Genomic DNA, 144,179 nt, shown 5'->3' on the forward strand with positions numbered 1-144,179 from the left:
GCTGAATTTGTGTTTATAATTCTCAGCTCGGTTGTAAAGGGAACCTGCATGGGTATAATTTCAATGAAATTCTACCACAAGTGTATCCACTAACACGTGTTGAACCAGCGTGGTGGAAAAAGCTCCAAACCTTCTCCTCAAAGGGAGACGAGGCGCCCAGCAGGACATTTACAAGCTTAGTATATTTTTAAAACTAAAAACTAATACAGATACATTAAATACAGCAGATAAAGCAATGTACATTTATTATTAATTCTTCACAATGGAATACTTAAGGCTACTAGGAGCTAGCGTTAAATAATTAAATAAAATACACTTAATTTGGGTTCAGGTAAATGGCATTTCATATAAAATGTATGTACAAATAATGAAAAATATCTTTAAAAGAGAATGTAACCTGACTTGTTTTGATATTTTTGATTTGCAGTCAAAATAATTCGTTCGTTTCGCAAGTTCACAATGTGCTGTACAAAAGATTGTTTTCCATTTAAATCCGTCTTATTTTAAGTAATTATATTATTTACTAATACTCGCCACATGTTAATCAATTGTAGTGAATGAAAGTCTTTGTTACAGCCCAATGTCTCTATTAAAAAGTATTTAAACTTTCAATGAAAATCGTGTCTTCTCTTTTAACTCTTCAAGTTCTTAGTGTTCTTGTTATAATAAAAAAAACCATTCATACGCAGATTATTAATTGTGCTGTAAAGGCGACAGACTACACAGCCTAATTATATAAAAATAATTGAAATTTCATTAATTTATTATAAGCAACATTTAGTAAATCCGATAAAATTTTTGTGTCAGTAATTAGACACATTATTGACACAAAAATTTTATCGGAACGAAACTAAATTTTAAAAATTCGCCTTGATTAAACTGTTAAAAAGGTTTTATTTCAACATAATAACATAATTAATGTCAATGTCATAAAACGGATTACCATTATTAAGTAACTTGCGTTAAACAAATTATTTTATGATAAAAAGAAATCCGTTAGGTTGATATAATTAAAAAATGTCGAAGAAAAGCGATATGACAAGACAGAGTATTCTGGTACACCAAGCTGATCCGACCGAATGTCCGTTCCGAGAATTCAGGGATAACGAAATATCTCCAGATTCCTGGGGAATGGTTTGAAATATACTTTTGAATATTTTACACGACACCTTATATATTCAATACGGTGTTTGATATCCGTCATATTCAATTTTTCACATACCCTATGTTGCATATTTATTTATATTGAATTTTGACTTAAAATATGTTTATACGATTTCACAGAAATCTTTTATGATACGTAAGAAATTCATTGTGCATAAGGAACGTATTGTGATCAACTATTGACCTAACACTGTTGATTTAAATTTTCAATCGAATTATAAAAGTTTCTTTTTTCGACCTGTATGTATATAAGTTTGTATGGCTGCTTTTTTTAAAAACTAATGATCCAATTTGGACAGGATTTCATTGATTACTTTCCCTGAGCTTTTTTTTTTACAAAATGTTTTTATTTTTTTGTGCCTGTTTACAATTTTTTTTATTGCCTAAACATCACCGGGTCTTCTTGCCGTTGTTCTCGAATCACCAACTTCTTTTTTTTTTAATTTGCAATATTCCTATGATGTTGATATTATATATGATGTTGTGTTTTCCAAAAGTCATTTTTCAAGTAATGTGAAATGAATGTCGTGATGAAAATTGTTATTTTTTTTTTATGTTAGTGATGGCAAACGAGCGGGAGGCTCACCTGATGGAAAGTGACTACCACCGCCCATGGACATCTGTAACACCGGGGGGCTTGCAGTTACCGGCCTTTCAGAAAGGAGTACGGTCTTTTCTTGAAGGTTCCCAAGTCGTATCGGTTCGGGAAACCCGCCGGCGAAAGCTGGTTCCACAGAGTGGTTATGCGAGGCAGTGTTATTGACAAAAGCAAAAAGTAACCCATTATTACTGATTATTTTTTATCATTTCTAAGCTGAGGCATTTTTTCCAAGGGTCCAGCTGCTTTCCGGGCAAGTCATTTTCTTAGCAAGACATCTGCAAAATCAACGGCTGATATGCTATGGGTTGATGATCAGACTCAACCGTTACCAAAATCGGCGAGACAGTACCTACATGGGTGGATCAGAGCTGAAGATCTAGCTAGTCGACGCTGGGATGCTGAAGTTGTTGTATTCGAAGTAAGTGCCTGAATTAGTAGCACTTTATTAAATTTCTTACAATATTTTAAATATCGTATTATATAACGAATATTTTTGCACTTATAAAGTAGATCTAAAATCTAGCATCTTAAAGCAGACTTAAAAAACTGAACGGTGACAAACTTTGCATAAATATAAGAAGCGAGGTAAACTTATAACATCTAGTTTTCGACTTCAAAGTCAATGTCTCCTTCCTTGGCTTGGGTTCCTGATTCTATAACGAAGTCTCGAAAAGATTTTTACATTTTCGAGTATAAATTTCAAGTTTTTTGTATAATATTTTTGGTATACAAATATTTTAAATTAATTTATATTGTATAAAATGTACATTCATTAAATTATACTCAATTAATACAATGTTCAAAAATAAACTGAAGAAGCATGTAATTGTTAAGTGTCTAGCCGATTATTTTAAGTAGAACCTACAGACCTGATATTTTGAATCAGTTAAAACACTAATTTAATTGATTTATAATTCTATTAATTTTTCGGTAAAGTTATGTCATTCATAATAAAAGCACCGTTTTCTGAAATGATGAACAATGAGATTAGCTAATTGTAACAAAATAACCGGTCATTTATTGTATGATTTGCCACCGACTATAAAATATTCACGTTTCAAAAACTGGAAGTAAACCGAAATGTCTGCAATACACAGCAAATAATTATGCATTTATATCATGCTAGTTGTCGCAAGCTTCACTTGCGTTTTAGGGGTTGATCGTCCCGTGTTACTTAGCTACATATGTCCTTTCTTGGAGTTTGCTTGCTTTATATCAAATGTCATCAAATTCAGTTCGTCAGTTTGGTCGTGAAACAGCAACAAACAGGCAAACAGACAGACTTACTTTCTCATAATATTAGTAAATATAAAAATAAAATACAAAAATTACATTAAAACTCAGTCGGTTTCTTAGTCAAGAGTCTGTATTTATCAAAGAGGAAGTACGAAAAAGCTGACACAAACCAATCGATGCTGCAAGCTAGCGAAATAGCAAGACTAGTAACTATCGAAGATCAAACGAGTAACAAAAGTGGGTTCGCCCCCAGACAGCTTTCACCCCCGTGTTTATTTTTCTTCAACTTCATACAACAGCACATTTCGTATTCATAGGATAGACGTAAGTTCTTGTCGAGATCCGAAAGAACACTGATAGTTATTGACGTTGGTCGATTTTAAATTTCTAGCAAAATTTAACGTATGGAATTTTGATCGGGTGAAGAAAGACGAGCCTTTGAATTATATTGTATATGATATATGAGCCGAGATGGCCCAGTGGTTAGATCGCGTGCATCTTAAACGATGATTTCAGGCTCAAACCTAGGCAGGCACCACTGAAGTTTCATGTGCTTAATTTGTGTTTATAATACATCTCGTGCTAGGCCGTGAAGGAAAACATCGTGAGGAAACCTGCATGTGTCTAATTTCAACGAAATTCTGCCACATGTGTATTCCACCAACCCGCATTGGGGCAGCGTGGTGGAAAATGCTCAAAACCTTCTCCTCAAAGGGAGAGGAGGCCTTAGCCCAGCAGTGGGAAATTTACAGGCTGAAATTTATGAGGAAGGTCTTTTTCGCAGTTGTTATGTAAGATTATAAGAACCACAAGAAAAGTTTAAGTATCGCGATAGTAACACGGTTAGAGGATGAATACAGTAAATTTCATCAGCCCTTCAGAACTGTATTATTTTATTAAGATATATCGTCTTTGAGTAAAGATAAGAATGGTTCTTGAATACTTCAGATCCCAGCAAACACAACTGAACTGTGATGTGCTTAATTTGTGTTTATAATTCATCTCGTGATCAGCGAAGTGAAATATCGCAAAAAAACCTAAACGTTTCGGTTGATAATCTGCCACATGTGTTCCAACCCACAGAGCAGAGTCATAGAATTAGCTCCAAACCTACTCCTCAAAGGGCGACACTTAACCCAACAACCCATGTATATACAGGCTGAATTTTTTACCTTTAATTAAGAATATTTAGTTTTAAAAATAAATGTCAATAAAACTTCTTTTTTTTGACGAGCTGTTAAAAGGCATCGATACAACATTTAAATTAATCCAATTGTATATCAACACAATATTGAGTTAAGTGATAAAAATATATTTCCAGGATAATGGTAATGGTGGTAAGATGGCAATAACGGACATGCAGTTAAGCCATGCACAGGTCCTGCTGAGGTCTTCGTTCTGCAGACGAGTCTTGGGCATATGCTACATGCTTGAACGAGTTGATGGTTTGATTGTTAGTATATATTATAGTACATAAGAGGAAGTTTGAAAGCGGCACCGGTAACCGAGAAGCTATCTGGTAACCGGCTGTCATGGTATGGGCATGTTATGCGGAGGAATGAGGACCATGTTGTGAGAAAGGTTTTGAGTATGGATGTGGATGGATATAGAGGTAGGGGACGACCCAAGAAACGATGGATGGGTTGTGTGAAAGACGATATGGTTAGAAAGAATGTTACTTGTGAGATGACGTCTAACAGAGAAGTATGGAAGAAGAAGACATGCTGCGCCGACCCCAAGTAAAATTGAGATAAGGGCAGGAGGATGATTTTAGTATATATTATATAAAAAATATCATTTAAACAAGGTAAGCTATACAATGTTGGACAATCAAAGGGTAAGTTTCATAACAATAGAATAAAAATAGCATAACCAAATCAAATCGAATTATTCTTTATTAAATATTCAAGTAGGCTCATAAAAACACTTTTGAATTAATTGAACAATAGAAGATCTACTAAGACCGGAACATCGTTACAAAATTAGATTCCAATTATAATTCCTATAATTATCATCAACTCTATTTGGATTAATGTTGTCTTAGATTTTCGCGATTATTACACATTGAAATAAAACTAGTTTTTAACGGATTTAATCGCGTATATTAATTATTTTAACATCCCGACGTTTCGAGCACTTTGCAGTGTTCGTGGTCACGGGCAGACCAAGGCAGAGGCAAAGTGCTCGAAACGTCGGGATGTTAAAATAATTAATATACGCGATTAAATCCGTTAAAAACTAGTTTTATTTCAATTCTATTTGGATTGTTATGCTACTTGGAAATAAAGAAAAGTGTACAAAAGACAAGAAGAAGAAACATCTGTAATCAGTTACAGATGTTTTTTTTTTTTATTTTTTTTTATTAAAATATCAAAATACCGTATCAGCTTTAGTCTGTTTTCAACGTTTTACGATCGAGACGAGCATCGAATGACTTTGTTTCCTACACAAACCTTCGCAGACCCTATTCCATTAAAATGACAATTCTATTTTGGATCAACTTGGTAATTTTTTTTTTCAGTTACTACGGAAATAAAACAAATCACTAAAAATAATCGTTATTTTTTATCGTTTTTCCGTTCCGTTTTATCAGAGATTCTTAGTAAGGAAGTAGAAATTTATCGGATTTCGCTAATTTTCTACGGAGAAAGAATTCGAGCTTAGTTTGCAATATCGTCTGTGTATAGAATCTTTCCCTAATTAATAATCTTCGTTTCATTTCATAAATCCTGCATTTTTCTTTTGTGAAGTGCTTTTATAGTTTCATTTGAATAAAGAACAATATTTTATCATTAAACGCAAAAACGAAAAGCATCTTAGAGTGTCCGGATAAAGGCAATTTTATTTAAAGACGATTTAGAAGTACAGCTTCGCATAAATTTTAACCGTTCAAAGTCTGAACACAATTTGTTAATGTTATGTTAATATACTTTATTGTACACCAAAAACGTAAAATACAGAAATCTTAGAACTGATCATAAAAGAAAAAAAATTAGAAATAATACTAAAAATAAAAACGAATATTTGATGTGTAACAACGGAAGGACTTATGACTAATTAGCCATCTCAAAGAGTCGAGATGGCCCAGTGTTTAGAACGCGTGGATCTTAACCGATGGTTGCGGGTTCTAACCCAGGCAAGCACCACTGAATTTTCATGTGCTTAATTTGTGTTTATAATTCATCTCGTGCTCGGCGGTGAAGAAAAACATCGTAAGGAAATCTGCATGTGTCTAATTTCAACGAAGTGCTGCCACATGTGTATCCACCAACCAGCATTGGAGCACCGTGGTGGAATATGCTCCAAGCCTTCTCCTCAAAAAAGGAGAGGAGGCCTTAGCCCAGCAGTGGGAAATTTAAAGGCTGGTAATACAAAAAAAAAAAAAATGCAAAAAGGCATCTCATCCAGAAAATTTGATAAGTAATTTGGTATGGGCACGATTGTGATCGCGAGTGTATGTTTAACAACAAGACTGTTGATACAGAGCTTGGGTTGAAACTTAAGCTTAACAGCTATCGAGTTTACCTCACAGTTAATATTAAACTACTGAAAATGAGTTTGTTGATATAATTACAGCATATCACGTACTGTGATTACACATTAATACATACATATGCATCAATGTGATTAGATATTCCCTCTGGTAATAAATATTAGCAAATGTTAGCCTACCTATCAACTAACCTATCTCTGGGTATAATATTTGGAAATACCTACCTGGAACCTGACGTATTTACGAAAATGTAATAACCGAGCCGAATCATGCATGATACGCTAACAAACATACGTAATTTATTTTACATGGTGACCGTGTGTTTGACTTTAAATGAGGCCACACTCAAGATTAGGGTCATTTCCACCGATGACAAAATTAGTTAACCAGTTGTGTCGTAAGCTCGGTAACGCGCACTTGATGTTTACAAATAAAACCTGTACCGATGGTTATGTGAACATTTTCCAATTTGTTTAGGTTGAACATCAATGGGAGAACTTCGTTTTCAACATGCCCCCCGAAGGTTGGAGGTCACGTTGTCACATCTATTCGCCAGGTATCAAGCCTGGTGGTGGTCTGCAGCATCGACCGACTTTATCAAAAAATGGTAACTATCGCACTTTTGATTCGTCATTTAACAAACTATTTTAAGTAAAGCTATCACCGGTTCGGAGTGTAGATTCCATCGAGAAGAACGGGAAAAAAACTCAGCAGTTACTCTTTTAAAACATCTAAAAATACAGTCATGTTAGTTAAATACAATTATATATGTATGTTATATCTCCTGCCTGGAAGTCAACAAGCATTAACTCCACAATTTTTTATCGTCTATATAATCTTGTATCGAATAAAATGCCTGATTTACGGATGTATTTTTTTCATATCTATTTGAGATTTATTAAAGACTTCGACATTGTTTTTAGATCGAAATTCTTTAACATGCCTTATACTACAGTCAAGAGGCTGAAATCGTGACATAAGGAAATAATGTCATGATCTTCTAGACGACCTTTCCCACTAGTTCTTTTTCTATTCAATATGGTTTTATTTAACATTATTCATACCCATTTTTGTTATTGTTGACATTCACATGTGAATTTTAATAACAATTTTGTCATTGTCATTGAATTATCCTAAAACTTTGTATATTTATTTTATTGTTTCTGCTACTTAACACATCAGCAATAGCGAAATGATATTCGTTCCAACTTACACCCATGATACCACTATTTTTTTAATTTAAAATAATATTTCGCCACAGTGTTTTACTAGAGTTTGGTATTAAACACTAACCTTGTCACAGTCATGATACTTCTAATAAAATTCGTACGATGTCCATAAATATATAGGTGCTTGTGGCATCATAAAAATTTAGTAACTCCTACTTATTTTGGAACTCCCAAGCTTCTTCACTCTTGAACTCTACCGTCATATCGAATTGCTATCCTTCTTACTCATAACTACGAGACTGAAGAAAGAGCGAGGACCTATAATGCACTTATTTATACACAATAATATCTCCTGCTAAATTGGCTTTGAAATTTGCCGATATAGCCGAATACTTTTAGAAGTACAATTCACACTGCTCACTGGGCGATTTCTTATAAATATAAAGTGTAAATTTATTTCTCAAAGCAATTTTAGTTCGCTGTTTTGTAAGACAGGTGTTTTATAGTTGTTAAGGATAACATACCTTAGCGACAAAGTTTCGTAAGTCGAGAAACTGACTTCGAAGTCGTTCCGATCAGCCTCACATGTGTTTTCTTACTTAAATGTTTTATTGCTTTCAACTTTCTACATAAAAGTTTACCATTTAAAATGGCTCGGGTTTATATTATATTTATTATTATTAGTGTTGCTCTTATTAGATCAGTATTCAAATAAAATATTTAGACATAATATGTCACGATAGTCGCGCTCAGTTCAATCGAAAAATAAAGAATTTTATTTGTGCTTAATTTTATGGTTTATCTTATTGGTTTTATTAATTATTAATTATTATTTATTATATAATAGTTTAAAAGTGTATTATACTTCTTATTTTCACTTATCTTAATTTTTATTTTCAATACATGCATTGTGTTGCATGAGACTACCTGTAAGTAGTAGAACTTTGCCTTGATATTTTTAAATGTAATTTATTTTTTATTTCGGATGTAATATTGTATCTAATGTTGGTTATCCTAATGTAAAATAAAATAAAATTAGATTATTTGGACTTTATTCGACACACGAATTCAGAAACGGCTTGAAATATAAGTTAGCATTTTTTAGATGTAATCAATAGGCGGACGGCTAATGGACCACCTAATGGTAAGTGGTTGGCACCATAGTCATTGGCGGTGTAAGATATATTAATAATAATTCCTTAGATCACCTTAATGCGACCACCAACCTTGGAAACTAAGATATTATGAACCTTGTGCCTGCAGTTGTACTGGCTCCATTACATTTACCTTACATTAACAGCCTGTAAATTTCCCACTGCTGTGCTAAGGCCTCCTCACCCTTTGAGGCGAAGGTTTGGAGCATATTCCACCACGCTGCTCCAATGCATGTTGGTGAATTCACATGTGGCAGAATTTCGTTGAAATTAGACACATGCAGGTTTCCTCAAAATGTTTTCCTTCACCACCGAGCACGAGATGTGACAAATTAAGCACATGAAAATGCAGTGGTGCTTGCCCGGGTTTGAACCCGCAATCATCGGTTAAGATGCACGCGTTCTAACCACTTGGCCATCTCGGCTCTCCTGGCTCCGTCACTCTTCAAAGCAGAACATAACAATACCAAGTAAATAAAGTGAATATACCAGTATAGCTCTACTGCAATTTCGAAACAAGTGTTTTCGTCGAGAGTAAATAAATGCGCTTGTTATACATATATAGAATAAAGTCCGACTAAAATAATAAGCACTCAGAACATCGAACTAGCAATAATATAGCTAGATTTGCTTTTAATTAGTCAACTCAACATGTACCTTGACTAACAATGCCTCGCGGTATTACATTCATCTTTGTACGTATTTGAAAGATAAATAAATAGAAGTGATCAGATCTTTCTTTTTGTTTCTTTATTATATCTCACGGTTGCCTGGAAGACATCGCTGTCTTAGTGATTAGGCCGTCTGATATACGTCTTTCTGGTCTGTATTTAATGTCTAAGTTAATTGGTATACGATACTATATCTTAGTCTTCCTTCGGTCCTCCAGTGTACCTCCTTACCCACCCGTGCCACCCGTTTCGCCTCACCTTGTCCTCGCTTCGCGTATTCGCTTTACGGTTTTCAAGATCAGTTGGCGTTTATGATTATTGCTCTTTGAGCGTGAAGTTATACAACCTTAATAAACTGACAAAAGCTAAAATATTTTATCAAATAATATATTAAATAATAATATATCAGACTTTTTTAAATGTTTGCTTGAACGCGTTATGTTTTTCAAGAATTTAAATTATTTGTAGTACTTGAATCACGCAAAAAGTTGGTACTTTTCTGCTTGATTTGAATATTATGATAAATTTTGTTCAAAGGACGGACATGGTCTTAAATCTTATTTGTAATTTGAATATTATTTTTGAATATAGGTTATTAAAATGTGTAGGATACTGTACGGTGAGTAAAAAAACGGTTGTAAGCGGTGTGTTGCGGTGAGGTGAAGAGGGGGTATCGATGGTGGTAAAATTATGGTTCAGTTGATACAGGGAAACAAAATAATACATTCTTGGAGTTGAATTGTATATAAAGCACTATATTTTTAGTAGTTAAATAATATTATGTTCATATAATCAGTCGTATGTATTTTAGAGTTCAAAATGGGCGCTAAATGGATGAGATATAATTTGGAGCAAAATGACTCTAAATCGAATGATAAAAATAAAATGAAATTCAACCAGACATTGCCCGGGGGATAGATGTTAATAACATCATCGTTATATCGTTTCGTGATAATCAAAGTTAGAAATAAATACGAAGAATTCATAATATTTTTAATGATAATATTGAATACAAAGAAATCTTATTAAAACTTAAGGATATTAAATTTTCTATCGTTATCGTTAAATGTGTTGAGAAGACACAATTAGATTAAAGAAATATAATAATAACATCTCAACTCGGATTTTAATATCACTGCGTCGACAATAATGCTTAGGAGAGCATGTTTTTTTAGTAAAATTATTTGGTATGCAAACTTTTCTTTACAATTAGGAAGGACTCCTTGAATAAATTTTAATATAAAGCTAATACTATCTAATATTTTACAAAAATCGGTTGCACATTTCTTGTTATTTAATCTATGTTAGTTTCTTGTTATTTAATGGCCGAGATGGCCCAGCGGTTAGAACGCGTGCATCTTAATCGATGATTTCGGGTTCAAACCCGGGCAAGCACCACTGAATTTTCATGTGCTTAATTTGGGTTTATAATGAAGGAAAACATCCTGAGGAAGCCTGCATGTGTCTAATTTCAACGAAATTCTGCCACATGTTTATTCCACCAACCCGCATTAGAGCAGCGTGGTAGAATATACTCCCAACCTTCTCCTCAAAGGGAGAGAAGGCCTTAGCCCAGCAGTGGGATATTTTCAGGCTGTTGCATGCAATCTATGTTATAATACACTTTGTACACCAACGTACACTTTACATTTAAAACAAATTAACAGATGTTACAACAGGTGGGTTTCTAGCTACAGGACAACTTCTAGGCAACTTTGAAGCGCAGGAAACGATCCAGTTACGGTATAAGTGTACCAATTTTCAGATAATAATAAATTTATTTAAAGTTGGTATTGTTTTTTGTCCCGCTGAGTTTTTTTCACTGGTTCTTCTCAGATCGGGGTATTTTCTTTTACGAACTGGTAGTAATGTTCAATCAAGTTTAATGCTTCTATATTGAATAAAGGAATATATGTTTGAGTTATAAAATATATACACAGTTACTATTATTATCAAAAACAATATTACTACGAATCTTATTCATATATAAAAAATATTTTTGTATGTGTTGTATGTGGTGCTTCATAAATGATTTCATAAAACTCTAGTGAGTTGTTCTACGAAAGCGTGCGAAGGTACCCGGGTTGAAATAACAATATTTTTTTATTTGTGGTATGTTAATCCATAAGCCTATCTATGTCTATTCTGATGGGTAGCTAATGACAAATAAACTATTCATTAAAGGTTGCTACCTCGTTCGCCTCTTCTACCTCGGAGCATGGCGTTGCGTTTGGGTCAGCGATCAAGTTCCAGTAGATGCCACAGACTCCCCTCTCCTACCCTTTTCACCACTCCTAAGCCTTACACTTGCTAAGCCAGGCGTAAAGCAATCGGCGACGGTGACTTCGAATGTGGTCCACCTCTGGCCATTATTGCTTTGTAAGGTAAACTCAACACAATGCTTAGCAAAAGTAGTATAATATTTTAAATTTTGTCAGGAAAATCGTTTTAGGTACAAATTTGTGGTTAAGTCGACAGAACTGCTTACCTACTTACAAATTTTTGTATGTCAAGATTGGAGCTTTGTATCTATAAATCCGTACTTAAATTAATGAATAATCGGTTAAATAATGTTCTCATGATCTATTCCGGCTTCGAAGGCTGAAAGATAAACAACTAATGTGTGTCACAGTGTAATCACAGCCGCACTCTCTTTTCCCTCAAAATTAATATTCTGTTACGTAAATGTTACCGGAGTGTGATTTGATGTATTATTAATTCTGAAAGAGTTGTCGCGGTAGTATCCAATTTCTGAACTTCGTGTTGCGATTATTTTTCTGATAAGTTCAATATCTTTCATTGGACCGACCAGAGATTCGGATCCCCGAATTTATCTGCAATTTTCGAAGCTACATTGAATCAGTACAACAACCAGCTAGATATATTACAGTTACAAAAAACCCTTTATTCTTATAACCGTTATTGTGATTGTAGACTTTGGCATTGTAAAACTCAAAAACAAAAATTTATAGAACAAATTTTTTTAAATACCATCTTAAACATAAAAGGAAGTAAGTCTATTACTATCGACATGAACCGTTTCAAAACCGTCGACATTTCCTAAACGAGCCTACTTCGTGATAATCTGTTGTTGCAACAATATCATTCAGCGGTTTACAAATTCCGAATATTAACAATATCATAAAATTATCATGAAATCGAGCTTCAGTTACACAAGCGTTACCCCTTACTTGTTACATTATTTACGTAACTAAGAGCAAAAACACATGAAAAGTATTTGCTCGTTATATTTTTTAGAAATATATTTTTTACATTTAATTATTTATTTTAATTAGATTATTTTTTTGAAAAACAATCATCCGTTTTAGTAATAAGTGCAAAGTGGATCGTGTGGATTCGCCCTTAGACCGTTTATAGCGATACTTTCCCAATGCAAATTCCTAAATACCGCAAAACAGTTACAAAGATTTATGACTGGTAACGAACTTAGACCGATTCCTATTATAATAAAAGATCACTGTTTCTTGTAATATCTTTGATGTATAATTCCTAGAAGCGGTTTTATTACAATATTATGTTTTGTTTAAATTAAATAAAGAATATTTTGTGGGAGAAAAACGATTATAAGGGCTTTGCTATAGTAAAAACTAGAAGCAAAGAACCAATAATAAAATTTGTAATAAAATATATATAGGCTTAACACAATGATTCAAGGTACATATTACATAATTCCTTTTACATAATAAGACAGGTCAATGCACTTGTATTAGTGGATAATTATTTTCATGAATATGATTTTTTGCAATTTCAACCATAAAATTAGTTATTGAACGTGAGAATTGCTTCGTAGATTACATAATGATAAATATCCCCGTAACTTCAAATAGTTTTAGTTCGAAGTTATTATAATGGAATCATAAAATATGACCGTCGTTCGTAACGCTTGTATTCTATGTTTGTGTGCGTTATTCTCACTTCATGTAATAAATAACCTAATATATTGATTTTAATATGAAATAATACATCAATAATTACAAAATAGTAAAAAGGCTCTTATATTAAATACGAATTTCAATGTTAGGATAAAAACATTCATATTATAATCAATCTTTATCTCAGCCGTTGAACTAAGAAAATTATCATAAAACGTAAAATCTTTATTCTAGCATCGTCCGAAAACTGTTTTATTATTTTGGACCGAATGTAAAAAACATTTCCATTCCATTTAACTCGAGTGCCTGTTTTCATAAAACATTCGTGGCGCGTGAATGTTTAATTGCTAATCAAAATTGAACAGGCGCTGTTAAAACTGGCTGCGCCTGACATGAATTCTGACGATACCGACTGTGAAGATGAATTGATGCTGGATTTTGATATACTTCACGCCTTAACGGGTTCGATGGACTTGACTTATAAAATTGCGGGTGAGATTGCACCTACTCGTTAATCATTAAATATTTTTAATTATAATTTATAGGTACTACCAGGAATGATTTAAGGAATATAATCATGCAACCGCGTACCTTTATCATATTTGACTGTATTTCTGCTGTTTTTAAGCTAGTTTTATATGTTTTTCCCTCGTTTTAATTTATGTAAAAACTTTCATAATGGTTTGTAAATATCATAAAGTCAAAAAAATCCTTCTTGGGGCAAAGTATCGGTTTCTATAATAAAATTCCACAGATATTTTTAACATTGCCGATTCATAAATTCAAACCATTCGTTAAAAAAATACAATAATAAAAAAGCATTTTATTCAATACAAGATTATAAAGGTGATAAAAAAGCGTGGAGCTAATTCTAGTTGGAAGTCAAAAGGCAGCATATACTATGTACATAATATATAATTGTATTTAACTCATAGCTTTGTATTTTAAATGTTGAAAAATAATAACTACTGAGTTTCTTGTCGGTTTTTCTCGGTAGGATTTACATTCCGATCCGGCGGTAGCTTCACTTAAAAATAGTTTGTAAACTGATGATTCAAAAGTGCTTGTAAAAAACTTGTATAAAGTATATTTTGATATGATTTGATCTGATTTATATACTTATTGAATATTACTTTTCTTGTTTGATTCCTAGATCCTGAAAAGTTATGGGATATTTTAATATCAGAAGTACCGGTCTTCACTTGGGACGATGATGATGATACTCTGACAAGCACAGTCAAGTCTAAAAATACGAAGAAACCTACTACAAAGGAAATGACAGTTGTTAGGGTAACACTTTGTTTGTTAGGATAGAAGGCAGGAAATCTCCCATCGCTGGATATTGGTCTATAATAAAAAAGAAACGACGGTTACTTCACCGTGTTGCCAAAACTGCACTGAATTCCTAACAACGGTATCTTAAAGATCTTCACCGAACTAAATCTTAATAAAAAAAATCCTGAAAGATTTTTGTGCACATCAAATAACTTAATGGAGCCTATCGTAAATATCAGTTCCATGACTCTAGGTCACTTCAACCCTTGAGTATATAAAAACAATGATTTATTTTTTGTGTAACTAGTAAAACCACCAACATAGTACATTAGCATACACATACATTAGCAGCCTGTAAATTTCCCACTGCTGGGCTAAGGCCTCCTCTCCCTTTAAGGAGAAGATTTTTGGAGCATATTCCACCACGCTGCTCCAATGCGGGTTGGTGGAATACACATGTGGCAGAATTTCGTTGAAATTAGACATATGCGGGAACCTGCACGATGTTTTCCATCACCACCGAGTACGAGATGAATTCTAAACACAAATTAAGCACATGAAAATTCAGTGGTGCCTGGGTTCGAACCAGAAATCATCGATTAAGATGCACGCGTTCTAACGACTGGGCCATCTCGGCTCTCCTATCATAGTATTTAGCGTAATGTATTTTATTCTTTATTAATCCTAAATATATCATCATTTAAAATAGTATTTATATTCTCGAACAAATTAGCGTGCCTCAATGACATCAATTGTAATCGAGGATACAAAGGATCTCCCTCCTTATTCGCTTCCGGGGATAACACCAGGTCATGAAATGAATCTTTTCGTCATGATGGTCAGAGATTTACCGTTGAAGAAACCGCTACCAGAACCCGGTAAATATGAATACATCTTAATATGATATTCATCGAGTATTAGATATTTATGAAGTTTCTATATATTTTAATCAGCTTCACGCTTCAGTTTTATTCAGATCAGTAATTCTGTTTTAAAAAAAAAATACAATAACACGCATTCATTCGTGAACTAACATTTCGAAATCGTAATTCAAAATGTAAATACATAAATGAAACAAAGAAATACATCATACGTGAGACTTACTTTATACTCATTGACAAATTAAACAAAAGAAATAAGAACAGTTTACAGTACTTTTCGTATAATAAAATTAGAACGGATTAGTATGCTTAATCAACATAATGTGGAATGTTCTAGATGTACCATTATGGAAGACGTATCGTTGGATCGACTGGGCACGCAAACATGGTCTCTATGAGGCTTACGATTGTCCACGAACAAGATTCTTAAAAGTAAATGGTCTTCTGAAACTGTCCTATGCACCTCACTTGTTAGATATTCAGAGCACAGAATCGGTAATTTTGCTTTTAACATTGTCATATTTTTTATAGCCATATTGTTATGGGTAGTTTATTGTCTCTTTATTTCTAGATTACCTATCAATTCAGAGAAGAGCATGACAAATCCGTTCCACCGGTAAAGTCTTATTCAATTAAATCTTAACAGAACTTCATTCTCAATAGATAAGAAATGGTATAATTTGTAAATTGTAATTAGTTTTATAGAATTCGTGAATTGTAATCAAATTAATTTAATAATTGTTTATAATTGAATTAAATTGGAAGCATGTATGATTATTTAAATGCAATTTTATCTACAAATTGTTGGTCTACTAGACATATTGTTCCTCTCTTATTTTTCCTTTTAGCTTGGTTTTTGATTTTTTTATTTAAATTTTAATGAAATTTTGGTAACGTTTGCTTTTTTGCTCTTTTAATGTATTGTTTATTATTGGAAATTTGATTGATTTATACATATGTAGTCTTAATTTAATACATTGTACTGTTAGTTTCTTAAATTATAAATGTGTTGAAACGGTTAAATAATATTTAAACTTTTAAGAACAAAAAAGCAGCGAAGGACGTAAATAGATCGACAACAGCAAATTCAGTGGTACCCCAGCAAACGAAAGAAGAATTACGTGAATGGATCCAATATAATTCGGTAACTTTAAAAATAAATATAATTATTAGTGATTTACGATGATCTTTTTTCATAAAATAATTGTAATACGTTTATCATAATTAATACCTAAAAATCTATTGATTTCAGATCCAGAAATTGATTAAATACGTTAATATCCTATATTTCCCGTCAATGTATTGTTTCACTTCAGTAGCCAGTAGCCCACCTATAAGGGTAACTAAAGCAGCACCAAATAAGGCTCTGGATATACCAGCGCCAAAATTTGCACCTCTTTACCTTCAAATAGATGGACCCGATGAGAATATCCTTAGAATTACACTAAACATGCTACATCCAAGAGTTCTACTTAACTGCGGTGTACCATTATTAGATTATATTGAACCAGCTTATTTAGTATTACAAGTTTTTAATTGGTTTGTCGACTGTGATCTACCAAAGGCGAAGGCTTTTATTGAAACTAGAGGTTACGAATCAGTTGAAATCACGCTACCGCCGGGGAGACATTATTGCAGGTATTATAAATAAGACTATTTAAAATATTTCACTACCTATTATTATAAGGCCGCAGATCCCGATGGATTCAATCACCGAGTCAGAAAACAAAACCACCAATTTTTACCAAAATTGGTCATTGATCATCAAAAATAATTTAACCGATCAATAACAAGACCCGAATATTTTTATTTTTTAAATGTTTCATTACAGTAGTTTTTAATACCCTAAGCTAATAAAATTATGACTTAAATACTCTTTTGACTGGATTTAATGTACTTTTATTTATTGTACAGGATATGGGTACATTCTCGCTTAAACTGGCACGCTATGCTTTTAAGCGAATCTTCACTATTACTTGGTAGACGCGACGTCATTCAATGTGCTGCGGTAAAAGAATGCCCATGGGCAGCACGTTTCCTAACAAATCTTGGTTCTGCGTTTTCTAATTGGATACGAATAAGTAGATCAATGATTAATATGTCAATAAATGATAGAGAATTTTATAGGTTAGTTTTCTAAAATTACTGACATTACTATTATTTTTATCAATTTGAAATTCACTACTAATTTAAATTGGTATTATAGATCATACCAACCAGATTTGGAATGGATTTCAGAAATTGTTGGTTATGATAAAGCTTTATTGCACTGGATGTTTAGACAGGCATTACAATCTTTGTTAATTAAGAAGCTTCAACCAACTGAATTTAGAGCAGTATGTACGGTTTTAAGAAAATACTTTTGTGATCCCGACTTTGGAATGCAAAAAAAACCCTTACCTCCAAAATCTTTGGCGGATATTGATCGTTTAGATCCATGTGACTGTGTTTTACCTGAAACTGAAGAAATTGAAATATTTGACGATCAATTGCTAGAAGAACAAGTGGTAATTGTTTTTGTCTTTTTTGGTACTGCATAATTTATTTGTATTAATAATGTACAAACTACTTTTTAGGACGAACAAGAAAAATCTCTTGTAGGTCAAGAAATTATGGATCAGCTATTGACAGTACCAGAACCTCCAATCGTCTCACAAGTCTGTGAACTCGCAACAGAAGAACTCCCATGTGGACTATTAAAAGCAGAGAGATTGAAAATAATTAGGAAACATGAAGCGGCCACTATCATCCAAGCTCATTGGAGAGGCACTTGGGCTAGAAAAAATTTAACCGATCATATTGCTATCACTCCAGATATTTCTAAAGCAGTAAGATACTTTTAATTAAATTTACAAATAGTTTACTGTTTATTTAAATTAGACTAGTTGATATATTTTAGATAATGGAAAATGCTTTTGGTAATTTGGAAGCCTTATCAGCTTTGATGAATGAATTCTTTGCAATGTATCCTGGAGCAAAAAGCGCTTACTCGGTCGCTTCAGCTCTCAGTGGTGTTTATGGACTGAATCAATATAATGGAACGTCACCAATAACTCCGAAATGCAAATGGATACCATACTTTCAAGGAGTTTTTAACTGTCATGCTCCAGTCAAAGTGCACTTAGATGTTTATAGTACACTCCAGCATAGTATATTAGCTGTTTATAATAATGACAATGGAGAACAGCTGCCGCAAGCGTATAATGAACATATAACTTTTAATTTTGAACCAAATGAATACGGGTAAGATAAGCAATTCCATATAAAACTCGATAGATCTTTTATTATTATTTTTTCTTTTATTATCTTTTTTTTCTTTAATTTTTATTTTACTTATTTTATAGCACAACCTGTCCTACAAACGCTAAATAAGTTTTTAGCAAAATGCCGTTTTGGTTAAGTCTCGATAAATATACTTCTATTTGGTGGTAGGGCTTTGTGCAAGCCCGTCTGGGTAGGTACCACCCACTCATCAGATATTCAACCGCCAAACAGCTGCAGTACTCAATATTTTTGTGTTCCGGTTTGAAGGGTGAGTGAGCCAGTGTTACTACAGGCACAAGGGACATAACATCTTAGTTCCCAAGGTTGGTGGTGCATTGGTGATGTAAGGAATGGTTAATATTTCTTACAGCGTCATTGTCTATGGGCGGTAGTATCCACTTACCATCAGGTGACCTATTTGCTCGTCCGCCTATCGATATAATTAAAAAAAAAATACACACATATTAATATAATTAATACAAGTGTTTTGCCCATTTTATTGTACGAGTTGAACACTCATAAACTAATTATCACTATGCAGCAAAATACTATCTCATAATGTGAGCTTAATTTGTAGATACTAGTATACCAGTTAAAATGTAATTAAAACCGGTATTGCCGATAAATATTCATGAAATTGCAATTTGATCTCTTTCTATAGTAATTTCATTAATAATTTTTCCTAATATTGCATATCTAAAAGTTTTCATTAAAACTTTCAACTTCACTATTAAACTTAAAATTATAAATAAACATTAATAATATTTGATTATTTTTACACGTCGAGCTTTTAAATTTGGTATTAATTTCTCTTATATCATCTTAATCTGTATTCTTATGTCTTGAGATAAAGCGTTGTACAAAATTAAAATGAGAATCTCATTAATGCCTTTACATTTTATTGTGTCCTTGCATGATTATTATTATTTTAATTACAAATAATTGCTTTTTATGTAATATATTGTCAACCTTACTTTACCTACCTTTTGATTAGTGTTTTATTGAATATTCTCTTTGAGAGGCTTTTTCATTTAAAGGCTTGTATTGATCTCGCAAACTTCACTTATCCTAGCTGGACCCTCTCGGATCTTTGATCTATTATAATTTTGTACAAAAAAATGACTAATCCAAAACAAATACAAAATGTATTCAAAATTTTACTTAATTATTAAATATAATTATACCTAATATCTCTTTACTTTTAGTTTTTGTTTTTATCAAAAAGTCTATAATACAATGGTATTATATACCGTAACTGTTAATTTTTCTCAGTTGGTTTTTGCGTTTGTAGGGTCGTATATAAAATTATAGTTTTTTAGACGAAAAAATACCTAAAATTGTAAAATATAATTGAGATTATTATTGATAAATTTTAAAAAGATTTTTTTTAACAGTTACACTATAATGGGTCACGGCTCCTTGAGTCAATCCGCTGGAACCTACTCAGAAGTTTATTGGCAGCTGACTGTTCTCTCATCCATATCTAACGTATTTCACGTTTGCGATAATGATTCTGATCTATGCAAGGAATTACCTTTATCTGCAGCAAGCAAACTTCATATTGATGAAATTTTCATACCCAATAGAAGAAATATTCTTGGTGGAGTACAGATATTAGTAACAAAACACGAGGCAGTTAGCTTTAGAGTTGCTGCAACATCACCTGATGTAAATATTTTAATATGCAATAAAACTTGTACTGAAGTTGTGATAGTTGAATTACCAATTTTTCTTAGTAAATTAGTTCGTTAATAAATCGATGGTGACGTTTTATTTGTGATATGATCAATTGAATCAATTTTACTGTGTCAATTCTTAGGAGAATTAGTATTGGCAAAACGCTTTTAAGGCTTTGATAAGAACTTTTTTAAGTACAATTGGTGTCGGCTACAATAAAACGCACTATCACAAATCTACTACCAATCCATAAATCATAGAAAATATAAATTTAATTTGACATTTAATTATCTAGTTGGAAATGGTAGCAATTCTACAGACGGTATCATCAGATGGTCAAGTTGATGAATTGGGTAGATGTTCGGGCACTGGTGAATTGTACTGGCCTTATATCAGATTGGAACCGACTCTTTCATCAGGGAATATATCGGCAAGAAAACGTTCCATGTCACATTCGAATTTGGCAACGGTAACGAACAAGATAAAAATTTAGTTAAAATATTTTATATAAAGTCCAATTCGCTTGAAGTGAAATTATTTTTATTTAAGAATATACTTAAAATTGTATATTATTTTAATATTAAATAATATGATAATTCAGTAATAAAATGATTGACTAATTTCTTTGCACACACTTTGTACACAGATAGCTCGAGAATCGGGGTTTTCAAGTGCTCGTTCATTGAAGGTTCCAAAGCAAAAGCAATCTGGTGCCAAGAATAGATCAACAACTAAGGTATAACATAATTATTTCCCCAGTCAAATTATATTCTAAACTTAATATGAATATTTTTCAGATTAAAGACGCGAAAACTCATATAGCACCAAAACAATACTCCATTGAGTAAGTGCTTAGTGACATTTTATTATAATAGTTTGGCAATTGATATTTACAATATTATTGTTAAAAAATTGACAGAGTGGTAGCGCGCAATGGATGGCCGTTAACATTGGCTCAGTGGAAGAGAGTCGACGAGCTAAGAAATTCTCATGAATTTAATAAAGTAGAAGCACCTGCTAAGAAACAGATGACAAGAGAAAAGGTAATACGATTAAATTACAAATGTTTACTAACTTATATATTTATAATAGCAAAAATTTTATATTTAAATTATGATAATTAAATAACATCAAAGCCAATGACTGAATTTCGTTTGGATAGATAAACGTAATATCGGTTTTTAGATGAAAATCGATATTGTAGAAAATATTCAAGTGTGGCAAAAATCCTTTTAGTCTTATAGTTTCAAAAAAAAAGCTGTACGCTCAATTTCCTCTCGGAATTATGTTATCTGATTTTATGTATGTAGGTCGTTACATTTTTGGTATAAAAATCTCCTTCCTTGGGGTTCAAGTTTGCTTTATACCAAATTTCATCGAATTCGGTAGATTTGTTTGTCTTCGTTTGTAACTGTTCACAAAATACGCGTACATCAAATAAAAATAAAATCACAACCAATTTATAAAGTCTTTATATATAATTAAATTATAATTCGTAACATAGTAGAAGGTTGACACAGTAAAATCTAAAATAATAAATTAAAATTTCACGCAATATGACCAAATTCATATTTATTGTCCAAAAAATAATAAGCTTTGAAAGGTTATTTTAATTTAATAAATAATTTAAAAACAAATAAATAATACTCGTTTAAAAAAAATCAATTCTATATTACTGAGTCAGGGTGGATCTGCAAAAGAAAAAGAAAAGACAATCTCAATACCAGCCAATCAACCTCAGTTGGGTGATGCTTATGTGGAACTCGAATGCTCTCTGGCTGTAGGAGGAGCTGTAGCCATGCGAGACGATGTCAGAGACCTTCAGTTTGCCGCGGCACGAAAAGCTTGGGATGCACATGAACATGGGAGAAATCTAAGAGGTGCACAAATTAGGTAAGGAATATAATTTAATCTTTTTCATAATTATATTAAAGAAAAAAAAGCTGTATAATTTTGTAAAAAAAAGAAAATATATATACAAAATTATACTTAAATTGATTTGATTGAAGATGGGGGATCTTTTATCACGCTCTGTATGAACACTGCATATAGATATCACAAAACAATTTTTGAATTATTTTCACGTCTGGTTTATAAATTAATTACTACAATCCAATCAAAAAAAAATTGTTGAAAATATAACGACACGGTTGCTGATGATCAATCAACATTTTCACTCCCTAATTTTACGGTTTTAAAAAACATTGAAGCTATTTTTTTTTGTAATTATTTTTTTATTTCCGAATTACTAACTCAATTCATCTTTTAAATCATCATCTACTAAGGCTATCCGTGTATGTAAAATATTGAAATGTAGCTTTATTGTCGTATAATAATATATTGCTTTTACTGACAGTAATTGTTTAACAAATATATAAATACATATCTTATTGTATATTTGAACTGAAATAAAGTATGTATAAAATTTATTATTTGTCTTATTGTATATTTAGAAATGACTTCAGAGCGGAATTTTTGGAAGCCTTGCCACCGCCACCTTCGGAAAGCTCTCAGACCGTTCCAGAGGTTAGCGTATTAAAAATACAAAGAATAAACAATATTAATTTCAATAAATAATTCGAATATATTTTCGATTAAGCATTAATTTCGTTTTAGGAATATTATATTGACGAGATGGCGGGAGAAGATAAAAGTAAGATTACACAGATAGATAATTTGTTTATAAATACTAATGTTCTTTATATAAGTTATTTGGTAAAAAATGTATTTGTTTTAAAAATAATTTAATACATATTACGTTTTTTAGAAGAAGAGCCGTGTATTGTACAACAAGGGCCCACCCCAGCCTCAGAAAGTGGACGTAAGTTACTTGACTAAGTAAATAGTACTTAAGTTTAAGTATTTTATTTCATGATATGGCTTAAGGCTTAACGTGTTTTATACTCATGTTCAAATGAACATATATAAAATATATACATTAGTAATTTTTATCAAGCAACAAGATAGTAATGAATTAAAAAAAAAACATCTTCACATAAAGTTTTAGAAATGTCCGTCGAAAGTGAAGAAGAAGCAAGATACTTGACAATGCCTGAGCTGTTAAAAGACAAATTTATACCGTTGTACTTTGTACCATTCTGTACGAAGGAGATTGATGAGAGTGGGAGGTAAAAATAAATATATATTAAAGATTTTTATAAATAGAACTGACAAATGGGCTACCTCATGGTAAGTGGTCATGAACATTGCGAGTGTAAAAAAAATGACTATTCCACATATAATCAACTCATTATTAATCCTGAATTATCAATCACTTGGAGTTAGGGCTTTATGCGAGCCCGTCTTGGTAGGTACCACATGCACACAGGAATACTCGAGTAAAATGAATAATGAATATTTTATTGGTTACCTACCTCGGTTATACAAATAAAACGCTTATATATTATAAGCCTTATGTAGGTTTATGGCGTCAACAGTAAATAATTCTGTTAAAACTGAGTACTCTAGGTTTTCTTAGCGTTAAGACTTTGTGTGAGTCCGTAGGTAACATTCGTCATAATTATATTCTACCACAAAAGAGCAACTTCTTCTTACATTGTTTTGTTTAAAGGGAGAGTAGACCAGAACAGGCACAAAGGTCATAACATCTTATCCCAAGGTTGGGGGGTGATGACTAGTTCCCCGGTTCGAATCCCGGCCTAGTCGATGTAGAAAAAGTTCATTAGTTGTCTATTTATTAAGTAGCCCATTTTCCAGTCCACCTATCTATGAGATATAAGAAAAAATGGAAATAATAATTAAGTGGTTTTATTTTCTCAAAAAATCTACAGCATATTATTAACTCCTGAAATGATGGAAGCTACCAAGAAGAATCGTCATAATAATATCGAAGCAGCATTAGAGCGCATGCGTGAACTACAAGTATACAACGAAGAACACGTTCTTGGACGGCAGAAGAAGAGATGTCGTCTTCTGGAGAAACTGTTCGTTGGTATGTCTTGCCATGGCTTAGGCACAGAGGGAAAAAATACAGTAGGCAAGAGGTCAAAATTATAGTGATTTTTATGGAAAGTTTTCTTAAAAAAAGTGTTCAAAACTCAGAAACGATTTTTAACTCCAACCACATACTATCGATGACGGTATGTATAGCAGTGAATTTGATCTATAATAATTATTATACTAAAAAGCTATCGTATTTATTGTAAATGAATAAATTAGAAATTCCGACGGTTGACTGTTGTTGTTGATAGACTAATAAACCATCAATACCTTCGAAATAATGTAATAATAGTACTCTAAGTTGATAATATAATCTATACTAATATTATGAATGCGAAAGTAACTCTGTCTCTCCGTTTGTGTGTTGCGTTTTCACGGCTAAACTACAAAAACCGAATTTCACGAAATTTGGTACGAAGCAAACTTGAACTCCAAGGATACTTTCATACCTAATACTTAACGACCAACCACTGAAAACTAGAGCAAATCCACGGGCGACAATTAGTACTATGTAATTATAGAAGTCATCGTAACATGCTGATGACATTTCTTGCTATTCGGTCTTATTGGACTTGGTGGTAGTGACAGAAAAATTCCAAGTCATTAGTTACAAATATGGCGACACACAAGGAAGATTAATCGATTTTATGGAAACTATTTATTTTGTCACTATGTCACACAAATATTCTTACGTAATTTTGCAAATCAGGTCCAAATATTATATAATATTGATTTTTTTTTAAAGTATGCTTGATTAATTCCACACCTAAAATAGCTCCAGGAAAAGGAACTCTCAACGGCCAAAAGTACAGACACTAAATTTTCCATACATATAAAACCTTGTTTTTCAAAACTTTTTCCTATTAATTTTTGTTGCTATTGTTCGGTGATGATAAATATTATCTGTAGACTTTCTCTAGTTGTATTTAAGTAATGCTCTGACTTGAACTAACGTATGCTCTTATAAACCACTCAAGTCACAGTTCATGAGAGCGAAAACGTGACAATTCAACTGGTGATAAGCTGAAGGCGCACTTTGCATCTGTCAGAGCTTCAAGCGTTTATTTTTTTTAATTTATTGTAACGTCTAGAGACGGTCAAATGTTTCAAAATTGAAAAACCGTAAATTTCAACAGATTCACAATGGAATCCGGCACTTAATGAAGTTTTAGAGGAACGAGATGACGCGATTGCTCGTGAAGCGCTCAATCGAACGCTTTCGGCTACGAAAAAGAAACAAGAAGGGAAGAAAAAATAAGCAAAACTGAAATAAATATAAAAAATCATTGTTGTGTTTTGTTTACTATAGCCAATAACATCTAATGGTGGATACTACTATTCATTTCGAAACTGAAATTGATTGATAATTATCAACTAGTGGTTCGCACGCGAAACTTCTTGAATTTTCAACAAATTTTTACAAATTTCGAAACCTATGGCAGGTTTTTCTTATTTAATTTCATTGTAAGCTGATGACGTCTCGTCGCACAATTTACATTTGTTTTTTCCTTAAACAGCAATAGCGCCGCTCTATACGTGGTCAGTAACTTTTTCCGCTCTCTAAAATAGATTCTTTGTTAAATCATAAAAATCTTCAAAATAGCTAGTATTGTCCCATAATCACTGAGACAAAAATCGGCTTACGCTATTAATATATAAGATTTATTATTAGCTCTTAACTGCCCGTAGTCTCACCAACCAGCGATATTATTTATAATAAAGCGTACATGCATTTTTATCTTCTTCGTCGATGTACCTTCCCCTTTTTAGTAGCAGTGCCATTTCTATGCTCGTCGAGGTCACGAATGCTCGAGTATAGTGAGTAAAAAACCGTTGTCACCATCGTGACTGACGCTGAGGGTATGAAGTTATGTGACTTTTTATATGGCATCATTTTCATTGTCTAGTTACCAAATTTCATAATATGACGATTATTAAAGCATATTTCGATTTTTGAAGAGTATGGTTAGACAACTAATGGGGTCAATTTAACCCGAAAATTATGAAAAAATTGTGGTTCAGTATAAATTTCCATGAAGCTGAAAATCTTAGGGGGAAAAGTATAAGAATTATTGTATAGTAGACAATTATTGTCGGAACTATTCTTATCTAAAAAGGACAAGGAAACCCATTTATGTGAACTTTGACCTTGCTTAAATTTTATTGCACACATAGGTAACGATCTTTTCACAATTTATAACGGTATCCCTGACTTTCGTTTAAATGTTCGGTTTCTTGGTAGAATCTACATTCCAAATAGGTGGTAGCTTTACTTAATATAGTTTGTTAAATGACGATTCAAAAGTGCTTGTAAAAGCCTACTTGAATAAAGTATATTTTGAATTTGATTTTTTATTTTGGAAATGCATGCAAGGGTGAACGACTATTATGACTGAACTGAAATTACAACATTATAAACGGAATCTAAAGAAACACGTACAAAATGGATACGAATCGATTGAAGACAATAAAAAAACATCATAATTTTGCCCTAATATAAATAAACAAAGTCATATATAAGAGACCAGCTTCAAACAAATAGAAAATCAAAGCGTTAATTGCTTTTTAAATTGGTTTTTGCGTGATACGTCAGCAAGTCAAGTTTGCACATGCAATCCCCTTTCATTCCCATTATGGTAATATTTCACTTGCCTTTGAGCTGATAACGTCCAATATGAAAAAGTTTAATGACCTATCCCTTGGTAGACCAACCAATATACATGCAAATGAATTTATTAAAAAAGATACGTTGTAAACAAATTTTACCGTTAGATAATTCTTCAAAAAGGTTTTTTGCTGAGGATATTTTGATTAAGTAAATTTTATTTGTGTGCAAAATTTAAGAACAAACTGATTAGCTTGTGCTGATTTCAATATTAACACGTTTAATTTCGATATTTGTAATTTCAGTAGTTCGGGATGGCAAAATAAAATTATATTGTACAACGATGTTTCAATCTCTCTCTATATTTTTACAATGATCACAATCATCCAATTGTTTTCCTTATGACAGCTCAATCACTTTTAAAATAAAAAATAGTGTTACATGCCAGTATTCAATGTTATTCCATATAAAATAATATTAACTAAAGTTGTACAAATTATTGATCAATTAATTACAATGATAATTTTATATATTTATAATATGTAATAATAATAATAATGTGATATTATTAATGATATAATTCATTATTATATCCAATGACGTAGCACCGTATTGGAGGCTAGGGCTAGTCTCTAACATATTGTTAATCTTGAGGTTTTTTTTTCGTAAGTGGTACAGATTTCGTTTTGAACCCAGCTGGGCTTCCGCCGGTTACTACGTTTGTATCTTGTGGTCAAAGTCAGGTTGGTGATAGTATAATAGACTTAATACTGTCTAGTTAATCTATAAATTTGTTTTTTTTTTTATTCTTATCTATACTAATATTATAAATGTGAAAGTAATGTCTGTTACCTCTTCACTTTTAAACCGCTGAACAGATTTAATTATTTTTGTGTAACATAGGCTTTTTTAATTCACCTCCCGAAGGGGTAAAATGGGGGTAACGGTTTGTGTTCTATAGTTAAAGTTTTATAAATTTCTAGCGGATAAAGTCGTAGGTTCAGCTAGTACTTAACAACACAAAAAAAAACATTGCTCAAAATTCTTTAAACAAACAAATGAATTAATAATAATAGTAATACGCTTAATTCACAATGCAGTGTATTTTATGGATACAGAATAATTAGTCGAAACTTTATAAATAAAATGTACAGGAAAATACGAACGTAATTACGACCCTATCCGCTCCCTCTAATATCGCTACGTTGTAAATGCAAAATATCGCACATTCTTCAAAGCCAATTTACATTTCACAAAGACACACGCATGTATATAAACACATACGAACGCGTATATATTAAGGCCCGACTTATATGGCGCTAGTAAAATAAACAGAACTAAATAACGAACACGATGTTACTCTATAAGTAATGTACTCTATACTCTAAAGTATTTGATTTCAGATTAATTAAGAAACAGAGAAACTATTTGGAGCAAGTAAAATATGTAAAAGATCTAGATTTATTTTGCACGCGTGAACCGACAACGAAACGATAAAGACTGTCGTAATATTGCATTTTGCATTTATGAGCGGTGATAGGGAACAACCTTTGCCTATTGTTTACTTAATATTGAAACTGAACATTAAACGATTCGTAGCCCTTGGAACTTGGAGTAACAGTCTAAAAACCTTCATTAAAATTACAAAACCTCGCCTTAATGTCTGTTCTGGTGACTGGGAGGTTGGTTGATTTTTTGTCCAGAAGACCGGAATGCCGTCCTGACCACCGTTATGATTGGTACAGAATCAATTTTCAAATTTTATTTGGGTAAAAAATAATAATCGTGATTCTGTGTAACGTTATGTAAACGCAGCCTAACACCTCATTTGAACACGCAAGCTCATACGTAAACATAGCACCTATTTGTTAGCTTAGTAAGCTTACTAAAGGGCTTTGGAATATATAGATTGTAAATAAATCGATGAATATTCAGTCAATGAAATTATCTCGGACTAGCGACGCGCCCCGGCTTCGCAGGGGTGCTATTTTGTAATGAAGAATATTTTATGATATAGACATCATTTACACCTGATATCATTCAATGATAAATCTTTCTACCAGTGAAATTATTAGAACTGGATCTTTACTTCAGGAGGTTGCCCCTACACACAAACAAACAACTTTTACCTCTTTATAATATTCGTCAAATCAGATAAAAAAAAAGTATTATTAATTCAAGCAGGCTAAAAAAAAAGCACTTCCTAATTGTCATGTTACAGTTTGGAATTGAATGTAAAACTACCTCCGGTTCGGAAAGTAGATTCTACCGAGAAGAACCGGCAAGTAACTCAGTAGTTACTCTTTTCTACCATTTCATTTACAGAGTACATACAGTAATTACAGGTACAATTAATTTTTTAAATATCCTGCTTAGAAATTAATAAAACAATACAAGTCCATAATACTTTTTTATCTTTAATATAATCTTGTATTTAGTATGCCTTTATTAATGTTTTTTTGACATGAGCTATAAATTTCTAAATAGGCCTAGTTAAAAATAACTGTATATATTAATTAACAGTCTCGATTTTGACGCATAAAATTATATTTATTATTAAAAAATATGTTTTATTAATTATCATTATAATTCATTGATTATCGATACAAGCGATTTATTTACCTGACGCCAACGTTTTTTTTTCTCTCATACATATATGTGATATCTTGCAAGTTCTTTAAGCTTCTAGCTTATATCGTAGTAACACATATCTGGGCATTTTTTTTCGACAACTTCAACAATCGTGATCATATTTCAGTCAAGTAACACAAAATGTTTATGAATTATACACCTAGAATGAAACATGAATTACCGTCAATTAGTGAAAACCATATAAATATTTGTTTGGTTATGTTTTGATTTTATTTTGTTGAGGGTACAGAGAGGGAACCGAGATGGCCCAGTGGTTAGAACGCGTGCATCTTAACCGATGATTTCGAGTTCAAACCCAGGCAGGCACCAATGAATTTCATGTGCTTAATTTGTGATTATAATTCATCTCGTGCTCGGCGGTGAAGGAAAACATCGTGAGGAAACCTGCATGTGTCTAATTTCAACGAAATTCTGCCACATGTGTATTCCACCAATCAGCATTGGAACAGCGTGGTGGAATATGCTCCAAACCTTCTCCTCAAAGGGAGAGGAGGCTTTAGCCCAGCAGTGGGAAATTTACAGGCTGCTAATGAATGAGGGTACAGACGCGCCAGAATGATCTATTTTATAATATATAGTAATTTATAATTACTATTCTAAAATGCATAATGTATTTTCTACAGCCCAATATCTTATTCATCTTGATAAAGATTATTTTATCACAAACTAAAACAGAGTGGCTGCAGTCATTTTGTTACTTAGAGAAGTTGTAGCTTTAATAATTCCTAAGCCACTTCGATGTCGATTCACTTAGTCGCGCAGGTGGTAAAAGTACTTAACGGACACACTGAAATAAGATAGCGTACACAATCATTGACACAGATACGACACAGATCCTTGTTTTCACACATTGTAAACCTTCAGAAAGGTATGGTAAGTTCTAAGAAAACCGGGTTATATGGGATTTCCACCCTCTAAAACCACTGCGATGGCGTCATCTTCAAGGAAATTGCTTGAAATTGCTCTGGGATCAACAACCCTGACTCTGAAATATCTAAAGTCATATTTTAGGTAAAAAAGGGGGTTTCCGGACGCCCGAGAGAAGAGAACTTACACTGTTCAAAATACGGCTAGCGCTGTGGGTTAGAGTCAGAGAAGAGGAGCCTGCCTACCGTTGCCGTATGCGTAATATAAAAAGAAGCCAGACAGAATGGCGCCGTAACGCGTTACGTAACGATGTTGTTCACTTTCCCATAATAAGTTAGCACTTAAAAACACTTTTTATAAATAAGAAATTATTCGATAAAAGATAGGATTCTAAGATGACATCTTAATAAGTTTTATATAATGAGAATATAACTACAAACATTTCTAGATTTGCCAAAATATAATTTATCAAAATATACTTTATTCGAGTAGCACTTAAAAGTTCTTTTACATGAATGGCCTATGGGCCATCTGATGATAATTACACCCTGATGATGAACAGTGGCCCATGGACATTGTAGCCTAGAGAAATTTTAATTATTCCAAAAGAGATTAAATTTAATTCAATGTGCCACTGACCTTGGGAACTAAGATGTTATGTCCTTTGCGCCTGTAGTAACTTTGGCTCACCTACCCTTCAAACTGGAATAAATTTTACTTAGGGGTTAATTTGTTAAATGTATTTTTACAAAATGAAAGCTTTACCATTATAAATTAAATATTTATTAATATACTTATTTAATTTGTTAATAATAGCATTAAATTATCCTAATAAACAAAAAAATGATGTTGTGTTTCCGTGCGTTCATAAATTATTTAACCGAATCTGATAGGACTTTGGTGAGTTATTCTACGTTCTTTTGCGAAGGTCCATGGCCTTAAAACCTATTGTTTTTATATTTGTCCTTTAATATATACGTTTTATATTGAACCTAAGTCTACCCGTGCGAAGCCAAGATAGGTAACTAGTTTATGTATAAATGCTTATTTGTTTTATAAAATAAGAAATGAGTCGAACAATACTTTTACGTAACGTAAATTAAGACACATGACAGGCTGTTAATGCCCCACGGCTGTGCAAAAGCCTCCTCTGCTTAAGAAGATTGTGAGCTTATATTACCACGCTGCTAATACAAAGGTCTGATTTCGAATTTCTGAGAAATTCGTCTGACATGAATTATAAACACAAATTAAGTGTATATAATATCTTCGGTTAAGATGCGTGTCTTATAACTTATGACCAGCTTGGCTCCAACATTCTTTTTTTAACCAACAGTCTATTTTTAATCAGGGACATCATATCTAATATATTTATTGTTAATCCATCAAATTACATACATCAAAGATGCCCTGTACGGCTAAACTAGGAGACGCCGTATCTTAGAGGCCAGTGACTTTCCAATCAGTGTTTATATCTATTAGACTTATTATTAAGTTTTAATTTTAACATCAGTTAATTTACTTCACTCAATAAAATATTCACATAATTCTCTTTGCTCTTTTTATAGTATTTTTTCTACTTTTAGAGATATAATCATAAAACGTTTTATCGTTGTAAAGATGGTTCCAGAAACATATTAACATCAAACAATTTATTGTTTTTAGCTAAATATGAGAAGTATTAGAAGATAAACTGTCTGAAAAGAACAGCCTTATATTTGTATTCGGGTTACTGCAGATTACAACTGTGCCAAATTTTAGGAATTTACGTAAAATCGTATGTATTGTACAAACACTGGACAACTTTCAATTTTTGAAAGAACTCTTGGAAAATTGATTGTACGAGTAAAATGCTTAATGTAAAATATTTAAATTAAACATAAATATTATGAAATCTTTTCCGAGTTATGTTGTTATATGTTATTATAAAATCCGCAATGATGTTCCATAAAAAGACGGGCATCCTTTGGCAGTAAAAGTAGAAGCTAATATAATATGGTACATTGCAGTCTTACCGTCGTTCTTTAATACCTGAGACATCTTCATTCAGGTGTGATATAAATGCGTGCCTCCAGGCCAGTTGAAAGGCTACAGCTCCTAATTGCGGCGACCCCGTTCATACTTATAGACCACGCTGGAAAAACTTTCCTCGCGTTTTTTTTTTAATATTTTAGCGTTGCCAATTTGTAATTAGCACTTTGTTTCAATCGCGCGTCTACGAAGCTAAAAAATTCAATAAGATGTTCAAATAGTTGGCTTTCTTCTGAATTTATTTATGTTTAATTTTTGTAGAGAATTCCTTGGGCGTTGTGACCATGTTGTGAAAGTTAATTAAAACTACGGTCGCGTTTCAGGTTTAATGGGAGGTATGAAGGTACCTGGATTTTGGAATGAGATGTTAAATGACAAATAACCTCATGTTTACTATGTGGGGACCTTGGTAGGCTTCTATTCTATTCTTAGAACGTGTACAAAGAACTTTCTTGTCCACTCAAATTATATAAAAGTTTTTTTAGCGTTAAATATGTAATTATTTTTTTTTTTATTTATATACAAAGACAAATTTAAACATATTACAACGAAAAACTAGTAAAGACTTCATAGTTGAAAAAGAATTCATAATATATATATCGATCGATATAAAATATATATATATACAGCTATATACCTACTAATATATTACATTAATACAAAATACATTTAAATTAAACTCCGATATTCCAATGACAGTACATTTAGAATTTTGAATTTTAATATGTAAAGTCGTGTAGAGATGTCAACATCTTTAAACAAATTATTTTACGAGCATCTAGATCTGAGTACACTATTTGGTGTTGATTTTTTGGACATGGAATACAAATGTATAACGTGTATGAATACTAGTAAATTTTATAAAAATGAGACTGAGCAAATAAGGAAATAAATGATTTCGTTTTAACAGAGACCGAGAACATTTATTTCAAATCTGGAATCTTTGAAAGACATGCCAAAATTGTTAGAGTGTAATTTCAGTAGTTCGGGATGGCAAAATAAAATTATGTTGTACCATGATATTTCAATCTCTCTCTATATTTTTACAATGCCCCAATCATCCAATTGTTTTCCTTATGACAGCTCAATCACTTTTAAAATAAGAAATAGTGTTACATGCCACTGTATTAAATGTTATAAAATAATACCAACTAAAGTTGTACAAATTATTGATCAATTAATTACAATAATAATTGTAATAATATGTAATAATAATAATAATGTGACATTATTAATTATATTATTAATTATGATATCCTATGACGTAGCACCGTATTGGAGGCTAGGACTAGTCTCGTAACACTTCACTTCTAAATTTCAAAAGTAAGTGTTTACAGAATATATTTTTCATACGGTCCATTTTATCTATATATTTATTGTACGTTGGATTCCAAGCAGTTGGAGCATATTCTAATATGCTGCGGATTATATAAACTTTCCTTGGTGGTAAGGTTTTGTGCAAGCTCAGTATTGTTTTATTCCGATTTGAACTCTCATCTTAGTCCCCAATGTTGGTGGGGCATTGATGTAAGGAATAGTAAATTTCCTTAAAACACCACTGTCTTTGGGTGTTGGCGACAACTTACTATCATGTGGCCCATTTGCTATTCCGTCCACCGATATCATAAAAAAAGAAATAGCGAAAACTTTTAGCCGCACGAAAGACAAATCCCGTTTGATAAGCTTTGTTCACAATGTGGTTATTATGACAAATAAAAAGGAGTTATTATCAATGTGTACACCAAACTTCTCATTTACACTATTTATAATAGTATCATTAAATTTATATATATATCGAAGGGGTTAGGCATCAAATAGGCGACGAAATGTAAGACTATTCGTTCATGTTTATAATATATCTCTTTTTGATATTCCATCGATTATGACAGTTTCGGCTGTCACGTTTTCTCTGTCACGTCATACTGACGTTGCCAGCATCTATGGCATAAATTAAAAAAAAAAAAACCCAATTAAACTTTTTGATGCTTCGACATATATATATATATATATATATATATATATATAAATGTTATTCTAACTGATTATGTATCGAAATATAATGATTATTATTACAATTTTAGTGCTACAGAGATCTACTAATTTTTAATAAACATATCCCGAATTTGATGAGGAAATAACCTAGACCTTCTCTTTAGTTTATTACGAAGTTTGTGTGGATAATCTTCAAATTTATTTTTAAATTTTCATAACCCACGGATGAAAGGCCAGACAAGGCAAATAAGAGAGAAATCCGCGATCCAAAAAGGAATATCATAGTGAGAAATCCAATAAGACTTGTGATCCGTACAGATTTTCGACCAGAGATTATGATAGACTAAAATAAAAACAGATATGCCATTTTCCCTTTAAATATAATTAAAGAGAGATGGCCCAGTGATTTGAACGCGTAATTACGGTTGATTACGGTTTCAAACTCAGGCAGGCCCCACGGAATTTACAAGTGCATAATTTGTGTTTGTAATTTATCTCGTGTGTGGCCGTTAAGGAAAACATAGCGAAGAATCTTGCATGTGTCTAATTGTAATGAAATTTTACCACATGTTTATCCACCAACCCGCATTATAGCAGCTTGGTGGAAAAGCATGACGAGTTCAGATAGAAAAACAAACAACATTATAGGAATGTTTTCAAACATACCATAAACTACTGGAGTATCCAATTATTTTTCTATTTTTAAATGCTTTACTTGGTTGTAGGATTTTGTGCAAGCCCGCCTGGGTAAGTAGCACACACTCATCGGACATATTATCGCCAAACGGCAATGCTTAGCATTGTTGTGTTAGTTCGAAGTGTAGGTAACAGATACATGGGACTTAGTTCCCGAGGTTGTCGCATTGGTGATATAAGGAGTGATTGATATTTCTTACAACACCAATGTCTATGAGCAGTGGTGACTGTACGTGAGGTCTGATTGGTATCTCAACCGTATGGCGTAAAAAAAACCATATCTGAACCGTTGATCTATACGAGTTGGGAAGGCAATATCAGAGTTATTGCATATGCTCATTCAGTGGCCACTGCGCGCTTAAAGCGTATTGACTCAAAGGCGTCGGACCGACTATATCTTTTAATCTTCGACGATCACCGTTATATATATATAAAGAGATTGCGATATATCTTATAAAACAAAGTCGCCATCAGCTGTAGGCTTAGATTTTTAAACTACGCAAGGGATTTTAATGCAGTTTTCATCAATAGAGTAATATAAGAGGAAGGTTTATAAGTATATTTCATACGTCGAGAAAAGTTATGAATTTTAACTATCCTAACTGGAAAAACACAAGGTTCTCTTTTTTAATGTTTATAATTAATATTCAATTTAAATATTATTTTTTATTTAGTTTATATGCCCTTATTGTACCCGTGTGGAAACAGGATGGGTAGTTTGTTTTATTTAATATAATTATTGCATTCAAAGGATACGCGAACCAAAATGTTGAATCACCGTATGTTTTACTTGGTGGCAGGGCTTTGCGCAAGCCCGTCTGGGTACCACCCACTCATCAGATATTCTACCGCCAAACAGCAATACTTAGTATTGTTGTGTTCCGGTGGGAAGGGTGAGTGAGCTAGTGTAACTACAGGCACAGGGGACATAACATCTTAGCTCCCAAGGTTGGTGGCGAATTGGTGTAATGTAGGGAATGGTTATTATTTCTTACAGCCTCAATGTCTGCGGTCAGCGGTGACCACTTACCGTGGCCCATTTGCCCATCCACTCCATATTACATCAAAAATGTAAGGTTTCAAAATTTTACATTTTTATCAGAATTGCATGTCATGCTTTGGTATTTAAAACTATTGCTTTAAATTTAATATATACATAAAGACATAAATATACAATAAAATAATAAACAACGATAGGAGAGTAAATGAGAACAATTGGCACTGGCTCAATACAAATTATAAGCAACTTGTAACGCCATAAATATAAAATCAAATCTGTGATGTTCGTAAGTTCGAACCCAAATAAAAAAGTACAAAGTATTGCTTCTTGTAGAATATATGAGTGGATGGAGAACCTACCCTAAGACAGGGCTTTCCCTAACACAAAGCCCTATCTACAAGTTAATATAGCCCCTTTCTTAAATATTTGATTTGCTTTCAACCGTAGTCTTAGATGTACAATTACACAAGGATATACAAAAATGACAACATTTATGCAAGTAGGTTGTAGTAACCAAGACTGTAAGATTCATAGTCCATCAATATTTTCATATTTTTTTTACAAAAGCGTATTTGATTTAATGTCATGAAAAAAACATTTAATTTAAGGTTAATTCAATAAGAAAAAACTTCTCTTTTTCCAAGACTACTTTACTAAGCTTAAGATTAAGACTACCGTTCTTTATAGGTAGATTGGCGTGCCGAGGAAGACTGGTAAAAGGGTAACCTGGTAAGCTTTCACCACCACCAATAGAATTTGGTGCTGTGAGAAATGTTCACCATTCTTTCATTCTTACATCATCAGAACGTCACCAATGTTGGGTTCTATAAGTTATAATCTTTGTGCCGATAATCACCATTCAAACTGGAAGACAACAATACTAAGTAACGCTATTTAGCAGTAGCTTGAGTGATGAATGATATTCAAATGGGCGTGCCTCTAAAGACGTCATAACGATTATGAGATTATGTAAGGTTTACGACCCCTTAATATTTCACAAATTTATCATTACTCTTAAATTAATAGGTTTGTAATACAGATGAGTCTTAACTAATAATTCTGGGTTCAAATCCGGAGAAGGTTTCCACTGTATTAGTGGGAACTTCATGTGCTTAATTTGTGTTTATAACTGATATCGAGCTCGGTGTTGAAGAAAAAGATCGCGAGGAAACCTGCATGTTGTAGGTAAGAATTTATCACATGTATCTATCAAGACGCATTGCAGCGGCGTGTAGTGACCTCCAACTCTATCTCGCAAAAAGGAATAGAGGCCTTAACCCAGCAGTTAGATATTTACAGAATGTTACTTATTACTTACTTTTACAGGTTTATACAAGTAGTATCTACGATAGAGTTCACTTTCCTTAGCCCAGTAATTGAATTTAGAACAGTTCTGGGAAGCATCAAAAACTTCTCACTGATCTAGTAAGTTCTCAGGTAAAAAGAATTTAGAGGTAATAAAAATTTGTAGGATTCCATTGCATTTTGCTTAGTGAATAATTTAAAAACTTTGTACTTCGTCCTTCTGTCAGTAGTTGTATAATTAACTTTTACTCAACTACATAAATTTGCTAAGAGAGTAGAGCACACTTTCAAGCGCAGCGGCGAAGTCATAACAATTCAAAAGAAAAGTAATCCTCTTGATATGCGATCAAAAGACCAAAGATCATTAATTCTATTTTAGCTATAAGGTATATGTGACCGTTGCATTACAGAAGAAAATGTGACACAATATCATTCGCATCGCTCGGCAGTGGAAGTGAACCCTTATAAAGCTACACTGAAACTTGCACAACCAACTTTGAAGTCTTTGTTGTATCACTGTATCGCGCAGGTGTGGCCTCTACAGATGAATCCGCAGCATGGATCGCTTTAACTTCGAAGCGAAGTTGTGTGTAATCTCTATATATTTTGTAAAATTTTAAAGCAACTACGTCGAGTACTATATTTACGTTTTTTATTCTTCAGCAAAGGAAGTTGACGGAATGAAAGCATTTTGTCTGAAACCATTCTCCTCGAATGAACGTTACGCTTAAAACAAAAAGAAAAAACGAAAGATAAGTTAGTTAAGTTTTATAAGAACTTGTTTCAATGTTGTGTATACGGGAATGTTTTTGAACAATTTGCAACAATCCTTAAGACTAAGGACTTCTCGGAGTTCCGTCTTTAGTTTATCATTTAAAACATGCAACGTAAAAAGTAATTTTACTTTTAGTAAAGTAACATCTGTGAATGATTCTCTCTATACCAATGTTGGGATAAAGATATCGATATATAGCTTATTTCACTACAGCGCTTTAATAATTGTTGGTGGATGCTCAACATGTATATCCTATAAATTTACCACTGCTGGGCTAAATCCTTCTCCCCTTTTGAGGAGAAGGTTACTAGCATATTTCACGCTGCTCCAGTGCGGGTTGGTGAAGGTGGATACTCATGAGGCATATTGTCGTCCAATAGTAAAAGACATAATTATTTCAGAATATATGATACACATAGCCTTTTTCGTGATATGTACTTTCCTTCATCTCGAAATTAACATGAAACTAGTTTTTAACCACAAAATATCGCCTATCAAGTCGCTCTGTGTCACAAGTTAGATCTTCGGTCATGTTTTCTATTTACGTTATTTACATTAACAGCCTGTAAATTTCTCACCGCTGGGCTAAGACCTCCTCTCCCTTTGAGGAGAAGGTTTTTGGAGCATATTCCACCACGCAACTCCAATGCGGCTTGGAGGAATATACATGTGGTAGAATTTCGTTGAAATAAGACAAATGCAGGTTTCCTCACAATGTTTTCCTTCACCGCCAAGCACGGTGGTGCTTGCCTGGGTTTGAACCCGAAATCATCGGTTGAGATGCACGTGTTCGAACCATTGGGCCATCTCGGTTCTGGTCCAACCCGGCTCTACTAGACTATCTCGGATCTACTGGACCATCTCGGCTCTACTGGGTCAACATTCACGTTATTCAAAAAGCATGGGTTATTTCGGGAAATATCAAAGCAAAATTCGGAATTAAGTAATGCTTTAATAATAAGAGTGCCAATTAAATTGGAGCACTTAATGGCACTGGAATCCTCAAATCGGTTATAGCATAATGAGTCATGACAATAAATGGAGTCAACAATAGCTTGCGCAGACCCATGGAAATTGACCCGTGACCTGTAGCGTACCAGTATTAGTGGCGACTGGCTTGATATCAAGTCAGAATTGAACTCTCAACCGTAAACAGAGGAACTGTGGTAATACCTCGTCTCAGACATTTAGCGTATATTTGAAATAAAAACATAATTTGAACTCTGCACCTAAATACCTATTGAATTCCTCATTACAGCTCATACATGTATACAATAAAGAGAGCAGGATAAGTAAGCCAGTCCATAAATAGATACGAATGCCATTATGACGTTGTATAGAGACTACGGCATTCTACAAGTTACTTGAATTTATTTCTAGTAGGGGTGTGGTTATAATTAATATGTATAATTTAATGATTATTTAAAAAACGTTTTTTATTAATGCCAATCTCAATCAATCTATCAAAAATCCATGATCACTTATACAGCATTAGCGACCCACCCTGGCATCGCACAGGCTTAAGAATAATTTATACACTATGACACTCAGGAATAGTGTAACATTCTTCCATTGTAAAAAAATTAGAATTGGATCACTAGGTCAGTGATTATCCCCTACATACAAACAGACCTCTTAATAATATTATATAGATATACATATGTATATGCTACAGTATATTCAACTATTACATAATTTAAAATGCATCGGAAAAAATACCCACCAGTTTAAACCGACGGGAATGAATGGGAGGCATTCGTCTCTCAAGTAAATTGGGATCTGTTCCCGGGAGTTTTGAAGCAAGCTAGTACAAACGTGTACGATTACGTACATCGACCTCTTGGGGCCAATTTCATCACGGTTCGAGATTCTGTGAAGAATTTTAAAAGTACATTCAGTCTTGTGAAACTATCCGGTATTCCGTAGTCAGGTAATTTGGTTTCTAACTTGTATTCCAGAGTGATTCTGGATTGTGCTGTAGAATAGTAATTTATATTGAAATTCGTGTTTTTTCTTTTTTTTTTGTCGCTAGTAAAACGCCTATCACTTTTCCTCTACGTGTAGTGGGGGTTGCATGTGGGACCGGTGCCTATCAAAATTATCCAAATATATATTGGCAGGACATATTTAGAAAATATGTATGCTTGTCGGTTTACTTAATAATAACCAAATCTAAGTAGATTATTGCAACCCAACGAATTGATATTTCTCTCTTAAGGCTCATAGAAGTCATGTGGTTTCATTTCTATTACACTAAACTGAGATAACCTTTCTTTTAGAACACATAAAGCTTTACCAAAAATTACTGATTTAGACAAGCCAGTCTGATTTTTTTATATGATTAGTTCGTGTTTATAATTCATATCATGTGGGATGTTTCGACATACCTAAATATCTAAACGAAATGGAACAAAGGAGAAATAATTTCGTCAAAAGGGTGAGAAGCTTTACCCCAACAGGACGTACTTTTAGAACCAAATGGAAAAACACGTCCAAAAAACACTTAAAATAATACAAATATATTATGACATTAAACTATATTAATAATTATAGTCTTCGGTTAAAATTATATATTAAAAATGGGGCGCGTCTACATATCAGATGACCTCATTTGTTTAAGTCTGAGCGTTTGTGCTCATATGTCCTATAATGCATATATGTAATATAACATTTGTATGTGTAGCAAAAACGCAATGGTAAATATATAAACATATATATATGAGTGTGTGTGTATAATATAGTCCCTTAATTCTCGACTCGCTCGCATCACATTTATGTAATACTAGTATTCATGTTTGCCAGATGAATGGCGAAAAAATATTTCCTATATTATGTGGTAGTAGAGCATTGTGAAAGCCTTTCTCAGTAGATATTACCAAGTCATTAGTTATTCTACGCGAAATAATACTACCTAGTATTATTGTCCTCCAATTGTGAGAGGTACAAGCGACAACTTCTTAGTTTCCAAGGTCGGTGGTGAATTGACGATGTTAGAAATAATAAATATGTCTTTCAGATAATGTCCACTGGTGAAGACGAACTACTATCATTCGTTAGGAGGCTTACCAATCGCCCTTTTTTACTATATTGTAGTAAATAATCTCATTAGCATCGATCTTTAATATTTGAAACATATATTACAGAAAATATTTAATTAATTGTAATATTAATATTAATAAATTAAATCATATTTCATAAGAGGCGTTCATTTGACATCCCTATAACACAATTGGACTGACAATAATTGTTCAACTGCCAACAGCGACAAGGGTACAACACAATAGAGACGAGACGTCATATGGAACCGTGTCACGTTACGTATTGATTTAGCGCCGTTTCGTTAATGTGCATAAGTTCTAAGTCGTAACAGCTACCATTGAGTATTGGATTTTAAAGCCTTTCTCATATTAATTACATGAGGATTTCAATGGAAATATATATTTATCCTAACAGTATTTAACAAGTATATGACTATTTTGAGGATCTATAAAAATAAAAATAAATCTATCTCAAACTTCGTACTTTTTCGAAAGTAAAAACGAAGCGGATAGGACAAACATAATTTTTATAAATGTGTCTGTTTGTCAGCGCGTATCTCATGACAAGTACTGAAAAGGGTATGGTACCTAAAATTTGACCACCCCCTCTCCAATCTCAAATGCAGTTGAAGTCACAGGCAGAAATTAGTCAAATATCAAAATCAAAATATCCTTACTCAAGTATGCTCTTAATAGCACTTCTGAATCGTCATTTTACTAAATTACTACCAGATTGGAACGATGATTCTAAAGAGAAAGACCGACCAAAAGTAATTTTGGGATCAGAGTAATGTATGTGATGTTGTCCAATATTTATTTATTTATTTATATAGGTATTTCGCCAATTATATAAATCATCCTTGCGACGAAGCGTTGAAATACGTTGATAAAAAATATCTTGACATTTTTATATATTTTTAATAATCTTACAATATTTTAGACGTTTAGCAAATCCTTTGTACTAATATATGAGGAGACATTTTTACTATAATGCCTAACTGAAAAAATACTAAACTAATATGAATATAACATAACTAGGTAGGTCTTAGTTAAGGCCCGTCTGGGTTGGTGTCGCCCATTCATCAGGTATTCTGCCGCCAAATACCAATACTTGGTATTGTTGTGTTCCGGTTTGAAGGGTGAGTGAGTCAGTGTTATTCCAGGCACAAGGGATGTAACATCTTAGTTACCAAGCTCGGTGGCGCATTGGTGATGTAAGGAATGGTTAATATTTCTGACGGCACCAATGTTTGTGGGCAGTGGTGACAACTTAACATCAGATAGGCCATAAGCCGGTCAGCCCACATATAAAAATAAAAAATAAATCTTATACCAGAAGAAACAGCGCGCTTCGGAGGTATACAATAAATAATATTTATGTATGTATATACAATAATATTATTCAAAAAGTTGCTACACGCAGAGTTACACGATTTAAGACTTTTGCCGTGACAAGCGGAAATTATCTGTTCCTATAAATATATATACCTCAAAGTAAAGGAAACGATCTTGAGATATTTGCCTGTGTTAGGAAAAAAATAGCATGACGGATGCGTTATATCGACACGATGCCGCAGCCTCTGCGATCCGTGACGAAGACCTGGGCTATCGCAGTAGTTTTAGTGGGTAGGAATCCCTTCTGATAGGCCTGGTACCTTTCTGAAGTTTCCAGTCCGAGAAAAAAATAAGGATAGCATAGTGGAGCTACAGGATTAAAGCGATTGCTTAGCTGGGTTATACGTCACAGTGACTTTCTCCTTTGGAGGTGATGATAAGCTCCAAATCCACCATGCTACTCCAATGCGAGTTCGTAGATATACTATATAGAAATTTTCATCCGTATCATGTATTCTTATGACGTTTTCTGGCACCAAGCACGACATTCATTATTAGAATTAAAATAGATTAAGCACAACAAAAGTAAGTTTTTTTATGTTTTGAACTTGCTACATTCGGTTAAAAGTTTCGCTCTTCAACGGAGGCATTGTGCATCAAATATCCTATAATATAGTTTTAATAAATAATTTCGTAAAAGTATGCGATCTTTTCAGTTTGAATGATTAAATTAATAACGGAATATTAAAAGTTTCGTAACAGCAATTATAAAAGTCAGCAAAATTGTGATGATAATTTTCCTTATTATTTAATGGCGTGCCGTAATTATAACCCAATTATGAGAAAAGTCCAATCCAAGACAGGCGAAGCCATATAAATTATCAACTATGATTTAGATGTCAAATTTTTTCCAATATAATCTGTACTTAAGAAACAATCTACACCAATAATTTCAAGATATTGTTAATGTCCTAATATGTTTTGTATTGAATTATACTATGTTTAAAGCTATTAAAAATTAAATATGAACTATGGAAAAGAGATGTACTAGCAAAATTTATATATATATGTAAAGCACATTAGAACTAACATCTAAAGTTACGCTAGTAGATTTCCAAAAAATTTGGCTAGACAGGGAAGGCAACACGAGCAGTGAAGGTGATCTTTGACGAACATTGCAAAGGACCCCTCCTTAAGCCCACAACCAGGGCGCCAGTACCGGGAAGATCTGGCTGTTCGAAATTTCTCTCTCTACCCATGACCCAGTAATCACACGGAATGCTGAGAAGTTACGTCTCAAAAAAACAAGTAATGTCTTTGTGCAAATCCATCTGAGAAGCAATAACGCACCTTTTACTGCTGCTACTAAGTGAGCCAGTGTACTTACAGGCGCAGGAACATAAATTCATAGTTGCCAAGTTTGTGGACGCATCGGCGATGCGAAGAATGGTTAATATTTCTTACAAGCCAATGACTAGGGCAGTGATAACAACTTATCATCTGGTATTCAATTCCAAACATATAGTACATTTATTATTTATAATATATACATATAAAAAATATTTATCCTGTTACACAATTAAAAGCGCTGGCTATTTTTCTTTCTTTAAAAACAAGTTATCATTTCCATACGAATGTAGAACAGTTGATACATATTATGGGAAATTTATACAATTTTGCACCTGTAAGCGCTATATACACAGACGTATAAATTATACAGCGATGTTGCAGCGCCGTCCACCGCTATAGGGGATTGAGTTCGTTTCCATTGTTCTCGATAAAGCATTCAAGCTGTTCATTATTAATACAGCTTGAATTCGAGTGCTTAGAGTTATTAATTGGTGTAATAATTTGGAATAATAAAAATTTTACATTTTAATGATGAATACTTTATTTACTTTTTCATAATTAAACTTCTATTAGATACCGATAGTTTGTATTTAGAGCTAAGTCGTATTAATTTATTTGTTTAATTATATTTCCGTGTTCAAAATATACAAAATTTATAAAGAAGCTTCGAATAACTACGCTCAAAGTACTTTTAAGTCCCACACACGTCGTCATTACAAAGGAAGAAGAGCTTAAGCGCCATAATGGTACCACTTAAAAAAATAGATTTAAATTAAAACTTTAAATCTTTAGTTTTTGTTCCTTGCCACTGACGACATTATAGTGCTACTTAACTTGAATACCTCCAGCCATTAAAGGCCTTAACTGTTAAATTTTGAAATATGTCATTTGAACGCCTCGGCACAGAAAATCAAATATGGCAGACAATGATCCATAAATCAAAGAATATTATCATAAATGAAAACGAGTTTGTTTTTAATTTGACCCAAATAAATTAGAAACATAAAAAATGAATAAAACCATCCAGTTACTATTACTACTATGTAAGTTCTTTATCCTAATTATATTTTGAATGGAGCAAAACGGTCTAAAATCATATCCGATCAATTCGTTCAATAAGGCCTCCAATGTCAGCGTGCATTAGTATACTACCCGGCACGAAACTTGACCTAACATGGCGTCCTCTGCGCAGGTACAGTCCTTGCGAAAATCACGTACTATCTAAAAAGCTTAAAATAAATATTTAATATATTAAAGGGTAGGTACGTAATTTATTACGTACCTATTTTATTTCTTTTTATTTATTTATTGATACAATAATTACTAAATATACAATAATTAACCCGTTGTGTTTTAACACAACGGGTTAAAACACAACGGGTTAAAACACAACTAAATATACAATAATTAACCCGTTGTGTTTTAACACAACGGGTTAATTATTGTATATTTAGTAATTATTGTATCAATAAATAAATAAAAAGAAATAAAAATAAAATTTAGAAATATTATTAGAAAATAAATTAATCACTATCACTCAACGGCGTGAAACCCTCAAAATCAGCAAATGAAGTCGAAGTTCTTGGATTGGTACTGGGGTTGGTACTGGTGCTCGGACCGGGTTCGTCATCATCAAAGACTTCCCAATCGCTACTACTGCTGCTATCTGAATCTCCCACTTGAATAACAAGTTGGTCTGTCAACTGGTCCACTACATGGTCGCTTTTGCAATAGTCGTCTTCAATAGACCTTACTTTTGAACATAACTTTTGCCATTCACTTGATCCCATAGCATCTACCTTCTGTTTCACCAGTTCCATAACGCGTGTGACGTTCCACGCTACGTTTTTGCTGCTAACGTAACCTTTGATTGCGGCCCACGCCATTTCAATGGGGTTCAGATCCGGATGATAGGGCGGCAAGCGAAGGACACTATGATTGTGTTGTGCTAATAATCTATCGATATTATAATTTTTTAAATTTTCTTTGTTCGTTTTTATTAGTTCGTACAACTGTGGCTTGTACATTGTTGGATCAAACGAAATTCCTTTTTCAGTCAGCCAGGCTTGCATGTCGCATTTCTTGGAGTTTGAATTTGGGGCCAAATTATATGGTGTATTATGGTAGGATGCATTGTCTACTACCACGACGGATCTCGGTGGTAGGTTTGGTATTAATTGTGAAGTTAACCATTTGGAATAATTTTCATAATTCATGTCGTCGTGATAGTCGCCCGTTTTGGCTCCGGATTTAAACATTAATAAACCATTTGGTATAAAACCGGCTTCAGACCCTGCATGTACCATAACTACCCGTTGACCTTTGGATATCGGTTTTTTTAAACCTTTTTTTGAACCGTCCGTCCACGCCTTGGAACTTGTGTGCGAAGCGTGGACATACGATTCGTCAGTATAAATTATGGGCCTTCCTTCATGTCTGTACTTTTGTATTGCTTCTAAATATTTGATTCGCTGTAATCTTATACTGGTTTTCTCAATAAGAACTTTTCTATTATTTTCTGTTGCTTTCCATTTAAAGCCTAGATCCTTTAAGATGCGTCGAAGACTCCGTTCAGATCCTTGATAATTTATATCCGATCGCAGTTTTGTCAGAAGTTTCGTAACTGTTGGGATTTCATTATTTGTTAAATGAAAATTATGAATGCATCTTTTGATAACTCCTTGATCGAAATTGTCTATACCAGTTACAGGTTTCGATCTAGCATGTTTTTTTCCAGGCGTCCGGAATACTGTGAGAAATTCTGACTGCTCAGCTTCTTTTACGATTCTCCGAACAGTGCATAGAGAGGTTTTTGTTGCTTCAGCTGTTCTCTCTTTAATTTGAGTATCACTTCTGCCATTAGCTTCGTTTTTTAAAAAACAGTAAACATCGTAAATCATTTTCCGAGCTTGTCTTTTTAGAACTATATTATTTTTTCTTGGCATTTTAGTATACTTCGTTAAAATCTTACTATAATAACAAAAGAAACAACCCACAAAATCAACAATACAAAAACAAAGTTAATAATCAAACACAATTTTACACAATAAAACCGTTATATAATAATAACTTATGTTAATGAGCGTACACTAAGACAACACAGGAACATGCGCGGGCGACGGGAGACGCGGTGGCACTGCGCGGGGCCACGCATCCACCCGTTGCTATGGTTACTAGTAATGGCGGCCTTGTTTGCTATAGTAACGCGCTCCTCGCCTCAGACCGCACCTCAAACGACATCTATTTTTTGTTACTGCGCAGAGTCAAGATTCGTGCCGGGTATTATACGAGTGGTGCTTGTACTTACAAGATCTCTTAGTATACGTGAGATGACTAATCTATACTATAATATTATGAATGTAAAAGTAACTCTGTCTGTCTCTCTGTCTGTCGCTCTTTCACTACCAAACCAATGAACCGAATTTGATGAAATTTGGTATGAAGCAAACTCGAACTCCAAGGAAGGACATAGGCTACTTTTTTGCCTAACACGTAACAACCAACCCTCTGAAAGCAGAAGGCGACAACTAGTGTAAAAATAAAGGCAACAGAACAAACAAAAATTACAGTGGAGGGGCGCGCCTTCGTAAATAGAACTATATCAAAGTAGGAAGTCAAATTTTGATGACATATCTAACGCCCCTCTTACAAAGAGTATTCTACCAATATGTTCGAAATTCAAAACTCTTTGTCTTTTCTGATTCACGATATGATCATATCCGATTATATAAAAAAACCGTGTCATCCAACAGTGTATACTAGATCACCTTACGTTACTCATAGGAATTAAACGGTCAATATGCATTCGTGTGTGAGCTGGTCTTTGTGTGTGTCTTGTTAGTGTGCAGGGCCCTTGTGGACGGTGTTATGCAGTAAATGTGCATTACATAATAATTATTTTCAATAGTTCGAAGACGAAACTAACTTAAATCGAATGAACGACCATCACAAAAGTACAATTATTGTTCGTCTACTATCATTATATACATATCATGCAAGCTCGACTGAACAAATATTGGTAAAATAGTTATCGTTTGATAGATGTTTTTGGAGCTGTTCTGTTCTTGACTATCATAGGTGTCAACAAATCTTAATATCTTTATTAGAATATTACAACTTAATTTTCTCATTAAAAATATTTTCTAGTTCTGACTGTTCTTAATAAATATTATTATTACAATATGAAAGGCCTTATGAAGATCAATGAACTTTTTTTTTTTTAATAAGCATCTTCGTCTATTTCAGTATTATGATATATATACTTTTGATTATTAGGAGCAACTCGAAATTTAACACTATTTTATATTAAGTGTTCATTCGGTCTGTAGTTTTGTTTAGTATGCTTACATCGAATTGTTTTATGAGTTCTTAAGAAGACCCACTGATTATGTACTCGTAAAAAGGCTGGAAGCTTGTCCAATGTACATAGCTATTTAAGATTATGATAAAGGCATCATCTATATAAGATTTATTTTAACGCTTTTAATATTTTTGCTCATTAATCTTAATCTCGAAAACCACTGAAGCGACTTAGAAAATTATTCACATGAAAGAAATTCAATTATTAAATAGGATTATAAGGAGATAAGCATTTTTAAAACACGCGACCGAATATTTACAAGTGTAATAAAATTACCCAATTAATATTTTTTACACTGGTGTATAACACATTCTCAGTCAAATGGAGCGTGGACATCGAAACCATACTAGGTTTGTATTACAGTACGAGTGGCACTCAAGAACGCCGGTTGCTTATTTAATAGCCAACACGAATCACGGTATCAAAAATTTTAAAATTACAATTCCAAAAAAAAAACAACAATTTTTGTACATTAAATATTCGTAATTATAAATAAAATAATTTTATCATTAAAAATTGAAATTTAAAAAAAACAATGTCTATAAATAAACACAACATTTTTCCAAATTTGTAAATCGAATGGAATTAAAAAAAAAATGTTGTTTTTTTGTCTAAGCGTGTAGTGTGCCAGGATTTTCGTTTTTAATTCGTGATAGTGTTAATAGTTTAATAGTACATTCAATATATCTTGGTGTGTGTTTATGTATGTGTGTGAGGCTTGCGGTAATAGAATTAGATTTAATTAAATTAGTTTTGCGGTCTTGTCTTTACTTGTAAATTGGATATTTTTTTATGAGACTTGTGTATATTTTTGGATCAAAGCATTTTATTATATGAATATTTTATTATTGTAAAAGTGCTTCAAAGGAAATATGTAAGGGAATTTTATTTTATTACCATAGATGATTTCAAAGACAATAAATCTCATGGGAAATTTTCTGATGAGAATTAATTATGAATTCCGTTGCTATCTATGAATCTAATTGTTTTTAATTAATTAAGCTATTACTTCGTCTTCCATTAATATAATACGTCATGTCCCCTAGGAGATGGTGAGAATCGTTTAATTTTTTTAACGTCTGCAATTTGCTTAGACATTTATTAATATCGTTTCATTCATACTTATTATTACGACTTTAGACCCTAATATAAAAAAAAAACTTGTTTTGTATTTAAATTAATGGAAAACATAATATAAATATTATAATTGTGTGAGTAGATGCTATTAAGTTTTTATAATATATTTTTTTTTTCTTGAAAAATATTATCATTTAAATAAGTATTTATTTTAAACATATCGAATACCAAATGATATATTTATGTTTGTGTGTATTTGAAACTCGTTTTGATTTTCTTTTTAAGCAAAGGTACGTATTATTGCAATGAGTTCCTTTCTATAAATATAAGATACAGTCAAAATTTAGAACGAAAAGGTTAAAACGAGTGATGTTAATAGTCGTAAAGAAATTTCTAAAAACATGGATAGATTTTAGTGCAGATAATTTTTTATGTAATAATTATAAGGCAATAAAAATAGTTTTGGCTCAGCTAGGTAAAACTGTCCAGTGTGTGTGTGATTTTTTACAAAATCTACTTTATCCCTCATTATATAATAACTGTTCAAACTAAATTCGGTACATAAATATATCCCATTATTGTTAAATATTGGTGACCTCCTAATATATCAAGACCATTATGGTCAAAATTAGCCCAGGCTATCGAAATATGCAGAAGAATTTGTGTCTTGAGTTACACGCGTTCATAGATGTAACTTCACACTGATAAATGAGATGTCTATCTAATATTATAATAACAGGTTTTAAATTTCCCACTGCTTGGCTAAGGTCTTCTCTTCCTTTAAGGAGAAGGTTTTGGAGTTTATTCCACTACACTGCTCGAATGCAGGTTGCTGGATACACATGTGGCAGAATTTCGTTGAAATTATACATACAGGTTTCCTCACGATGTTTTTCTTCACTGCCGAGTACCAGATGACTTATTAACATAAATTAAGCACATGGAATTCAGTAGTTCTTGCCTGGGTTTGAACCGGCAATCAGCGGTTAAGATGCTTGCGTTCTAATCATTGGGCCATATCGGCTCATCTATTTAAAATCCAAATTATTTTTCTTCGTAATTTCGTTCCTGAAAGACAGATCATGGTCGTGATTGCACGCTTGATTATTCATCTCTGTTCTCTGACAACTGTCTTCCTTCAATTCAATTCTTAATGGCGTTCAGAGCCCACCAGGAATAGATTATTTCGTCAATGTCACGCAGGAGCTGTCTCCCTTGTGCACTCGTGTAGGAGGACATATCACAACCTCTGTCCAACTCATGGGCGCTCTGTCACGTGCTCTTGAACAATAGACTGGGTAGCTGCTGACAGTTGCTTTATTACTTACACGCTATTTTAATACGTATATCAATTAAATGGTATACAAATGAAAATCAATATCGCTTTTCACTTTTAGATATTTCCGGTGGTGTTTCGAATTTGTTCTTTCTTTATAGCTATACAGTAATGATCATTGTTTTTGATAATATTACTTAAACAGGTTAATGACTACATATAAAGTAGGTCATTTATATTGTACTAAGTTTAAATCGTGAAGTGAAACGATCACCTCCTGGTTATTTCATCTTTATATCCATTGTTGTACACAAAGTGAAATCTTACAAGCCGGTGATTTCTTCACAAGCTTCCCTCAAATTTGAGTCATTATTTTCTGGTTGTAAATTTATGGCACAAAGAACAACTATTTCTTGTTGAATAAAAAAGAGTATCCAAGAACCTGATAGACTTTAAATTTAGAGGTATCTCGTTTTTTAATGTATAACCGCACGAAATGGAATTTTAATCAAAATATTTTATATAGTTGTAAAACTTAATTAGATCGACCGTTTAAGTGTCTCAAAGATACTTGGTGCTTTGTGCAAGCTCTTCTGGATACCACCCACTAATCAGATGTTATACCGTCATATAATAATGCTTAGTATTGTTGTGATTCGGTTTGAAGGATGAGGGAGCCAGTGAAACTACAGGCACCAGGGGCATAACATCTTAACTGCCAATATTGGTGGTGCATTGGTGCATATAAATATAAATAAATAAATAATACTACATAGTGTGGTATGTGGTCATCACATCTAAGAGTAACTTAAAGAACACCACATGTTTTTGCGGCCAATTCCTATCCCATTTTTTTCTGCTTCCATGCTTCAATAGCCATACTCATGTATTCTTGACTCCAAGACATAATATGTCATTTTGACCATTTTATATGTTAGCCTATTCCACTAACTATAACATAAAATATACTGTATTTTTTTCTCAGCATACCAAAACATAAATGGTCACATACATCAAATGGTCGTCACGTTTGAGAACATACAATATATATGTTTTAAAACAAGATAAAATACACAAGAATCATATGCATCGCTCGTTAAATATGACTTTTTACGATGTAGTCTTATAAAGTAATAGCTAATGGCTTAATTGAATGAATCAGTATTGAAAGGTCTCCTTGAATTAATAATTGTAATCTTGTTAGCGGGACCTAGAAACGGTGTTTCATTAGCTTGTTACTATTCATTCCTCGTGCCAGAGTACAAAATAAAAAAGCAAGTTGGTTTTTAGTTAAGTTCTTAGAGTACTCAACTACTAAAACCCATTGTTTGTATCGAGATAACTTTATTAATCAATTGAAATCGATTAGTTACAAAAACTCATTCTTGATTTCAGAACAGTTACTTTTTTATTTATTTATGGAATAGATTCAAGCGTCATCTCGTCATCGCGTCTCGTTTTAAATTATATTAACCATTTCTTAAAGCGCCAAAACATCACCTAACATGGGAAATAAGATGTAAAGTCCCTTGTGCCTTTAGTTTCACTGGCTCACTCACCTTTCAAACGGGAACACAACACTGCTGAATATTGCTGTTTAGCGACAGAATATCTTATGAGTAGGTGGTACTTACTCAGTCGGGCATACACAAAGCCCTACCAAGAAGTATTATTACTAAAACCGTAATAATAATATAAATGAGAAAGTGAGTGTGTATGTTTGTTACGCTATCACGTCTCAACTGTTAAACCGTTCATCGTGATATTTGCCATACCAAGCATTGGTATGGTAAATATCTAACTAATAACTAAAAAAAACACAAAAAGCTACTTAACGTCTGCCCCTCCCCCTCTGCATCCAAATGAATTTATATTTGGTGATTTAGCAATAGAAACCATAATCTCCAAGAGACATATCGATCAACATTTGATATATAATGGACATATATAATCATGACCGAATGTAATAATAATTAGTATTTATTCGGGGGGGGGGGGGCGAAGATGTTAGGTCTAAAACAGTGACCTATGTTTTTCTCTGGGGATTTTTTAGTATCAGTTTATATAATAACAACGTAGAGTTGTTTCAAGTAAAAATATTTAGCTAACTGAATCAGCTAATTTAAGCTAAAGGTACTTTTATAAAAAATAATAAAATAATTCTAATATACTTTTAATTGTATATTCTAGAATTAATAAATTAATAATGCCTAAAATCGAATTAGCTGAAAGGACAGATGAAAATGTGAAAATTAAAATTGTTCTTTATTCAAGTTGGCTTCAGCTCATGAGATAAATTTTAGGTGTTGTCTTTTTTGAACAAATTATGTGTATTTTGATTGTTTTTGAATCGATTATATTAAATAGTAGGCTAAGTCCTTAGAACATATTAATCGTGATCGAAGAGTCTTAATATGCTTCTTTTTTTCAAATGACAATGTACCTATATGAAATTTCACACGAAAAAAAACTCGTCCCGCTAGTTCCGCGATTCACAAGAACAGTACTGTTGTCATTAATATCTCATTAGATAACGTTTTAGATGAATATAATGCTTCACTAAACAATCTTATTAGTTTTTATTGAGTAAGAAACACGCTAACTTAATCACGCAACGATTTGTAATTTACATTTTATATTCGTTTGATTTCAAAGTAATCACTTACATAAGTCGTGGTAGAAAGATCGATCACCTATGTCAAATAAAAAGTATATATCCAACTTTATGGTCAGGGTGGGCTTCATATACTAAACGGTTATTTTATTAAGTAATTTTTTTGTAATAGATCGTTTTACTGTGTTCATGTTTGAAAGGTGAGTTAGCCAGTGTAGTATATCTATTACTACACTGGCTAACTCACTCACATAATGTCTTAGATCCTAAGCGTATCCCTAGACGATGATGACCATCTGGTAGCCTGTTTGCTCATGAAATGGGGCAAGTGTCACTCGGTTGGAACAAAGTTGTTCTCGCTAAATATTATGTGATTTGAATAAATTAACAATGTTTGAGAATAATTAAAGAGACAGAGATAGAGAAAAGAAAGAAAGAGAAGGAAAGATCGCCCAGAGGAAGCATAACGCATTTTCCGTACGTAACGATTTATGTCAGTTCAATCAACTGTAAGCCGCATAAAAGGACTTCGTTCCAAAAATCGAATCGGACGTCACAGAGATACTACTGATAATCAGTACAGCGTACATTCTTCTACAACTTTTTTTATCTTTATCTGCCAGTATTTTAGAAATAATTTCACATTATATCAAACTAGCTGTCGTACGTTGCTTCGCTTGCGTTTTAAGGGTTATATGTACTACTACGTTCTTACAGTTTAAGCTTGCCAAATTTCATCAAATTCCGTTCAGTGGTTTGCCTGTGTAAGACCAAAAGACAGAATAAATATAATATTAGTATAGATACAATTATTTATATATCTTAAGTAAGAGATAAAAATGATAGGATTGCATATAATATTTGCTTATAACTTAAGTTTAAAAAGTTGCTCTAAGTTGCTCGCAAAATTTTATATCATTTTTCTTTTATTGTACTTTCTGTTTTAGTACTTTAGTATATTTAATATTCATATAACTTATTTCGATGATCCAATTCCGTTTTGTATATTAGGTAAGTATCTTAATGCCATGATAAGGTCTATTTCAAGTCAAATGTGTTTTTCATTCAAAAACAAAAGACTGTAGTGTTCGTACTTAAATTTTCGTAAACATTGTCGTTGAGTAAATAAAATTAATTACACGTAATTGTTTCAGATTCTTTATTCAGCCACTGCAACGGCAGCTGGACGTCAAATTACTTTTACATAGGAGCTATTTAAAAAGTAAGTTTTCTATTATGTTATTTACTTTCTGTACACGCTTCATTCATAGCAACCTTACTTTTATGCAACTAACATTAAAAATCCACTTGATTTAAACATAATTCTTAGACACGTATCGACTTGAAACTTTAGAAGGGTTTTGTAATTATGATAATATATTGAGACACCAATTTTCTTGGTGGTACGGCTTAGTGATGGTGAGGTTAAGTAGACACACATCACATATTCTACAATTCGACAGCAATACTTAGTTTGTTTCTCGCCTTGAAATCTGGGTGAGTTCGTGTATCAACAGCTACGAGGAACATAACATCTTGGTTAGTTGGTGACCTATTTACGGTGTAAGGATTAATACGTCTGATAGTTGCTTAAATACCACTTAACATTAGAGACCACTCGTTTGACAGTAAGCCTACCTATTTCAATAAAAAATGATAATAATTATTTACCAACGGTTTGGGTCTGATGCAATGGTTATTGGAAAACTCTCGTGGGTTTGGGCTTATTTGGTTTATTTTAACAAAAACTTGTTATTTAAGTATAGTTTACGTTATTCTTGAAAAGTGTAATACACGTCTATGCCCAATTTCAATATTTAAGAAACGATCTGTTTTGCTTACGAATAGTACAATTGTTCTTTTTTGTATTAGATAAGCTGACGACAAATGGGCCATCTGATGGTAAGTAGTCACCGCCCATAGACATTGATGCTTTGAGAAATAATAACAATTTGATGTTGATGAATGGGTGGTACCTACCCAGACGGGCTTGCACGAAGCCCTACCACCAAGTAAGACGAGACATCATTCATAAGTTATCAATGGTTCGTTACATCGATTAAAACATCAAATCGACAATGATAATCGTCATCAAACGATTGTATTTATATATAGCAACCTTTGTATGTAATATTTTTTGTGTAGTCTTGTAATGAAATTTTATATTACATTATTTAAAGTAAGTTTAATTGAAGCCGATATGGCCTTACACAGTATGTAGATCAAAAGTTCAAAGTTCAATCATCACAGAGTTATTACGTACTTAATATTTCTTTATAAATGATCTCATGCTCAGTTTCAAAGGTAAATATCGTCAGGAAACCTGCATGATTAAATTGGATGAAATTCCGAACGTTTACATTAATTTCGCGCACAGAGTGTACATTGATATATATCAATTTGTATCGTATCGTGCCCACTTGTGGGACACTCACACTGTACATACCGATTGCTAAAATTATAATAATTTATAATAGTAGGTACGGAACATTGACAATGTCAGGAATGTGGTTAATTGCCAGACCACTTACCATCAGGTGGCATATTTGCTCGTTAACCGTCAGTTTATTAATAAATATGATACAATGTGTTTTGAGTCGTTATAAAAATACATTTTATATTTTAACATACACATTTCAACGGTGGTTACTTTTTTTTTAAAGTTATACTACTTTTGGCGTATATAATAATAATAATCTGTTTATTAATAATGAAATAAAATAATAGTAATGATATGTGTAATATCTTCTTTTTTCACCACTGACAAAACACTCACTAAACAAACAATCAAAATTTTGTAAAATATACATTGTAAAAAAAAGATGAGGTGTGATGTCTATTTCGAACGACTTGACATTCAATTGGACTTTAACTTCATCGTGTAGTTTTTTTTTCAAGCTGTACGTGTACGCGCGAATTATAAAAATTCACTGTCAATTAAAAAAAAAATTGAATTTTTTCTCAATACATAAAAGTTAAATTTTCGAAATACCAAATCTGCGTTATTCAGAACAATTCAGAAGAAACAAAGTGTTATTGACGTCATTGCTTTTTTATATGTACCATTAGAGGAAGGTAAATTCAGACATAAAAGGCATTACGTCTCGTATAAACGTTATAAGAGCCATTGGAGTCTGCATCCGAAAACAGAGATCGCGATCACGCTTATTCGTAAACACACAACATACGAAACATTACAGCTGTGTTACATCACACACGTACAAACACTTTTACAAACACACACGTATTAACACAGTGATATTAATGTATGCGTTTTTATGAAGTTGAATTGTATAATGAATTAGATAGACTACGGCTGCATGAAGAAATTTACGGTGGATAGGATATTTTCGGTGTTAAATCTCGTGCCTTTGAAAGTACGTTAAGTCTTCGATCACTCGTAAGGCTGATCCTCTTCGGTCATATCAGATTGCCAACCCAATAGACTATTAGAAAGAAAGACAATTGACCATGTGAGCTTTTACGCACACACACATCACATTGTCCTTATTTCTTGTGTCAATCAATTTTTATTACTTTCCCCTGAGCTTTAATATAGTACAGACTGACATACAAATACTCACATACAAACTCATATATGTAAACTGACTATACGTAGTTTTACATAATATAAATGTTGATGTTACTTTACTGTAAAGAATTTTGTATACATTCCTGTTTTTTATATTTGCTTCCCTCATCCACAGCTATTGGTTATTTCCTTCAGCTGTAATAATAGTGATATGGCAAAAATTTATGGTTATATGCCATATTATACTACATTTTTTTTTAGCATTAGTAGCCTGTAAATTTGCCCACTGCTGGGCTAAAGGCCTCCTCTCCCTTTGAGAAGGCTTGGAGCATATTCCACCACGCTGCCCCAATGCGGGTTGGCGGAATACACGGCAGAATTTCGTTGAAATTAGACACATGCAGGTTTCCTCACGATGTTTTCTTTCACCGAGCACGAGATGAATTATAAACACAAATTAGGCACATGAAATTATACCACATGGTGGTAGGTCATTGTACAGACCAGCCACTGATCTGATATTTTACAACCAAACAGTAGTACGAGTACTTACTTAATAATTTGTATTGTTGCGTTTCCTGTACTTGTACCTGTACTTGAGTGCGTTACAATTAAGACATTAAATTCATTTTAAATTAAACATTTCTCACGATGAGACTGTTATTAAGCTGTGTCAGACGGATGTCATGATTTAACCATATATGTCTAGATGGAAGATATGCTGAGTTGTATGAATCATTTAAAATTTTGGGTCAGTTAGTGTGACTACATAAACTTCAGGATTATACAATTATTAAGTTATTTTAAAATAATAATTTACCTTTGACATCTGACCTTGGTAATAAGCAACATTATATCCTCTCGGAAAATGGGATAATACCATCTGAAGACCAACTCTACACCCACTCACTCATACCAAACTCATACTCATATCAAACAGTGCGCGCTTTACCGTTTTCCTGTTACATACTTCCGTCCCTTATCATGAAAGCTCCAACAGATTTCAAGAAAAAATATATATACATAAAAAATAATTACATGTTTTATTAATAACTAATTAATATCTATTATTATTCAATAAATTAAATAATTAAGTTTTGGATAGATTTTATTTATTATTCGCAAAAGTGTGTTGGTTGAAAATATTCACAATCCATCTATAAAAATATATTGAATAATAATTTATGTCAACGACGACGTTTTGATTGAACACATATAATAATATAATATAGTATAATCGTGATTATATGATATCGTGATTGTATGATCGTGCTTTCATTGTGAATCGTAGGTATCATTAATTTTTGCATATATTTAAAAAAAAAAAAAGTTATTTATATAACTTATTTGAAATACTAAATAATATAATTTTAAGTGGATTAATATTGACTTTAAAATAAATAATAATCAATAGTTTATATAAAAATCTTTTCAGTTTAATGTGAACAAGTTCTAAGTCATAGTAGTCCAGCTATAATTGAATTACGCTGAGTGGCTGCACTTGACCACTGGAAGACACGTTTATTTAAATTGAATATGAGCTTTGTGATAACTTTTATCTCTTTCTAACATATACGGATCTCTATTCGTTGGAGATATTAAAAGATATGCATTATTTAAACTTATGTATATAAATAAAGCGAATATTGGTTCCGTATTATACAAAATAAAGTTTATCAATATTTTTGGTTTCTTAAGAAATGGCTGATAACACAAACTATGTTTATATAGATATTTATTTTTTATATCAATATTAATTAATATTGTGATATTCTCGAAGGAATTGCCTTTCAGACGAATCTGAGTAAAATAGAGATAACATAATAAATTTTTAAACTTTAGAGTCTTTAAATTATGCATGAACAGACGACGCTTGACAACTTTTAATATATGCATTATACTCTCATTGTGTAGAGATTTAATTTATTGTTTTAACCGGATTTCCGCTTAATATACTTATCAGATTATTATGTTAGTATCACGTTATGTTGCTTTGTAAACTCAAAATGGTTAAATACAATGTATCTGTTGTTCATTTTATGAGATATAATCGATTTTGACGACGTACACAGATATTTGATCCTTATTTGTATTTGCTATACCAATACATAGTATGAGATATTTTTAGATCTAAGCGTAAACAGGTTTATCGATACTATATTTATGGAATAATTTTTTAACTCAGTATTTGTAGTGAATATGAATCGTATCATTATATCATCATTTCCTATATCAATGCCTTGAAATTTTCTGGAATCCAAAAGCCTTCAAGACAAATATTGAAAGTTCACTCGGTGGTAGGGCTTTGCGCAAGCCCATCTGGGTAGGACTCATCAGATATTCTACCGCTAAACAACAGTACTCAGTATTGTTATGTTCCGGTTTGAAGGGTGAGTGAGCCAGTGTAAGTACAGGCACAAGGGACAAACCATCTTAGTTCCGAAGGTTGGTGGCGCATTGGCGATGTAAGGAATGGTTAATATTTCTTACAGCGCCATTGTCTATGGGCGATGGTGACGACTTACCATCAGGTTGGCCCATGTGCTAGTCCGTATACCTATGCCATAAAAAGGGGGAGCGAGCTAGTGATCACATTAATGGCACGCTGGCGTAGACAAGATAATACTTTAAATTACAATATCTGGGCGGAGGGATCACATAACACACGGTCTTGCTAAATTTTTAATTTTTTACATAATACAATAGATGTTAAAAAAGCAAGCGACTTTTTTTTTAAATATATCACTTTGAAAAATTCAATTGCCTTTGTGCGAAGTTGGGTCGAGTAGCTAGTAGGTAGTATTTAAAATATCAAAGAGTAAACCTAGAGAGAGTAACTGTATCAATTCAACGTGCTGACCCTGTGGGAACGATGCCAGATCGCAAAGCATATTGCAGCTTACACCAATCCAGGCTAACTAGCCGTCGGTATAAAGAATATAGGAACTCCATCAATATTTTGCAGATAAAAAATTTAAATCGTAACATGAAATACTGCTGTTACTTCGATATACGTACTCGTTGATATACTTACATTATAAATGTTAAGTTTGGATTTCCAACATTTAAAATACAGAGTTATGTCAGTTAAATACAATTCTATATAAATCAGTAAAGTTAAAACGACTGAACTGAATCTGAATGAAATCAAAAACTTATATGGATTATAAAATTTAGTTTACATTTTATGTCAAAAATTTGGAAAGGGTGTATGCATGCACCTTTATACACCAAACTCCCATACGAATACGTTAACGGAAATTAGTAACAATTAATCGTCTAATACACTACGCTTCCTAAGACGAAAATTAACATGATATTGTAGTATTCACCTTTGTAAGCTGTTTTGAAGTTATAATTTAAATAAATATATTATTTTCCAACGAAACATTATTATAAAATATTTACAATAATTAGCGGTAACTTTAAGATTAGGAAAAATTTACTAAATGTCACACCGCTGGGTGTCATTTCCCTTTGAGGAGAAGACTCTAATATCATCACGCTGCTCCAATGCGGGTTAGATACACAAAAATACAACAAACATCATTAACTATTTAACATTAACTTTGTTCCTTTTATGTTTGTTACGATTTGGGGTGTTAACTATTCAACAAACCCTCATTAATTTTCGCATACACCTTTTCGCACCTAACAACTCCCCCCACACGAAAGCAAAGCCGCGGGCAAAAACTACTGTTCAATAAAAATCAAACCTCAGTGCGCAAGGTATACCTTTGAAAGAGGCTACACGCTAAACGTAGAAAAAGAAATGCACTATAATTTTCCTGGCGCTGTCGTTACCAGTGACGCTGACGTCATGACCAGCGCGGACGCCCACGCAACATTAAGATGGAATACATAATATGATTTCTATTAAATCTTGAATAAGCAATGTTCATTATATTACATCACTAGCCCTTTATAGATCTAAGGACTATTCTCAGCTTGAAGAGATTATTCGACCACTCCACTTTAGTGTGTATACACGTGTGACAAATCTTAATACGAGACAAATTAAGCACATAAATACAAAGCGGTTATTTGAATATGAATCAACAATCTACGGTCAAGATTCAGGTCTTCTAATTCATATTGGGCCGTATCGGTAATTTAAAATAATGGTTTACTATTGTTTACTTATAAAATACAATCTATCGTCAATTACCTATCGTCGTTACTACCTTTAGCAAGTAAGATGTTATTATTTCCTGTAACTAAACTGGCTTACTCAGCCTTTAAACCGCAATACAACAATTGTAAGTATTGCTGTTTGGCGGTAGGCGAGGTTTGCACAAAGTTACCATAGTTAATAAATACCAAGTAAACTGGGTGTTTATGGATTGGTTGATGATGAAGTGACTTAAGAATTTTATATAACTCTCAAACTGTTCGCACTAATATAAAATCTAATTCTATGAGGCTTGGATCGGAGATGACGACGTAACTCAATTTATCACCCGAGCACTGCCCGCTGCATACAATTACGTCCAATTAGCACCGTCTTAGCAAAGACTTAGCAACTTATTTTCGCTAAATTGCTCGAATCCTGCTATTAAGGTCGGTAAAGTCGGGAATGACGACACACTTTAATTTCATAGTAATCATCTCTACTTAATATTATACAAAATTTTCAGCTTTATATTTATAACGACATACAGAATTTAACATCCTCACCATCAGCCAATCATATTCCGTTGATGGACAAAGGTATTTCCTAATTTGCGCCAAAGCTCCTCGTTCTCCACTCTAGTCAGTAGGGTCTGGGGTCGCACCTGGCTGGGGCGTTTTTTGGTTTGGTTAAGTTTATTTTACCAGTTCTTCTCAGGTCAGCGTATTTTATTTTTAGGTCCGGTAGTAATATTAAATTTGACAATCAATGAGTTTAATGCTTCTATCTTTGATTACCTATGATATGATGTAGTCGCTTAAAACATATGAAAATTAAGCTATGGGTTCTCAATGAACACGATTAAATTATTATTATTATACTCTACAATATCAGTAAAAGACTATGGTGGTATGTTTTGTACATTATTGGTGGATACTAAAAGGCTGTGTTATTAATAGCATTATTTGAAATCTTTATAAGTGGTCTATTCTTAGATCTTCAATATTAAAGTTCCTCTTTGAATATTTTACAAGTACTTGCATCGACCTTTTACAAACAAAAATACTTAGCATTGTTGTGTTCCGATTTGAGTGAGTGAGCCAGTGTAACTACAGACACCAGGGTTATTACACATTCGTTCCAAAGGTGGCAGTGACGTATTGACGATAGTTTATTTTTTACGGTGACAATGTGACCACAGGTGTGTTACCACAGGTGGTCAATTTGCCAGACTGCCGTTTTTTATCATATAGATGGCCCATCAAATGGTAAGTGGTCACCACCAAACATCGATATTAGGGCTATTATAAAAAAAAAAAAAAACTATTGTATACTGACAAAAACATAATAACGAAGGTTATCTGATAGAAAAAAATTGTCATAAATATTAATTATTTCGGACATGCCCAAAAAAGTAAGCAAACTTAGGGTCTGATCACACTGGCTAGTTGGGAGTGCACTTCCTGAGAGATTAGTGTTCACTAGAAAACACGATGCTTGCAACGAGTTCTCGGAAAAGCCGTCATTGTCTTTACTTCCATAAAGGAAGTAGACACAATGACATGAATGAATTTTTGATAAAAACATTTTCGAACTTGAATTAATAACAAAGTCAACAGTTTCGACGTTCAATATGGTACTCATCGATCTATTGAACACGATCCACGTCACGAGCTCCTTGCGCAAACGCGGCCCATGTTTGCCATAGGCTAAAGGCTCACTGCGAACAAGCATTAAACGATTGGATCGAACGCTTTACCTTCACAAATATGCCAACTACAATCATATATTCTTTAACACAATAATAAAAATTCAACTATTTTATAAATGACGAGTATTTTATAAAGTACCTAATGAAGTTAGCGGAATGTCTTAGTAACGATTTTATCTATTTCTTAATGAATATACAAAAAGTCTGTGAGAAATATGTTAATTAACTGAAGTTTTATACATTCAAACAATCAACAAAAAATCGAAACGTGTAAAGTTGAATGACCTCTTTTTTTTTAAACAATGATACGAAAGTTATATCGTATCTACAATGTTACTTAAAACAGTTGTTACTTAAAAAAGTGTTTGTTTGTTATCAGTAATCTCAAAAACTTTTATCGCTCACCGCTGTCTGTCCCTATGTATGCTTAGATCTTTAAAATTACACAACGGATTTTGATGCGGTTTTTTTAATAGATAGATTGATTTAGCAGGAAGGTTTATATGTATAATACATGCACAATATAATAGAGAAACTCTTATTATTTTAGATGTTTCTGAAGTGATGTCGTGAAGCGCTTACATTGCTAACGATGGCTGAACCCTACGAGATAGATCAAAATAATGTACCACAGTATTGTACACCTTAAAAAGGTGTTCAAATGTCCCAACAACCAGGTTTTCTTTTTTTTACGAGAAATAATGGCTTATTTTCGAAGCAATTTTAAGCAACACAGCATTAATCCTTATCCAATTAAATACCTTAAATACATTGTGAATTTAATACAGATAAATATGGCCCCTCATAGCATGTAATTTAAATGAATATTTACGAAGATATTACAGATTTTAAAACGCAGGGACATAGCGGTTTGTATTGTCCAATGACTGAAAAACTGTGAACGTGGTAAGACACTACATTCTGTAGTATATTTTAGTATCAGCATTGCACCCGTGCGAAGCCGGGGCGGGTCGCTAGCCTATAATTTGATATTTATTTCAATAGAAGTACAACATCGTTGATTCGGTAACACATATAATAATTCCGTCTGTATATTGAGGATATTTCTATTAGGCTAATTTATTAATAGGCGCGTCCACGTTTTCGTGTTTTCAGACTAAGTATATTTATTGTATCATCAGCAACCTCGACAGACCCAATATTTTTAAATTTGTTCGTTAATATGTAGGTTATGTTTGGATATTTTCTTTAAATAAAGAAATTGAACTTTACTTGGTGGTACGTTTTTGTCCATCTGAGTATGTACCACCCACTCCTCCACTCAACATCATAGTTAGTTAGTTTTATATGTAGGTATATATATAAGAAGCTAAAAGCTTAAATGCTGTACTAGGAGACATAACCCAGGTGTCAAGATCGAATATAAGGACGCTATAATATATTTACCGCCAAACAGGAATACTTAGTATTGTGTTCCAGTTTGAAAGGTCACTGTAACTACAAGCACAAGGGTCATAACATCTTAGTTCACAAAACTGAGATTGGCGCATTGGCGATGTTACGAATGTTATAAATTTCTCACGGCGCCAATGTCTACGGGCAGTGGCGACCAAATACCATGAGGTGGAACATTTGCCGGGCTTCGAATTTTATAAAAAAAAAAAAACAAATGCTATTTCATTTAAAATATCAACACAAGGTGGCCTATAATTCTTGTTCGACGACTACGAACCATTACGACGCCAACTAGATCCTCTTAAAACAAATAAATAATAAAGAAAATATACGAATTCTATTACCCCGCTTTTTCTCTTATATTAATATAGTATAATATGATATGTTATGCATATTTAAATGTATTTATTATACTATGATAAACATTTAAATATATCTTTTATTTTATTCGCGCCTAAAGTGCGTGAACCGTGTGAGAGCCACTAAAGAAGGTAGCCATTAAAACTCATCATTAATTATGACATTCCTATTGCTTTTGTGTATAGAACTCAAAGTCAAAGTCAAAAATCTTTATTCAATATAGAAGTGTATACACTTGCTTATTGATTGTCAAAAATCTACCACCGGTTCGGAATTTAGCACCTCAGACCTGAGAAGAACCGGCGAAAGAAACTCAGCGGGATATATTTTTTTATTTTTTTTTAACCATTTTCCGTGTACAATGAAACTAGACTAGACTAAAGACTAGTTTAAAAATTAAGCTATGTAGATTCTACCGAAAAGAATCGGCAAGAAACTCATTAGTTACTCTTTACCAAAATTTGAAATGCAAAGTTATATTAGTTAAATCATTACATAGTATAAAACAAAGTCGCTTACCACAGTCTGTCCCTATTGATGTATCTTTAAAATTATACAACAGATTTTGATGCGGTTAATTTTGATAGATAGAGTAATTCAAGGGGAAGGTTTCTATGTATAAAACATGCACAATATAATAGAATAACACTGATAATTTTATACGTTTCTAAAGTGATGTAGTAGATGAACACATTTTTTTCGCTTATATTGTAAACACTGGATGTACTGTTATATTGTACACCTTAAAAATGTCTACAAAAAAGTCAAAAGGTAACCCACTATAACCATTTTTAGGCTTTACTTTTTACGAGAAATATTGGTTTATTTGCGAAGCTATTTTAAACAATACAGTATTAATTCTTATCGAATAAAGTACCTTAAATACATTTAACATTTAATATAGATCAATATGGCCGTTTACAGCATGTAATTTAAATGGATATTTTCGAAGATATTGCAGATTTAAAACGTAGCGACATAGCAGTTTGTATTGTTCAACGACAGAAAAACTATGAACGTTATAAGACATTTTGTAGTTTATGTGAAGTATGTAGTAGCGAAGCCGGGGCGGGTCGCTAATTATGTACATTTATTAATGTTAACAATTTATTTGCATTTATGAATCGGCAAAGTTAAAAGATCAAGTATAAATCATATAATGTTTTAATGTGATATGTTTTATATTTAGACTTTATTGTGATAGCGTTTGCCTTAATCTTGAGGCTTGTTCGTAAGACCATTTATGACGACGTTCGGATACAATACCCAAAACGCTCAAATTTAAAAAACATTTAAAATCATTTTTTAAAAGATGTAGATACTCGCTGGAAATTTAACTAATGTATTATATATAAACCCTTATTATAAATAAGATTTTTGTTTTAGATTTATTAATCGATTAGAATATAAATTAAATATATATGAATCTGATCATGTGTCAAAATTATCTTTAAATATGAGAGTGTGATACCTCCAACAATTACGTCGTTCGAACCCGGCATCTCACTATATAGTCATATAAATTACCCACTAGACTATCGGGTAAATGAAACAAAGAAATTAATTTGAATACCTATTTATACAAATAGTTTTCACTTGTGTTAAGTAATTAAAATTATGTTCATATATAACATATTTGTTTCCGCCCCTGGCTTTGCCCGCGTATGAAAGAGGTCAGTCTCGATACTTCAATTTTGTACCCCTGAATTACGTGTATACAATATTCCATCATAATCGGTTGAGTAGCTATCACGTGAAAGCGTAACAAACAATAATCCGTCACATTTATAATATTAGTTACGGTTTATTTATTATTTAATTACGAAACAATTGTTGAAAATATTAATATAGATATATTCAGCACACGTCTTTGCGTCGTACGATGCATATTCAAAGTGCTGACACACTTGAACAACAGACTATTGCATAGCTGAGATGACGCGCAAAAGTCGCTTTTGTCATAAACCCATAGCGACTACAAAAGCTCTGTCGATTTTGACAGATGGTCCTCAGACATCCGCACGAGATGAAGAATAATGGGATACAAAACACAGCCGACTACCGGGCATTACGTCTAATTCATTAATTTTACAAACATCACGTCAATTCAAAATATACTCTATCATTAAAGCAATTAAGCTCAATTTATATTTCCGAACGCATTAACTAAATTTGCGCAAGATATCACTGTGTGTGTGGAGGGGTTGTCATAGAAACTGTTACACCATGCGCGCGCACCGCACTCACACACACTCCCTCAAAATTCTCCCCTCACAGCGAGCGAGATAGCTTACGTACATTCAATAACATAACTCTTCTATTTTTAAAATATGTACTAAATAAGATACTATAATTAATTTTCCTCATATTTTTTTAATCGTTTCAACCGCAATTTATATCAACGCATTAGTCACAAGGAAATTATAATGTAAATGTTAAATAGCTCTATTGTTTTATTTAATGTATTTCGACTTCGACTGTACGCAACGCCGCTTACATAGACGGCAATACGTATACACGTCACTAACCTGTGTGTGGGTGTTTTATACCACAGATTCTGCGCGATGGATCCCAGTATTCTCGCAGCCATGGACAAAGAGGCACTGAAAAAGCAGATTGAAAACATGAAGTACCAGGCCTCCATGGAACGCTGGCCGCTATCGAAAAGCATTGCAGCGTGAGTAGAAACCATTCTTATTTTAAAAATCGAAGTCGCGTAGTGACGTCATTATCGTGAAGTGCTAAATAATTAGGACGTTTGGCCGGGAGTGGTTGGATGTGTGTGCACGCGAAATCGGCGCTTTTATTATAACATGTATGGTATATTATCGCGTGACGCGTGTAAGGCGTTCGTCTCTATTGGTATCGTTGTTTAAGGGGTCATTTTGAATGATTTGATGAGGTATTTTGTATGTTTACTATTTTATGGCATTATGTTGATTTAAGATCATTGTATCCTCTCTGTTCATATTTGACTAGACGTGTTCTATTTCTGCGTTATTTTATTATAAGTAATTGTCTTTAATTTTATTTTGTATATTACCTATTAAATAGTAACTCGGTGGTTATTATTATTTTTGTGTATTTTAGACCAGATTACTAGATATATTTTTCAATAATTTTCAAACGTATTGTTCGAAATTACTAGAACCGTAAATTGAAACGCAACGCATTTTTACAACGTTGTAAGAAAACTCTTTGTTATCGCTTACGTTAAAAAAAAAAAAAACACAATTTGTACGTACGTTCTATTTTCAAATCTTATTAAATCGTTAAAAGTGATATCGATTTGTGATAAACTAATCAACATCACTGCGAACTATTCTTACTGTGTTTATTATCGTTAAAAATACCATTGTGATTTACGATAAATATTCTCTTATATGAATGAATTCGTGGGAACATAGCAAATATAATTATAGCTCCTGTTACTCTACTAAATAGAACCAGTATATATTTTGTGGTGCAATGTGTATTTTTCAACAGTATCCCAATAAACGTATAAAACTGGCATTGTTGGTGAATTTAAAAATAATTGTACATTGTATATGTGCTAAAAGTAAATACATTCTGATAAGTAAGTAGTAGTGAGATACAGAAAAGATCTCATCTAGGTTATGTCTTATATTAAAAATTGTTAGCAATTGTGAAATTAAATTAAGCCTGTGTTTTTCTCTTTTATGAAGCGCTGGCAGTATTTGCTTTGACTATCGATTCAAATAAAAATAAAAAAAATTAATAATAGCAAAGTCAGTCATATAATTTTTTGGCCACAACTGCGATGATGATCATTTAAAACAATATGTTTATCTTTATATATCGACTAGCGACGCGCCCGTCTTCGCACGGGGAATTTATTAATTAAGAAATTGATATAATATAGATTATAAATATCAATATAGCTTTCTACCATTGAAATATTTACTAGAATTGTATCATTAGCTTCTGAGATTACATTCTACATACAAACAAACAAATATCCTCTTTATAAGATAAATATATATTGACGTAATTAGATATTTAAACGAAATATTTCTAAAGAATATTCGTTAAGAGATCGCGTATGTATAATTTGAATAATAATAATAATAGGTCTAATAAATATATCACTTTGAAGCATTATTCATCTTTTTGATCTTAAACGCTTTAGGCGTGTAAAACATACTTCAAAATTGCTCTCAGCTATCTTACAGGTAGTATAGTTAGATATTAGTGTAGTAGTATTAAACGATACAAAATTCACTTTTAAATGATTATTTTTACTGCTGATGAACTGACATGGCTCAGTGGTTAGAAAACGTGATATTGTACTGATAATTTCGGGTTCATACCCACGCTTGAAGTACTGATTTTTTAATAATAGAAAACATTTTTATTTGTTTGTGGGCTTTGCACAAGTCCGTCTGTGTAAGGTAACACTCAGTCATCATTGGTTTCGAAGGACATTGTCGTATTAAAGATGTAAGGAATGGTTAATATTTCTTACAGCGCCAATGTTGTGACCACTTACCATCATGGCGTACCATCATTTTACCGTCCCAATATTACATTAAAAATACTCTCCCATGTCCATGACATACGATCACTAGATGCGACACAATGAGTATATCTGTAACAAAACAAGTTCTGCCATTTAACTCTACTCTCCAAACCTCTTCTAGAGGATAGCAGATCTTAGCCCCAGGAGGTATATTTACAGGTTATTATATTATTAAGTAAGTGATATAAATCTGTCTCCGTTTGTTGTTATTTCACGGATCAATAGAGCAATAGATTGAAATGATTCAATAAGGTCTTATTTATAAGCGATTAGTTTTATTTTTGGTCACTGACTTTTAATATTGTTCAAGAAATTCACTCGTCGATTTATCTAACTACTGAGTAACTATTGAGTTACTCGAAACTCACCACGGAACACGATCGTGAAACAAAAATTGATATGCGTTGTTGACTCTAATAGTTAAAACATTTAAAGGATATAAGGATCAGGGTACACGGTAACACTGATTCTATGGCACATAGCATTTAATACGAGAATAACAATATTTTTAATGAATTGACTCTAATTTTCGAAATAAAGGCAATCAAATTATTCATTATTCATAAAATTTCAATTTTAAGTAGAAGGAGATTCTTTTTGAAGCACTTTTTTTCAAAATAAGAAAATGATTTTAAACAAAGCAAGTGGTCTAAATGTAACAAAGAATAATTAAACATAAAAAATAAAAATATATTAATAAGAGATAAGGAAACATTCGTTTCAGTCTTGCAGCAATAATTAAAAACAGAATAAAATTGAACATAAATAAATTAAATAGAGTTGTACATTAATTTCAATAACGGTTACATTTCAAACATATAGAGGTGAGCCAGTGTAACTACAGGCACAAGGGACATAACATCTTAGTTATCAAGGTGACGTTTTGACCATGTAATGCATTGTTATTACTTCATACAATGCAAATGTCTATGGGCGATATTGGCCATCAAAATACTACCTGATTACATAATAATGTTAACCCTTTATTTTGCCTGGTTGATGGTTGGTGATGGCGTATTGGCGAAGTAAGTGATGGTTAATATTTCTAATAGCGCCAATGTCTATGTGGCCCACTTGACAGTCAGCCTACCTATTACATAAAAAAAGAATATTGGCTATAGGAAGAAAGACTACCGAATTTCCTTATATGAAATTAATCACATAAGATTAGTATTGATTTATGATTATATGTTATGGTATTAATAATGATAACTATGTCAATATGATGAACCATTGTTTAAGTAACTATATATATTTTCAGTTACTAAGTAGTAACATATATTAACTCTTATTCACTACGCTTATTATGAGAACTATAATATCTAAATGAAAATGCTTGAAGCTCAACCGCACGTGTTGACTATTGTGATTGTATCATAGTAATTACTTACGGGAAGAATATCAATCCAGAGTGACATATACTGACAAAATAACTATCACTATAACTCTAATATCGAGATTTCCAACTACAAAACACTCATATGTGTTTGATTGAAAATAATATGTACTTATTTAGAAACCGAAGTTTTTGATATATTAAGTTAGTATCGCTAATCAATATATCTGTAGAATTCCTAGTGCTGGACCAAAGTGGAGTAATTCCCAGTATTATATACATACATAATACCCACCAGTATAATTTTATAGGTTATATTTTTAAATACATAGTAATACTGCTGGATCATGATCTATTGAAAGAGATTTTCATTACAATATTTAGGATATTGGTCAAGAAGGTGGTGATCTAAACGGTATTAGGTTGCAGGTACTGTTAACTTGAGACCCAAAAACATTATCGCTGTAAGAAAATTTAAGTATTCTTCACCTGTTCAATGCGCCAGCAACCTTGGGAACCAAGCTGTTATACTCACTCACTTCCTTCAAACCAGAATACAAATATAGAAAGTATTGCTGATGCTCGGCAAAATATAGGATGGATGGGTCGTACATACCCAGACAAGAACTTCTTCCAGTCAAGTCAAATTTGTCGTTTCATCCGAGTATGACATACATCCTTCTCGCTTAGGATTTCGCAATTCTACCTTATAAAAAATGTTCCTTGCCGCACTTAAAACTGTTTTGTGAATTCGTCTGCTTAAAATTTGATTTAATGTCTGTTTCATACAGTATACCAAATAAGAGACGTTTATGGTCACCACTCCGCTGTTTAGAGCAATCGCATGGAGTTATATAGCATAATGGCTACGAATATACCCACGAATGAATAGTTTATAGCCGAAGGTTATAAGCTTCTTCAATGACTGGGCTATCTAATGCATATCATTTCTGAAATCGAACTGATGTCTCATCTCCATCTTTGTTATATAAACTTGGATTCTTCTTTCATTATTTCAGGGTTTATGGGCTTAGGTATTGCTATAGTAGGGCTATTGTAGTAGGACTTACTTTCCTGATTTTGTAAAGAAATATTTTTATGAATTTACTTTGGAAGTTTTAGATTTTTTGTGGTTTAATCTTTTGCTGTAATTGAAACACAATAAACAACGAAACACTAATAATTCATTTGAATACAGATTGAGAAGTCATTACGGAATTCGTTCATTTGAGACAATTGAATATTTAAAATAAGCATTTAGATTGAACGATAAACTCGTTACTGAAATACGCAATAACAAATAATTAATATCACTCTACAATTATTTTCATAAAAAAAACATGTAACTTACTTTTTTATAAGTGAGGTTTTTTCATCGTGGATCGTCTCAATAGAATCTCATTACCGAAACAGTACCACGACAGCGCTTGACATTATTTTATTAATTAGTGGAATAAAAATGTTTGTGAAGCGAAATTTCAACGAACCGAAATTGAGGAAGAAATATAGCCATTGTTTAAAATTTCCTTATTTCGTTTAGTAGATTCGTATTCCTTACTAATGGTAGATCTACAAGGCGTAATTCAAAAGCGTCTTTATAAATTACTTGTTTTTAGTTTCGAAGTTAATTCAATTAAAATAAAAAAAATAAGGAATATCTGTAAGGTTACATGAAAATATCAGTTTTTGTATAATAGCCCATTACCACTGAATAAAGTCTGGTGAAACCGTAATTAAAATAATTATAATACAACACTATTCCCCTTAAATAATTATGTTCACTTAAATTTTACTTACATAGCTGGTGCTAGCTAAGCTACTTTACTTGGTGGTAGGGCTTTGTGCAAGCCCGTCTGGGTAGGTACCACCCACTCATCAGATATTCTACTGCCAAATAACAGTACACTGTATTGTTGTGTTCCGGTTAGAAAGGTGAGTGAGCCAGTGTAATCACAGGCACAAGGGACATAACATCTTAGTTCCCAAGGTTGGTGGCGCATAGGTAATGTAACGAATGGTTAATATTTTTTACAGCGCCTTTGTCTATGGGCGGTGGTGACCACTTACCACCAGGTGGCCCATATGCTCGTCCGCCAACCAATGCCATAAAAAAAAGCTACACAACAGGTTCAAATCAAAAATCAAAACGGCATTTCTTTGTAAATCCATTATGAAAATCATACATTATTCAAGCTCTATATCAATGATATTACGTCAATTCGATGTCAAATGTTGTATTAGACTTTTGTTCTCTTGTAGTTGGAATAGGCTTTACAAAAATTATTCCTCATGGGTATCCGAAATATATGAAATATACTATAAAGAGGGCGTCACATAAACGCATAATATTATCGTAGTATCATTGTGTTTCATACGAATTTCTTCAACAAAATAATCACAGAGAACAAATATAGACTAAAAATTTACTTTATTCAAACAAGATTATATATTATTTAGATATATAGCCACACACACACACACACACACTCCACATTTGATGTATATATTCATAGAAATCTGTAACGATAATTCTATTTTGCTACTCAGAATTATATCATTTATTGCAAACAAAAAAAAATCTAAAGGCACTAAGCCACTGTTATATTTGACTCCATTCCACAAAAAAGTCGCTGTATTCTTAAATTAAATTTTCAACGGAACCATTATTATTAATAAAATATATATTTTCTAGCTGTTTGAGGTAATACGGAAACATTTCGATGTCTCTCAATTATATCCTAAGATCTTACTATCTTGTATCCTGTAAATGTGAAGCATTATATAATGTATAATAACCTTGAAACAAAGGGTTTAACCTTAACATTCATCAACTATGAAGAAAGTTTGGCTATAAAACCTAAAAATTATTTCCAATATAACACTATTCACGTAAGACTTAAAAGAACGGCTTTACCTATTTTTTTCTGCATGTAAGTGAAGAGAAATAGAAATGAGCTAGACAGATGTCATTGAACTATCTCTTATCAACCCAACGACTATAATACGACTATTTTCTCAATCATTTTTAAGTTGTCATTGACAGTCGAAAAACTTATTCGGTGGTAGGGTTTTGCGCACGTGTAGGTATTAACCACTCATAAGATATTACACCAATGTCAATACGCTGTATTGTTGTGTTTCCGTTTGAAGGATGAATAAGCCAGTGTAACTATAAGTACAAGAGACAACATCTTAACTCCCAAGATTGGAAGATTGGCTTTGTAGGGAATAGTTAATATTTCCTATAAAATCGATTTCTATAGATGATGACCACTTACCATCAGATTGCCCATTTGCCCATATGTACCTGCTTATATTGTAAAAAAAATCCCACGACGAAATTACCATTGTTAGCAGTAACATTCTGTATGGCCCACATGGTGTAGATCATATCTATACTATGGACGTATGACAGGACATAATTTAAATGTAAACATAGTAAGTCTATGAATTTGATCGTCGAAACATACGTATGTACGTGTAACGAAACGGATAATGGCTCGATTAGCGATATAAAAGTTGCAGATTAAATCCTGAACCCTTGGGATTCGGACTGTTATCGTCCCTCTAGCACGACCTTTATGCTTAATTGAAGTTGTAAAAATAAGTATTAGCAATTTATCTCAAAGGGCTTTGCTTTATTCCATTAAACTGCAAATATATGTACTTTACTTTTACTTTATTGTACACCACACAGAGTAAATAAATAAATACAACGTAGATCCATAGAGCCTTAATAAAAGACGCGTACAATTTTGGCGACCTTATCGCTACACAGCGATCCCTTCCACACAACCAACGGTGAAGTTTAGGATAGCTCATAAAACTAATAAATAAATGTAAATATATAGAATACACAAATTATATATTAATAAATAAAAAATATTATCAATACATATAAAATACAAGTATATAATCTAATACAGATTATATACAATAAGAGCGAATTTATACAATATATCCTCAAACATAACAAGGAAAATAAAAAAAATACAAAAAAAAAAAAAACAAGTAACAGAAATACTTTAAACCCATTCTAGAATATGTACAAGTGACATATGAGTTCACTAAATTTCATATCAGAAGCATTGGTATCAATAGGAATATGGAATTCCTAGCACTGTGTACCAACATTAGAGCATGTGGGAAGCATTTTGAACACAACATATAACAAATCAAAACAATGCTATATTTAAAAAAAAATCGAGGAAAATAAATCTTCGTTGTATTATGAAATTATAATGTAAGTAATTATCCTATTATTATTTTCCTGTTTGAACGTTTGTTTATTATACAATTACTGATCTGTGACATTTAATATAATTACAAAATACTTACAGTTTTACGTTCGTTTGTTTATTTATTATAATTACTCGGTGGTTAGGTACCATCCACTCATCAGATATTCTACCGCCACAGCGTTACCCATTATCGTTGTTATCCGGTTTGAAGAATGAGTGAGTTCTTAGTTCCCAAGGTTGGTGACATTTTGGCGATGTAAGGAATTGTTAATATTTCATACAGCACAATTGTCTATAGGGGATGGTGGCCACTTTTCGTGAGCTCGTCTATTTGCTCATCCAACTACGATTATCATAAAATGTCATACAGGCCTTGTAATAATCATACAGGCCTTTAGTACCTTTAGTATTATTTTTAATCCTACATGGTGTAAAACAAAGTCGCTTCCCGCCATCGTACGTTTAGATATTTTAAAATACGAAACCGATTTCAATGTGGTTTTTTATCAATAAAGAGAGTGATTCAAGAGAAAGGTTTATAAATGTAAGGTATGTTCATATTATCGTTGAGAAAAGCCGTGATACCAACTTTCCTAGCCAGAAATATCAAGAATTTTCTTTGTATATTTGATCTTCAATCTAAACGCAAACATAAACCTTGACCGCGTGAAGTCGGGGTATGTAGCTAGTTTGTAATGCGATTAAAAAAACACTATGGCGCTTGTCAATAAAGTCTTAATATTCCTAAAACAATTTCATAATTTTCATTGCTGTTCCATTACCGGATGAAAATAAATTATAGTCTTTACATTTTTAGGTTTAAGTTGGATCAGTCGTATATATGTTCATTCTCAACCCTTTTTTTATCAACAAGACCCTTGTCATGGTTTACGACTTTAGGGTTAAAGAGCGAAGTTGAGGTCGCAGATATGTCATACACAGACGGACTAAATGCTTTTAGGTAGTTTAATATTTCGTTACATTCGTATGTTTCTACGAAATGTTTTAGCTAGAGGAAGCAGGAGATTTTGGATATTACAAGGATTATTATAACTTGACCTGATGCTACGAGTATTAATTTAATTTAATTGTGCTACTCAATTTAGCAACTCTCAGATAAGCGAATATTTTGTAATTTTGGACACACTTTATGATTTTAACGAAATCCAATGGTTTTTGCGTGTATTATTTTCGAATTACGAAAACACGAAAGGAAAATAACAGTATTTATAAGTATATTCAATAAATGATATTCTTTATTTAAGTAGGATCATAAAAGCACTTTTGAATCGTCATGTTACAGTTTTCAATTAAAAATAAAGCTCCCTCTGACTCGAAAAGTAGATTCTACCGAGAAGAACTGCAAGGAACTCATTAGTTACTCGTCACCACCATTTTAATTACAGAGTATGTCTTATTCTTGCTCATTGAAGTTATCCATACTATTGTCTTTGTTCATCATATTGTTTGATCTCATAAATCTATTGAAGAGAGTTTCGTGACCTAAATGACAATATTTTTGCCGTATGTGATCCAAAAATATGACAAGAGTAATGGTACTTTGGACTCAGTATTAGTTAAGTGTTCCTCGGTTAACCACTAAATCGTACTAGAGTAGCTTGGCTGAATTAGCTCAAATCTCCTACCCCAGAAGATAGTCTTAGCCAAGAAGTGGGACTTTTATAGAATAAGAATAGAACAATCTTTTATTTGTAAACAAACCACAACATAGTACTCCCCTGTGGTGGGTTTACAAATACAAGAAATAAACACAAAACAAAACAATAACTCAAATGATTTAATAAGAAATAATAATAAAAACACGTCATACTAAAAAAGCACCAAAATCATACAAAACAACGAGTAACTACATACACAGTACAGAGGTTTGATTTCTAAACGGAAGACCACTCAGCCCTAGTCAAGGTCATGACCCCGACACTGATTTCAATGGTCCGAGTGCGTAAAAACGTCCAGACTTCAGTGCCATTATGACTCACAAAGAATAATTAAATCAGAATAAATTAAATTAATTCTACAATACACAAGTATTATATATTTACACGAATACGTCAATCGTATTACTGGTACTGATAAAAAGTTCGGAACGATCATTTTTTGGCTGTTTATTGAAATTTTTTCTTTACCACAAGTTCGAGTACGATGTTCGAGACAGGAATTCTTCCCTTTGTCTAGAATGTTGGGATGGGCGGACAATTTAGTTAGAAGATAGGACGCAGCTGCCGATTCATACATAACTTTATACACACTACAGATTTCGCTTCGCATCGTAAAGTATTTCCTTCGGGACATATTACTTTGTTTAGCCTGGAGGAACTTCTAATGTTTTTCATTGTTTGTTTAATATTAACATAACTTTGCTATTATGAAGGCTATTTGATATAAATGATGTAGTTTGAGAATTTAATTTGAGAGATAGTTAATTTACATTAGGTTCAATGAAAACTATTGGTTTGTTCCTTAAATGATTTTTAGTAGATTTTTAGTGCTTCGGTCAGCACCTGAATTGTTGTTCCAGTGCGTTATGAGAAATAGAATAAATAATGCTCTTGTTACACATTTTCGCCCTATAATATCTACCTCAAATTAATCTCCTCTACATTTAGAAGAGTCACCATAACCGAAAACAATCTGCACACCATTATCAAGATAAGTCTAGTAATATATTATTCGTCGGAAACTCACACTGTCAGGGTAATAACACTGTTCTATTAACGAAAACAAATCTGTATTATTTCACTGCTCGGCAACAGCCTTTCCTCTTAATTCACTCCACTACAAGTTGGTGGATAAAATGTGACAGTTTTAATGAAAACCAACTATAATAAATATATGGTTGTTAATCTGATGTGATGATCGGTCAGACATATCAGAAAATCGTCTATATTGAGGCATGTATCATTTACACCGAAATGATTTATTTATTTGATTTAATAGATGTAAAATGGTGATAGATTGGAAAATCTTACCAAACGTGTATGCTTTGCGTTAAATATAAGTTGATTTTAGTCAAAGGCGATGTTATCATCAGAGGATGCTTGGTAATCGATAAACATACAAAGGATATTTGGGTTGATGGTCACAAAGGCGTAATTTCAACGCCACATACCATCTCAGAACTCAGAGCATAGCTTCCAAGATTACAAATATCTCTCAATTGATTTATCATTTACTTGTAATTAAAAGTGTTAAAGAAATTTAACTCATAAATGCTTACAATCATTATCAAACACTGTTTTACATAAGAATAGAATGAAAATAAATAAAACCATTATATTCGGTTAAAATATTCCTAACTTTAGAGTGTGTGCAAAATTATATAATTTCGTTATTATTAAGGGGCAGCCTCTTTTTAAGAATCCGATCCGACTCCGCTGTCCGTCCGTCCATTCGTCCGTCTGTCCGTCTGTCACCAGGATTTATTTCATGAACCGTGATAGTTAGACGCTTGAAATTTTCATTGACGAAGTATTTCTATTGCCGCATTAACAACTAATACAAAACAAACAGAATAAAATAAATATTTAAGGGGACTTCCATATAACAGACATGACTTTTTTTCCGATTTTATGGTACGAAATCCTTCGTGCGCGAATCCTACTCTACTTGGGGTTTTTTTTAATTAATGAATTTGACCGATAAATCTCACACTGCTAAACTAAAAGCTTCTCTTCTTTTGAGGAGAGGGCTTTAGGGAAAATTTCATTAAGCTGCTTCAACGCGGATTAGATACATATCTGGAATATTTTCACCTCTACATTTTCCCACATCACGTGATAAATTATGATCAAAAATACGGCTCAGTGCCTGTCCGGGTTTGAACCCATGATTATCAATTTAGATTCAAGTGTTCTGGCCATTGTTCTAATCTCGGCTTGTTATGGCATTAAGTGTAACGTAAGTGTTTTAGCCTACTTATTACTTAAAGGCCGGCTTCGCACCAGCAAGACCCCAGATTTGGAGATGTTCATACCATAAAAAAACCACTTATAAACGTTTTGGAATCTAAGAATCAGTAATATTGACCATAAATGATAATCAAAATCATTTATTAATGTATGTTTTTTTTTATGATGTCGGTAGGCGGACATGCAAATGGGCCACCTAAAGGTAAATGTTCACCACCGCCCATGGACAATGACGCTGTAAAAAATATTAACCATTCCTTACATCATCAATACGCCACCAACCTTGGGAACTAGGATGTTATGACCCTTGTGTCTGTAGTGATCCTGGTTCACTCAAACCGGAACACTACAATACTGAGTACTGCTGTTTGGCGAGAGAATATTTGATGAGTGGGTGGTATCTACCCAGACGGGCTTGCACAAAGCCCTACCACCAAGTTAAATCTGCGAATTACAAATCAGCTTTTAAATCGATATGAAGCTAATTATTTGTTTGTAAACTACATACAACTAATTATTATAGGATAATAAATAATAGTTATATTTATTTCGTATCAAAGTTTACACGATAAGTAAATGCCAGTTCCAGTTACTATGTATGTATAATAATCTCACTTCTTTCACTTTTGATCATATCGTCCTTTACGATCATTGAAACAATTTTATTGGTACTTCTAGCGTGTTTCTTAATCTTCTGGAAAGTTTGTTATATTATTACAAGCTGACTAATATATAAAAACAACTTGCCAAGATAACTAATACACACGGTGTACAGTAAGCTAGTCTTTATTACTGTATGTTTATTATACTTATAGTATATTCTTCGACGCCATCTTAGCATAAAAGAGGCCAAAATTCGTACATTTATCAAGGAACTTGAACCCTTATCTTGTATATAACAAGATACGTTTTTAATCATAGCCTTTCTCCTCTTTAAACCTTTTCGTGTCACGTTCCAAGACCAAGATGATCACCGATCCATAGTCTTTCGAATGTCAATTTAGAATATCCAATCACTTGAGTCTAGTGACAATTTTGGAGCAATGGTTACTGTTGCATTTACCGAGTTTGACGTCATGACAAATTACCGTAAAAATATAAATTTAAATAATAATACACAATTCTTTGGACTCGATGCTTTTATTTTAAATTAAAACAAAATACGATCCATGATCACTACTCTGAACTTCCATCAATTTGATAACAATGGAAAGAGTAAAATCACCGTCCATAAATTTGCCATTACTGGATGAAAAATCCTCTTAAAGAGATTGTTTGGAATTATTCCACTGGCTGGTGGCTTTCATCAAGCCTATTTGGGCAAGAGACGTAACATGTAAATCACCAAGTTTTGTGATGCACTGACGATGTTGGGAATGATTAAAAATTCTTACGGCGCCAATGTTTAGGGTCGTGACCGTTTACCCTAATGTAGACAATTCACTAATTCACTACCACGTTAAATAACAGGACTTCACTACCAAGTCACTGTAATTTAAATTGCATTACTTTATCCTAGAGATGCGGGTTTCCTCACCTCTGGCCTTACTTCACCGCTAAGCTCAAGACGAATTATAAACACAAATATGTTTTGTATGATGACTCAGTGGTTCTTGGTTGATTTGAACCAAAATAAAAATATACATTATTCAAGTAGGCTTTTACAAAGACTTTTGAATCGTAAGCAGAAGAACCGGCAAGAATCTCTGTAGTTACTCTTTTCCAATATTTGAATCTACAGTCTTCGTTTTCTATCACTTGACAGCTAAATGCCAAAGTCGAGTTAATAATAACAGTTTTTTATTAATCATCTCCACCTGACAATGTAAACAGATCAGCGTGGTTTTATGGTGTTTTTATTGAATTTTCGCAATCCAATTCCATTATTTACCCTAAATCAACTTCAGAATAAAGTTGAGTTACACAGGGCTCAATTTAATTTTCAATTTGAAGCCACATTTCCGTAAATTCGAGCCCCTTGGGGTGTCGTTACCACGATAAAAACAAGTTCACGGTTGGTTGAACGGGAGATATACGATATTATTGCTTTGATTAAAATAAATCTTTATATATTAAACGTGTGATCAATATTTTTATACTTATAACACGTCATATGCAACTGTTTGATTCTAAATCGCCTCCAGCCTGTTTCAAATAACGAAAACATGTTTATTATTATTTTACATGAAAACATGATATATACATGTATATACTATTATACTTCTGAAAATGAAATTTAAAAAATCCCGCTGAGTTTCTTTCGCCGGTTCTTCTCAGGTCCGAGGTGTTAATTTCCGAACCAGTGGTAGATATTTTTGAGTATCAATAAGCAAGTGTAATCACTTCCATATTGAATAAAGATTTTTGACTTTGACTTTGACTAAAGGCAACTATATAAATTTATATATAAAAAAGGAAAAGACAAAACATAAACATAAATTGATATGTTTCTAAAGAATTGCAATTATGATTATTACGGTCGAATTTCACCTTCAGTTGAACACTCTTTTATTAAAGCCACGGGATAAATTATCGAATTAATAGGATTAATTTAGCCTACAACCTGGTGTGCCTCAAACTTATTATATTGTTTCAAACGCCTCCTAAATTGAATTTCCTAGGAGTCCCTGAGATGTTTCAGTAACGAGTTTGTACAAGTTATCTACGAGTATGTGTGGAAATAATTACAATTTTTTTTTTTTTAATTTACATAGAATGAGTTTCTTGCCGGTTTTTCTAGATAGAATCTACATTCATTTAATATAGTTTTGTAAAATGACGATTCAAAAGTGCTTATGAAAGCTCACTTGAATAAAGTATATTTTAAGTTAATTTTGATTTATTATGTGTTGCACAAAAATATGAAGTTTTAGTATAACACAAAGTCGTTTTCTGCTTTTGTCTTTATCTCCGTAAACTTCTTCTAAACGAATAGAAACAACAATAAACGGGATTTATACAGTTTTGTCAAAAAAACACTTATTGTACACTTACATGTCTAACGCCTTAGGAGACACAAGAAAATGCTCTAGAAAAATATACAGAATAGGCCTACAGAAATTTCTGCAAAAACATCTACGAAGGTACATTCATAATAACTATTTTTATATGTTAAAGATTAGTAAAAAACTAAAGGTTATTTGCTAAGCCATTTTTATTCAGATAAATAAATAAGTCATAGCAATAAAAATTTGACGTTCTCAGTTAAAATTACAATATTACAAATTTTTATCTAGGTTTCACAAAAAAATTACGACTCAAATTAAATTATGTAACTTAACTTTATGACGTTCATATTTCTCATTTATATAAAATGATATACTTATACTTGAATGTATCTACTTTAATATTTTGTTTTATAAACGTTCGCTTCTCTCTTTCTTTATTGAATGAATTGCTCCCTTGAGAAGCCGGGGCGGATCGCTATTATTTTATACATGTATCTATATGTCACTGCTGGACCGATTTTGATGCGTGTGTGTTGCGGTCGGATCACGGTTATTCATTAAGGAGATTATAAAAAAACTTAGTTCACTGATACGAAATCGGGACGAACATTTAGAATCAAAATATAAGTCTTAATTGTAATTACATTACATTATATTAACAGCCTGTAAATATCCCACTGCTGGGTTAAGGCCTCCCCTCCCTTTGAGGAGAAGGTTTGGATCATATTCCACCACGCTGTTCCAATACGGGTTGGTGGAATACACATGTGGCAAAATTTTGTTGAAGTTAAACACATGCAGGTTTCCTCACGATGGTTTTCCTTCACCGCCGAGCACGAGATGAATTATAAATACAAATTAAGCACATGAAGTTTTGGTGCTTGTCTCGGTTTGAACCCGAAATTATCGGTTAAGATGCATTCGTTCTAACCACTGGGCCATCTCGGCTCTTTTTAAGTGATTTTAATAAATTTTAGATACATTTAAAGTTTAAGTATAAAAGCGTTTAAATTGAAGCAATAGTTTGATGGCGGCTCAGTAAGCGTTTGTTATTATAGACCCGTCTGTGTAGCAAATTATCGATGCTTGCACAGCTGGACTTAGATTAAACAAACAAATAACAGATGGCGACACAATACAGTCAGTATCTGGTCTTTATAAATAGTTTGATAATACTAGTTCTATCTCACGGCTCCTAATAGCTAAGAATTTTTAGGTTATTTATAAAAAATAATTTGAATTTAGAATCAGAATGTTAATTTGTATCCCCTTAGATTTGTTGTCCGTGCCTTTTGTAACTTATCTTTAATTTTAATTTTTGTGTTCTCTGTATATTTTTATAAGCAAGCATTATTTGTAGCATATCACTGTTTGATTATTGGCTCATTGATTATTATAATAAATCCTTCTTCTGAAATGTCTGTCGATTATTTAATATTAATCTATACCGAGAAATAAATTTATTGAAAGCTGATACAGTCTATCTATTGGAACATTATTAACCGGACAAATCTGGTTGCAGTCCGAGATTATAATATTTTCTAGTATTTCGTTAAACGTCAAACGTCGTCGCGTTAACGTCGTGGAAAATGCATGCGTCTGGTGAAAATATGTGTATTCACCGACCCGCATTGATGCAGTATGATAGGATTGTCTCCAAGAGGAGATAAAAGAGGAGATATTTGCCTACTTGTAGTAAATTTACAGGCTGTTGAAATAAAATTCGTTGATAAAACTTGCAGAAATTTAGTAGTAAGGCTTTGTGCAAACCCGTCTGGGTAAGTACCATCCACTTATAAGATATTCTATAGCCAAACAAAAATAATTTGTAATGTTGTGTTCCGGTTTGGAGGGTGAGTTAGGGATATAGCATCTTGACAAGGTTATTGGCGCATTGGCGATGTAAGGACTGGTTAATATTTCCGAAAGTGCCAATGTCCAAGAGCGTTGATAACAACTTAACATCAGGATGCTCAATTTCTTGTCTGCCTAATTATATAATGAAAAAAAAAACCAAATCCAAAGAACAAAAGCACTATTTCATACATTTAAAAAAAGCCTTTTTCTCTTTACTTTATAACAGTCTTGCGAAGAGTCATTTGTTTCCATAAAACATTCAATCTCCTTAAAAACCTGGAGTATTCACGAAAACATTTCTTAAAAGATATCGTTCCACCCTTTCATAAATTATTCACTGTACAAAAATGTCTTCGGATTGATGTACGTTGTACCCATTACCGAGCCATTTGGAAAATTGTTCTTGTTAATCCAATTTCGTCATAAAATACTTTGGAGTGTATTGAAATACATTCCAGATAACATGCAATTATGTAAGCCGATATGGCCCAGTAGTGTAACATGTGAATTTTAACCGAAGTAGGTTCGAATTCGGAAGGACCACTCAATTTTTCGGATTAAAAAATTTCATATGTGTATTCAAGATCCTTGAATCACATGTTCAAAGACTATTACATTAGGTAAGTGATTGTATAAGCGGATATAATGAAACTATCGTACTTATTTTTAAGAATGGCATTTAATTCGAATCTTCTACTGAATATTATTATAATTAAAAGTTATTAAATTACTAATGAATACATTTTAGTTGTTATAAATGATTAATAATAGAAATAATTGTTATTATTATACATAATTACTTTTTTTTCTTGAAATTAATTTTGGCAATGATCTTTCTCTATTAGGAAGAGAATATTACTTCACTATGTTAGTGCACTAACGCGGGTTGATGATAACTTGACGAATCAGATTCGATTTAGATTCTCATGTCACATGGACAGTGCCATTCGGCTCTTATTATGTTTATTTTGTTTATATTCTGAGAAATGTTTGTTACTCTTTCATGTCTCAACTACTCGGGGATATAAAAAGGACATAAGGCTTACATATAACTACTCCTCATATTACCCCACGTCCTTACATGCAAGTAACGCGGCGGGAGTAAATTAGTATATTTTTAAAATAAAACCGAATAATATGCATAAATCCTTCTTAATGATAATTTGCCAGCGTTATTTTTTATACAATTACGATTTCAATTTTAAATTTCGAATAAAAAAGTAAATGCAATAAATTAAAAAGGTACCAGTTTTCTGCATCATTTCTTTGAAATTTAATTCTAAATAAAATGCACTCATATAGAATGGTGTGCAACAAAACCATCTCGCGTGCATCCGAGCCATATCGCGTCCGTCACGAAAAGGGCTTGAGAAATTGGCGCTAATGATATTACATCAATTTCAACGATGGAAACTACTTTTTATATTCACGTTATGAGATTCTTAAATCGATTTTACTTACGACGGGGAAAAAGACGAACGAAAAAATTACTTGTCTTTGAATTTTTTCTGTACAATAGGAAGGCAAATCGAACAATGAATGAATTAATTAATATTCACTCAGTAAAAAGTTTATTGTGTTACATACATTAATGTAACAGGTTACGAACCTACTAAGTTACTACAAAGAACTAGTACTCATGTCAGGCCAAAATTCAGTAAGCGATTATGTTATACAAAGATACAGAATTCACAAAGTTTTTTTCACTTGTAATTGCTCTCAATGGAAAGGCACCCTTTCCAAATCAGTGATAATTTTTACTTTGACTACGAATAAGTTAGTGTAATGCTACGAAATCGTTTTTAAATTTGGAACAGAATGGGCATTTTATTAAAATAAACAAACTCATTTTAAAATCGAGAAAAATATTTAAGGCGGACGTTTACATAACATTCAAAATTTAGGTGATGCCATAAATATCTTCAGCCGCCGAACTTTGCGTGGATCTTTGATGCCATTATAAAACTTATAGGACGTGATTTATTACGCAATAGAATCGATTGCTTTATTCACACGTGTAATCGCCGACATGCATTAGCACGTGGCGTATTTAGAAAATAATGGAAATATATACCACATTTACTACTTAGTATAACCATGAAGGTTAATAACTTGGTGTTAACATTCGTGCAAGCTACTTTTCGTAGGTACCGGCCACTCGCCACTTAATCTACGGCTTAACAGATCTAAGTAGTGTAGTTGTGTTTTGATTCGAACAGTAAGTGAACCAGTGACCTCAGGTTCAAGGAACATAAATTATAAGAACCGAAGAATGGTGGCGCATTGCCGATATAAGGAATGATTAATATTTATTGTAGCACGAATTTCTGTGTCCGACTTTTGACTACTTATCATCAGATTTTTAATTTGTCAGTATTATTTACTTGTAGCTTGAAATAATACTTAAAAAAAACATAAGAGATCTCAACTTGAATTCCAAATGATTATTACAAAATAACATTTTATTTTGTTTCAGGATGAGAGAATACGTAGAGGAAAACGAGAAGAATGATCCTCTCATACATGCCCCTGACAAGAAAAACAACCCTTGGGCTGAAAAAGGAAAATGCATCATCATGTAATCGTGTAATCTAAGTAAAAAATAAAAATATCACCAAAAAATTCTAAAAGACATACGTTTTGGCACGAGTAATTAGCTGGTCTGGTCCAACCATCGACTTATTGCTGGTAATGGGAAATATTATTAAACAAGAGAAATTGAAGGTTTCCGATTGATATCGAGTAAATGCAACTGCCAGACAATATGAAGAATCAAAAATAGTACCATAGTAACAAGTCCACCGGACGTACGAAGTACGCCGCGCCAAAACTGTAGAATCGTAATCCGACGTTTTCAGTACACGGTTTTTGTTCCCCAATTAAATCTAGTCCTCGTAACGCTAATATTGTAAAGAGTGTACATTTAGACTGTGCGCGAAGCAAGTATGTACTTATGAATGTTTTGTTAAAAGATTTAAAAAAAATGGTTGTAAATACGTTAAATTTTGTATTTCTAGTAAAGTAACGTTCGGTCGAATCTATCGGTAGAGGATAAAAATGAAAAGTAAATGTTGGACGAGTAAAAATTGTAAATTTAAACTTAAAAACGTATGTTCATACCGACGTATTTTACTTTCGTGTTAAATGTGATTATAATTTAATTATAAGAGCAATTCTCTTATAAATGGTCAAAATGAAAGCGAACGATTTGCGGAATCCTAGTACTTCCACGCAAAGCAAAGCAACTTCCTCTTAGAAATTTGCGTGGATCCGCTTTGGATTCTGATTTTAACCGACCGAAGTATGCTGAACTTTCTCCTGCTTCGGTTAGTTTTATAACTAACAAATTATCCGATTCCTTAAATAAGAACAAAAACTTTGACATCGCGATTTAGTTGATAAAATACGATACTTAAATGTGAAGATTCATTGAGCTCGTGAATCTTGATATTTAAATTATTATGTAATATTTAATAAAGATAATTAAAAATATAGGGTAATATCGCACATCACAACTTAACATATATTTGCTGGATCACAGAAATAAGGCTAAACTATCAGATATTATAATTAGGTATTGGCAATAAAGGAATCGTAGACGATGAATTAAAACGAAATATTAAACGTAGCGCATTGAAAAATTAATATTAAGGTAACTATCATGGATTAAAAGCAACATAATCTCGTTCGAAAACTAACGATAAGTTGATTTAGGATAATTTTTTATAAAATCAGGTACGTTCCGCGGTGCCATTATCTTGTAATGCTTCTATAAAATAAATCTTAGCGTCTTATCTTCTACGCTCCTCATTATATCTTATTATATAAGTTAATTACTTATAAATTCCTTCTTTAAAAACTCCTTTAGTATTATAGATGTTTTATTTACATATGTATTTATATAATTCATTATCCCTTCCCTGACATTTAAAATTTAGATAAATAAATCTATTGACTACAATTTTAAATCTAGCACTTGGATAGCTTAGTAATAATTCAAAATTTAAAATGAATTAAACTTTACCTTTCATGAAAATTACTCACTAACGCGTCTATCGTAGTTACCAAAATAAACTTCTTCTAAATTATATCTAAGATTATTGGATTTGAAACGCTATTAAGAATCTTTGTGATTAAAACTCTCATCTTCGTCGTTTCGGAGATATTGCAATTAATCATGAAGTATTTTAGCAAAATTAATCTCATGTAGTGCTATTAATCTATCATTCCATTAAAAAAAGGATTGCATCTAATCCTAATTTTGATTAAATAGAAAATTTAAACTAAAGCACTGTAGTTATTTATAGATTAAAATTTAAACTAAAACTTATTAAAAAAAATTCCCTTCCTCCTTACCATATCTAGACATGAACTATGATAAATCATTCTGGCTGTGAGTACTTCCCATTTATTTAGATGCTTCTCATTGTCGTTTATCCGAAAAAATGTTGCTAATACCGACAATAAAATTTAAATCACGTATTAACTTCTTGACTTCCATAACCAGTGCATAGAAGCTCATTTCGATTTCATAATATCCTTCCTAATGTTCACTATCAACGTCTATCGCTTCATCTCTTTTCAACTTATCTGAACCATATCTTTCATCTCTCTTTTCATTTATAAGTTTCATTAAAACTGTCCTCTCTTAGTCAAGAATAGTTTTTAAAATAGGAAATTAGAGCGTAATTCGTAGTTTTAGTGATAAATTAAAAGGAAAAATCAATCAAAAAGTTGTTTGTTAACTTATACGATAAAATTTGCAATTCAGAGAATTAGCCGTAGTTATAATAAAGTAAAAATGTAACGAGTTTATTTAAAATGTTCTAGATGATAAATATAAGGAATCCCATATGATATTACGCGACGACAAAGTTTTTTGTTCGAACGTATTCTGAATGAAATCCTCTTCGTTCGGACCATTTATAAGATGATTGCTTATATATTATTTGTTGAGTGTATCGTTTTTAATCTATAAATCATTTTATTTACTAAGTTTTTTTTGTTAACCTTGATTGTAAACCAAAGATTTTTTTTAATTAATATCAGACGAGTCACATGTCACTCGTCTAACTTTTGAATGGGTATTAAATACACAGTTACATTTGTTTCAGATTGTATCTTCAACAAGGACTTTCTATTTAATATTCATGTTTAATTTAAGCTAATAATTAACTTAATTGGTACTTTTTAACGGATTAATCAAAAATTTAATAACTAGATAAGATGGTATTGGAAATGATTTTTTTAGAATCAATAGGTTAAGCTATTATATGTTATTATATTAATATGTAATCAGTAATCACTGAAATAAATCAAAATCTGTAATGATCGTGTTTGCTTGTACAATACCACATTCGAAATGCTTATAATAAAATTGTAGCAATTCAGAGGTCAATTCAACCAAGTTTTTTTTCATTAGATTATATTTATTAGTAAACATAGTAAATTCTTGGCTAAAGATATTTCATGGTAACATGAAAAGAGTTGTACTTTGTATTCCCTGTGCATCATATTCAGCAATGGAAAAACGTAGGACATTATAATTATATTTACATTGGAAGCCTGTTGGTCATCTTCGAACAATAAAAAAAAACCTACAGACATGGATATTTCAGTCAGTTTGAAACGCTAATCGGATTTTCTGGCAAAAAAAAACAAACGGAATTATTTAGAACCCTATAAATATCCCTCCCTAAATACATCCAACCTATCTGATAATGTTAATTATAAATATTTTAAAGATACAAACAGTAGCAAATGTTGGTAAAAAATAATTAAAAATCTGAGCCCTTTCAATTTTAGAAGTTAAAAGGCTAGTAATGATAAGAGATGTATCTTCTTGTACAGAAAATAACAGGATTTATGCACCTAGCACCATTAATATTCAACTAACGTATTTAGTGATTTATAAAGTTAACCTTTAAATTAGGGTTTAGAATGTTATGATAAAACACAACGCAAGACGCAAAATATCGTTGTACAAATAGAAGTATTGATAAGCCAATGAGTTATACTCAAAATTGAATATAGTTTGATGCAGTAACTGATCTACAGCCGTCTCAACAACTCTTCGCATCCAATTATATTCAGCACTCATGTGAAGTGCATATACATCTGGTCATCCAAATATTTCACCTAACAACTATTTAATACGCTTCAAGTTTTATTGATTTCAAATATTTTTAGTGTCAAGTGTTTACACTTATCAAATATAAGTTTATTATTTAGTTTTATAAGAAACAGAACTTTCTTAATTAGTACTAGAAAATTAGTAAGCGATTACAGACACTAGAAAAAAGGAAGAGATTCCCTTAATTTGAACCATAGAGTTGTTTGTACATATTATGCAAGCTGTCGTTAAATTTATCAAATAAAACAAAGATACCAATCAGATTTTTTTTTCTAAAAACAGTAGCTTCAGCATTATGAATATCATTATGATAACGTACTATGACCCACCAGAAATGGGACTCCTCTTCTATTTTTGAAGGAGATGCTAGCTGAGCTGGAGCTGCGTCCACCACTTCACTTCAATGAGGTTTAATGGACAGTAATTACAATTATACTAATACCAAATACATTAGATACACAATATTCGTTACAAAATATTAGTTATTCGATTAATAATAATACTCTATTTAAAACAATCACTTAAACTGGTAGATCAGTTTCAAAATTTTCGTTGACTTAAAAGTAAACGGTCTTAATACTAAAAGATGATCAACTATTCATAAACATTGCTTATTTTGAAAATGTTTAATAAGCTGGACATTAAACATCTTGCTTATTGCAATCTATAAATTCTTCATCTCGTTCAAGAATTATCATTAGTCTCCTTATATAACGTCCAAGACATCGCTTTTTTAAGATAAATTCCCATGTTTCAATTACTATAATTAGGCTATTGTTACTTTGAAATAATCCGTTAAAGAATATAGACGAAATCTAAATAAAACCTTTAGTTTAATAACAAAAATCCTGCCTACTTTACGTTTATCCTGTTGCCCTATTTCGGTGTTATTACAGTATATTACTATTTTCAGTGGCTCGTGAATCATTCGACGAATCCCTTAAGCCGGTATTCCACCGCTCGCCCACCGGTAAGAGCCGGTTTTAGCTGGTTTGAGCCGCTTTTAACCGGCTTTCTCGGCACGTGTCTGCCTTGATTCGGTTTTATGATATTCATAGCCAAAGTGACTTTTATTTGGTAGGATTTAGCGTTTGTTTCATGTATTATACTTCTTAGTCCTTATTAATCTTATTATTATAAATGTTAGAAGCGATTAACTAGCATGTGGATTTTAAGCCAATTCCATACAACCGAATTAACTGAATGAATTTCGTAAATAAGTCTTTTTTTATTGGTAGGGTATTTTCCATGCCTGGGTAGCCTTTTCTAATACTTAGTACTTATTATTAGGTTAGTGACGCATTGGTAATGAGCAATGGTGACCACTTACCATCAGGTGGCCCATGTGCTAGTCCGCCAACCAATGTCATAAAAAAAAAAAAGCAATCTCATTAAAATAAATGTACATAGTAAGAATATTAACGAAAAAGTTAATGTCAAGCAAATAAAAGAAATTTATCCAAAGATAATTTTAAAGATATTTTTTGTATGTGTTAACTGTTATACTCTGCAGAATAAATTTTGCAAGTATGTCTGGGTAGGTACCAACCACTCATCGGATATCTTACCTCCAAACATGAATACTGATTGATGTGATTTTTCGGTTTGAAGGGTGAGTAGGGCAGTGAATTTACAGGTACATGGGACATAATAACTTAGTTCCCAGGATTGATGGCGAATTAGTGATGTTAAGAATGTCTCATATTTCTTGCAACACTAATCAGAACATCAACAGACAACAAATATTGATGGTTCATGGAAATTATAGTAAATAATAGCTAGAGTGTGGTACCAAAAATTAACACGAACGAGTCTTAATTACGCACATACACACACACACACGCACACTCACACACACGCACTCACACACGAGCCCCCTAGCTTCAACCTACAGCAATACATTACTATTAGATATTATTGCTCTACAGTTTTTTTCAGGCGATGCCGAGGCAAAAATCTTACTCAATCGATACTGTTCTCGAATTGGAAGTAACTGTTCATTTCCCTACTGATTTTTTAAATTCTTCAAACCCCCTCTGGACTCCCTTCTCACAAAATGGTGTTGAAATGACCTTGTCCTGTTATTTTATTAAGACACCTGAATCCACCAAAACTTTGCAATAGCACGCGTTTGCTGGTAAGATCACTAAAAACTTTCATAATAGAGTGCACAATTCTCGCCGGATGTGGTACCGGAGAAGATGTATTGATTCCCCGAATTCCTCTGATACCATCTGATTTATCGTTCCAATTTAAACGCCTACAATTTCCGGTAAAGATATATTTTGCAATGACCATTAATAAATCGCAGAGTCAAACTTTCAACGTTGCAGGTTTAGATTTGAGGGTTGAGTGTTTTTCACATGGCCAATGATAGGTCGCTCTTTCAAGAGTAGCATTTAAAAAAAAATTATACTGTCTAATGAGAAAAAAATTTAGCTAGTTAAAGATAAAAAAGCGGGGACTTAGTATTGATTTATTTATTTATTGATTTCCTACTGACTCCGTGGTCGAGTAGCGTGTACACCGGTTTTCACAGGTACGCCACTCCGAAGTCCCGGGTTCGATTCCCGGCTGAGTCGATGTAGAAAAAGTTCATTAGTTTTCTATGTTGTCTTGGGTCTGGGTGTATGTGGTACCGTCGTTACTTCAGATTTTCCATTACACAAGTACTTTAGCTACTGACATTGGGATCAGAGTAATGTATGTGATGTGGTACAATATTTATTTATTATTTCTAGGCAAGATATATAAAAAATGATTGTACTTTGATGTCATACTCTAAGTAAAAAGGTGGAAAAGAGTAACTACTGAGTTCCATTCCGGTTCTTTTTGGTAGAATCTACTTTCCGAACCAGTGGTACAAATTTAATTCAACACTGTGACATGACGATTCAAAAGTGCTTTTATTGGCAAAGATGAACGACATTTATAAAAAAAAAAAAATTAAAAAAAGGAATTGTTACGAATTCAACAATCTTTAAAAAGTAGTATATTTGTATACGTCTTGTAATAGGTAATAGATAGAGTAATAAAAAAATAAACAAGAAAATAACTTCATAGCGATAACAATACAGAACTGACAAGAATTAAATACAAAAATTATTGATAACCTATTTTCTTTTTATAGTATATGTTGGCGAACGAGCATATAGACCACCTGATGGTAAGTGATCACCAGTTGTAGACAATGGCACTATAATAAATATTACCCACTCCTTGCATCGCCAATGCGTCACCAACCTTAGGAACTAAGATGTTAAGTCCCGTGTGCCTGTAGTTACACTGGCTCACTCACTGTTCAAACTGGAACACAACAATACTGTTTACTGCTGTCTGGCAGTAGAATATATGATGAGTGAGTGGTACCTATCCAGTAGGGCTTGCTCAAAGCTCTACCACCAAGTAAATACTACCAACGAATGCCTATATGAATTTCGGTCCCCGCGATGATCTTTACTCAGCATAATATAACGTTGTGCTAGACCACAGTTGCACTATTTTTATGTGAAGCCAGTGGACGATCGCATGGAGGGCGCCTTAACCATATATTTTTGGATCGAAGTTTACGTATCACTTAAGGAAAATATCTCAGCCAGACGACGTGTTCCCTCCTTTTTTTTTTCTCTCTATCTCTTTTTATTTTTTAACTCACACACGATTAATATTTTACTATCCCCAAACGTTGTTAATTAATATAATTCTGTGACCCACGACAACTGTTGTTTTTATTATTTTAAAAGAGATAGGCCGGTATAGTATGACACAACTCAGATGTAGGATCGGCAAAGTTCTTAAAACCGATCACAATTGAATTAAGTGACTTCAAAATCATCAATCTTTATTTATTTCTTATGCGAAAATGATCTTTACGCATATTTTATAAAAACAAATACATTCGGCAAATTTATAGATAGATTTATAGTTTTTCCTTTAATTTGTCGATGCTACATTTAAATTATAAATGGCCATCACGGTCCATAGACAGGCACTTTTATTTAAATATATTTCACAAAAATAATATAACGAACAACCAACTAATACAAAACCATCCCCACAAAGTTAATGGGTCAACAAGTTTGGGAAAGTTATTTGTACTTGTGCCTTTTCCTTTTTAAATATGTACTTTTGAGCCGAAATATTCGTATCAATTTTTAAATAATAATTATTTTCATATTCAAAAATTGAAATACAACTCTTAGAACTTTCCTCGAAATAATATAAATTTGGTTTAAAACACTTTGATATATCGGCTTGGTTTCCGACATAACAGTCTAGCTGGCATGATCCCAAAGCCATGTTCTCGACGTCAATACAACGTTTAGACTCGTCGTTTCTGATAACAAAAAGCGACTACATTTTGAAACAATAATTTTGTATTCAATACATAAATCTTTTATGTAAATACTATATAGGTATCTGTTTGTGATTAAAAACCCCTTGACGTCAGTTCAGTGTTATTTCATGGAGAAGATATCCATGTTTTTGTAACTCGCCGCGAGAAAGCGCAATTGTATATAAACCAGGGCTACAATGGATATGGAATTTCAGATTTGCATATAGATATGGATATAAAAATAACAATTTACCGGTTTTAGATACAGTTACGGATAAAAAAATATTTCGGTTTATTCGATTGTTTCTGAAAGTTACGGATATTAGATTATTTAAAAATTAAAATGAATTTGACTTTACTTAGTTGACTTTTATTTTTATTACATATAAAACTAAAAAAAAAAAAACTTTACAATACAATTAATTATTCTCTTCAAGTGTAACATTATGCAAAAATAAAATTATAATAAACATTTTTTTATCATTTTCGGTTTCGGATATATATATTTAGTCCAAATATCCGATAGTTTCAATTATGGTTACGGAGCTCCATAACATTCCTTTTATAAACTTATATTCCGTTCAGCCAAGTCTGTCTGTCTCAAGTATCAAGCTTAATTAGCCATTCCTTCAGCTTCAATGTCATATTAAATGTAGGCTATTTTATCTAGTTGCCTACAACATATACAAGCAAGACTGCTTGGTTTTGATGGTAAAATGATAAAAATGAAAATCAAAATACGCTTTATTTAATTAAGTTCGTAAAAGTAGTTTTAATCGTAATTGTATAATTCTAATGTAAACCTCCTTATTTGAAATATTATATATTATAATCCGATATTCTGGGTAGAAATGGCTTAATGAATTTTAACAGAATGTCATGGGTTCAAAATCTGGCAATTTTTATTTATAATTCATTTTGAGTTGAGAGCCAACTTTCAGACATAGATCTGCTACCAGAATGAACTCGAGTTTGAACCCAGGACCTAGGATTCTACAGTCTCTAGCCAACCAACGAGGCAGTCAGTTTACACCTCATTACCTCACGGAAACGGGTAGCTAGAATTCTATATTAAATTATATAAAAAAAACGTAATAAATTAATTTGAATACATATAATTGGAAATAATAATAAAGCGTTCTTAACATAGGCCTAATTTTAGTTTCAAATTCAAACCTCTCGCGTTGTAAATCTCGTAGCGCTAGCCGGGTGCCGACAGGGGGTAATTATTTTAGGCGAGGGTTGGAACAGGCAAGCAAATTTGTGCTGGACCCAAATTAATGAGGCGAGAATGTGTAACTCATCATTTGTTTAACTAAGATAGTGTGATTTATACTGATTATATTCAAAATTACTTTTTGAAAGTTGAATGGAGCTGTCATGGTAGGGAATAAGCTCCACTGATTTTTTTTAATTTGTATTTCAACTCATCTGAAATAAATAAAAAAACATCAATTATAAAAATACACATACAGATGAAACTGTTTGCGCAGATCTGACATACGCTTTATATTCTCCGTATTACAATTGATTTCAATTCCGCTGTACTAAACTACAGCTAAGGAAGCCACAGCTCACACGTGACACATTGGGCTAAGACTTCCTCATCTATAGAAGTTTTTCCACCACACCACTCCAATATAAATAGGTGATATTTATTTATTTTATTTAAATACTTTATTGACCACCACAAAGTTAATGAACAAAAGGCGAACTTAATGCCTTTCGTTCTTTACCAGTCAACCTTTAGGTCAAAAAACTATAAAGGCGATAATTAATAATTAACAATACATAAAGGTATACATACTCATATATAAAACAATGGAAAAACAATACATACACATATGGTATCTACAAAATCGATTTGTACTCATAGTAAAACATGAATAATAAATAATATATATATATATATAATAAAGAGCCGAGATGGCCCAGTGGCTAGAACGCGTGCATCTTAACCGATGATTTCGGGTTCAAATCCAGGCAGGCACCACTGAATTTTTATGTGCTTAATTTGTGTTTATAATTCGAAAAAACGAAATTCTGCCACGTGTGTATTCCGCCGACCCGCATTGGAGCAGCGTGGTGGAATATGCTGCAAACCTTCTCCTCAAAGGGAGAGGAGGCTTTTAGCCCAGCAGTGGGAAAATTTACCGGATGCTAATGCTAATGCTAAAAAAATTAATATATAATAGTTTCTTAAAGATTCCATGAAAACTGGGGGCTTACTGACAAAATGTGCTCACGTAAACGAGTCTTGCTCACTTTTTTTTTTAATTTTCATCGTTTCCATTAAAACGTATTCCACATTAGATTTTACTAGAAAAAGATTATCTAAAATGTGTGTCTTTGTTTTCAAACAATAGATTCGTTGATGTTGCAGTAATATTATACGAATGAGACAATCTGTTTTATGGAAGATAATAAAAAATGTGCTATATAAACAATCTATAATATATTTGATATTATTTACTTTATATTAAGGTCAATTAATATGGATATTTTAATTGCACATAAATATAAGTACTTACATATGAAATACAATTATATGTTTATCAATCTTGTATAAATTTATTAGAAATTAAATGATTATACTGAAACTTCGAATTATTCAAAAAAAATATCATATTAGAAAATTCCTAACTTCAACATTTTTATTGTTAGATAATTAAAAAAAAATATTTTCATTACATTACATAATATAATAAAATGTTTAAAATACCAGTTATTTCATATTATTTATTGAATGCATATCAATAAGAATATATTTTTTAAATTAAGTGTACAAATTTTTATAAATACAATAGAATAATAAATATTTTTAGGTTTACAGATAAAAGAAAAAAAGTAATTTCACGATTTGTCCTATTTCGCTAAATGCCAGCTGCATCCAATGCACTACGCCATGACGTTTTAACCTACATACGAAAAGAAAAGATTCGTGACACGCCGTTTGAGAAGGAGCACGTCAAACTGGATGATTTGACATGGGAACAAAAAGCTTTGGAAAGTACACCCAGACACCAGGCCTGTCAGGAGGCATTCTCGAGATAGCGGGAAATTAGCTTTTGTAAAGAAATCCTTTAAGATAGAATCATATTTCAACAAAATATATTTCGTCGACGGTTTTTTAATTAAAAAATGGCTGTTATTTTTTAAAACTTAGTTGGCGGATGGGCAAATGGGCCACCTAATGGTAAGTGGTCATCAAAGCATATTGATATAAGCGCTGTAAGAAATATTAAAAAAATCCTTACATTTTTCATAAAAAGAGAAAAAAATATCAAAATTGTTTAAAACATATCAGCAAGTTATTTTGGTCTTTTGTTAATTCCAAAAATGTTTCTGTCGATATTCTAAATGGCATGTTTTTAATAGTATCCAATCATCTGACAGTAACGATTCAAAACACACTAGTATCGACAGATCATTGACAGTGGATCGCAGTTATAACTCTCTGGCAGTCTCTATTGGTACGATTGATCTTTCTATGAAACCGTTAGGTTAGGTTTAATACTTGAAAGATTTACATATAGGTAAAGGAAGTGGTCCAGAAGGCATTCCTCCCATTTTCTTAAGTCTTGCTGTAGTCATTTAGTACTTTTATTTATCTTATTAAATTTATCTCTTCGTGTAGGAACAATTGAAAAAGTATGGAAACAATCATTTGTAGTGGCAATTTATTAGACCGGAGGCATAAGGAAAATTATCGACCTATATCTAAACTAAGCCCTATTTGTAAATTATTTGAAAAAAATATTTACTCTCAATATTCATTCTAAGTACGCTGATCACCGACCAGCAACACGGATTAATCAATGATCATCAAAAGATCACCTGAAACAAATCTTTCTTAGTTTACCAATCAACTTGCAACACTGAGGGACAATGGTGATCAGGCGGAAGTTGTATACACTAACTATTGAAAAGCCTTCGATAAGATCTCTCATTTTCGGTTGGCCAAAAAACTGGTTGCCATTAGTATTCACGGTGACTTGCCTCGTTGGCTTGAATCTTGTTCAAGGGATCGTAGTCAAGCTGTTTCTATCAAAGGTTTTTGTTCATTATTTGTGCCCGTTACCTCTGGTGTTCCTCAAGGATTTCATCTCAGTTCTGTATTATTTAATTGTTATCGTTGAAATTATTCGATATGTTCATAATTGTAACATAATATTACTTTATACGAATTACAAACATAAAAGTAATTGAATCGACTCAAGATTGCGTATTACTTCAAATTGATCTCAATAACTTAGATAATTACTGTAATAATCACCTTTTACGCTTAAATATATAAAAAAATAATATTTACAAGGAAACTGAGGCCTAAATTATTTGACGACAAATTGAATACCGTTTCGAGTTACTTAAATCAGAAACTTAAGTTTTCACTTACACTCTAAGTTTTTGCTAGCCATATTAATTATATAACAGCTAAAACTTATCAAATGGTAGGATTTATTCTAATATTGACTAAGGAATTTAAAAATAGCTTCACCCTTATCCTATTTTTAAATGCATATCTTAAGTTTATCTTGAAAGATTGCTCTACAATTTGGAATCCTTATTACAAAACGTATATAAATAAAATCGAAAAAATACAGCCTAAGTTTTTGAAACATTTATGCGATTTAAAGGTAGTTTTTTCAATAATTCTGAAAATAAATATATATCTCGGGTGTCATCCCGTTAAACGTGCGTATGGGATCAATTGTTTTCAATAAAATTGATATTTTTTACTTGTTTTAAATAGTTTGTTTACCAATAAATAAATCAGCAGAGCAAACGAAGTCGGAAACATTGGGATCGAAGTTGTTATACACACTTACACTCACCCTTCAAACCATAACACGACAATAAATGTTACTGTTTGGCGATAGAATGTGTTAAGTGGTACTTAACGAGACGGCCTTGCATATAGCCTAGAAACTATATTTAAAGTATATTTTACAAAACAATATGAATACTTTAAAGAAAATAGAGGTACAACACTATTAATGGTTAATTTTGCTTTAAATCGAGAAAATTATTTTCTTTCTTGGGCGTACTAAGTTTTGTGACATTATGCCAAAATTTTAGCAGTTCCTCGAGCGAAGAATGATAACAGCTTAGTTTGTTAAAAAGGCATAAAAGTAACCGACTTCAAGTTCTAAAATTCTTTCTTGATATAAAGAAAACTTGAGACACACGTCAACTGACCTAGTCTTATATTTAAGAAATATCTGGAATATAACTTCCTTCGGTAATAATTAAATCGAAAACAAACATGGTACCGTTATCAGATATTGTACGTAACATTTTCTTTTTTTCTATCATATCTTTGTTGAATATATCACCTGCATCTATTTATCCAACCAAATAAATATTTTACATAGCGAAGGTACTCGTATTTCCAAATATCTTCAGTTCACGTTTAATGAGGTCACGTGCCTGACCGTCGTCATCTTGGGAAGTACTCTGGTCACGAGTTCCGTTCACAACAACCACAGCCTCAAGCACACGTGCGTTCATTGATGACTTCGAGTTAAGTTTGTTAATTTGTAGCTTATTATAAAAATACCAATTTACCCTAATATTTTAAATTGTCATAAGCGCAATGGTGTACGGGGCGAATAGCGATGTAAAAAGCTACAGGTTCAATTCTGAGATCTAAGGCTATTGTCATCCCATACTCTTATCTTTAAGCTTAATTGTAGAGGTATATTCGTAACGTCTTAAAATAGGGCGTTGCTACCATTATTATGCGAAAATGTGTGTATTTATTTGTGTATCGCGCTGTCGCGTCACAACAATTAACCTTTGGCCCTGGGTACAGAAAATGAAATAGGATACCTAACACCCCCCACTTTCTCATTGAAACTAAGTCATGAACTGATTTTATTTTTAAATAGTCGTCGGGCAAATTATCTTCCTGATTGACATTGACGCCGTTAAAAATATTTACCATTCCTTACAAAATCCCGACCAGTTTGCCCTCAAAGCCAAGTAAAACAATTTTGTTGAAAATAATAGTGATATTATTTCTATAATATTAGAACTTATATGTAGCATGTTTTACGTTATATTCCGCATACTATTGATATAGTCGCAGTGATGATCGTTATTTCCAAGCACTACTTCTGAAAAGCCCAAAAAATTAAAACGTAAACGTCACTTTTTCGCCCACATTTAAAAAAGACGTTGCATTTCTCGATCTCGAAATATCAGCTATTAATAATAATTATGAGTGTCATATCTCAACTCAAGCGACCTCACTAACTTAATTTAAAATACTAATTTGTTTCATTAAAATATTACAGCTATATCATATTTTTATATAGATGGATTTTAAAGTTCGAAAAAGATGAATGTACACCTATTTCTGGTCACGGTGTTATTCATCTAAATATATATTATCTTAGATGTCCTAAAATCTACAAAAGCGCGATTTTTAAGACATTTTCTGCCTCGCACAACCATTCTGTGGAACCAGCTTTCGCCAGCGGTTTTACCGAACCGATACGACTTGGGAACCTTCAAGAAAGAGCGTACTTATTTCTAAAAGGCCGGCAATGCACCTGCAAGCCCCCTGGTGTTGCAGATGGGTAGGGCGGTGGTAGTCACTTTCCATCAGGTGAGCCTACTGCTCGTTTACCACCGTAATATATATACACATAAAAAACAATATTACTAAGCATAAATCAACGCCAATCAACAACTAAAAATTAAAAATAGTGAATCTAAATTAGACCCAAGCCTTCTCCCAAAAGAAAGGCATTAGCTCAACAGTGGGATATTCAGGCTGTTATTGTACGAAAATAGTAAATTTATTAATCCTGCTTGAAGTTCAACGAATACAAACTCCACGCTTTTTATCGTTACTACTGTCGCAAGTAATAATAAAAATTGCAGCCCACTTTATATCCAGTTCAAATAACTTCTGTTTACAAATTAAATACTTCTAAGATAATAAAGATATAACAAAATGTACCCAAGACATCGTTTAATTACAAATAGTAAGGTAATATCCACTTGAGGCTATTTATAACGATGCACAATACGGATTCCCATTTCATTTGCGTCCTATCTTGTCACTTGACAATTCACTAACATCTACATAGTCGTATATATATTATTATCACTCCATTGGTAACAAAGACGATACATTTTTGGTAACATCACATTTAAGAAGGAAAATCGAGGTTAACTTTGTATGAATTTAATATCCTGTATAACCTTTTCCATGCACCGCGCTGCTCCAATGCCGTTGATACACATATGGCAAAATTTTATTGAAATATTAGACACACTCGGGTTGTTTCCCTGCACCGAACACGAGATGAATTATAAACACAAATTAAGTATACGAAAATTCACTCGTCCTTGTCTGGATTTGAACCCGCAGTCATCAGTAAGATACACACGATACCACTGGGCCATCTCATCTCTAATGATATTATAACTATATTATTTTCAATATAGATTGGAAGACTGACAAAGGAAGACGTGATGGTAAATGGTTACCATCAACCTAGGGATCTACGATGTTATGTCCCTTGTGCCTCTATTTAAACTGGCTTATTCATCTTTAAAACCGGTACACAACAAAACTAAGTGTTAATTTTTGGCGGTTGAATATCTAATGAGCCGAGATGGCCCAGTCGCTAGAACGCGTGCATCTTAATCGATGATTTCGGGTTCAAACCCAAGCACGCACCACTGAAATTTCATGTGCTTAATTTGTGTTTATAATTCATCTCGTGCTCGGCGGTCAAGGAAAACATCGTGAGGAAACCTGCATGTGTCTAATTTCAACGAAATTCTGCCACATGTGTATTCCGCCCACCCGCATTGGAGCAGCGTGGTGGAATATGCTCCAAACCTTCTCCTCAAAGGGAGAGGAGGCCTTTATCCCAGCAGTGGGACTTTTACGGGCTGCTAATGAATATCTAATGAAAATATTTTGTTTGAAATATTCATAAATTTGCAGAAAATCGGTAAAACGTAAAGGCTAAGCACATAAATATACTGATTTTCACATCTATTTCATAAGTTTGGATTTCACTCGACTTTAATTCGTATCGGAATTATAATTTAATATCGCTGGCTCAAGATTTGACATTTCGTCGACTAACCCAGCTCTTCAATCATTTTACTTATACAACGATAAATATGGGAACTCGAAAGGGTCACTCGGTGTTCGAGCAAAAAACTCAACCCTTTTTTATAAGCCCTGACTCCATTACACACAAAAGCCCCGGACGAAATTGCTTTTTACACGAATTACGCAATCAATACATGTCAAAATCCATGGATTTACATCTTCGTCAATTTGACCTAGTTATGTGGTCGCCTATTGCTGCTAATAAAAAAATATATACATACGAAAGATAGGATATAAAGCCCACTTGGATGATACATTTAATCATCACATCAAAAAATCAAAGAAATGTCAAAAAGGCTTCGATGTCAAAATTTGTTGAAAAGGTTGACATGTTGTAAATGTTGTCATTAGGAGTACAAACATTAACTAATAATGTTTTATTTTCTTGATTACTAGCTGAACCTGCTGCTATATTCGCGCGAAATTTATAAATTTACTCTATAGCACACAAACCGTCAACCCACTTTTACTCGCCTAGGACTCAATCTATCTCGACAACAAACTCAATCAATATCAATATATTTATTTATTTATTTTTTTTTTTTTGGTTGGCAGACCGGCATATGGTCCAACTGATGTTAAGTGATCACCACCATCTGGGTAGGTACCATTCACTCATCAGATATTCTGTCGCTAAATAGCAATACTTATTGTTATTTTCCGATTTAAAGGGTGGGTGAGCCAGTGTAACTCCAGACACAAGGGGAATAAAGTCTTAGTTCCCAAGGCTGGTGGCGCATTGGCGATGTAAGGAATGGTTAATATTTCTTACAGCGCCAATGTCAACAGGCGGTGGCACTTATCAGGTGGCCCATTAGCCGGTTCCTCTTCCTATTACATAAAAAAAATAGATATAGACAAAAAAGGTAATTCGAAAAAGATAAAGATTAAAAAGTCAGTTGAAAAAGAAAGAGGTATAATTAAAATATAGCTTAGTCTTAAGGTTAGATATAGTGTCTAACTTTAATTATATGACAATATATTATTATATTCCAGTTTGTGTTTGTAGGTGAGCCAGTATAACTTCAGGCACAGGGGCATAATATCTTAGCTTTGAATTGACGCTTTGGTGATGTAAGTTCGTAGGTGGAAAAAAAATACATATAAATATCTGATAGGAAAATCCTTATTGATTACCCATTACTATACTATACTATAAAGATTTCCAAGATATCTTTTATTTTATCTATAAATAAGTTCAATCACTTTGATTAATAATTTTTCCAAGCACTTGAAACAAACAATCCCCTTATGATTCACTGTAAAATATTAGAATGAGTGTTTAAAGTATATGACGTAGTAGTTGATAATAAGTGTTATATAAAGATTTGCTGTTATGTTACGCTTAACTTTAATAAAATATCCTACAAAGTTATAAATGATCACATTGCCTTAAATTGTTTTGAAGGATAATTTCATCAAAAGACTACTACTTCGAAATTTTAAAAATTAAACGTAATTCAATCATCGCCCTTGTTAACATTTGTGGGTTTTATGAAATGATAAACAGTCAAATATTAATACACTCAATTTATAATATTCTGACAGCGTAACGTTGTGCCAGGAGTTATTTAAAACGAATGCGCTCCTTTGGCGCGTCCCATCAATTTTATACAAAAAAAAAATCGGTTGTCAGTCGACGAACTAAGAAAATTTAAATTGTCTTAGATTTTCGCGATTGTTACACATTGAAATAAAACTAGTTTTATTTCAAAATTTAAATTATTGTTTACAACTTAATTCAATAAAGTGATGATTAACGAAATTATTAATAATGAATTCTAGACATAATGAGGTATAGGTAATTAAATCACCACTTGTTAACACACTGTACTAATTGAATATTCTTACTAAGAAGTTTTTCAACCAACTGAAAAAAGTACTATTCAACTATTTGCTCTCAACTTAGATAGAAATACAAAAATAGAGTGGTCAGACTAGATATAATCAAATGCGTAAATCACGTGAGTGTTATTCATAGCACATTGTAAATGTATGATAAGGGAAATGAGACTATAACTGAAAATTCCAGACGTGACTACTTACCTTTAAGAGCGAACCACTTCCGTCATTCGTCTGCCTTTAAAGGACGTGATGAAATACAAAATTATCAACATAAACCTATCTTATATGCATTGATATATTATATAAATAATGTAATTAATTTGGCTTTATTCTTTGTTTGAGTGCATGATTCGTTCTCGTACTATAGAGGCGGTTATCTTGAGATGCGTGTTGCTTAAATTGAACGAAAACATTCCATCCTCAGACTAAATGAGAACAGAAAAATTGTGAATATAATAAACGGTATCAATTCATTCATTCATTCAATCGGAATCAATTGGACATTCGATATTCTAAATTCGAACGTAAGTTCAGCTAAAAAAATTAGACTTGATATTCATAGAACAAACTAATGTACTATTTAAAAAAAAAAAATCCTTAAATTAATTTTCGGTTTTTAGTCGGGGGCCAAAACTACAATTCTACTAATTTATATCGGTTACCAAACGATTCGGATTATAATCCGATCCAACAACCGAAACGCTACTAGATCGTTGCGTTAATATACATTACCGTCTTTACCATAAGGGTTTTAAGTTTTATTATTGTTTGTCTAGAATTAAGAGTGTCATGTTTTTTCATTATCAGTTAATTTTTTAATTTTGTTTTTAATAGTTTGTATTAATTGTAACTTAGTAAATTTATCCATATCGCTGTAAGACTGTGTAATTCGCAACTTCATTATTAAACAGACAGTATCATTTCAACAAACGTGATTCAATACTCTCTTCCCTACAAGAATCCACAGTTATTTTTAAGTTTGCCCGTTAAAAATATAAATCTCATGTCAAAATATTGATAAATATTACATACAACATAACAAGATAATATAAAAGCTAAAAAAGCTTGGACAGAGTATTTGATGATTTCTCAATAAGGATATATGGATATAAATTTTATTGTACTCTAGTGTCGTAATTTTCGCACACACTACGCACTATAGAATATATTTTATCCTTGAAGTTAATTAGTATCCGCTAAGGAGGCCTTCATAATTTGTAACTAATAAATAAAAAATAATTTAATAATAACGTTAAGAGTGTGAGTCTACGTGTGAAACTGAATATATAAAAACGTTACACTCCTATATATATATATATATATATATATATATATCTTTATACTCAAACATATATAGTATAACTTTTTATTTTAATTTTAAATTTCTGCAGACATGTTGTCGGTACCATTGGTTTGTTTTTTTATCTTTCTGACTAAATCGTTTGAGCTGTGATTGTTTTTATTTTCAGATAGATATTAAGTATTCTGTAGTACAGCGTGTAGACTGTAGTCGCAGGACAAGTTTTAACCGATTCACAGCTATTAGCATTTCAAAATGGAGTAGTGTCTGCAGTGCGCTGTTTTCTAGTGTATCAAATAAATATGATAAACTGGTAAGTTTCTATTGTCCGCGTTTAAACAGCTATTTGAAATATTTCATAATCATGATAGATTTTAGCTTCAACACGTTCATGCTATTTGGTAACATACCATGTTATCGTTTGTAGCCTTATTTTATATATAGAGACGCACCTGATATATGAGAAATAAATATATATTAGCGCCGTAAGATATTAGAGCCATTTCCTACATCGCGAATGCTTCACCAAACTAAGACATTAAGAAATTAATGTTTGAATGGTTAATAACAAAAAGATGCGACGAGATCCAACTACTCGTTCGTAGGAATTTAATATTTTTTTGTATATATAAAGCAACACACACATGCACAAAAATGATTCATACACGCACACACACACACATAGACACACATAAACCTACATCACACATTATTTAATTTAATTTTTTCTCTTTATCTTTTTTTATTTTAATTAAAAGTTTGTTTTTTATTTATTTGCTTATATAACACTTGATGTTATATAAGAGTGGGTCCCTCTGACACGAGTACGTATTATGCGCACTAGAGAGACCTTAAATTATTCTACCGCCAAATAACAGTACACTGTATTGTTGTGTTCCGGTGAGAAGGGTGAGTGAGCCAGTGTAATCACAGGCACAAGGGACATAACATCTTAGTTCCCAAGGTTGGTGGCACATAGGTGATGTAAGGAATGGTTAATATTTCTTACAGCGCCTTTGTCTATGGGCGGTGGTGACCACTAACCATCAGGTGGCCCATATGCTCGTCCGCCAAACAATGCCATAGAAAAAAAATGCTATGTATACTGTGGTAAAAAAAGACATTATGCCCCTCTCACCTGTAGTTACTAAATATTGTTTAATACTAATTATTGTTGTTTAGCGTAGAATATATTATGATCATTGGGTGGTACCTATCCAGACGGGCTTGCACATAGTCCTTTCGCCAAGATAAAGCGCTGCCACCAATTCAAAGCCCTACCGCCAAGCCAAAACCTTTTGGAATACTCGCTACGTTACGTTCATAGGCATTTGCTGTCGGACACACAAATTCGTTGATTTTATAGTAAACAACAGTTCTCAGTTTTTTATCCGATGTTTTTTATCTTCAACAATTATCAATCAAATTAAATCAATTTTATTCAAGTAAACTTCACAATGAAGCGTTTTTGAATCGTCGATATTTAAATACTACCACCGGAAGGCCGCCACCAGCGAGAAGAAACGGCAAGATTTACAATGCTGTTTTTTATAATAACTAGTGTCCTGTGATGGAACCCGAGCCTAAATCCTGGCGTTTTTTTTTTTCTAAAAACTATTATTTTAACGAATAATAAGATTTATTCATTAATTTAGTCTTAATAAACTTTTTAAATTTAGTAAATTGATTATATTTTCCGCTATCTTATTATATATGCGTATACCATTGTCCAACAATCTTATCTGTACCGTACGCAAACGGAAAGTAGGGGTTACAAGTTTATTCTTATTGCTTGTATTAATACGTACGTACGTACATCAGCTTTTATGGAGTATTTTTGTCTATTCTTTTGTATATTCATTATATTATCATAAATAATCACCATCACATAACAGTCATAATTTACACAAAATCTTAATAAAATATTCGTTCTCATTAAGCAATCCATTTTTCAAAACCATATAAAAATATGTTTGGTAGTCTTAGTTTTTCCGTCTATATCGGTATGAGATTCAACGTTCAAACAAACTGAGAGATCGTTTTATCAACTACAATCTTTCCATTATTGATTAAAGTATTCTTAACAAACGTTATGAATGTTTTCATTGGCTTCAATATACATAAATATTTTTCAGATTAAACAAGTTAAACTTGCTCGGCAATGTGGTAACAGCCTCGCTCTTACAAAACAAGTGCTATATGAATTTCAAAACGTATGATAAAATGCACTTCACCTTGCATGACAAATAAATGACGTTCGCGTCAATAAAGTGGAGAGCATAATATACAACAACGCCTGACTGGATCGATTATATAAAATTAAAAGTTATTATCCCACTGCTCCCTTTTTTTCTTCTTCTCCTGATCTTAGTCCTGGGACATGCTGTGTAAACAAATGGGTGATCCATAGAGAGCCAGCGATCGCACGAGACGGCTACTTCCTTTTCGATGTAAAGGCTAACCTAACCTAACCGGACCAAACTATTTAAGAATATATATTTTGTAATAATAACTATTTAAGAAAGATTTTCCAGAAAATTTCAAATATATATCCCGTCTTCAAGTATCGAGAATCCTTAAAGATTTTTCCTATAACCTTGGAACCAAGGAATCATTAAGGTATAAATTTAAAGAAATTAAGATATTAACTGTTGCTTCTCAATATATATTCTATAATGTTTTGTATGTACGGAAAAATATTAATGTTTTTATGAGAAAATGTGATTCTCATAACATTGGTACAAGGAACAAACACAATCTTGTTACTCCTGTTACTTGACTGCATAGAGTCAGTAACTCTTTTGTGGGGCAATGTATACGGTTCTACAACAGGATCCCAGAAAGCGTTCAAAATGCTTCTGTTGCCAAATTTAAAAAATTGTTAAGGAACGCTTGTGTGCTAAAGGTTACTATACAATTAGTGAGTTTATGTTTGATAGCACACCTTGGAAATGTAACGATCGCCTCCTGGCTGTTTCTATTCATACACAATTATGTATGTAATTAATTTGACAAAAAAAAAAGAGACCCGCTGAGTTTCTTTCGCCGGTTCTTTTCAGGTCAGGGTATTTTCTTTTCCGAACCGGTGGTAGTGTTTAATTTGACTATCAATAAGTAAGTGTAATGATTCCATATTTAATAAAGAAATAAGATTTTTGAGTTTTTTGAGTTTTTACAGTGCCGTCCAAATAAATTACATACATATGTATAATTTAATACAAATTCAATAGTATGCACCAAGCTTAGAAGAGATAAGGATAGGAAACAAGTAGGATAGTACTTAACGTACGACAAATCATTTAATGCATTATTCTGGTTAGAGTTTTCAATCGTACGAGACATTATCAGAGTGATGATGTATCGCCTGGTCAGTCTCCTGTGCCTGGTCTCCGTAGCCACGGGACAACTTCAACTTCCAGGACCTTGTAACTGGACAAACATAAATTATCAACGTAGTATAAACCCTGATGAGGTGAATATACATTTTTTTTTTAATTCGAATGCACGTTTATTAATTTTGAAATATTAAAGATAACACGTGATATTCAATCACGATTTTAATATCATTTGAAACGAATTATTGTCATACATTATAATAAGACAACGGAAAATATATTCAATTTGCCATTTAACAAAATTAAAAATTTATTAAGAATAAATTAATCACCAAATCATATCATTAATTAAAATAATACTTTTTGGAAGAAAATTTCTGGTTTTAGACTCGGGCTCCGTCACAGGACTGATTGAACCTTAACTGTGGATAACGGCATTGAAATCTTAATTAAGCCTAATAAATATGTTTATTTGAAAAGATCAACTATGCGAACTTTTGGCCGTTCCTTCTCACTGGAGGCTGCTTTCCGAAACATTGGTAGTGTGTAAATATTGACGATTCAAAATCACATCATTGTGAAATTTACTCGAATAAAATACATTTAACCAACCATTTAAACAATAAAGTAAATTGAAACGGCCAGTTAAGAAATTTCGTGGATTCTTTAAACGATGCTTAATAATTAATAAATATATGAAAATGAAAAAAAAAATACTTTTTTTTTTCATTTCATAAGAGAAAACTCTAAACTCGCCGCAGAATTGATCATTTGATGACTAAATCTCTTGTGAAATGTTGACAAGCGACTTAAAGTGAAACGACATTTTCATACGTGTAGGATACACGTAGTAAATTATATAATTACTATAGTCAAAGCCGCTTATCATATTCTGACATTTCACGCTAGTTTTGCGGTGACTTTCGAGTTTCTTCTTACAGAATATCTCTACTTAAGGTAATATGTCACCATAGCACATTTTTTAACATTCACTAAAGTATTTACAGAATAAAATTATTTTATATTGAAATACTATAAAATAAGAAAAGGGACTTCAAATTTCGTCATCAAATTACAAATTTAATGTTCGTAATCGGTTTATAAACGACGACCTCCGTGGTCGAGTTGTGTTTACACCGGTTTTCATGGGTACACCACTCCGAAGTCCCGGGTTCGATTCCCCGCCGAGTCGATGTAGAAAAAGTTCATTAGTTTCTATGTTGCCTTGGGTCTGTTTGTGGTACCGTCGTTACTTCTGTATTTTGTTTTTCCATAACACAAGTGCTTTAGCTACTTACATTGGGGTCAGAGTAATGTATGTGATGTTGTCCAATATTTATTTATTATTTATAAATGATGATGAGAACTAACTAAATAAAAAAAAATACAACCTACTTAAACCTCAATTTTTTATTGGTTTATTGTTAAACGTTTTATAGAGAAAATTTAAAACATTACAATTGAGCCCACAGAAGTTTAACACCAAAAAATATCTCTATACAAATAAAACCAAAAATACAGTAATTTTTTTTGTACCGAATGTGCAATTTTGCCAATGTCATTTTCGAATCTCAATATTTTAGTTGGTGGGGAAGTGGAATGAAATTGAACGGGTTGCTAACTCCTACGAAAACGGGACTTGTTCGTCATGGACACTAACAGCCGTCAAGCAAAATAATGTGATTGTCGGCATGAATATCTTAATTCAAGACGTCTTTAACAAAAAACTCTATTCGCTTAATGGAAATTTGACAATTACTCCAACATTTACAATAATTGCCACCTTTACAGGTGAGTTATACATATATTTTTTTATTTTTTAATAAATCATTAATTGTCAAATAACAATCTGTAAACTTTCATTAAAATCATCGTACTCTACTACAGGATCATCTTCTTTGCAATTTATCCTTCACAGCTGAGGAAAATAATTATAATCATATTAGTCCAGAACTTAGCTTTGATTTGAAACCGTGGTCATTGGTTAACATAGTTTACTTTAAAATTTAGCTTAACATACAATATGTTCTACCCGCTTTATTTCTTCGATGGTCAAGTAAAATAAAAGCCACATCTCAAGCTCGTTTCGGTTCAAGCCCCGGATCATGCCCTTATTGATTTATTGTTTTTTTTTTTCTATAAATTATCAATATTTAAATTGGTATTGATTGCACTTCCGAGCCTCGTAAAGCAGTTGGACCTGCGGTGTGCATCAAACACGGGAACTTCGACGATAATGGTTGAATATTAAAACATCGGATAAGAGTGAATGAATAAAGGAGGACTCACTCTGTAACTATTATATATAATAAGTCCCGCACAATTGGAACATCCCCACTCATCATCTAATCATTCATCTCAACTATTTTAAAAATATCTTAAACTATTTCAGACGGACTTGTAGTACCATTCGTTATTATGGAAACTAATTACAAAGACTACGCAGTAATCTACAGTTGTATAGATCAAGGTCAACACGGTATAGGTATGTTTTAGTTTAAAAACAAATGAACCAGATAATTCAACTAGAAAAACTATAAGCTAGTCTTGTCGAGCTGATCTGCAAGACTTAAGACTCAATACTGAGTAGCTCACCTCAGCACACGATCGTGAAATGTCAACAATTGATATGCGACACTGATAATATTCATTTGTGGCATTTAAAGGACATTTGTATTATAACATTCGTAGAGGTCATTTGTGCAGCATGTGTGCGTAGCATTGTAGCAGCGTAGCGGAGTAAGCTGCTAAAGAAAGATGCCTTAGTCAAGCAGTGGGAAATTTAAAGAACCTTGCCAATGCGACACCAAACTTGGGAACTAAGATGCCTACACATTTACACTGGCCCAGTTATCCTTCAAACCGGAACACAAGAATATTGTTGTTTGGACCTAGAACAAGTGACAAGTAGACCTTCCATGCGAATGCCACTAATTGTCTTTAAAGTGACATTACCTTGTAAAATTACAGTTTAAATTATGTTTTTGATCCTGATACGAGCCAAGATAGCCCAGTGGTGAGAACGCGTGCCTCTTAACCGATGATTTCGGGTTTAAACCCAGGCAAGCACCACTGAATTTAATGTGCTTAATTTGTGTTTATAATTCATCTCCTGCTCGGCGGTGAAGGAAAACATCGTGAGGAAACCTGCATGTGTCTAATTTCAACAAAATTCTACCCCATGTGTATTCCACCAACCCGCATTGGAGCAGCGAGGTGGAATTTGCTCCAAACCTTCTCCTCAAAGGCAGAGGAGGCCTTAACCCAGCAGTGGGAAATATATAGGCTGCTAATGACCCTGATCTGATTTTACAGTTTTTTTTTCTTTGTTTAAGAGCGCACGCATATCAATTGATTTATTTTTTTATTTAATAATTTTATATTTCTTATTTGTAACTATTTCATTTTTTTATACAGTTCTAGCTTGGAAACTAAGTCGAACTACACAACTATCAAACGCGACTAAAGTGGCTTTTCAAGAACACGATGGCTTAGCCAAAGGTAATTGGACAGCAATATCCCACACTGAAGATGCCTGCAAAATAACGAACAACGCAATCAAAACATATATAAATCCAATAATATTAGTGATCGTTGGTTTGGTTATAGGCAAAGATAGTTTTTAAGACTCATTTAATAATTTTATTTATGTAAGGTAAACTAATATCGTACAGTAGAAGTAAATTTATTCAAGTATGAGTACAATACGATCGACTAATTGGCAACATTTGCAATTTATTAATTTCCTTCAAGTTACAATGTTTCATTCAGAACTAGTTAAAACTGGTTATGACTAAAAGTCAAAAGTTTTAACTAACTTGGTTCAGTAATATTTTTTTCCTGTAAATCTCACTCACTCACTTTATATAGTGTGTCAGCACGAGAACCATAATTAGATGTAGAACCCATTCCTCAAATATTTATTTATTTTATTTATTTATATTATATATAGTAATATTATACCGGAAATAGTTTAACCATTACAAATATTGTAGAAGCTAACCCTCTGTTCCATTTTTGAATAGGTAAATTTTTTTTATATCCAATTTTAAGCTCTGATAATATAAAATTAATCCAAGAAACCTTTTTGACGATTCTTAGATCGAATCGTTTTTCATAGACGACTTGACATCATTTTTAATTAACACAATGTATAATATTAATTTTCGTAACATATTTATCGACAGTTTAACGAAATAAAATTTTTTATTTAACAAATTTATCAGAAAAATTAATACAAACTCATTTATTTAATCTAATTAATAAAATTTAGAGCCCAAACGGGTGGATTTAAGGGGAAGACTTTTTGCACAGGAATTTCTTATGTAACGTAGCTGCGTAATTTGTCAAAAAACTTCTCCTTAATTGTTAAATGGTGGATGAATTGTTGTATGGAAGCTCAACCTTATTCTATTTTTGAAATATATAAATCGGTATTGTGCCTTCGATTTATGCCTAGGAGATAACTTGTATATCGTCTTTGAAATCCCTAAAGAAAATTATTCAATGTTTTTTTTTTTTTTATTAACACGGAGATCTGTTTTTGGTTTCTGTTTATAAGTAAAAGATCAATTTGACACTGTTTTTTTATTTAATAAAAAGAAAATAAAGTTTATTTTTATAAATATAAAATCTCTTTGATTTAACTTCCTTGAAAAACAAGACGTTTTATTTTAATAATATCAGAAAAATTATGTCAACAATTCTTTTTGTATCTTATTTTACATGTTGTGATACTGGCTGTATATAAAAACATGCATACATAATAAATTGAATAAATAAAAAACAACACTAATAAAAAATTACAATGATTGATTAACGTATAAACATAGCAAAAGACGTAGATGCAATTAATACAATTAGCAATTAAATAATAAATAGGCTTAAAAAGACGGAGAGAAATAACAAAATATATAACGAAATTAAAACCAGTAAAATAATAATTATTAATAAAATTAATCAGTGTTACCATAAGCTAAAATATATTTAATATAACAATTAAATTTGACAAAAACCTAAGAACATCTTGTATACTGAGTACAACTACCATTTGGAAATATTTTTTTAGTGAATTTAATTTTGGTTGCTGGAACATACATAGGATATATTCGCCTCGTGACTGACTGATTGAACACTAATTGTGAATAACAGCCTTGTAAATCTGTTTATTTGAAAAGAACAATTACGAGTACCTTGCCGTTTCTTCTCACTGGAGGCTGCTTTTCAAGACGGTGGTAGTGTTTAAATATTGATTCAAAAATGCTTCATAGTTTCCAATTTTTATTATAAACAAAAAGGTTGAGGAATGTTTTTGCTATGAATGAAAAGAAGTTATTTTTTTAATATCATGTATTTTTTTCCTAGAGTGATCTGTAACAGACAGAGGATGCCTAGACTGTGTTAAGTCCGAAATTACTTGTAGAAAATCAAGACAAAAACTTCACATTTTGTTTTACTTAGGTAGGGCATTTCAAGTCCGTATGGGTAGATATCAACCGCTCATCAGTTGTTCTACCGCCAAACAGAAATACGTAGTCTTATGTTCCGATGCGAAGGGCGAATGAAACAGTTTAACTACAGGCTCAATGGACATAACGTCTTAGCTCCCAAGGTTTTTGGCGCATTGGTGTTGTGTAAGGATTGGTTATTATTTCTCACAGCGTAAATTTCTATGAGCGGTGACCACTTACCATCAGGTGACCCATTTGCCCGTCCGCCTATCTATTACGTAAAAAAACAATAATAAATACATTCCAATGTTTCTATAAACTATTATTGTATAAAACTCGTGGTATCTGTTACGACTGACTCATGACAAATATAAGTTCATTACAAACACTCGAAGTTATTTTATGATAGCTTATCAGTCCTTAGGTTTTACAACTAATTGCGTTTTTAAACCATTTTTTTCCTAGATAATTTTAATGCAGACCGTGACCTAAATTTATCAGAATTACAATTTCACTATTATTCAAAAGACTTTTTTTTTTTTTTTAATTTTATTTCATTTTAAACTGCATGTAAATCATCTAGACTTTTTGGAAAAATTATGAAACATTCTTTGAATGAAATCAAATAGTATAGATACTTTAGTTCAATTAGAATTTGAGTTCTACGATAGCTAATTAAATAATAAATAATTTACTTTGATTTTGTTTACGTTTTTTATTTATTTTATACAGTCACAGCATCGCTCTCTAACCGACGAGGAACTATTTTGTGCACTCTAAAATTAATTCTTTATTAAATTGTAACAATCAAGAAACTTCTTTATTTTTCTGCACATCTACGGACCGTAACCATAACATACGATTTTTTATGTGCAGCTATCGTCCCATAATCACCGGGACAAGAATCGGCTTACGCTATTAATATATAATATAACTAAATAATCGTACTCGGCATTTAAAATGTGGCACTAATGTGTAAAATTTAAAATTAAATTAAACTCATAAATAAATAAAGAGTTTCGTTAATAAAATAAATATATATTTATTATTATTATTATATTATATTTAGCAACGGGTTATTTATTATATTATGAAGAACTTAAGTTGAATGACCGGTCTTTTTATTTCAATAAATCAAAACATTAATTTCTGCAAAATTGAATTCGAAGTTGACATGGCGCCAATTTTTTTTTCTATTAATAATGATAAACTGTCATATGTGAATCCACCAACCCGCATCGGACCATCTTCTCAAAATGCCTTAGCCCAGCAGTGGGAAATTTACCGGCTGTTAATGTTAATGTTATGGACAATCTCAAGGCCAGTCACCAAAACCGATGGGACGGCAAATCCGATCGGAAAGAGTTCAGGCGCAGAATCAACTTTGCGTGCTGTCTGAGGCATGAAAGTACACACTTCCTTCCAAACTCCGGCTACTAAGAATCTAATATATCAACAGTAACATAATATAAATAAACTAATTAACTATTACATAATTTAACAAAGATAAAAAACACAACATTATATCAAAAGATCTCGCCTCGAATACCAACAAACTAACAACCAAAGTTAAACTGCTGTTGCGAGGGATGCTAATTACTTGTTTTTGTTGACTTTTGTTTATAACTATGCAAGGTTGTAGATTATACTTAATTTAAATTACTTTGTGAAATTTTAAGCTACGATTTAAGTTCGGGGTGATAAGGGTAGGATAAAACTGTAACTAATGTGTATTTTAATAATGACTTTTAACTATTACAGTTCCCTTTCACATTGGTTTAGTGGTTACAAGCCGCAGGGCCTAGGGCATTCTCAGTACCTCGGGAATCCCCCCTAGGAATTGAGACCCCCATCGGCGGGCCGACTGTCTGCGTCACGGATGCGATCCTGTGGCGTCCGCCGAAGAGACGGAGATAGATACCGGTACCGGTACCGCTAGTTTTTAGAGGGTATTCTGGTGTACCGCGGCACACTCGGCGCCCATGGCACCGGCAAGCCCCACATATCTCCCCCACATCCACGTGGGGGAAACGCGTATCACGTTTTTCCAACGAGATAAAAAAAAGTAATTACGAGCCTGAAGTCCTGTTCAAACTCCCACATCGAGCCTGTGAGAAAGAATTCGCAATAATACTTGTTGACTTTCAGGAAGAAAATTTACAATATTCTTCCTGAAAGTTTATATCACAATTTTGTATTTCAATGTTGGAAAAAAGTAACTTCTGACCTTCTTGCGGGTTCTTCTCAGTAGAAGCTTTACTTTTAAAAAAGCTTTACAATTGTATAAAGTGATGCTCAAGAGTGCCAGTAAAGGCCTACTTGAATCAAGTATATTTTAATTTGATTTGATTAAGTACCCGTTTAATTGTGGGAACAACATTACATTAACAAGCTGTAAATATCCCACAACTGGGCTAAGGCCTCCTCTCCCTTTACGGACAAGGTTTGGATAATATTCCACCACGTTGCTCCGATGCGGGTTGGTGGATACACATGTGGTAATACAATTTCGTAGAAATTAGACACATGCAGGTTTCCTCGCGATGTTTTCCTTCACCGCCGAGCACGAGATGAATCATAAACATAAATTAAACACATGAAAATTCAGTGGTGCTTGTCCGCGATGATGATGAAGATTCACGCGTTCTAACCACTTGGCCATCCCGGCTCTAACTCTAACGAAAATGTGAGAAGTTAATTGATACGTGTCATGTATAAAAAGTATAACCTATGTGTCATGTTTTTTTTTTATGATAAATCAAATCAATCAAAATATACTTTATTCAAGTAGGCTTTTACAAGCACTTTTGAATCGTCATTTAACAAACTATTTAAAGTAAAGCTACCACCGGTTCCGAATGTATGCAAGAAACTCAGTAGCTACTCAACATCTAAAAATACAGTCATGTTAGTTAAAAAAAAATTATATATGTATGTTATGTCTCCTGCCTGGAAGTCAACAAGGATTAACTCCACGCTTTTTTATCATCAATATAATCAAATCTTGTATCGAATAATGTACCAGTGTATATTTTACAAATGACTTGAATCTATGAAACGGCAATGTTAAAAATGTCTGTGGAATTTTATTATAGAAGCGAATACCTTTTTACTGAATAAAGGGGCAGTCGTATGGGCAAATGGGCCACCTGATCAAATCTAGAGAACTAAGTAATTATTTATCGTTTGTCTGCAGTTATACCAACTTACTCACCCTTCAAACCGAAAAACAGAAATAGATATTACTGTTTGGCGGTAGACTATCTGATGAGCGAGCACCTACTCGAAGAATTAATTTCGCATTTATAATATTAATATGGATGTTTAACCAAATGCTTGGATTTTGTTTTTGTACGTACGGAAAATATTAATGTTTTTATGAGAAAATGTGATTCTCATAACATTGGTACAAGGAACGAACACAATCTTGTTACTCCTGTTACTCGACTGCATAGAGTCAGTAACTCTTTTGTGGAGCAATGTATACGCTCTACAACAGGATCCCAGAAAGCGTTCAAAATGCTTCTGTTGCGAAATTTAAAAAATTTGTTAAGGAACGCTTGTGTGCGAAAGGTTACTATACAATTAGTGAGTTTATGTTTGATAGCACACCTTGGGAATGAAACGATCGCCTCCTGGCTGTTTCTACTCATATACAATTATGTATATAATTAATTTGACGTAAAAAAAAGACCCGCTGAGTTTCTTTCGCCGGTTCTTCTCAGGTCAGGGTGTTTCCTTTTCCGAACCGGTGGTAGTGTTTAATTTGACCATGAATAAGAAAGTGTAATACTTCTATATTGAATAAAGGAATTTGAGTTTGAGTTTGAAGTAATGAATAATTTATTGAATTGATTATTTGCCAATTATTGTTAGTGTAAAATACAATATTATTAATGTTGATAATGCACACGGTAATCGCGTAAAAGAAGTTCAATGTTTTCAATAAACGAATAAGAGTAATATAAAGGATGATGAGGATGATGAGGACCTTAGGAATAAAACTAAATTCGACGACCTCCGTGGTCGAACAGTGTGTATTCGATTTAGAAAAAGTTCATTAGTTTTCTATGTTGTCTTGGGTCTGGGTGTATGTGGTACCGTCGTTACTTCTGATATTCCATAACACAAGTGCTTTAGCTACTTACATTGGGATCAGAGTAATGTATGCGATGTTGTCCAATATTTATATTTATTTATATTTATATTACCCAGGATCACTAAGCACAATTAATTATATAAGAAAATATAAATATGTATTAATTGTCAATTAAGGAAGTAAATCTACTTTAAGTTATAATGAACTTTAAACCAATATAAATATTTTAAGCCGGCATAATCGAAACTACGAAGTTAGTATTAAGCGTTGGAAAAGGCTAGGTATTGTCTCGCCCCTTCTTCTCTGGTTTGAGGTGTTTACGAATTAGTATTACAATTTGACAATCGTGAATGCAATGAATCTAAGTAAAGCCTTCAACGACATAAAAGTCTTGTGAGATTATACAGTGACAGGATTCCTAGTACATATATATGAATCCAATTTCTTTAGAGTTACAGCAAGAAAATTTGGCGAGCGGCCATACGATTCGTTCCCTCGAGATTGGAATAAATTAACTTTGTTGAAACCAACACTCTGATCTGAACCATTCAATCCCAAGGAAATGGAGACAAACAGGCCTGTAATAATATCTAACATTTACAATTTTGAAAAAAATGATATTTTTTAAGTTATAGAATTCAAAATATCAGTATGAACATTAAGAATAAAACCATTAGATGTTCTCGGGGGCTTTTAATTAAATACAGCCTTGTTAATTAATTTCCTTTCTTAATATTTTATTTGAACACAATAAAAAAATTAAAACGCCCAATAATATAAGACATAATCTACGGCCAACCAGGCCAGGTTTAGAACGCGACTATCTTAACCGATAATTGAGGCTAAACCCAGACAAGCACCACTGAATTTACATGTGCTCAATTCGTACTTAGAATTAGCTGTGCCCGCAACTTCGTGCGTGTTTTAATTTAACTAAAAAGTTATTGTTGTAACCTAAGTTTTTTTTTTTTATGGTATTGGTTGGCGGACGAACATATGGGCCACCTGATGGTAAGTGGTCACCACCGCCCATAGGCAAAGGCACTGTAAGAAATATTAACCATTCCTTACATCACCTATGCGCCACCAACCTTGGGAACTAAGATGTTAAGTCCCTTGTGCCTGTGATTACACTGGCTCACTCACCCTTCTAACCGGAATACAACAATACAGTATACTGTTATTTGGCGGTAGAATATCTGATGAGTGGGTGGTACCTACCCAGACGGGCTTGCACAAAACCCTACCACCAAGAAGTTACTCCTTATTACATCACCAACTACCAGTGAAAGTCCCATCAAAATCCAGCCGTTCCAGAGATTAGCTGGAACAAACAGACAAACAGACAAAAATTTTAAAACTTGTTATTTTGGTATATGTATAGTATAAAGCGGTTATTTTAATATTACAAACAGACACTCCAATTTTATTACATGTATAGATTCAGAATAAAACATCGACGCATATACTCCCACTAACCCACATTAAAGTAGCGTTTGCAAATAAACTACAAAACTTCTCATGAAAGAAAGGGACACGTAGATGTTACTTTACTCTTTTGCTTTTACGGTTACAGTTTATAGATGGTTTTTTCTACTTTATTATGCTCCATAAACAAATGAACTAATTTTTTTAACTTAACTATTTTTTATATAAATCTTATAAACTGATTTTGATAAATTCATTATGTGCACGCATCGAGTTACATTTCAAATAACATTGTAGTGCAGTCCGCAAGAACAAACTCACGAGGGATTTCATAAAAAATAGAAAGAAAAAGTCATAAGCAAAATCGACTTATGATAATTATTATTTTTTTCTTAAAGTATACTTATAAACAAAATGTGCTGGAGACGTCATCGCATTAAGAGTCATCCCTAATAATATATGGTGTTCTAAGACCGATTACAAAAAAGCTATTAAATACATTAATTATATTAGTCACAGGACTCTTTTTTCTCTCTTTACTTAATCTACAGCACCTTTTACAGTTTCGGAGATATTATCACATAACTATCGGGTCGATAACTTACGAATTAAATAGGTCAAACGTTTCTGAACAACCATGCAAAACTGAACCATTCATTCACAAAGTATTTGCGTAAGGTAATGTCGACTGAAGTTAGAGAGGAGTAGGGTAGAGAAGGGTACTCGCTCCCCGCTCGAGCGGTTGAGCGGGTACGTCCTGCGCTGCACGATGATTCCTGGTTTTTTTTAAGGCTAAGTGCATACATGACATAAAAAGCACCTTTGCCAGTGTATGTATATTCCGCAATCCCAATTTTTATGTACAGGGTCGATTCCTTTGAAGACTCAATTAAAATTTATTTCTCGCAACAATATATTTTTTTTATTTATGTATTTACCAATGTTACAGTCAATATGTTGTTTTATTTACGTTTTTTTATTATGAAACAGATGGCAATCTAGGAGTCACGTGACGGGAAGTGATTGCCACCATATTGCAGATGTCCATATCTGCAATATCAGGGGGGTCGCAAGTGCGTTGCCGGCCTTTAACTAATGTAAAGGTTATTTTCTTGAAGGTTCCCAAGTCGTAAGTCGTCCTTTGAGCTGGACTGAGCTGAGATGGCCCAGTGGTTAGAACGCAAGCATCTTAACCGATATTTTTTGCGTTCATTATGAGTTCAAACCTAAGCAAGCACCATTGGGGCCACATATGCTATATTTGTAATTATAATTCAACTCATGCTCGGCTGAAAGAAAACGCATTGTGGGATACCTGCAAGAATTTCCAACGAACCCACATTGGGGCAGCGTGGAATAAGTCTAACCCTTTTCCTCGAAGGAAAAGGAGCCCAGAGGTAAGACATTTACAGGCTTTACTTTACTTTATTATTCGGGCACCTGAAAAATGTTTTCTTTTTTTCAAACACATTATCATACATTACACAATAATCTATACGGAAAGATAAATTTAAAAGGGGACTAAGCTAACACAGTCTTCGGATTTTTTCTCCTTGAAACAATTCAGCGGTATTGTAAAAGTATCCCGGGTCTAAAGCCCGGGATTCGGGCTGAATAATGTTCCCGGTTCGGCACGAAATGGACTTTAGATGCGTTTATCTTCTCGTTTTTCATAGCGTTTCTAAAACATTTTAGAAATCTTAATAATACGGAGCGGAATCTTCAGATCTGCTAACATTTCTTTGATAAAAGTGCTTAATATTATATTTATTATTTAATTAATGAAATTCTAGTATGTTATTTAATTATATAATAGGTCATAAAAATCAGTGCAATAACAAGAAACTGTTTACGGGAACTTGGAACTTGGAATCATGGTACTAGAATCAGAACTTGAAGATGTTCACGTACAGATGATATCATCTGTATGTGATCCAATAATATCTGTATGTGTTTATATAGATCTATCTATATACCTAATTAAATTTGAACATTTCTTCGACTATTCTATGGAAATGAACTACTTTCCCTATTATAGTGTCAGATTCTATAAATAGTAACTACAAAATATATTTTGTTATAGCCGAAACCTGGAACTGTTCAAAATCTGGCCACAGCAAAAGAGCCTCAGAGGCTGCTTTGCAGTGTCATGTGTCAAGTCGGCGTCGGATCTGTTATGTTGTAGTCTATCGTTGAGCTGTAAGGACTCATCTGAACTTTAAAGATTAGGTTAATAGCACTGAGAGTAATATACTGTTCCTGACACACGTAATCTGAGCAATATCGTTACGGTTCTTCATAAGTCTACTCCATTATCAACACTTCAGAACTTCAAACATCGACTTCAATGTAGTAGAATCTCTTTCTATCATTTTACAGCCTTCTTTGGATAGTGGTCCGTGTAATAAAAATATATTATTAGATAAGTATCAGAAAAAAAGAAGTTGAAATAATTATTTGTTAAATTAATTATTTGTACTCTTATTTTATTGATTATCCCGACCGAAAAGAGAGCCGAGATGGCCCAGTGGTTAGAACGCGTGCATCTTAACCGATGATTTCGGGTTCAAACCCAGGCAAGCACCACTGAATTATCATGTGCTTAATTTGTGTTTATAATTCATCTCGTGCTCGGCGGTGAAGGAAAACATCGTGAGGAAACCTGCATGTGTCTAATTTCAACGAAATTCTGCCACATGTGTATTCCGCCAACCCGCATTGGAGCAGCGTGGTGGAATATGCTCCAAACCTTCTCCTCAAAGGGAGAGAAGGCCTTTAGCCCAGCAGTGGGAAATTTACAGGCTGCTAATGTAAATGTAAGAAATTTCATTCTAGTATTTCACATTATATAGATTTTTTTTAAATCTTTTTCGAGCAACAACGCACAAATGATATTCCCTTTAAATTATTGTGTACAAGAAAAGTGTTTAGAATATATTTTATCGAAAATACTCAATCTTTGCTAGAATCTTTTTTTTGAAAAGCACCACTTTTTTTGAGCACTATCCTTAGATGGTTCGTTCTATCAGAGGAATTTTAATAGAACAATAAAGTTTAAAATTATATTGTGAACTAAATATTTAAATATTATAATTTCATGGACTGTAAAGTCGAGGTTACTTAACCTTTCCAACATTCATATAGTCCAAAAATTATCAACGTCGTCACGATCTTTATTAAAAAACTTTCATTTGTCAAAGTGAAAAGTCGAAAAACTTTTTGCGTAATTAAAGGCGAACAAACAAAACTCAGTACTCGACTAAAATTTCTATGAGTTTTCTTTCAAATCTTAATAAAGTTTCGTATTGGAAGACATATTTTAATTAAATATTTAATTAAAAAGTTGGATATTTAGAAAAAAAATCGGTAAATCATTTTTCTGGGGGTTTTATTAAGTGTTTTTATCTTTATTATTATTAATTAATTTCTTGGTGGTAGGTGCATGCCCGTCTGAGTAGGTACTACCCACTCATCAGATATTATTCCGCAAAACAAAAGTACTCAGTATTGATGTATTCCGGTTTGAACAAGCCAGTGTAACTACAGGCACAAGGGTCTAGTGGGAAGTCTAACAAACGAGACATCAAAGTGAATAGGCAACTTGTCGGACTAATAAAGTTTTTCTTTCGAAGAATTCTCAGTAACAGCCCCGAGTCTTGAAAAGAGAAATATTTACACTCCCGTGCCTCCAAAGAAAGCACGTAAAATCCATTGGTCCTACGCCTGAACTCTTTCCAGTCGTGACGGATTTGCCATCCCATTGGATTATGAAAGTTGACCAGGGTTTGCGCACACATTTGTGCATTATAATATGTTCTCATGTCACTTGAGGTTGTCCGCCGTGATCGAAGCTATCAGGACGACATCATCAATTACCAACAAGTAACAACCTAGACAATCATAAGTCAGATGTGAAAGTTCTACTAATCATCAAATCATCGAGTTGTATTGTTTAATTCAAAGCGTGATTTACCGCCTGGACCACACTAGGACAGCAAATAGTTCTCAATAAACCTAGTTAATCCTAAAATATTCGCCTATTCATTTCATGCTCAATAACGCCATCTGTGCCTATACAGATCAGGAACATTGCCAAAATTGAAATTGTTTCGCCATAATTCCTAAGATACGTCCTATGTTATCTGTCACATGCGATTTATTACTTTGACTTACTGTTATAACGTCTTAAATGTCAAATATTTGGTGATAAATTGTACAGCCACTAAATAATGCCTTCAATACACGTAAGTTTTTGGCTTATAGTATCTTGGTCTCCTATAATTATGTGGTAGTGATTATTTTTAAAGGGACGGAAGTGTTTATCTCTTTGATTTGATTTGACCAATGAGCGCGCGGTGCTGTTATGGTGGCTGGGGCTCCTTTTTTACGTGAAATCTGCTGCATATATGTTTTAACAAATACCAGGCAATTCGACACCACCGAAATAAGTTCCAGCAGAAATCATAACCACATATGATTTATATAATATCAAAACCAATATCTTTATTTACAGAAGAGTTCTACTCTCTTATTGATTGTCAAAAATCTCTCACTATTTGGAAATAAACACCTCGGTTCTGAGAAGAGCCCTTCAAGAACTCAGCGGAATTTCTTGTTTTTTCAAATTTATTAATCATGGGTTTGCTTCAATAACAATACTCATTCTTTTAACACGCACAAACTTTCCTTAAAAATTTGAGAGATCATCATCATTCAATTAATTATTATCAATATTTAGGACATATTGATATTATTAGGACCTATATTGTGTATTTATTTTATATATAGTGTAATACTTTTTTGTATACAACTGTTATGTACAAGCCATACATATCTCATAACGTCGTAAATAAACATCTTGGCTAAAATGATTTAGAGGAGCCTCGTCCTTCGTGAGGGTCTTGCTGACTTCACGACTTTACGCGCACCTTTCATAATAATATATACCATATTTCTTATCGGGGCTATAAATTTTGACCCAACTTATGCGATCCACTGACGAAGGTTTTTCCTATTGAAATTTTACGACAAAATAAAAATTCACTTAAATTTCATTGTAAAAGAATTATGTATTTATTATTTAAATTGTTGCTATGAATATGCCACACATGTTTTAGCCGCAATATACAAATACAATTCACAAATATAAACAATTAAAACTAAAATACACCCATTGGTCCATACTTTTCTGATCATATGAAACTAGCGTAAACTATTTAATAATAGCACTCCTCAAATTTAGCAGCATATAATCTATCGGAATTACATAGATCTACGACGTGATAATTCAAATGTGGTCACAATCAATTTCCTTGATTTGATTACAGTAACAGCCTATAAATTTCCCACTGCTGGGCTAAGGCATCCTCTCACTTTGAGGAGAAAGTTTGGAGCATATTTCACCACGCTGCTCTAATGCGACATAGATATAGACATGCGGATTTTCTCACGATGTTTCCTTCACCGCCAAGCACGTGATGAATTTTAAACACAAATTAAGTACATGAAAATTGTGCTTGTCTGGGTTTGAACCCGTAATCATCGGTTGAGATGCTCGCGTTCTAACCATTGGACCATCTCGGTTCAGATTTGATTACATTCTAATTTAATTAAGGTGGTCGCAAATACCAATGGCTGTGAAGACATTAGTCAAGCCAAGCCAGACTGACTTGTACGGGCAGTCCAAATGGGTGTTGTGAATTTTGAGAGTTTTCTATAATTTTATGCTGAATTGTTCGATATATTTAAGTTTAAGATATCAAGACAATATCGATGTTCCATGAGTTTTTATCGTTTGATATTAATAGCAACCGTTCCAGTATGTACCAATCCTTAAGAATATGGCACACATGCGCGAGGTCGAGGATTGTCTGACAGATGCACGCTTCGCTCGCACGAATATTCGTTGTCAGCCATTTTGTTTACTAAATTAGAATCAATTTTTACAGTCAGAGCGCATTCATTCAAATTCGTGTTCAAAAATTTAATTAGCGATAAATGTAGAACTCAAATCGAATAATATTAAGAAAATAGTTTTGGAATTGTTTTGTCAATCATAGAATGCATTTTGTCAATTTGAGCGAAGTGGAAGCAAATGACTAGGAAGGCAGACCCCACCATCAGATGGGAATAATAAATGCACAGGAGAGAGAGAGTGAGAGAATGCATTTGTCCAAAGCCAACGCTATTTAATTGTTACAAGAGACCAGTCAACAACACAAGTTTTGAAAAACAGTTCACTTTAATATTAAAACGCTGTGTAACGTGACGTCACAATTTTAATTTAAAACGTAATCTCAAACTGTACGCTAAACGTAATATATTGCAAGTAAAAGGTGATATTTGAATAATTCACGCTGAGAAATATTACAAAAAGGGCTGACTTAAAAGTCCTGTAGCACGCATCCGCGTCGGAATGTCTTCAAATGGTTGATGAAATAAAATGATTAAAATTTTTCGTTATATCAAGTATTTTGTTAAATGTTTGTGAAAAATAAATTAAGGTACCTAATATTTTTGTGACGACATTTTATATATTATTCTTATTTAGAAAACTTGTTAACGTACAATTATTTTTTCTCTTATTATTAATTTCTGAGGGGTCGTCGTCTGTCGCATTTAAAATATATATTTACGAATATAAAAACTTACGTAAAATAATGCCAAGAAGAAGAAGAAGAAGAAGGTGTGTTTGTTTAAAAAGTGCGGAGTTTTTTGACGAAATAAACCATTACATAATATGTATCTATGTTTAAGCTGGGTACGAGCTGGGTTTAAGCTGGGTAAAGCCGTTAACATTTTTTCGTCACCTATTTATTTTTTCTTTTAAAACATTCCTACATAATATATAGGGCGCCGGGTGTCCCAAGGCTGTTCGACTATTGGTTGTCTTTAATTATAATTTCGATGTCCCGATTCGTTAAGCTTCACATAAATGTATGGCAGATACAAACGTCGATATTCTATAATATTTTTTGTCTATATTGTTTAAAACATTTTAAAATAGTTTCAAAACATGAGTTATTCGATCGCTAATAACGATTGCAAGTATCTTTTTGAAATAACCCATTGGATGATCTGCCAAAATTCATTCAATTAAATACGGAACGCGATTTCGAACATTCGTGCTAACTGTAGGGGGTCCATTACATCAATTTTAATACGGACACATAATATTTAAAACATTTGTACTATATTTTTTCAAATTTGTACATGTGTGAGAACAGATTACGCACCATAGTATCACATGTCATATCATATCGTCGCAAGGCGAGTAATATATCTAGATGGAAATTGGGCGTAACGCTAATAAGTCTCTTTTAATTGAAGCATTCCTTTTTTTAAACCTTTCTCGAGAATTTATTTTGCTGATTTGTACGCACTTTATTTGTTTTAAAACCAACATCACAATCATTTAATATCGCTTGTTAGTATGTGTTGAAACTTACATACAACTTGCAACTTCATTTAAAACGAATTCAATATATATAATATCACCAGTCGACTAAACTAAAATAACTTTTATTGTTATAAATTTTATTACTCTTACTCGTGTATTAAACAAAAGCTTGTTAACAAAATATTTCTATTATAATGAGACAAACACAGATTAACTTCATAAAAAAACTTGTATAGAAATTCGTGTTTTTAGCTATGACAATATATTTAATATCACAAATATACTGAATTTTTTTTTTATGTGCAATAAATAATGGAATATTCCTATGCCTTTAAAACAAATGGTCACCCTATTTCAATGTCGCAACAATGTATACAGCAATGAAAAGGTATTTTGAAAACTATTCAGGAGCGATTCAATCGTCGTTCAGATGTCAGTGAATTCGAGTATACGGTTAGCAAAAACATTTCCTAGCTCAGATAACAATCATTTTGTTTAATTATTCTCATACTATATTAATAATAAAATACATTACTTGTTTGTTTTGCTTTTTCTTACACATCAATGAAATCGAATTCTGAAGAAATTCAAGTAACTTACTTAAGTTACTTGAATTTCTTCTTCTATATTGATAACTTTATCAATATAACTTTTGTCCTGATTTCATTTATTTTAAAATTATTTATCAAATCCGACTTACGGTCTACGTATATTACATTGATGACATTATAAGCCCTCATACGAATCTAGCAAAGATATTAGCAGTTTTGTAGTAAAAAAATAGACTCCTATTAAAAATCTATATCATAGAAATCACCAATGGTTTTGTACTCAGTACTCACATTGATACTCATATTATAATTAAAGATGTTCCGACTAGTCAGCGACTAGTCGATAAATCCGACTATCCGGCCGCATTCGTAGTCGGCGACTAGTCAGACTATTCGACAAAGAGTACCGACTAACTGGCTTCTTTTTTTGTCACTTTATTTGTCACTGGATACACTTGACTATTAGTGAATCATTATCCATCGGTCAAAAGCTAAAACATCGCCATTGTATTTTTGACATGATTAAATGTTTATTCTCTTAAGCTTTACATTCGAGACATCTCTAATATCCACACTTAAAATTATTTACTTTTAAAACACAGTGCCATATTAGGCATATTGAATCCCAATTTTCAATATATCTACTATCCAATGATTGACTTTATTTATTTTCTTAGGGCTGATTGTTCAATCATCGAATAACTGAACGAATAACCAACTAACGAATTAAAATGACAAATAAAATTTTCGGATTTTTCAATGGCCAAGTAACAAGCTAGTAGTTATCTGAGTTATCCAACTTAACTGTTAACTTGTATGAGCAAGAAACAAGCGTATGGTATAATGTGTGTGAGAAGAGGAAAGAAAATGCTTTGACATTCATTTATTTGACGTTTAAAAGACCAATAGTATATTTTCCGTGAGGCATCTATTCATTATTTTCTTTTATTCTTTTCTCGTTAATATTATTGTGTGAATATTTTATGGTTTAGCTTTTTTGTCTTCTATCAGTGATTTAATATAATTTTAATAATAATACAATAATAGAAAAATATGTTGTCACTAATAATGTTAAAGATTGCCTGATCGTCAATAGTATCAAAAATGTCCATAATTTCTAATACTACTTTTGAAAAAGAAAAAATACCCTCAACCTAAACACCAATGGATCTAATTATATCTATTGAATATATGGCTAATCTGGCCGTCAAATAAGCAGATATATTTATTCCTCAGTTAGTGGCGTTACTGACTAAATAGACGATTGAAAAATACAATATTTTGTTCTATCTGTCAAATAAGTGCTAAGTCAATTAATTTAATGTATTTTTCTGTTTAATAGTGTGATCACTACTGCTCGAAGACGTTGGTACCGTCAGAAATATTAATAATTCCTCGTATCACCCATGCACCACCACGCTGTAATCCAAGATGTAATTTCCCTTGTGCTTGTAGTTACGCTGGTTCTATTAGTTCAAACAACTCTACTTAGTATTAGTGTTTGGCGACAGAATATATGACGAGTGGGTGGTACCCACAGGCAGGCCAGTACATAGCTCCACCACCAAGCAAAATCAAATCAGTTTTATATTAATAAATATTTAATTTTATTTACATAATTTTATTAATAATAATAATCAATGAATCTTAATTTATGGAACTACTGTAATTTATTAATTTATGATTATTAAATAAAATAATATTTTAATATTATTGTAAAGAGCAAGCTATTACGTAAGATCGTAATTTTAGTTTTTATTCAAATTCCAAAAATAAAAGTTACTTTTTAATCTATTTATAATGTATATATATAAAAGTGTAATATCACTCGCTGATTAATCACGAAATCTTAAAAATATCACACTTACAAACTTGAAATTTGGCAGGGAGATTCCTTATATGGTGTAGACATCCCCTGAAGATTTTAAAAAACTCCACTTCTAACGGGGTAAAACGGGGGCTGGAAGTTAGTGTTTTATAAATTTCGCGCGGGTAAATCCACAGGTTGAACTAGTAAATATATAAAGTTACTTTTCTCTTTTTCTCTACTCTTTTTTGTATATGGTCTTATAACATAATTTATATGGTATTATTTTATTATCGATCAAATAATTATCAATTCATAAGGCTTTATAAAGCTTCCGCCAAAAAAAATGCTAGGTCTAAGTTAAATTACCATTTGCCAAATTAATAAAACTTGTTTAAATATTAATAATTCGCTAGTTTTATTAATGTACATTGTATATATGACAAATTATATTAATTGCGAAAATAGTTACGCTTATATTAAAATTTAAACTAAGTTCATATGAAACATTGAAGCATCAGATACTTTAAATTGACTTTACATCATAATTATATATGAACATTTGTTATTAATATACATACATATAAGCGTGTGTTACAAAGTGTATTATTTTAAATAATTTATAAATAAATAATACTAACCCAGTAGGCAGGGGATTCGTAAAGGGCAAAGCGTGAACAGCTGCACCTTAACCTCCTTACTCTCATAGGAATTTTCCCAGAGCGTTGGAATGTAAAAATACCAAATTCCAACAAGACTGCTAATGAGAATTCATTTACCTTTTGATTTGAATTTTGATCAATTAGAATTCGAATGCGGAACCATATCTAAAGCCTTGCAAATAAAACTAGCGAGGTTCCTCGTATAAAATAAATCCCAAACACATTAAGCCCTTCAATTGCTATCATTATATACTTCAAAGAGCAAGATGTCAAAGCTGACATCATAATGATAACCCAATTGAATTGAATTGAAGTGGATTACGATTAATAATAAATTTCAAACGTTTTTAGATTACTTTTAAGTGAATCACCGATTTCATTTAAAAAAAAAAGACTATTTTCCGTCTAAAGGCGATGGGCTATAATTTTTAAAGCATTTTATTGGAGCTCAATAATAAAATCAAAATCAAAATATACTTTATTCAAGTAGGTTTTACAAGCACTTTTGAATCGTCATTTAACAAACTATATTAAGTAAAGCTACCACCGGTTCGAAATGTAGATTCTGCGTAGAATAACCGGCGAGAGACTCAGTAATTACTCTTTTTTAACATATAAAAATTATAAGCACTTACTAACCACGCAATAAATCTGATGCTTTCAAGAATTTGATGTCTTTTTTGTATAAAACATTGGACATATTACACTGATCTCGTGTATGGCAATTTACTAGAAATACAGCAAATGCTAACAGAAGCGACATAAAATTCTTGGCCATACCGTGCTCGTGTTTCGGCGAAGCTCTCCCTAGAGGCAAGACTGATATCGTGACGTCTGCTCAAGGCCATCCCACGTGACGAACCCAAATTACTCATTCACGCCACATCTTTCAATCTCTGGGCGATTTGACTGCAAATACGTTCTTCCAGGAATTTTCGTTTTGATTTCTACATTTGCGAAGTGATGCATATAAAGCTTATTTAAAGGTTATAAATATAAAATTTATACTGTATTTATAAATGTCCCCAGACTACATTATGTAATTCGAGCTACTGATCTTTTAAAAATATTTTCTCACTAAAAAGTGCTCGGAAAAGTCTACTTGAACAAATAATACTTAAATTTTATCTTTTACCTTTTTCGCCAAATTCATAGTAAAATTCATTTAGTTGAGCTACAACTACTTGAGAACAAAATAATATTAAGTTAATTGTCGCCCGTGGCATGACTTGCATTTTAGAAGTTGGTTGTCAGGTTAACACCTGAAAATATGAAGGTAAGTAGATATATATATATATATATATAAAGACGATGACCTTGAGTTTCTATCTCGGTTCATACTAAATTTCACCAAAGTGTAACAAACAAATAGACAGACAGACGGAGCTACTATCATTCATTAGCATTCATAATATTAGTATAAACGTCTTTATCAAATTATAAAGATAAATCATTAGTAGCTTCGGTCTCTACATTCATCAGACAATTATTTGTCGTATCGAATATAATAATAATATAATTTTAAACATTTTGGCTTTTTAATTCGTTATCCTCCCACTTCCAGTCTCCTCCTTATTCTTCCTGTCATTGACCTTTGACTTTCAATAGAATCATCTCGTTAATAAAAATACATCTTAGAATACATAAAAGTAACTGTTGAAAACAAGATATTTATAATGATAATCAAATATCGATGAGTAGATCGTCTACTTAAGAACGGTTCTTAATAATTAATAGCTCCTTAGTCCAGTTATAAAAGCCAGCTGGTAATTCGAAAGTCATACAACGAAAGTAAACGTCATAGAATTAAGAATAATGATAGTTTGGAATTATATGCGATGGTGTATCATTATGGCATCGCTTTGGTTTAACTTACCCATTATATTGGGTTTGGACGACAATTCGATGAATCTTTCCGTGGATTACTTCGTCAGTATTAAAACGAAGTATGTCTGCTTATTGACATGTGGAAAAAGTAATTGTGAGTTTGATATTACACTTTTATTAGTTTTAGATAACGAAACTATATCATATAACAGTATTCATCATCATGTACATAAGAATTGTTTTCTCTGGTGGTTTAAATAAAATATAAAGTCTCTCTTTTTTAATATCGGTAACCAAACGAGCAAATGGGCCACCCGATGGTAAGTGGCCACCACCGTCCATAGACGCTGTAATAAATATTAACCATTCTTTACATAGCCAACCTTCTGAGCTCAGATGTTTTGTCTCTTATGCCTGCAGTTACACTGGCTTACTATCCTTTCAAATCGGGACATAAAAATAATATGTATTTCTGTTTGGCTCAGACACAGAAAGGTTTACACGAAGCCCTAAAACCAAGTGATTCGAATAAAAAAACATTTTATTTCTAAAATTTTGACTAATTACGCTTTGACAATTAATTCAAAAATGCTAACCTTCTACAAATTGGAAAAACACTATCCTCATTTATAATATACTTAGGTGTATTTCATTTATCACTATATATAGATATATTGACGACCTCCTTGGTCGAGTACTGTGTACACCGGTTTTCATGGGTACGCCACTCCGAGGTCCCGGGTTCGATTCCCGGCCGAGTCGATGTAGAAAAAATTCATTAGTTTTCTATGTTGTCTTGGGTCTGGGTGTTTGTGGTACCGTCGTTACTTCTGATTTCCATAACACAAGTGCTTTAGCTACTTACATTGGGCTCAGAGTAATGTATGCGATGTTGTCCAATATTTATTATATATATATAATTGTTTCAAATTTTAGTTGAAACATTATCTTTTTTATGTAAATATATAAATCATTTTACTTATTAATAATACACTGAAAATTTGATTATTCAAACCTTCAACAATAGTATTATTATTCACCTCCTTCTCGTCGGTAAAATAGTCCGATTTCTATGAAACCAATTCGCTCGAAAATACTTAAGTAATTATTAAACTGAATATTTTGACGCGACTTACTTGCTCGCAAAGAACGAAAACATTAAAATCACTGGAATGCAAATAATCGTAAATAATTTGTAAGTTATATTAAAAATATGAATACTAAATACTAACATTGTATCGAACAGGGAACCAAAAGTTTGCCAAGATAATTTCGACTCATAACATTGCCGTATCAACTGTGTATCTTAGCAATAGACACACATTGGATTTAAATCTGATCAAACTATGCCTAAAACAAACTGTACTACCTATTGGAGTATTAATAAACCCACAATGTCCAGCATTCGAAGACGTCATGTATTATGTAAGTATAAATAATAAATCTATAAAATATAAATATTTAAGAATGTAATTTTTACATACTTGAAAAATTTTAGGCATCAAAAAATTTACTATTCGATAGAAATCACAAATGGCTGATTAATGAAGAAAACAAAGTTTCATGTGATGATTTAAAATTAGTTTTTAATGAAAAATATGTACATTTTGACGATTTTAATACAACAAAAGTAGCAGACAATGTGGATGATATTGAAATTCCTATCATTGATGTACTTAATAATCTTAACTTGAGCGTTGACGCTGATATCACGGTTTCTATTACAAAAGGTATGATGTATTTTAATAAATAAATAGATCCATATAATACAAGAGCTGATAACATAAATGATTTTAGTTGACTCACAATTACAAATCCACAGAAACCCAATAACAAAAGATTAATGATTTTTTTAAAGACTTTGGAATTAAACCTTTTTTAAAACAACTTAATGCCTAAAATAACGTCAGACAATATCTAATACAATATATTTTAGACTAATCTATATTACTTTCATTCTGATATAGACTCTTGGAGATACGATCTATACGAGTTTTTTAATTTTGGCAAGTGTCGTGGAGGAAGATATGTTATTCAAAATATAGGTAATTGGGACATAAACAAAGGTACGTAAACAGAAGGAAATAAGAAAAAATATTTCCTGTTAATACTGCACTACAAATTATTTGCATTAAATTTTACCATGCTGGATAAAAAATAATTTAATTCTTGTAATAAAATCTATCTAACTTATTGTCAGAAAAGATTAACTAATGAGTTTCAACGAATATACGATAATGATTAATTAAGTCATCAGACAATACATACAATCGAAAATCAAAACGTTATCAAAATACTTGACTGTTATTCTCCACTTGATTGATAAGATATTTTTACCTTACGTGACTAATTCACAAGACATTTGTCAAATGTTATTTCAATACTACACGCGTTCTTGTCAAATGTTTTTTATATAATTCTACTCTACAACTAGTAAGGTATTTAATTATGGTTTCATTGCACAAAATTGTAACTGATAGACACTATTATTTGATTTAAAACTCTCTCAATTAAATAAAAGTAATATTTACAAAATAAAATAACAGTATTTTTGTACGACTGTTATATGCAGTCGTAGTCTTCTCTAGATTTTTTTTTATGAAATAGCTATTCACGTGAGTAAAACAATGACCCATCTGATTGATGATTGTATGTGGGCAACGTCGACCACCATTGCCACTGTACGAAATATCAACTATTCTTAAAATTACCAATGCGCATCTATGGAACTAAGATGTTATGTCCCTGGTATCTGTAGTTGCTCGCTCACTCATCTTTCAAACCGGTCCTTAGTAACACACAGTATTTTTGTCTGGCGTATTACTGTTATGAGTATTGCTTTTAGAATATGTGATTTGAGGGTGGTACCCACCCAGACGCGTTTGCACAAACCATCAAGAAAAATGTATGTAACATGTGAAATCAATAAATATCTGCTATACAATAATTCGACACGAATTCTACTAATGATCGTAGAAACAAGTGCTGTACTGGCTTTATAAATTAACTTCGTTTGCGAAGATGCCATCATAATATAAATATTATCATATGACCTTTTTGAAATTATAAGCAATTATGGTATAAATATCCGATTTATTGTGAAGTTAATAAATTTTTCAGGTATAAACCTTACAAAGACGTTTAAGTACTATCGAAGGTGGAATTTCCAAAAATTGGCCCTCAAAATGATCATATCTGTGAGTAAGAAATATCAATTAAAATTTAAATGTTTAAGTATGTGTGTGTTTAGGGTTCTGTACCTCTAAAAGAACTGTACCCTTATTTCGTTGTCTGTTTGCTCGTTTGTATGTCTATCTGTTTGACCGTCCGTCAAGATAATTTTATCGGGAACGCGTAAAATAATAATGTTGAAATTAATACCCAAACCTAAAGTCTGCGCTCAATTAGAGCCTAAGCATAAAAAAATGCTATACGTGGCAAACGGGCAGGAGGCTCACTTGATGGAAAGTGACTTCCACCCCCCATTGACATCTACAGCAACTGGAGCATTGCAGATGCGTTGCCGGCCTTTAAAATAAGATATGAAATATTTAAATGAGTTTACGCAATAAAAATATATGGACGCTTATGTTGCATTTCCCATACATTCGCAAAGGGAATCAAAACTTATAGAGACTTGACTTGACATAGAATCATGAAATTTAGCAAGTAGCGATATCTTGTAACACAAATACGGAATAAAACTCCGAACACCGTAAATTTATTGCTTCATTAGTCTCTGTTTGTCTATCTCTTTGGTGGTTCAGAATCCTCGGTGCGTGAGTCCGACTCCCACTGACCCGGTTTTTTGAGTGGGAACCAGCCACACGAACTAGCCAAAATCTTACCGATAAAAATATATTTTCTCCCAAATGGGATTGAGAGTAAATTGAAATTATATATCTAATATCTATAATTACTATGTATATTTTAAATGGTATTTTCTTTGATTTGTTTTTTTGCTAGATGACTCCTGTACCAAGGGTATTTCATCCGGAGATGTTAATAGGCAGGATCCCAGATCCTGGAGTCGCTATCATAAGCCAAACAGGTGCCCAGCTTCTACACGAGATAGCAGGAATTCACAATTTTGGGTACTGTCTTCTATTTCAGACATTATAAATAATATTTTTAATTTTTCCTTCTTAATAAACATAATGATCGCGTTTTCAACTTGAAGGTAAAGGATACTGGATTGTTAAAAAATAAAAAAACAAAGTTTAAGTTAGTTTGAGTAACAATCGAAAATCGACTAACGATAACGCAACGAAAACGAATCGATGAGGAATCGATAAACGACAAAGATATTATTGGAATAAAGCAATGGCTTTTTGATTAAAAATAAAATTAACAAATTGCATATTTCAGATACACTTACACCGTAGTCGATCGTTGGGTTGGCGACTACAATCGGAACCATTCATATGTAAGTTTAGTATTAAGGAAGCAAAATATAATGCTATTAAGATATTATATAACATGGTATGGTGTTGTTACTATACCACAGTTCTAGTCCAACTTAGGTTACGTATTTTTCATAAAGTATGTTTTTAATACTTAAACCTAAAAAATCGTTTGTCCTGACTGACAATCACCTTACAATCAAAACCACTGAGTATAGAAAGCTAATCATTCGCTAAGTAGGGAAAATGGAAGGTTAAGTTTCATATGAATTGTACACGAACGAAATCAGCGTTAGCCAGCTAGTCACTTAAATAAACATTGTTCTCTGGCAGACGGCAACCAACGGTCTATACTTCCGCGAACACGATATAACACCGGTTCTGCGATTTCTGCCAACACATTTTTCAAGATATGACGTAGTATTCCCAACTGTCACATTTATTGAGTAAGTAATTTTGATATAACATTTTTAACAAATTAGTTGGTCGTTATAATGGGCCATCTGATAAGTGGTTACCGGTAGGTGATCACCGTAGACATACACATTAGCGCAATAAGATATATTATTAACTATTCTTTAAATCATCTTAGTTTCCAAGGTCGGTTTGGTTAACCAACCTTGGAAACTAAGATGTTACGTCTCTTTGTCTTACACTAGCTTACTTATACTTCAAACTGTACAATAACACTTCGATTGTTGTTTAGCGGTAGAACATGTGATGAGTGAGTGGTACCTACCCAGACATCCTTGAACAATACCCCACCAATCTTATAATCATGTTACAATAAATATAATATATTTTATTCATGACTTATAATACCGCCCCATTGTTCATAATCAAACAAAAGAACTTCGATCATTGTAATGTACTCGTCTACTAAATATAGTCACAGTTAATAGAATAAAGTTAGTGAACCAGTTGAATTAAAATCACCAAGTATATGAGATCTGAGGTTACGTTGATTCAATGATAACGGTGCTGACCACGTACCATCATGCGACTTCAATTTATTACTATTAATGGTTATGAAACAATGAATAACTTGTTTAAAATACATAATTATAACAATTTACAGAACAAGATACTACTATAGAATTCCTTCTTACGGTATTGGAAAGTTCGAGAATCAATTCTTAAGACCACTGTCTACCGCCACCTGGTGGTGCGTGGTAGCCGTAGGAGCACTCTGTGGTATTGTCTTGATGCTATCAGCGATCGTGGAAAAACGTCCGATAACCGTTGATTTTGCGTTATTCTCAGTCTTAGCATTGATTTGCCAGCAATGTAAGTATATTTATCAAAATATTATTAAAAAATAAAAAAGAATGGTGTCGTGGGACACCTACTTTGAACAAAATTGCTTTTGCTTTTTGTATTAAATAACGTTCTATACAATAAATCAACAAACTTTGAGAATAATTAAATGAAATTCCGGGTATAAAATTGTTATATAAAAATCCCCGCGACTTAAATCAATAACAATAATAATAGATAATAATGAAAATAATATAATATAGAAGAAGGATAGAGAGAAGTAAAGAGAGAAAGATCGCCAGTTCTTTTTACTATACAAAAACACATAAAAGAACATAAAATTCATTCAAATATAATAGTTATGATGATGGAGGGGGGGGGGGGAGATTTTACTGTGGCACGGAGAGTTCACCTTACACTCTCTGTGCCATCTCGTTTAAAACCTAAAAGGACACAACCCGACAAGACTGAAACGACCTGGGGCGGTATGCATGATCCGCTCTACAGGATTGTCACAATTCACACACACACACTATTATATATTATATTTTGGTTGATGTTATTAGCCATTACTTGTAATTATTCACCTTCGTGCATTAGCATTATTGAAAATTGTATTCTTTTAAATTAATCCTGTGAATTATTTTCAGTTTTTGAAGAATTTGAGGACATAAAACGCATATCTTCAGGTATTTATTTTTACATTGATAGCCGATAAAATGGATTAAGAAAAAATGTTAAAATATATCTTAAAGTTTATATTATGTAGGCGAACTTTTACTTCCATTGCGTTTACCTGTATATAGTACACAAGAAGTATACATAACTAACTTCAAGAATTTGACCGTAGCTAAGCTTGAAACGAAATCCAAAACAAATCAATCATTACCTAAAACATTGCATATTGATAAAAAATTTTCTCAGCCAGGAAGTTAACAATATTAGTAACTGGATTGTCCTGCCTTCTCATCTACAATTATTACACAAGCAGCGTCGTGAGCTGGCTCCTCAATGGACCTCCACCCTCCATTAACTCTTTGTGGGAACTCCTCGATAGCCCCCTTCAACCAGTTTTTCAAGATACAGGATACTCATATTCTTGGTTACAGGTACTTTATTAATGCCCCTTAAAATTTGTCGCAGTAACTACAAAAATATTTTTAAAAGAGCCTTAGACATTCTCTAGGCTCTACAAGCACTATTTAATCGTTACTATGTAAGTCTATCTATCTATATCTATATAAACTATCCTTTCAGCAGTGTCAGCTGATTCGAATGTAAAATTAACACAGGTGTTGAGTGTAGATTTTTCATCCGCTATCGATAGAAAACTAAAAAAATATCCTTTGGTGACTGAGAACTTTTAACTAGACGGTCTTTTGACTACTGTATTCATTTATTTTTTATTATATGCCCGATCTAAAATAGGTCGGTTTCCAGTGACCCTATGTTTTTTTTTGGTATTGGAACGCACCTATGTTGTATAATGGCAACCGGTACTCTAAGTTACAATTATTTAACTTATCAATAGACAATTATGTCGTTTGAATATATTAAAGCATTAAGGCTTCAAATTTACTTTAAATTATTATTTATACAATCAAATGAGCGTATCGACTTAAGTACTTTGTTTTACTTAACTCTGGTGAGGCTGGCCAGTAAGCACAACACTTCCATGGTGTGATACCCTCCGCGCATCGCCTCTTCCATTACTTTTCACCCAATCGTAATAATAAGCGCATTTAATAGAACCTTCAGCTTCTGCTAAAACTTCGGCCCATTTCAGCCGAAGCCGAAGGTTCGGTTAAACATATATGTTTGTTAACTAGATATGTATCCTATACATTTGGTCAACAGAAGACTATTTACAAATAGTGTTTAATTTATGTAATGATCAGACAAAATTGCCGAAAGTGATAAAGATTGTTACTTAAATTGAAACGAAAATATATATCTCATCTGAACGAATGATAATGTTCTTACATCTCTCTCTATTCTGGAACGTTCTCAACGAATGATCTAGATATTTTTTCACAGTGCGGATATTGAGCTTTTGATAAAGACTTTAATTTCAGTTGCCGGATTATTATTATAACAAAAAGAACGCAAAAGCCGAAGAAGTGCTGAAGAAAAGAATATTAAATATGAAGAGGAAAGGAAACAGTATCATTATACCCGTGAACGAAGGCATTGATTTGGTCAGAAAAGGAGGTAATTATGAAATACCAATAAATTGTTACTATTAGAAATTGTTATTGACTAAGACATATTAATGTTTCTCTACATCGCATTGCACCTCAAAACCTTAAAAAATAAAAATGTATGTTTTAAATTTTTATTATAAATTGACTGAAAATAGTACGGTCTTTTTTTAGGTTATGTCTACCATACCGATGTGAACAGTGCTAATAGCAGGATATCTCAAACTTTTACACAAAGGGAGCTGTGTGATTTGGATTCATTGAATTCAATGGAGAAAAATCTATTATACCCGTGTGTACAGAAGCGTAGTCCGTATAGAGAATTTTTTATTTGGAGGTAAACTTTTATTTTATCGCTTAAACAGAACCTTGCTTATAAACGTATAAAAACGGGATCAGGTATTTATTTACGATTTGGTACTTTATTTCCTCTTGATCGCCTCGTAAGCTAAGTGACTAAATTATAAAACTGAAATTCAGTCTTATAATTCTAAGTTCTAACCCTAGGTCGAGTGAACAAATAGTTAAAAAGGTTCTTCGATCGATAAGTTCTTAGTTGGAACTGGAATTCTTGGATGTTTTCAGTTTCACTTTTTGTTAAGCAAGCAATAACACGCGAACATATTATGGAAGCAAATATTAACATAATCAGAAGTAGGACGTGACAACGAATCTACGTATTTGTTCAAATTATTTAGCCAAATTTTATATTATTTTTCATTAATTGCTTCAGATTTAGTTTCAATAATAAGATTCGACGGTTATTTTAAACGTGGACAACTAAAAAATTTAAAGCTCATGTCAAAAAAATATACATATAATTATATTAATGATAAAAAGCGTGGACTTAGTATTAATTGATTTCTAGGCATCATTTAGTATTGTAGGTATATAAGTTTAAGTCTAATTTGAAAATTGAAATACTCTACAATTAAAATGGTGGAAAAGAGTAACGATTCTTGCAGAACCAGTGGTAACTTTACTTTGAATGCAACATTGTAACATGACGATTTCAAGTGTTTTTATGTACCTACTTGAATAGGGAATATCTTTACATTTGATTTAAATTGATTTTTTTATAGTCTATCTCGTCTCATGGAAAGGGGTATAATACGATGTATACAACAACGGACATGGTCTCATGGCGTGAAATGTGAAGGGAGTTCTCCGAGAGCTTTAGCTTTGGGAGGTGCTGCTCCAGCGTTTATACTCCTAGCAGCTGGATATATTTTGGGGACAGTGATCATGTTATTTGAAAGGTAATGTAGCTCGTAAAAATATTAAAGACCTTGGATCGTGTAGCATCCTAAACAATCATTGATCTTTTAAAAATGTTGATAGTTAAAACAGTTGTCAGCACCACAGTATATATTGGCTCTGCCAGATATATCAACGCATCCTCACAACATCAATCTGCTGTTGATACCATTTACCGTTGACTTTATACCATTCATTTATTTATTTAAATTTTATTGAGTATAAGCAAGGAAAGATTTCTTTAAAAGCCAACTCGGAACACAACGCCGAACACGTTCATGAAATGTAAAAAAAAATATGGGACATTTATATTTATTTTTACTTGATGGTACTGGTGATAGGTACAGGTCGGTAGAGCCGATGTAACTACCAACACAAGGTACATAACCTCTTAGTTCCCATGGTTGGTGACGCATTCGTGATATGAGGATTGATTAGTATTTCTTACAGTACTGAAGTCTATTGGCAGTATTGACCACTTACCATCAGATGGCCCATTTGCCAGTCCACTGTTCGCCCTTCTACATTTCACGAGTGAAATACGGAGTCACTTCATGTAGAATAGCATTACTATATTCCTATCAAATTCATACTAGTTGTCATTCGCAGATTCGCTCACTTAAAGGATGAGTCGTCCAATGTTAGTTATAAAAAATGTTGCCTATCTAATGTTACAAAGAGGTTACGTTCTTGGGGATCAACCTTCCTTAATACCGAATTTCATCAAATTCTGTTCAGCGAATTGTCCATAAAAGCGTAACAGACAGACAGAGTTACTTTCGCATTTATAATATTAGTATAGATAAATAGTCCTTGTTGCTAAGATGTTTCATAATAAGTTACATGAATATTGAACACTTTATTTTTCAGGCTCAAATGGAAACACGAGAAGTCGAGACTTAAACGTTTTTAACTAAGTACGAGCACTTAAAACGAACTTATCAATATTTTTTCTTACACTCTCAATTTCTCAATCGCTTTTTAAAAACACTTTAGAGAGTGTATCTATTGCTTATAACTAAAATTTAACTTTGAAAATAAATTATAAATTACCTAGCCGATACATTTTCATATTTAATTACTCCCTTATATATTTTTATATTAAATTTAAACAACGCGTGATAACTAGTCCGTCTAGACTTGACTAACTGTTTTGATATCTTATAAATGATACAAATAACATTAACTCCGAAACTCAATCGCAAATATAAGAGTATTGTTGCGGTCTAAGGGATTCACCACGCTGATAGATCTTCGATCGATGCCATTGGTTGACGTCGATATATTGGTATAAGTGGAAACTGAGACTGGTCGAACAAACTAGAATGATGTTTGATTAACATGAGCCGGACGACCCATATAAAAATAAATAAAAAGATCAGTATTTTTTTTAAATGTATAGTTTATTTGACGACCTCCATGGTCGAGTAGTGTGTACACCGGTTTTCATGGACACGCCACTCTGAGGTCGCGGGTTCGATTCCCGGCCGAGTCGATGTAGAAAAAGTTCATTAGTTTTCTATGTTGTCTAGGGTCTGTGTGTTTGTGGTATCATCGTTACTTCTGATATTCCATAACACTAGTGCTTTAGCTACTTACATTGGGATCAGAGTAATGTATGTATGCATTCCCTCTTCAACGCGTCCATTCGTCATACTACATTATACCCTTTTAACGATTTGTGGAACTATTAAAATTTTAGATAATCATTGAGTTCTTTTGTTTAATATTACATTATATCTAACAGTCGTTGCCTTTTATTATAAATAATCAAATCCAATATATTTCAAGCAAACTTAAATTTCAACTCTACCACGCTTTCGGAAAGCAGCCTCCAGAAGCAGAGAAGAAACGGCAAGAAACTCGCATAGATGCTCTTTATAAATAAACCTAATCAAGATATTACAAGTTAACTATTTTTTTACTCCTATCTGAGGCATGAAGTTACCATCCATCATCTTATATCTGTATCCACTCTTCCAATATCACAGAAAGTAACAATATTCTCTGAGGAATCAAGAAATATCTAGACGTTAGTGTTACGTTTTTTTTTTCTATTTTTTGGTCCCCTTACGGTAAGCAAGGCTATGAAAAATTCATATTTGTTTAAAAGTTCTTACCGTCTTCAGACCCTTTACTGTCGTCGGTTTGTGGACCACAGGTGCTGATTTCCCTTGAGAATGTGTGGGTTATGCTAAGCAATACCAGTATCGGTCAGAAATATCGTTCACGTTACGCTAAATTGAGCCTTATTATTATGACGTAGCAAAATCGAATAAAAGTATTTTCGAACTTTTCCTGAAAACACGTCACCATATTTATAATTTTATTCAGTAATATAAATTGTTTATTAATACAACAAGCTTATAGCATTGATATATAGAATAATGTAAATTATGTAAATAAGTTTTGTGTAAAGGTTATTTATTTTATATACTTACCCTAGAAACTATCAATCCGCTCTGAAAATTATTTACAGGTCACTTATTGGGTTAATTAAAGTTATACCTTACATTATTTAAGATGTACAAGACTTTGTAGTTATGGCAACGACCACTTAATATTAGCCTTGATTTTGTCACGAATGTGTGGCAAAATAACGGTAGTATTTTGATGGCCAATATCACCCATAGACATTTGCTTTGTATGAAATATTAACAATGCCTTACATGGTCAAAACGTCACCTTGGGAACTACGATGATAGGTCCCTTGTGCCTGTAGTTACACTCGGTCGCTCAACCTTCAAACCGGAAGTATAGTATTTAACATCTAGTTATACGTCAAAGTATTAAAATACTAGATGAAAACCCGACTTCGCTCGGTAAAATAAATACTACTTAACAAATATAAATATAATAACAACCGTACCCCGGCACAAAATTATTATTTGGTACAAACTTTCTGGATTCACACGTAAACGTCAAACATGGCCGCCCGTTGAATTGTAATGTCATTGAATTTCATGGATTTCATATCGACATATCGTTATAAAAATTTGGGGATATATGTCATTGAATCAAAAATGATTACATTTTAAAGATCTATAATTGTAAGTAAGTTTCGATCGGGCCTATCCTACGATAGGTCTACACCTACACGAAATTATTAATATAGATAATTCTGTAGGACATGATGTTGACTTTTAATTGGTATCCTTCAAAATATATTAGGAAATAAGTTGTAAAAAATAAGATTTTATTTGTAATACGAATTCTAGTAATGCCCTTTTTTAAAAAGTTACTATTAATTCTACGTTTGATACATAGGATCCAATTGAGCGTAAAGCTTTTGTAGGAGTGGGAACAATAGCCTAAAGGGTCAGGATCGAACTTGCGTCTTTTTACATCACTATG

The 144,179-nt window shown here is 32.6% G+C and overlaps 5 protein-coding genes across 6 annotated transcripts; 4 read left to right on the forward strand and 1 right to left on the reverse strand.

The window, feature by feature from the left end:
• The first annotated feature begins 1,017 nt into the window (after window positions 1-1,017).
• On the forward strand, window positions 1,018-25,696 carry LOC125065839. Its single transcript, XM_047673685.1, has 28 exons — window positions 1,018-1,134; window positions 1,998-2,183; window positions 4,323-4,454; window positions 6,972-7,101; window positions 11,673-11,872; window positions 13,747-13,873; window positions 14,535-14,671; window positions 15,390-15,534; window positions 15,875-16,032; window positions 16,109-16,153; window positions 16,580-16,681; window positions 16,790-17,175; window positions 17,452-17,664; window positions 17,744-18,041; window positions 18,114-18,365; window positions 18,437-18,780; window positions 20,196-20,469; window positions 20,774-20,947; window positions 21,125-21,214; window positions 21,276-21,322; window positions 21,398-21,521; window positions 22,163-22,371; window positions 22,932-23,004; window positions 23,095-23,131; window positions 23,246-23,299; window positions 23,480-23,606; window positions 24,270-24,430; window positions 25,575-25,696. Exons 1-28 carry the CDS (start codon window positions 1,018-1,020, stop codon window positions 25,694-25,696), a joined length of 4,464 nt encoding a protein of 1,487 aa, XP_047529641.1.
• A 19,911-nt stretch (window positions 25,697-45,607) lies between these two features.
• On the reverse strand, window positions 45,608-46,390 carry LOC125065948. The gene has a single exon (XM_047673808.1). The coding sequence runs from the start codon at window positions 46,388-46,390 to the stop codon at window positions 45,608-45,610; it is 783 nt and encodes a 260-aa protein (XP_047529764.1).
• A 2,418-nt stretch (window positions 46,391-48,808) lies between these two features.
• On the forward strand, window positions 48,809-88,996 carry LOC125065626 (guanine nucleotide-binding protein subunit gamma-e). 2 transcript variants are annotated; one of them, XM_047673356.1, is made up of 4 exons: window positions 48,809-48,862; window positions 54,566-54,633; window positions 67,096-67,218; window positions 85,869-88,996. In XM_047673356.1, the coding sequence occupies exons 3-4, from the start codon at window positions 67,106-67,108 to the stop codon at window positions 85,972-85,974; spliced, it is 219 nt and encodes a 72-aa protein (XP_047529312.1). In that variant the 5' UTR covers window positions 48,809-48,862; window positions 54,566-54,633; window positions 67,096-67,105; the 3' UTR covers window positions 85,975-88,996. The 2 variants fall into 2 exon arrangements, with proteins under 2 accessions (XP_047529312.1, XP_047529313.1); XM_047673357.1 differs by lacking the exon at window positions 48,809-48,862 and adding an exon at window positions 49,299-49,318.
• Window positions 88,997-108,459: 19,463 nt separating this feature from the next.
• Window positions 108,460-113,061, forward strand: LOC125065874 (apolipoprotein D-like). The gene is made up of 4 exons (XM_047673725.1): window positions 108,460-108,621; window positions 110,068-110,275; window positions 110,877-110,969; window positions 111,902-113,061. The coding sequence occupies exons 1-4, from the start codon at window positions 108,502-108,504 to the stop codon at window positions 112,108-112,110; spliced, it is 630 nt and encodes a 209-aa protein (XP_047529681.1). The 5' UTR covers window positions 108,460-108,501; the 3' UTR covers window positions 112,111-113,061.
• A 16,581-nt stretch (window positions 113,062-129,642) lies between these two features.
• Window positions 129,643-140,831, forward strand: LOC125065826 (ionotropic receptor 75a-like). Its single transcript, XM_047673667.1, has 13 exons — window positions 129,643-129,651; window positions 133,206-133,437; window positions 133,675-133,773; window positions 134,828-134,904; window positions 135,674-135,801; window positions 136,076-136,133; window positions 136,444-136,556; window positions 137,189-137,397; window positions 138,018-138,056; window positions 138,292-138,476; window positions 139,443-139,578; window positions 139,743-139,905; window positions 140,651-140,831. The coding sequence occupies exons 1-13, from the start codon at window positions 129,643-129,645 to the stop codon at window positions 140,829-140,831; spliced, it is 1,629 nt and encodes a 542-aa protein (XP_047529623.1).
• The last annotated feature ends 3,348 nt before the right edge of the window (window positions 140,832-144,179 follow it).

The sequence above is a fragment of the Vanessa atalanta genome, chromosome 8, assembly GCF_905147765.1.
Source record: "Vanessa atalanta chromosome 8, ilVanAtal1.2, whole genome shotgun sequence".
NCBI classification, from domain to species: Eukaryota; Metazoa; Arthropoda; class Insecta; order Lepidoptera; family Nymphalidae; genus Vanessa; species Vanessa atalanta.

What these genes read in the sequence shown, in the direction of transcription:
- LOC125065826 (XM_047673667.1), top strand. An exon ending in CACGGTTTCTATTACAAAAG is followed by an intron (nt 133,438 to 133,674) that starts GTATGATGTATT and finishes ATTCTGATATAG; the next exon opens with ACTCTTGGAGATACGATCTA. An exon ending in CATAAAACGCATATCTTCAG is followed by an intron (nt 138,057 to 138,291) that starts GTATTTATTTTT and finishes AAATTTTCTCAG; the next exon opens with CCAGGAAGTTAACAATATTA.
- LOC125065626 (XM_047673356.1), top strand. Translation starts at nt 67,106, where the DNA reads ATGGATCCCAGTATTCTCGCAGCCATGGACAAAGAGGCACTGAAAAAG. An exon ending in CTATCGAAAAGCATTGCAGC is followed by an intron (nt 67,219 to 85,868) that starts GTGAGTAGAAAC and finishes ATTTTGTTTCAG; the next exon opens with GATGAGAGAATACGTAGAGG.
- LOC125065839 (XM_047673685.1), top strand. Translation starts at nt 1,018, where the DNA reads ATGTCGAAGAAAAGCGATATGACAAGACAGAGTATTCTGGTACACCAA. An exon ending in CACATTCGAATTTGGCAACG is followed by an intron (nt 20,948 to 21,124) that starts GTAACGAACAAG and finishes CTTTGTACACAG; the next exon opens with ATAGCTCGAGAATCGGGGTT. An exon ending in CCAAAACAATACTCCATTGA is followed by an intron (nt 21,323 to 21,397) that starts GTAAGTGCTTAG and finishes AAAAATTGACAG; the next exon opens with AGTGGTAGCGCGCAATGGAT.
- LOC125065948 (XM_047673808.1), bottom strand. Translation starts at nt 46,390, where the DNA reads ATGGTACATGCAGGGTCTGAAGCCGGTTTTATACCAAATGGTTTATTA.
- LOC125065874 (XM_047673725.1), top strand. Translation starts at nt 108,502, where the DNA reads ATGATGTATCGCCTGGTCAGTCTCCTGTGCCTGGTCTCCGTAGCCACG. An exon ending in AATAATTGCCACCTTTACAG is followed by an intron (nt 110,276 to 110,876) that starts GTGAGTTATACA and finishes AAACTATTTCAG; the next exon opens with ACGGACTTGTAGTACCATTC. An exon ending in TCAAGGTCAACACGGTATAG is followed by an intron (nt 110,970 to 111,901) that starts GTATGTTTTAGT and finishes TTTTTTATACAG; the next exon opens with TTCTAGCTTGGAAACTAAGT.